The following is a 139,270-nucleotide window of genomic DNA, read 5'->3' on the forward strand; positions in this document are numbered from 1 at the left end:
AAAAATCTATTTACTTTACCAGTCGGAGATTGTAGGCTATTTTTGTATAGTGAGGGCACTTGTAGGCTATTTTTAATAGTGAGGGCACTTCAAACTTACTATTAGAAAATGTTGTTTAGAGGTTAATATAGCGAATATATTCGCTCATACCTCATAACTGAACGATTCGAAGAAATACGAGTTTTTCAAGAGTCTTTCCATCACTTCCATCACTAGGGTAAAATCTCGGTTGTCAAGTCCCTCCCCGGAAAGGGTATGGGGAGAAGCATATCGGCCTCAGCACCATATCGCTCTAAGTTGACTGGTTGCGGTCTTGCAAAACATTTGACATCGGTAGTAATAACAGATCAACTATTATGCTATTTAATACGGAGTTGACAGCTATGTAGGGTATACTCCATCCTATTCATTCTAGGTAAGGCACGCGTGTGTGAATTGTCTGATTGAATGTTTTTGAGGAAGTGCTGAATGAACGCATTATTCGTTGCTTAAGCTACTGTATTACAGAAGCGACACGGATGAATGCTGTATTTTCACCGAATTGCGTGTTTTTGGGGGGCCACGGTCGTTAGTAAAGACGTTAATTCTGTAAATCGGCATCTTTGCCTCCATGGTGACGGATAGACGCCACACCAGGCTACAGGTGATTGGATTTCGATTTACGGATGTGATTGTAGGCGCTGTCGTGCACGCTGGATCATCACATCTTGGCAACAATTAGGCTGTTCTGCGAAAATGTTATCGATGAGTGTTTTACAAATGCGATAATGTAACATTTTTGGTAAATCTGGGGTTACTCCTGAGCTGACCTAACTTAGATTTTTGTTACAGTGTTTTCAAGTTTTTTCGAAATTGATTGGGCGTGTCTATTCACTGTGGCCAATGAAGGGATTCGATTATCTGTCTCGGGTTGCCGGGCTGAGTATTTTGCCAGGATTGAAGCGTTTTCGCTTATGTTTTGGGATGAGGCGTTAGCCCTAGCGGTCCTCCACGTTCCTATCCTCTACACGTAGCTAAGGCACGTGGAGTAATGAGAAGGATCGTATTCACGTGTTGCATTTTTCGACTGCATTTCCAATGGAAGGTGGTTAGAATATTTAAACTTACTATTAAGTTTATAGAGGAGTTATGTTACGGAGTGATTAACCATGCTACCTTGTTAGAGGACTAAAAGTCAATTCGAAATGACCTACTATTCAGGACCTACTATTCAGGTTCCTCTTGAACGCTTTTGTCCGGTTCTTAAATTCTAATAAGTGCTTAACATACCGCACTTCTGTTTTCAGCTGACGATGGACTGCAGGTTACCTGGCACAGCCCGGGATACGGTCCTGTTCCAAAGCTATTTCTATCACGCCTATTAGTCTACTGATGATAGGCCAACAGTCCCAAAATGCATTACAATCATGTTTTCAAGATGCATTATATTAAAATATGCCCATATGTCCAATACGCCGAAATATAATTGTAATCATTTATGCTTAATAGGCTAAAACGAACTGTGTAAGGCAGTGTTTCCCAATCCTGATCCTCTGGACCCAAAGGGGTGCACATTTTTGTTTTTGCCCTACCACTCACACACCTGATTGAAATTAAAGACTTGACGATATGTTGATTACATCAATCAAGTGTGTAAGTGGTAGGGCACCATTTGAACCAGGTGTGTGAGTGCTAGGGCAAAAACAAAAACATGCACCTCTTTGGGTCCCGAGGACCAGGATTGGGAAACACTGGTGTAAGGGTATCAATAGTGGCGTACTATCAAGTGTGCCGGAGGTGCGGTGGCACCGTGGGCTGGTGCTTGACCTCTATCATAAAATTGTTTTGTATTTCTATTTTCGATCCTTAAGTTTTGTTCCAGGGGGTTGGGGACACCGAATAAGAGCGTCCAGTAAATTACATAAATGTAGTCTAGATTAAAAAAGATCCATACAGTGCTGGGAAACTAAGGTATCCGAGCCTTGTCTGAAATAGACCCAATACTTTAATTCTGAGCTGGAAATTCGACATGATAAACCCTTGGGGCTAAATGGCCAAATATAGCTATAGCTACAGTAGTTAGAATATATAACAGCAGTTTTATGCTTATCTTTCAAAATGAGAGTATGCTGAGTTATGGGGATGTGGTTTAAGCCGACGTTCTTCGACAGAGGGGTCTGTATTAACATACAAGCCCTAGTCTTTTGTTGGAATGTCTGTTACTATGGTTATTCATGCGTTGAGGTGGTGTAGTAGGCACGCTGGTCTAACTGGGCCCTGGATACTAGCGAGACAAGTCTTCTCCTTTTTCTTTCTTTTTGATCATGAGTTTTGGGTCCACTTTACGGCAACGTTATAATCGGCAACAGACCTTTCACGCTCACAAAATGTCCAATTACTCTTACAACAAAAGTTTTGAATCTGCGGTAGGCCTACAGGTTATTGAATAAAATAATAAAATATCAAATATTGCGGATTTTGTTTATTTACTGCTCATATTCTGCACTCTGGAATATTCCTTTCAACAAGGTTAATATGGTCGCGCACAGTTAGACGAGAGGAGGGTGGATCACATCCCTCATTAAGTAAAACGATTTACTTGTTACGGGGAAAGAGAGGGCATGCATGAGCCAGTAAGAAGCTGGGGGTTTATTAGATGGTTAGACTGGAAATGTATCCGTGATACCGTGGTGGAAAAAAAACTATTCTTATGATAAGTACTATGGGATCTTTGGGGACTATTGGACACTCATGCAAGTGGCAGGTAAAGAATGCGCAAAAGCGCTCTTGCTGGAGAGTGGGAGGTGGGATTTAAATTCTGCTAATCCTGTCCTCAATCTCTCCGGGACAGTCCTGTAGAGAAAGAATTAGACGGACGGTCGGTTTTGGGACGTGGGAGTAACCTGGTGATTTCAGAAAACCATTCAAACTTTCTGGACTCTCGAGCAGACAGCCTATATTTCTTAATGGTTGATAAGTGTCTAATTATAGAAAGGCATTCGTATTTACATGCGCACGCACCGTTTCGACCTAAATCGAATGTTTTAATCCCACTTGAATACTGCCGGCGAACTGGACGGAGTGAAGCAAGTTTATTGTCTGGGCCTGAAGATCTTGTCTGGGGGATCCAAATAAACCGTCCATCAATGAGTGACACAGAGAACTCCAACGCGGATTCCAAATTGGAATCTGTAATACAGGTTATGTCATGGGCACTGCATGATGGCGCTTCTATATAGTTGTAGTACTTTCATCTCCTGTAAATAATTGTCAATGTTTATCAGACATCATTACAGAACTCGATATGTCATAATTATATAGCTTATTGTTATTACAATTGTCTTATCTTGATTGAACTTTTCATAGCTAAGAAGTCATTAAAAAAAATCTGTTTGTGTACAGTATTTGCAGTGTGCAGTATGAGGTCAGATTTCTATTCTGAACACAGCTCTGTGGTAGGCAGGAGTTACTGCTGAGACGCCACCTGTCCTCAGTGGCACTTTGCACTGAGGGGCCTTGAGATTTAGTCTGTCTCTTACGAGATATACTTACCACAAATAAGACAGAGACTGAGGACAGCGTAATCAATCAATGAGTGTTTACATTCAACAGGGTAATGAAATAGCCTCACACCTATCAATCAGGGGATATGTTACCGCTCTTGTCTCTTCCTATTTCTCCTTTTCCCAATGTAAATGTTTGTTGGTGTGATCGCAGAGACTGGAGGAGAGTGTGCTGTCAGAAGAGAAGAGGCTAATCGTCCGAGGCTCTTCTCCTGAAGACCCTCCTACATGTCTACCTGCACGGGTCCGAGAGATCGTCACTAAGAACCTCAACGAGAGCGGTGAGAGGCCCACCACGTAATTGCTCAAAAATATCACATTTATTCAAAGTAGTGTCCTGAATATTGAACGAAAGGCTGTGCTCCCCATCAACACAACGAGTGGTCCTGTTCTCTCTCTCTCTTCCTTTCTCTCTCTTCTGCACGTTTCCTGCAGGACCCATGTCATCAGTGATGTCAGTCCAGGAGGAGAACCGGGTGCTACAGGGAGAGCTGGGGAGGCTGGAGGACCTCCTGGCCCATAGCCGGGCAGAGCGTGATGAGCTGGCCATCAAATACAGCGCCATCAGCGAGAGGGTAAGACACAGAAGAGGAGGTAGGAACGTGTTTAGGAGGGAGAAGATATGAAGTATGAGATATGAGGAGGGGAACACTAAGTAAAACATAACATAACTGGATGTGATGCACATAAGAAGATGGAGGTTGAGAGGGAGAGAATGAATGCATTTGGATTGGTGGTGATTAGTTAGTGAGGTCCATTCTTACTGATTCATTTTAGCTGGTTTGAGTGTTAAGCTGCCCTGGCTGCTAGAAACCATATAAAGTATGTAGTGGGATTATAATACTTGACCCACCTTCATGTTCTCGTCCTTCAGGTGAAGTAATAGTAGGTGAACCTGGCCCTAAAGATAAAGTAGATCACAGTCAAAGTAGCATTGTAAAACACATACATAGTGAATACCAATGTAACCCTTTCTCAATATTCCTTTCATTCCTTTCTTTGTCATTCTGCCCTGGAGAGTTTTGTTTGTCTCCTTGGTTACAGGGCTTTGAATGAAGTGAAGTGGCATGTTGCTATGGCATTTGTCACCCCTGGTGATTGTAAACAGGGGCTTTAATGGAAAAAGGGGGGATCAGAGTGGGTTGCGGGTAGTATGGCATCAGAACAGATGCAAGATTGTCAGCCCCCCTAACAAAACTGAAATGTCTCCTGCATCTTTTTTCTAATGGTTTGTGTGGATGCCCAGTGGCTCCTGCCAATGCAGTAGCTACACCTCCTGCAGTCCACCGAAAACACAACAAATAACAAAAGTTACGCATTGACTGGCCCAATTAGTCTCACAGCTACAACCAATTCAGAAACCGTCAGTTAAATTCTTCTTATTAAGTACACTAATGTAAATGTACTGACATGGTCTGCTGGGAGTTCCTGTGGTCACCATGCTCTAGTCTTCTAACTAAACACACTAATGTAAATGTACTGACATGGTCTGCTGGGATTTCCTGTGGTCATCATGCTCTAGAGACTCCCTCAGGCACCTGAAAGCCAACAGAGGTCGTAAGGTCATTGAGTTAGTGTTCCCTCACACATGCTGACCCATGTGACAAGTAGTAGTATCTCTGTGCCATGTCTAGGAAGAAGGCTTGCTGCAATCATTAGATCTCCTGAATCGGTTGAGAGTAGTTGCAATGAAAGAGCCCTAAATACAACTTGATATGACCGTTGGGAAGGGAGGACAAAGCCAGTTTAAAAACAGCATCCTAGCTACTATATCATGAAGACCTGGTAGCAACAGTGGTACTCTGAAGAGTAAGTCTGTGATCCTCTGGGTTTCCATCCTACACAGCTAGAGCAGGCGCTACGCCTAGAGGCTGGTGATGGGGAGGGGGACTCGCCAGAGTGTCGCAGTTTGGCTCAACAGAACGTGGAACTCCGCAGACGTCTGGACGAGGAGCAGGCAGCCTATAAGCGCAAGCTCACAGCCTACCAGGAGGGCCAGCAGAGACAGGCTCAGCTTGTGCAGAAGCTACAGGCCAAGGTATTACATTACCATACATCATTTGGGTTTTATTTGGAGGGTAGGTCCATAGTGTTTTGCTGGTTGATTTTGTAAGCCAATTTTACATTTTAGTCATCTTTCGTGGCATTCAGTTAGGACACCATGACATAACTAGGTGGGACAACAACACAACCCAGTGATAGTAGGACGTTGTATTACAACCCCGTTTCCCAGAAAGTTGGCAAGCTGCGTAAAATGCAAATAAAAACATAATGCAATGATATAGAAATAATTTATCCCTGTATGTAATTGAAAATAGTACAAAGACAACATGTTGAAACTGAAAATTTTTATTGTTTTTGGAAAAATTAATGCCCATTTTGAATTTGATGCCAGCAACAAGTTGGGACGGGCATATTTACTACTGTGTTGCATCAGGTCTTTAACATTACTCTGTAAGCGTTTGGGAACTGAGGAGATCAATTGCTGTAGATCAGAAAGTGAAACGTTTTCCCATTCTTGCTTGATATAGGATTTCCCCTACTCAACAGTTCAGGGTCTCCTTTGTCGTATTTTTCATTTCGCAATGCCCTAAATGTTTTCCATGGGGGACAGGTCTGGACTGCAGACTCTTTTACTACAGAGCCATGCTGTTGTAATATGTGCAGAATGTGGTTTGGCATTGTCCTGCTGAAATAAGCAAGGTCTTGGTTAGTATACGTTGCTCCAAAACCTGTATATTTTGTTCAGAATTAATGGTGCCTTCACAGATGTGCAAGTCACCAATGCCATGTACATTAATGCACCCCCATACCATCACTGATGCTGGTTTTTGAACTGTGCAGATAAGTATCCGGATGATCATTCTCCTCTTTAGTCCGTAGGACACAGTGTCCATGATTCCCAAAATGAATCTCAAATTTGGATTCATCAGACCACAGGACAGTTCTCCACTACGCCTCTGTACATCTTAAATGAGCTCCGGCCCAGAGAAAGCGGCAGCGGATCTGGATCTTGTTTATGTATGTTTCTTCTTGGCATGGTAGTGTTTTACCTTGCATTTGTGGATGCAGTAATGTACTGGGTTCACAGACAATGGTTTTCGGAAGTGCTCCTGAGCCCATGCAGGGATTTCCACTGGGTCTGTTTTTAATGCAGTTCTGCCTTAATGCAGGGTCATATATTTTTCAAGAAACAATAAAACATCTCAGTTTCAACATTTGATATGTTGTTTTTGTATACTTTTTTATTGAATATAGGGTTGAAATAATTTGCATATCGTTGAATTCTGGTTTTATAAAAATTTTACGCAGTGTACCAATCTTCTTGGAAACGGGGTTGTAAATAAGGAACTGTCAGTAAAATCTGTGTTGGAATTAATAAAACACACACAGTTCACAAAATTAGGGGGCTGTTTAGTTAAGATCTTTAATAGAGGAATTGGGGGACATTTTAAATAAATCTTTTAATTTTTTAAATTTTCTGTTTAATTTTTTTAATAAAAAAAAAAAGTAAACTAAACCACACTAAATACTTGACTTTCCCATACTGTGGAAGTTGTCGATTCGTTGCTTTTTGACAGTACTATTTGTGTTAGAGACTAGACTCCACTGCTAAGACATTCAACACTGGATGTTGTCAGATAGGAACCTAATGTAATGTACAAGTCAGTATTAGAGAAGAACACCTCTTTGTGTCCTCTTTTCCAGGTCCTGCAGTATAAGAAGAGGTGTGGAGATCTAGAGAAGACTGTGTTAGAGAAGTCCTCAGAACTGGAGCAGCATAGACTGAATGTTGGTACTCCATTACATCACCAAGGAGACATTCTGAAACAACTGACCATGCCTTTAATACCAGCATGGTGTTCATCCACAATTCCCCTGATTCATAGGCTTCCTCCTCATTTCCCTTCAGGGCCCTTGTGATACGTCCAGCAGCAGTCATCGTGGAGATGAGGATCCATGCGGAGACCTGGAGAACGCTCTAATCCGGTTGGAGGAGGAGCAACAGAGGTTAGTGATTGGAATCTGTCTGGCCCAATCAGTAGTGAAACTAAATGACACACTGAATGGAATTCAATAGACTGAATGCAATTTTGTACTCTGTCATGCTCCACAGGAGCAACAGTCTGTCTGCAGTGAATTCAATGCTGAGAGAGCAGCTGGAGCAGGCAGGACTGGCTAATGAGGCACTTAGCCAAGACATACGTAGACTCACTGCTGATTGGTCCAAATCTAGGGAGGAGCTGGAGCAGAGGGAGTCTGATTGGAGGAGGGAAGAGGAGGTAAATAATAGCAATGTTTGTGGATGCTTTAATAAAAAAAAAATAGTATTGTCTGTTAGATGCCAGTTCAGCCTTTCCTGTCCCTCAGTCTTTTCACAGTTATTTCAGCAATGAGCACAGTCGTCTGCTTTCCCTATGGCGACAGGTGGTGGGCTTCCGTAGGCAGGTCTGTGAGCTGAAGAGTGCCACAGAAAGGTCCGGACCACTAACCACACAACAAGCTGCACATTGTACCCCATTGTACTCTTTTGTATATTTAGGCCTTTAGGTTTGTACTCTTGGGAATTCAAACCTTTCGACATTTGTCCTGTTATGTTGGGCCAGGGACCTGTCAGACATGCGAAATGAGATGGCCCGGGCCTCCCACTCGGTCCAGTCGTCCTGCTCCGGCCTGTCCTCCACGCTACGCAGCCGTGAGGGAGGGGCGGCCCTGGCTCTGGAGCGGGAGGAGGCGCTGCGGGGGAAGCTGGAGGCGCAGCTCAGAGAACGCGTGGCTGAGATGATGAGCCTGCAGACCAGGAGAGACGCAGAGAGGGCTGAGCTGAACGCCAGGTCAGACTGAGAGAAATAAACACTGAACTGACGCCCTCTCGGCCTCTGGCTGGGTCCTAAAGGGTATCTGACAGATTGCTCTGCTTCCAAGCAGGGTCATATGAGAGCCTGTCTCTGCCTGTCTATGTTTAAGGGTGCGTTAGACAAATCTGACGTGTTATCTCGGAGCTTCAAAGGTATGCTAAGTGATCTCTGTGGGTGTGTGTGCCACTGAGCAGACTGTCAGATGCAGTGCGCGAGGTGGAGAGGCTGAAAGGACAGATTGAGGAGAGAGACCGAGACGTAGCCTCTCTGACCAGGAGACTTGAGGTGAGAGACTGTCCTGTGTGACCCCAACGGAGATACTGTTATCCATGAGGAGACCCGGTGGCACACCTCACTACGGTTCTGTGTGTACAGGAGCAGAGTGGCAACGATGAGACCGACATGCAGGTGATGAGAGCTCACACTGAAACACTGCTGGACACACTCCGAGACATTGCCCAGGTACAGTCCCCACTCACAAATCCACATGCACGCACACGCGCACCAGACTTTGACCAGCCTCACATCTAAACTCCTCCTCCCTAGACTGTCCTGTCTGATGGGGACTCGTCAGAGGCAGACCAGGAGAACAGCGAAGCTTCTGTATTGGCTCTGTTCCGTAGCTCCTCTCCTCGTCGGTCCTTGTCACCACAGCGATCCAGCTCTCCTAGCCGCTGCTCGTCTTTGGCCCTCATCCCAGAGGCCAGCCTGTCAGCTCTGCGCTCTGCTGTCAACAGCAGACATCTCCAGCTACAGGTTTCATCACTGTTCCGCTGCTTCAGCAGGACACTTTAACACATCTGTTACTATTTATTTACTGTCATTCCCTGGCATTAGGAATTCAGGTTTTTCATAGCCTGTTTTCTTTTAGGATACACTTAAAAATAAAATGAAATTACAAACGTATCCTGTTAAAGTAATCTTATTTATTAAAGGTGCTACACTCAAAAATGTCTGTAATACAGTTGCCTTGGTCTGCAGCAATTATGTCATGTTTCTGTTTCGTAATATGAATTATACACCAGTGTTGTTATCAGATGTGATATTTGCCTACTGATTTCTCCCACACGGCCTGGCAAAATGGACATGCTATTTTGAATTTGTGGCCAGGGCAGGCAGTAATATAGTAAACACTGTAATGTGCTGTTAGCAAAAAATCCACATAGTCACTCAATTAGTGTTTATGTAAGAAAATATCAAAAAAGAATCGCATGGATCATTTTACTCTCTAAATCGCTGTGAAATATATTTTGAATAACAAAAATATATTGTTTTCAGCGGTTTAAAGCTGGTGGATGAAACTGAAAGTCTAGGATGAGTCTCAGAGGAGCCTAATGTTCTTGTAATTTAACTCTCTTCCACATTCATGTCACTTTCAGCATCTCAGCCTCTCTAATGCACCTTTCCCCCTGATACACAGGAGGTTCGGGGGCGTCTGTCCTCTGCCCAGTCATCGGTCCAGACACTGCGCAGGCAGCTCACAGAAACGGAGTCAGCCAGACGAGAGGCAGAGCAACGCTGTCAGATGCTGCAGGGAGAAAGAGACGGAGTTCAAAGAGAGAAAGACTCGATGCAGAGGGAGAGAGACCGCCTGAAACAAGACAGGGACACACTGGCCAGGTACAACCGGGGCCTTAACAGACAAAAACACTGACAAGTATAACCAGGAGGCTAAATAGACAGAGACATTGGTCTGGCACAACCAGGGGCTTAACAGACAAAAATACACTGGCCAGGTACCACCAATGAGCTTAACAGACAAAAACACACTAACAAGTACAACCAGGAGGCTTAACAGATGGAGACATTGGTCCGGTACAACCAGAGGGCTTAACAGGCAGATACATTGGTCAGGTATACCCAGGGGACTTAAAAGATACATATAATGCAAGTCTAAAAACATAGGGGCCAGGAAGTGTCTGCTGTCAGCGCTCTTGTAAAACAATAAGTCTTTGTGTTCATGTAAATGGAGAGAAGAATAGCTAGTACACATAGTGCCACCATTAGCTGTTGACCTTTATCATGAGAAAGTGTGTGAAAGGTCAGTTGTGCACTGTCTCTAATCTTGTCCTCTGTCTGTGTCTGTCTTCTCAGTGATAAGGTGGCTGTGGAGAAGTCCGCCCAAACAGCACTGATCAAGTCCCAAATACTGCAGATGGACTGTGAGAAGCTGCAGCAGGCCTTGACGTCGGCCCAGAGAGAGTGGGATCACGAGAGGGAGGAGAAAGAGGCAACGCTCCAGGAGAGAGACCTGGCAAAGGCAGAGACTGAGAGAGTGTTAGTGAGAAAAGTGATGAATTGAAAAAGTCAGAAACCAATTGTCATTGATATATGTGTATGTATGGAAAACAAAGCCATCTTTCTGTCTCTAACCGTGTCCCCGCCCCCTCAGTCAGAAGCAGTGGGAGCAGAGTGACAGCCGGGCGTCTGTCCAGCGACGGGAGCTGTCTGCAGTGAGAGAGGCCAAACACCAGACAGAGGTGGAGAAGCAGCTCCTGGAGGAAGAGAAAGCCCAGCTCACTGAGGCTCTGGCCCGGGTAAGAGACACGAAAACTTCAGATTGGTTATTCACTTTTGGTCTTTCTTCAACCCCAACATAGGAATTCCTTTAGTTAATACACTGATAGTTTCCCTGTGTGTCTGTGTTACATATTCTGGGTGTCTTCATTTTGGTCCTCCAGGCTGAAGGCAGTAATGCTGAGCTTTCTCTGCTGGTCAACAAGCTTCACTCTGAGGAGGCAGCCCTCCGTGACTCTCTGGCCAAGATGGGCAGCATGAACGAGGCCCTGGCCCAGGACAAGTCTGACCTAAACTCCATCATCAGCCAGGTGGGTTCCAGCAGGACCAACGTCTTCATCAGTATTGACTAATATCTGTGGTTGATATCATGTAGAACTGATGCAACAGTGACCATGTTTTCAGGGGGGAGAAATGATTGGCCTGTTCTGTTGGCTACACATCACAGCATTCCCTCCTGGATATTATATTAGTACTTTCACACCCATTCATTCTCTAAAATATTTCTCCCACTTCCTCTCAGCTGGAGGAGGAGAAGAACCTCCTGCAGGCTGAGAAACGCGAAGCCAAGCAAGAGAAGCTGACCATCAGAGACGAGCTTGTCCGTTTGGAGCAGGACAGGCTAGAGTTGGACTCCGCACGCCTCGCCCTCCACCAATCCCTGCAGGAGTCAGAGCTGAGCAGGGTGGGGATGGAGGCGGAACTTCACAGCCTCAGGGCTGAAAAAGTGAAGCTGCAGGACAAAATCACTCAAGTAAATGATGAGTCTCCTCTCAACTCATTTCAACGCACTTCATAATGGCTTCTCAACAAGTTAGCAAATAAAAAGCATAATACTAACTTAATTCTGAAGCCAAATCTTTCCACTGAACCTCTGACAATGTTAACGCATGCACCTGTGTATCTGCCTGCTGCCAGCTGTGTGGCGAGGTGAGCTCTCTGGGCGCAGAGCTGGGCGTGATCCGGGGTGAGGAACAGAGGCAGGGCACGGCCCTGGAGGAAATAGGACGGGATAGGGCGGACCTGGCCAGAGAGAGGGCGGGGCTGGTGGTCCAGCTGACTGCATCAGAGAGAGAGAACGCCGCGCTAAGCGAGGAGGTGGCTGCTTTCAGGTGAGATGTGTGTGTGTGTGTGTGTGTGTGTGTGTGTGTGTGTGTGCGTGCGCGCACCACCGACTGCATCTGCGCTCGCGCGTGTGGACCACCGACTGGATAGCAGTATCTCCGTTGGGGTCACACAGGACAGTCTCTCACCTCTACCGTTTTCTGTTTTTGGGGGTGCACGTGTCATGCCCCTGCAGGTCGGAGCGGGAGACCCTGGAGACCAGCCTGTTTGAGGTGCAACAACAGATGGTGCAGCTGGAGTCCCGGAGAGAGCAGCTGGAGACAGAGAACCAGAGTCTGCGTCTGCGCTGCGAAACCACCACAGGTGAGAGACGGAGGGAGAGGAATTCAAATTCAGAGAGGAGAACTGAATTAGGTGACCGCCTTGGCGATGTGGAAAAGATTGCTGCGTCATAGAGTCGAATTTAAGGAGCCATAGAACATGTGAAGGGGTATGGCCGCAACATTACATCCATTGCATGAACCACGCTTCATATTCACCCCGTGTAGCGGAACTGAGGCGCGTGCGCGCGGAGGGGGAGAACATCCTGGCGCAGAGTGAGAAGGAGATGGAGGTTCTGCGCCAGGCCCTGAGCAATACCCAGCAGGAGTCTCAGCAAGCCCTACGCGCCTCCATCGCTGACCACCAAGAGGAGGTCGAGAGACTGACTGCTGAGAAGGTGAGCCGGGAGGTCCCCTCCTGCACTGGTCTGGCTCTACCACACGAGGGTTTCCCAACTCCAGGCCTGGTGTACCTCCATGCACTGCTGATGCTACCTGTACCTCAATGCCTTGAGTCTGGCGGGTTTGTCTGGGGCTAAAACATCAGCGTGTGCTGGTCGGGGGAACTTGTGGACTGGAGTTGGGAGCCCCTCTGGTAGGCTGTCTAGTTCAGGTTCCAGTTGTACCAGAGGTCCCAGGGGTTCCTGCCCCAGCAGTAAGCATGTTATTCGGGTGGTATCGCTTGAAGACGTCAATGTTAATAGTATTACTGAGTGTTGATTCCTACTTTTTTCTTTGTTTTCGACCAAGGTCTCAATGTATGTTTTAATTGTACTCAGTTGTTCATGTTCTTTATGTGGGCCGGTTTGACCCAGATGATGAACATGAACAATTGAGTTTGTTTCTTCTGTAGGAGACCCTTCGCTGCAGTTTGGAGTCCGAACATGAGGGGGCGCTGCGGCGGCTCAGAGAGGATGCAGAGGAGCAGGTCCTTAGGACTGAGAGGGAGCGGGACGAGCTGAGAGCTGAAGTGAGGAGTTTGCAGCACGACAGGGACCAGAGCCTGCTGCAGGCAGAGACCGAGAAACAACAGGTCAGTCCCTTCTGAGGGACCATGCAGGTGGCTGGTGGGTAGGATGTCAGGGCTGGAATGGAATCAGTGGGAGGGGGTAAAATATGATGTCTCTGTGTGGGTCATGCCGTTCCATTCACTCCATTCCAAACATTGCTAGAAGCAGTCTCAGTTTCCTCTCACCAGTCTCCTGTCTACTCTCGTGAGGTGGTCATCCCCAGTCCCAGAGGTTCTGTCTATTGTCCTCCGTCAGATGCTGTCCCAGAAGGAGGCAGAGAAGGCGGTGCTGTCTGAGAGGGTGTCCATCCTGCAGGCAGAGTTGGGTTCTGCAGCCCTGGAATTGGAGAGACTGGCCAGGGAGGCAACGCATCACAAAGACCAGGAGAGGGTAATATTGGAAAGCCCAACAGATCTGGACCCGTTATGTACTCTTGGCATTAGAATGTAATTAGAATATAATCTGTGTCCACTTCTCTCTCAAGGCCGCAGTGGGAGCTCTGACCACAGAGTTACTGGAGCTGCGCTGTCAGCTGGAGGAGGCTGGCTGTCGTCATGACAGGGAGTTACAGAGGCTACAGGAGAACTGCACGGACCTGCAGACACACACTGACGCTGCCCTCAAGGAGGTGAGGGAATGTTAGAGCCGAGGGTGGAGCCAGTGACCATGTCCGGATGAATATTCATCCAGCCCTCTCCCGAACGTCCCCTTCTAGTTGGAGGAGTGCAGAGCTTCTCTGTCAGCCAGTGAGGAGAGCCGAGACCAGCTGAGGCGGGACATGCTGGAGATGGAGAGGCGTCTCAACCAAACCCGGGACACTGGGGAGGGCTACAGAAGGGACGGGGTGGAGTTACGGCGCACCCTCTGTGATGTCACCAAGGAGCGAGATACGCTCAGCCTATCAAACACCCACCTGAGGGAGACATTGAGAAGTACAGAAACTGAGAGGATCAGGTAGAGCTTAACTGCACTTTAGGGTGGAACGTCCTGCTGAAAGCATGGACGCAAAAACTGTCATTTCAGTCGTTGTAATCAGTGTGCGCGTGTGTGCGCGTGTGTGCGTGTGTCAGTGTCAAGCGTCAGTGCGAAGAGAGGGACCAGCGGGTGGCTCTTTTGGAGGAGAGCCTGTCGTCTGCTCAGAGGGAGGTGGCGGAGCTCCGCAGCTGTCTCAGAGAGGTCGAGAGGTCACGGCTAGAGGCCAGGAGGGAACTGCAGGAGCTCCGCAGACAGGTCAGCCACAAACACAGTCACAACCCTGAATCACCAGTGTATTGGTTCACCAGCTGTAGAAAAGCACCCGGGCACAAGCCCAGGTTGTAGACATCACGCTGTACTGTCTGTCCTCCGTCAGGTGAAGGTGCTCGATGGTGAGAAGGAGCAGAAAGGCAAGGAGGTAGCTGAGCTGCAGATGCGCCTCTCCCTGGAGGAGCAGAGAGAAGAGGAGAGAGGGAGGGAGATTTTCGCTCTCAAACAGAAGCTGGTCGAAGCTGATACAGCCAGGACCTCCGTCAAGAAAGAGGTTGGGAAACGGAGAGAGGTGGGAAGAGGAGGGAGGTGGGAAGAGGAGGGAGGTGGGAAGAGGAGGGAGGTGGGAAGAGGAGGGAGGTGGGAAGAGGAGGGAGGTGGGAAATGGAGGCAGGTGGGAAGAGGAGGGAGGTGGGAAATGGAGGCAGGTGGGAAGAGGAGGGGAGGTGGGAAGAGGAGGGGAGGTGGGAAGAGGAGGGAGGTGGGAAGAGGAGGGAGGTGGGAAGAGGAGGGGAGGTGGGAAGAGGAGGGGTGTCGAGTGAACATTTAAACTGTGTTTGAACTTAGATATACAACCTGACCAACCCCTCCCCCTACACCTGCCTCTCCTGTATCTCTTCCAATTTCCCTCCTTCTCTTTCTCTCTCCATCCCTCCCATCGTTCCCTCTCGCCAGCTGTCCGTCCTCCAGAGGCGTCTGACGGAGTCGGAATCAGGCTGGCGAGGCTGTGAGAAAGAGTTGACCACGCAGCTGCAGGAGGCCCGGGGTTGTGAGAAGAAGCTCCAGGATGAGGCCAGGAACCTGTCCCTGCGGGCCCAAACGGCCCAGGACTCCCTGACCCAGTCCAGCCTGCAGCTCAGCGAGGCCCAGGGACGCCTGGCCGCGACCGAGGCAGAGCTGGCCCGGGCTGAAGCCGGACGCAGGGAGCTGGAGTTCCGCCTGGGCAGCCTGCAGTCGGCGTTGACCCGTACCCTGGGCATTGGGGCAGGGGGGCGGGGCAGCACCAGCGGGGGGAGGGGCCGGAGCCCTGGGGGGAGTTCCCACAGCAGCATCACACGGCACCGCAGCCTCTCACCATTACGCTGCTCATTGTCGCCCCCCAAAGGTGAGGGAGAAACCGAGCATGACTTGTTTTTATGAAACCCCCATAATTGCTAGCCAATCAGCTGTCCAAGCACACACTCGTAAAGCTCCTAGCCAATCAGCGGTCCAAGCACACACTCGTAAAGCTCCAAGCCAATCAGCTGTCCAAGCACACACTCGTAAAGGGAGTGTGCAAAGTACTGAAAACTAGGGTGCCGCTCATTTTTGACTTTTCAGTTTTGGAAATAAATTAATACTTTGAGATCATTTGGTTATTTTGGGTTATATATTTCCTTTAAATATAGGCCAAAAAGTGTTTGCAGGATTATGTAAGAGATTTATTGCCTATAGGATGCATGTTTTGGGACATTATTATTCTGTATATTTGTGTTTTTTTTTCGATCTATTGATTAGGTTACACACTACAACAGGCCTGACCCATCCTCAGTACTCTCCCATCACAGTTGTTTTAAATCACCAGTGGCCTCATGATGACATTCCTAAGTACATTCCTTCCTGTCCTGTAACTCAGTTCATACCAACAGCTGAGTATTTGATGTGTCTGAGTGGTTTCATTCATCCACAGCATAATTTATTCAATTGACCATGCTTAATGATGAGCAGATAAGCAGTTTGGAGGTATTTTGTGGTTAATATAGTCAGATTAGTCTCTGTGGGACAGATGTCAGTTTGATTGATGTCATGGGGCGTCTTTTGGGCATGATCTACAGAGACAAACAAAAGCCTATAGAATTCTTTTTAATGGAATTACATTTTTCCTTCCAGATTTTGGAGGTTCGACCCCTGACAACACAATGGGCTTATCCAGACCCATCTCCCCAGAACGGGAGGACACACCCCAGCCCGTGCCTCTACCTGAGATGGACCCAGAGGTACTGCGCTGTGGCCTCCGAGACTTCCTCCAGGAACTCCGAGACGCTCAGAGAGACAGGGTGCCGTACACCTGATTATACAGTTTACCATTCTGCTGCACACATTACATTAAATATTTACAGACTTTCACGTCAGGTGAGGTCTGTTAGTATTGTGATGTTTGATGATATGTTCTGTTGTCTCCAGCTGGAGCAGGCTAATACTTTCAGTGATCCACTGATTCAACCAATCATCAGTCAGGTGAAAGGGTAACTGTCTGTCACTGTATGCCGGGTTAAGTGAGCGTGTTCCTGGTGTTGGTGTTTAGGATGAGGCACGCTGCCAGTTGGGGGCGCTACAGAGAGAGTTGGAGGAGGTGACAGGGGAGAGAGACTCCTCCCAGAACCGCCTTTCTCAGCTACACAAAACACTACAGGAGTGGCAGGACGGTGAGACCCACCATGTTTTCAGGAGTTAAACCAAACCCAAAAGCCTGCATAAGCATTTAGAAAAGTCTGGACTGGTAACCTTTTGGGAATGTTAGTCCTGAAAAGGGAGAGAAACAAGTACTCAGACACACACACTGGACACAATGCTCATTTACAACTCAACAATCACATTGAGGTGAGGTTGCTGACTGACTGTGTCTTTCCAGGGAAGCGTGACGTTGATGGGCGTCTGACTTCCACCCAGGCCATGCTCCAGCAGCTGGAGGAGAACATGAGGAGGGGAGAGAGGGAGAGGAGAGCCCTCACTGACAGAGTCAAGGAGCTGGAGAGAGCCCTGCAGACTGCCGAGACTGAGAAGAAACACACACAGGTAGACTGACACACCCTGACGGAGGTCGAGAGACTGAGAAGAAACACACACAGGTAGACTGACACACCCTGACGGTGGTCGAGACACTGAGAAGAAACACACACAGGTAGACTGACACACCCTGACGGTGGTCGAGACACTGAGAAGAAACACACACAGGTAGACTGACACACCCTGACGGTGGTCGAGACACTGAGAAGAAACACACACAGGTAGACTGACACACCCGGACGGTGGTCGAGACACTGAGAAGAAACACACACAGGTAGACTGACACACCCTGACGGTGGTCGAGACACTGAGAAGAAACACACACAGGTAGACTGACACACCCGGACGGTGGTCGAGACACTGAGAAGAAACACACACAGGTAGACTGACACACCCTGACGGTGGTCGAGACACTGAGAAGAATCCAAAAGACAATGCAGAGGGCCGACTTTGAGAAAAAGGGAGAGAATAAAGCGCCCCGGTGAAAAACGTGCCACACTAAGAAGTGTTTACCCGTAACACTGCCATATGCTGACCCTGCAACACTGCCATATGCTGACCCTGCAACACTGCAACACTGCCATATGCTGACCCTGCAACACTGCCATATGCTGACCCTGCAACACTGCCATATGCTGACCCTACGGGGACCACAAGCTGAGGGCACAAACTGACGGTGGCTGTCATAACAACAGATGCCACAGCACTCTGAGTCATTAAACAGAACTCTGCGTCGTATTTCTGGGCAAAGCAACTGTCCAAATGTCCAATCCTCTTAAATCCAGACCTCACACCACCATGGGGGAACACTTCTCCTGACCACAGAGGGAGCGTTTGTAGAGGGACACACAGAGAAAGACAGCTGAGGGAGAGAGAAAGGAGTGGGTCTGAGAAAGTGCCAGGGGAAAGGAGGCTAGGTACTTTTCTGGGTGTTGACTGTTTCTGTTGCTGAAAACAGAGGGATTCAAGTTGGGGGAGGAGTTGAGTGGGATGTGTCCAGCTGTTATTAACACTGGGTCTGGTCTGGCCTCTGTGAGGTGTTTCTCTGTTGTTCTCTGTCCGTCGCTCACTCCCTTTCCCTCATGTCTGACTCACCCTGTAGGACCAGTTGAGTAAGCAGCGTGCGGGGGAGGTGCGCCTGGAGGCGGAGCGGAGGCGCCTGCGGGAGGCCCTGGAGGCTGCTGAGACCCGGGGAACCAGGGTGGAGCTGGGGAGGCGCAGCCTGGAGGGGGAGCTGCAGAGACTCAAACTGAGCCTGGGGGACCGTGAGGCGGAGGGCCAGGCCACCCAGGAGCGCCACGCCGCTCTACTCAAACAGGTAACCCATGGGATGAACTCTCATACCCGCACGGTTACGCTCAGGCCTGATAGAGGCAGGTCAGGCTGAGGTGTAACCAAAGCAAACACTTCTACACGGATTGAGACACACTCAAAGACCGTCTGTCCCAGGTCAAAGAGGGGGAGAGCCGTGTGACGTTGCTCCAGAGAGAGGTGGACAGGCTGAGCCAGGCTCTGTCTAAAGCCCAAGAAGGAGAGGCCTGTCTCAGGGAGAAGACCCAGAGCCTCTCTCAGAGCCTCCAGGAGGCCACTGCTTCCCACAGCGCCACCCAGGGGCGCCTTGCTGCTCTACAGAAGACACTGGGGGTCGCCGAGCAAGACCGCAGGCAGCTACAGGTGAGGAGATGTAGCCTGATATTCTAAGGTTTGTTTGGTCGAGGTTCATCCCTGTGATGTAAATGGGTTTACCGCTAATTGTAAATTACAGTTTAGATTGAAGCTATGTGTAATGTTTCACAGAGATGGAGGCAAATGCAGGGTCAAAGAAGGAGCTTTTAATCTGAACAAAAGGGGGGAAACAAAATTGAGTGCAGTGCACTACAGATGCAAACTAGACTAAACAATGAAACACAGAACGCCACAATACAACAATGACCGACAAGGAAGGGGAGAAAATGCCTGAACTAAATACACAGACTAACAAAGTGAACAGAAACAGGTGGGGGCTAAACACAGGTGAAAGGAATAAACTGATTAACTGAAAACAGGAAAGACCAAACAAGGACATGACAAACCAAGAACACACAGAAAACACGAAGCAGAACAGTCCCGTCCGGCTGGGACCGTTACACCATGAAACTGAATGGAGTGTTGATTTTCAGGAACGAGTGGATGGAGCGCGGGCGTCCCTGAACGAGGGGAAGCGAAGCATGGTGGCACTTACTGAGCGCGTGCAGAGCCTGCAGAATGAGCTGACCCAGAGCGAGTTGAGACGAGGAGAGCTGGAAACAGAGCTGGCCCAGACACAGGAGGTGAACAGAGGGAGGGCCTTTTATCTATACATAGTTATAATGTGAATACTAGCCATTCAAAATTATTACTTCAGCTTTAATGTTATGCACACACACACACACACACAGTGAGAGTTAATCGAGTAATAGCGTGTGGGAATACTTGGCTTGTCTGACCCTCTCCCTGTAGGCCCTGCGACAGCGGACCGCCAGTCTGACGGAGGCCCAGCGCAACGCCCAGTCGGCCCAGACAGAGAGGTCCTCTGCAGAGGAGAGGCTGCGCGGGCTTCAGAGGGCCGTGGCAATGCTGGAGACGGAGAAGAAGGATGCAGAGAGACAGGCCGTCCGACTCGAGAAGGACAAAAACGCACTGAGAAATACACTGGACAAGGTGAGTCAATGACAAGACGGGAAGAAATACAACAGACAGACGAGGCATTCAGTGTGGAGTCCGCTTCTTAAATCATTGAAAATTCAAGAAGTAAATGTATGTTCAGTTCATTCACTGAAAATCCCTCACGTTGTTACTGGCATCTTCTGGAACTGACTGAAGTCCCACCTGTTGAGAAATGCACCCCGTCCCACGTGTTGAGAAATGCATCCCGTCCCACCTGTTGAGAAATGCATCCCGTCCCACCTGTTGAGAAATGCACCCCGTCCCACCTGTTGAGAAATGCATCCCGTCCCACCTGTTGAGAAATGCATCCCGTCCCACCTGTTGAGAAATGCATCCCGTCCCACCTGTTGAGAAATGCATCCCGTCCCACCTGTTGAGAAAAGAGAACTGAAGTGATTGTGACCATGGTGGATTGTTAGGTGGAGCGTCAGAAGCTGAAGACAGAGGAGGGCAGTATGCGTCTGTCTGCAGAGAAGGGCCGTCTGGATCGCTCCCTCAACACTGCAGAGCAGGAACTGCAGGACGCACAGAGACAGATCGCCCTGCTACAGGTTAGTAGGGAGAATGAAAACCCAAGACAGGTCTGTTACAGGTTAGTAGGGAGAATGAAAACCCAAGACAGGTCTGTTACAGGTTAGTAGGGAGAATGAAAACCCAAGACAGGTCTGTTACAGGTTAGTAGGGAGAATGAAAACCCAAGACAGGTCTGTTACAGGTTAGTAGGGAGAATGAAAACCCAAGACAGGTCTGTTACAGGTTAGTAGGGAGAATGAAAACCCAAGACAGGTCTGTTACAGGTTAGTAGGGAGAATGAAAACCCAAGACAGGTCTGTTACAGGTTAGTAGGGAGAATGAAAACCCAAGACAGGTCTGTTACAGGTTAGTAGGGAGAATGAAAACCCAAGATAGGTCTGTTACAGGTTAGTAGGTAGAATGAATAAGAATGAGTAAAGCAGAAGAAGGTGAACTTCACTACATTTCCCTTTCTAAATTTGAAGTTATTCATTTTGGGGTAATTCCAAAATCCTTGTGGATGTGATGGATTAGAATGTATAAAATCTTAGCTTCAGAAGTGTGCGCATTCACAGCATATTTTTGGTGCTTCTGGACATTTACTTATGTTCCATTTCATGAAACATCCATAATGTTTGTTATTAGGTTTGTGCCAATTCTGCAAAGTCCACATTTTAGGTAAAATTAAATATTTACTCCTTTCCTAGTAACACAGTTTCATTTTTCTGACATCAAACTGCCCATTTTGTCCCATAGACCTGTTTGTGTTTGTAACATAGAAACAGTCCACTCCCCAACCACCAGTAACGATAATACCCTTTGTTTACTGAGGTGATTGGCTGATATTGGAGGTATGCATTTTTATTTGCTTGCTTTGTGAAAGGAGGAGTTGGTGGACGTTAGAAAGAAAATCACTCTTTCTATGGTGAGTTTTTCAATGTCCAGTGTTAACCTAGTGTATTGCTATAGATCAGGCAGGTTCGACTTGATAGTTTTAGTTAGACAAGCCAGACATTGCTTTAGTTGCGTATTATTGTACATTCTTCCTTGTTTGTTTGACCCTCCCAGAGTGTCTGTCTGTTGTCCTCGGAGCTCCAGGGGTCATGTTCCTTTAAAGCCATTCAAATGAAAGCTCATGGAGGCGAATGTGAATTGGAATCACTACAACATGTCTGTAGCCGCAGGGCTTTGGCTCTGAATGCAACTGCTGCTAGTTGTACACCTAATGTTGTTCATTTGAGCAGAATTGTTGGCTCATTTGTTCTTAACTCAACCATGATGGATTCTGTTAGTTTGTCCTCAACCTTTTCACAAAGAAGTACAGAAATTAGATGATTTACCCTAGCTAAAAGTCAGTATTGAATAATATTTGACTATCCATTATTTGTTTTTGAACTAGCATTCTCCATGAGCCACTGAACAATAAAATTTGTAAAAGTTTGTATACGTAATAAAACAAAGACATTTCTGTGTGCCATTTTGACTTCGTCGATATAAGAGTATTGGTCAGGGGTTGCATCTGTGTATGTCTCCGTCTCCAGGCCCAGCTGGCCGAGATGGAGCAGTCCCACAGTGTGAATGAGAGCTCCATGCGGCAGCATGACGAGGCGCTTCGCGAGGCGGAGAGGCTGAGGGTCGCCCAGAGGGAGACGGAGAGGACCCTGGCTGCACGGGAGAGAGCCCACCGCCACCGGGTCAAAGGCCTGGAGGAGCAGGTGGGCTCAGCCGTAAAAAGTATGCGCATCAGGAAGAAGGAACGGGAATGTGAATCTGAGTCCTTGTCTGTCTGTCTGTCACTCAGGTGTCTACTCTGAAGGAGCAGCTACAGCAGGAGCTGAGGCGAAAACAGCCCTCCCTACCCACCTGATGTCTGCCTGGAAGTGGCTCCGTGTTTAGTAAGAGCACACTAGAAGCTCCAGAACCATCCTGACATAATCAGCTCCTCTGACTTGACGCTACAACGCACGGACCTACTCCTACTCAGGGAGAACCTCGGCATCGCTGTGGGAGGACACTGTGAATGACTGGGGTGTAAACGGAGCAGGAGTCCTCAGCTCCAGGTTTCCCTTCCACACAAACACACCGTCAGACCAGCATATAAAGGGAAAACACTCTGGAGCCTAATTTCTAGGAGGTTCTAACATGCATCCTTTGTCCTGGTCTTATCCACATTCTGATTGGACCCACATTCTTATACAGGTGTCAGTTATTGAACAGTCAAGATCAGGATTTAACATGGAACTTAGGTGCAGGTGTAAATGGGCTTCTTTCACTGAGCACTAGAACAGTTCATCGGCCATTTGAAGGTACCTTTTTTTTCTTGCTAGTATTTTTCTGAAATAGGCTTATTATTTTTTCTGGGACCAATAGACACTACCTTCTATGTGAAGAACAAATGATTGGTCCACATGAGAGGAATTGTTTTTGTATGTTTAGGCTTTTAGATTTATATTCTTGTAGTTAGTTAGAAATAGCACATATTGAAGTGTGTTCATAACTATCGGGTGTATATAAGTGTACATGAATCAGTCATGTTTGTGAGAGAATGCAAAATAACAGTTGTGTGTCTGGAGTAAATGTGTGTTGATAAAGCATCTTTGACTACAATGCCTGTTTGAGTACAGGTAAAACAGCTAAACAGAGCAGATTTATATAAACAGGCTCTTCAGATAAAATGATCGACAGCGGTATTAAAACCTCTCTATAGTTTCAAAGAACTTTCCAGAAAAGGTGGACAAAATGTCATGTGAAAAGACAAAAGGTGTTCACTCCCCACCCCACCACAGGACGAATCACAGCAAGACGACATTGTAGTAAAAACATTTTTATTTTTCTCCATTATAGTGAAAGGCTTTTACGAAGCAGTAGTACAGTACCAATTTGTGAGCCGCCTTTGTAGAGCACGTATTGCCACTGCTATGTGAAGCCTCAGTCACCGCAAGGTCACCAGCCACCACAGCTCAATAGTGGCCGTCCATGTTACACAAAAACACTTTCAAGAGAGGTAAGGGGTCAGGTCAGCACCCGTCTCTTCAAGTCTGACTGTCGCTGCTCAGCACCCAGTCGGCGCTGAGGCAGTGGGATGATTACAGGTGATTATTGAGTATTGTGGTTGACCTCTGTGGTTAAGCTCAGTGCACAGTGGCTGCCACTGGATGTATCAGTACTATGACTGCTTTTCAACACAGGTACAGTAAAAACAATCAACAATCACCACACAAATATGTAGAATATATGATACAGTAAGGCGGCAACAACAACAACAACAACAAATGATCAAAATGTAGCTTCTTTTTTTTTTTTATGTGCATCTCTGACCGGGTGCTGATTTCCATTCCGTAGCACCAGTGTGGTAGTGATTTTATAGCACCAGTTATGTGATAGTCATCAATGTTCTGTTGAGTACGAAATAATATATGTATTTATACATACACACGTTCTACTGATCCCACTTGGCATGATGTATAACTCTGAGAGATGAGGAGAGGGGAAAAGTCCCTAGAAAAGTAGAGAAAATAAAAATAGGAGTTCTTTGGTATCAAAGATTATGTGGAATATAGTGAAAGATGAAACAGGAAAAGGGCTGCGTTAGAGGGGCGGGATGTGGACCCCAGAGGGGGCAGTACTTGGGCTGGTGTTCTCTCTGTGTCCCATGTCCTCAACAGCCACCACAGCTCTTCCCACAGCTGCTCCCCAGCACCCCACACTGGCCACTCACTGCCGCTACGCCACAACGAGAAAACTGGTCACGGCACATGTCAGCTACAGGCAGACAGAGAGAGAGAATGAAGGAACGATGAGAGAGGAAAAGATACTTGTTTGCGCCTCCACAGAAATGTACTGTGCATGAGTGTGATCAACGTGTATGAAGAGAGGAAAACCTGAGCATGTTTTAGCAGGTACCACTCATTTCTGCCTCAGGTTAGATTTAGAGAATGGGGTTTAATGTAAGTTTAGGCATAAATGTTAAAATTTAGGGCTTGGGGATAGGGAATGTGGAGATGCTCATTTTCCGGTCCCCAGAAGGACGGAAAAACTAATGTGTGTGTGAATTGTAAACAAGAAATTTGGCCAACCACGTATGCTAACCTCACCTCTTAGAAGCTCTTCGTGAGCACACACGGTCCTGACACACACCTCCTTGTTGATCAAATACACCCTTCGTAAGCTGAGGTGAGAGGAACAGGGTTATAGTTTGACACTGAACATTAAGAATTCACTGCCCACACTAACATGGTAAAAACTTTCAAATTCAGTAGCCTACCTGTAAAAACAGAGGCTATTCAGGCACTGTTTGCATGGCTTGTGAACAGAGTAAAGTCTGGTGCAGGGGTACTGCTCCTCCCGGCAATCTACACAACAGAAAACAAGTGAGCCAGGTAAGGCCATACACACAACCTCCACACAACCTCCACACAACCTCCTGGATATCACAATATCAGACCCTCCCTCTTTCTCTCGACCCGTGTTTCTTACCCAGAGGGCCCGGTTCTGTGGGTTCTGTCTCTGGCTCTGGAACACAAACCCAGAACTCACTTCAGTGGAATAGTTATAACAGTTCTAAAATAGAACAGGCCAGAGTGGAAGATAAAACATGTCGATTGGTAGGTAAAGCATTCTGAATAATACAGCACCTTTTCCAAGAAAGTTGGGACGCTGCGTAAAATGTAAATACAGACTGCCATGATGTGCAAATCATACAAACCCCTATATTCAGTTGAGCATAGTATGAAGACAACATGTCAATTGTTGAAACTGAGACATTTTGTTGTTTCTTGAAAAATATATCCCCACTGAATTTGATGCCAGCAACATGTTGGGACAAGTTGAGACAGAGGCAAGAAAAGACTAGCAAAGTTGTGTAATGCTAAAAAACTAAACCTGGCAAAAAATTGCAACTAATTAGGTCAATTGGCAATAGATCAGTAACATGATTGGATATTAATAGATATTTACAGAAAGGATGGGTCTGTCAAAAGTGAGAATGGAGAGGGCTTCATCACTTTTTGAAAGACTGCATAGGCAATAGTGCAACAATTGCAGAATAACGCTTCTCAACATACAATTGCATGAGGGTACATAATATCATTAAAGGATTCAGAGAATCTGCATTAAAAACAGACATGATTCTGTAGTAGAAACATACATAAACAAGATCCAGAACCGCTGTCGACCATCTGGCTTATTATCAGCACACAGTTCAAAAGCCAGCACCTATGATGGTATGGGGGTGCATTAGCGCACATGGCATGGGTGACTTGCACATCTGTGAAGGCACCATTAATGCTGAACAATATATACAGGTTTTGGAGCAACATAAGCTGCCATCCAGAAGATGTCTTTTTCAGACAAGGCCTTTCTTATTTCAGCAAGACATTGCCAAACCACATTCTACACATATTACAACATAGTGGCTCCATAGTAAAAGAGTCGGGGTGCTAAACTGGCCTGCCTGCAGTCCAGACCTGTCATCCATTGAAAACAGTTGACACATTATGAAACCAAAAATACGACAAAGAAGACCCCAAACTGTTGAGCAGCTGAAATCTTATATCAAGCAAACATGGGAATACATTTCAGTTTCACAATTACAGCAATTGGTCTCCTCAGTTCCCAAACGCTTACAGAGTATTGTTAAAAGAAGAGGAGATGCAACACAGTGGTAAACATGCTCCTGTCCCAACTTTTTAGAAACGGGTTGTATTTTTCCAAAAACAATACAATTTCTCTGTTTCAACATCTGATATGTTGTCGTTGTATTATTTTCAATTAAATACAGGAATAAATTATTTGCACATCATTGCATTCTGTTTTTTTTTGCATTTTACACAGCGTCCCAACTTCTTTGGAAACAGGCTTGTATATAATTAATGTCCAATAGCATATAATACTTGTTAAATAGTTGATAATATATGTTGAATGGTTGATAATACATATTTACTAATAGTACATGTAGAATAGAATAGAATACTTGTTAAATAGTAGATCATGTTGAATAATAGATAAAATACATGTTGTAAAGTAAAACATACATGGTGTAAAACAAATATTATACGGTCAATAGCAGATAACAAATGTGTAATAGTAGATAACAGAAAGACACAAAGTGTAGATAATGAGAGGTAGGTGTACATACCAGAAGGACCTGGATGTTCAGACCCAGGGAATGGTCGGGGACCCTGTAACAGAACCTGCTGCTGAACTTCCGCCTCTGAGCAGGAGAGAGATGTCCAGCACATCATCAAAGGTCTTTCCACATTTGTTCATCAAACGCAACAATACCACCAAAATAACATAGGTAACAAGCTCGATGAGTATCTTACCAGGGAAATAATCAGGGCCATAGTCCTCTGTGAAAAAATGAACCAAGGTACAGATGAGACATGCACTGTTTACACTGACTGGTAAAATATTGTGACAACTGCACAACAAACAGACAATTCAAAAGTCAACATGATACACCCTCGGGCGAGTAGACAAAAGACACAACATAATGACCAGATGTACAGACATCCAGTACTGAATTGCGGTGTGTTTGTACATGAGGACTGACAGTGTAGTGATAATGTAGATGAACTCACCCAGGAAAGGAAAGGGTTCTTGGTAGAGTGGAGGCTGGGCTAGTAGGAGGACTGTTAAGGCGGAGTTGGGCAAAAGGATTAGGCAAAGGTGCAGGAAACGTCTGTTTTGGTGGTGTTCAATACAACCAAACAGTATGGCACAGCATCAGTGGAGTGTACAGCAGAGTCTTGTTTGTTACGTGTTACGTGACCAGTGTGACTAACCTGGCATGGAGAGTAGCAGAAGGACTCTCATGGTCGCTCTGTGTGGAGGTAGAATGACACTGTGAATGAGACCTTAAAGATGTTTAGTGGGTTACTGCTCCCATGTGATATGGAGACACACATCCGTTACATGGGGTTTGTTATTGTCATAAATGTAGTTCTTTGTCTTTCGTAGACTACCAACTGAGACAGCCTTTTATCCATTGTCCTTTTGTCTTTTCCTTTCCATCTCTATATGGTCTAGCCTCACATCTTCCCCCTCTTTTTACCGTGGGCCTACTTCTCTTCCTCCTTAACTCTCTCCTTCACTGCCCTCCCCAGGCCCCAGAAAGTCAGAGGAAAGGGAAAACTTTGACAGCAAGAATGTAGCACGTCTGTCTTTCTTAACAATCCCTCTGTTTTTCTCCTTTTCTCATTTCTACTGAGAAACGCTCTACAGCAGACAGAGCAGGGACTAAATTCCTGGAAAAGAACCTCTGAGCCCCTCAACCCCACCCTCTCCCCCTCTCCCCCTCTCCCTGTCTCCCCCTCTTCTCCACGTTTCTCATTTCCCCTCTGTCGCCCTCTCTTGTCATTTCCCTGAACCCATCCCCCTCTCACCCCTCTCTCTCCCTCTTTCCTTCTCTCTCTCTCCCATCTCTCTCTGTCTCCCCATCCTCTCTCTCTCTCCCACTCTCTCTCCACCCGCTGTCCCTCCCTCTCTCTAATAAGCAGAGAGCTGGCCAGGTTGAGTTTGTACAGTATGACCACTGCATGCTAAGCCAAAAAGACAGACAGATTGAGAGAACGAGTGAATAAGGGGCATTCGTGAAGAGGGGAAGGGGACTGTATTCTCAGTGAATAGCAGTACTTGAAATCAGACTCCACTTCAATTCTTATTACAGCTCTTAAGTAAATTACACATTTTAATGGTAAAGTTTGTAACAACATATAAACTGCAAAAACTGTTGTTCAGCTGGGAACATTTGGCACCAAGAACAGTTTCTCTAACTAAACTGCCTTTAAGTGACTGTGCAGACCACAATATTTGGCCACTTTCCTAGTGAAATTAGTATATGATCCCCCTTCTGCTTAACTGTAAGGCACACAATTAGACAATCCAATGTATATGAACTGAGTGTTATCATGTAATCTTTGTTGTGTGTTTGTGTGTATGTTTCAGCGTCATCACACATCATTCTATGAGGAGTGGCGGAATGTGGACTACATGTGCATTACTCTTGGCTGTAGGGAAATGTACATGTTAAGCATGAGTCAACATGTAAGTGTATGAGTGTAAAATGAAAGTATATGTCACCTTTGTGTGTGTGCGTGTGTCTGTGAGTGTGCTCAGACATTCCTCTTGTGCATCACAGTGGCTATCGGAAACCATATGTTTTCACAGCACACATCTGGGAGCTATTACTCCCCCCTGCTCAAACTCATTTCATTCCCCTCCTCTCCAGCCCTCACTGACCCCCTCCCCCAAAGCATGGGGACTTGGGGAAAACGTCACCATGAAAGGGGAGAGACCCATCTCTTCATCCATACTCCTATTCCTGCTAAATATACTTAAACAATTGTTTGTTTTCAAGCACACAGTAAAATATATGCATATATATATATATCCACCTCTCCCCTGCTTTTGTCTCCTGTCACTCCTTTTTTCTAACACCCCTTAAACAGCCTTCATTGTTTTTTTTCTTTCCTTTTCTTTCGTTTTATTTATATTGGCCTGCCCCTCTCCATTGTATTGTCATTGCCCCAAGCTATAACCCCACCCCCCTGGAGTGCAGATTACCTCCTCTCCACACCAATGGACACGCTCAAGTCAATTTATAACGATCTGCACACAAAGTAGACCATTCTGAAAATAATTCCAAATATTAAAATACCTATTGAACAAGCCCAGTCGTTTCGTGAATTGCAAAGAAAATATATAAAGATTATGCAGTTGACAGGTCAACACAGCTTGCATTGACCATGCAAGCATTATACTTGGAGAGTTTGCATGATTGTATAAACTTTTACTGGTCATTTCCAATAACACTAATTGAGAAATAATTCCTCATAATATTTTAAAATTAATAACGCTCCCCGGTCTGAAAAATGCAAAAGAAAATCCAACACTAGCTTAATCCTCCCTTGACCTTTGATTAATATTTCAAACTAATAAAGCGAACATAATTAACAAGACACTTTCATGCTGTTTTGACAATTATTTCATATTTAGATATATTCCTTTAAACAATTTCCATGAATTTCTAGTTCTTACCTATCTTTATTTTTCTTTGCTCCGGCGATCTACAAGTCTCATGAGTCCGAATTCTGCACGGTCTGACCGAACGACACATTGCAGCGCCCCGCCTTCGAGCCCCCTCTCCCCGCCTCTGTCAGTCGCATCGCCGACCCCCACCGACCACAGACAGTGTAACTGACTATAGCCTACGTAAACCTCTTTCAGGATGGATGAACAGCTCAGTTTGAAAGCAGTATTATGTCTACAATGATAATCTCAAGAGTCATAAACTTTAGCGTTTGACTGTTTGGCTGTACATTGTCAATGCAACAAAAGGAAAGGGGATGTTTGTCAGTTTATACACAAGATCCTACAGAGATTTGGCTTCTGCATTTAAACAAACCCCCCGAATTGGAGCGGTATGATATAACTTTTGGCCATGTCTTTGATTAACAAATTTGTAAAAAAACAACTGTGTGGTTGTCTGGCTTCATTAATTTGTATTTCCCATGTGCAGTATATGGATAATATACGCTGCGGGTACCATTACCCAGAGAGACTTAACTTGCTGTCAATTAACCTGTATTTATAAGGTAGCCCAGTCTTAGTTGATTTATCCACACTAATTTTGTTTTGTTTTTTACCAATGAGATACGAATATAAAATAAAGATAATACAGTTGAAACGCATCTCTTTGAAAACTTGGCTATATTCAGTTTCTCATTTAACTGGACCTACTTTTGTGCTCCCCTTTCGCAATGGTGCGTTTTGCAAAACACATGGGAGTTTTTGTCGTAGAGGTGTGTTCTCTGCAATTTGCCCACTAAATTTAAACCTGGGAAGAGAAAGTGGAGGCCATTCAACTTCTAAGTTTGGGTCAAAATTGGTTATCACCCACTAAATGCAGTCGATAATGTAATGTCAAACAATAACAGACGGGGCTTTAACCTGTAACCGTGATATTGGCTACACTCCGGTAGTATATGACAATTCGGGAATACTTCTCTCTGGGTTCTTTTGAATCATGTTTGTGATTGGTGTTTTATTTGAATGCAGGCTTTTCCTGAGATATCAACAACAGTATTTTGAGATGCAAATACTCCAGCAGATATGAGATCCAGGCTTTATAGGAGAGTTCAAAAGATCCCTAAACCTACAAATATTCTAATGCTGTACATGATTCCTCAGGACCCATTTCCCCAACGTGGTGCTAAAGGACATATCTACAACGGAATTGTATAGGACAGGACAGAGAGCACACTCGACCACAGCAGGCATACTAACCAGGGATACACAACGGCAGACATTAAAGTGTTAATATTTATTACACATTGAAATGAAAACTCCCATTAAATAATGCAGGTATACTGGTATGATGGAAGAGCTGCAGTTCATATACACGTTATACATGTCTGTTAACCTACCAGACTCTAAACTCAAACCCACCCACATTCACACACTGACCAAACAACGGGCATTAACTACGGAATACACCATCGTTCTAGTTAAATCATCAGGCCATGTCTCACAAACTTAGACAGGGTTCTACAGTTCACCAATTTCCACAGGAATTGTGTGCCACCTGGATTTTTTTTATTCTAGTGCACTAGTTTGTGGGCTAAAATATTTGTTTTGGGCCACCAACACACAAGTAACCATGTTTTGCCAGTAAAGGGAAGTGTAGAGCTCTGTTAATACGTGTCCACACATTTGTTCTTAATCTTTGTGGGGATAGGTATCCTAACCACCTAAACATTTTCCCTTATTCCCTAGCCTTAAACTTAACCTAGACATAACACAACCTTAAATGGTCATACCTAAACCTGAAAGTAACCCCAATTTAAACACTATGCCCAATAGCAAGTTTTTTTCTCTAAACCTAATCCCCTAAGCAAAAAAAAGTTCCCATGTGGTGACTGACCAAAACTCTGTATGGAACATTATTTCTGATTGCTCTATTTTTATGGGGATATCTGGTACCCACAAGTACACAAATTGAGAATGCGGGCGCGCACACACACACACACAGGACCATGCCCATTTCCCCTTGAATGTCCCCTATCAGTCAGTGGTGTTGGAGTGTGTAGGTGTTGAGGTTGGCAGGTGTGCAGGCCAAGCAGACCTCTATTAGGGCTTGTTAATTACAGTATAATTTAAGGAGCTGAATGCCACCAGAGATCAAGCAGCAGCTCTTTTCTCCTTGTACATTGCCATCATCTTCTTTATCTCCGCAATCGCCAGTCCTGGATTCAGACCCTGCGAGAGTAGAAGAGATTTGATGAATGACTGGATCGGTTCCTGTGTAGCTCACTTGGTAAGAGCACGGGCAGGACAGTACAAATAAAGAATGTTAAAATATGCACTCGCTACTGCTAAATCATTTGTAACAGTGACTAGAACAGGGAAGCTGACTGCTGGTATGGTACCTTGGGGCAGGTCCTAGTGCAGTTCATGATGGTGTGACAGCGGTAGAGTGAGAAGGGATCCTGCAGCTGGGAAAGACGCTCTTCCGTGAACTCGTCCCGTGAGTCGATCATCCAGCGGTAGGCCTGGAGGTGGAGGACAGAGGTGAGCCCAGGAACAGTCCAGGGTGCAGACGCAAATTCCCTCGTCAGTCTGCCTTTGGACTGCCCTCGAACATATCACACAAAGTTAAACTAAACATGGGTACTATACTATAAAAGCAGAGACCTGCATCAGAACAGCAGGTCCCAGGTACTTGTCTCCGTTCCACCAGTAGCTGGGGCAGCTCGTGCTGCAGCACGCGCACAGGATGCATTCATACAAGCCATCCTGCCAGAGGAAGACACGCCAGTAAGAACATCACCAGAAGACACTTCAACAGATGGACACGGTGGCGGCAGTCTGCTCAACCATCTTAATTCTGCCTATTGCTGTTGAACCAGGAGTGATGTACCAGTTTTTGTCTGTCCTCCACAGTCTGATGATACTGCTCCTTCCCCTCATTGGTCTCATCCTTCTTCTTCAGGTAGGGCTCGATTGACTTATACTGAGCATAGAAATTACTCATGTCCTGCAACCAAAACCATCAACCATCTTACAGCAATTTCAGTGTAAGACTGCCAAATAAAAATAATAATCCAGGCAGCTTGTGAAGAGTGGAATTGAACAATACTCACAGGGACCAGATCCTTGACCACATACATGTGCGGTAGGGGGTAGATTTTGGTCACCTTACTGGTGTTGGTGTCAATCTTGTTCAGACAGGCCAGGGTGTTGCCTCCATTGATGTTCATTGCACATGATCCACAGATACCTGCATCACAGCAAACACAAAATACACATTCTTAATCACCTTTTTATTTGTATTATGTTTTATTAGGTTAAAGAAGGAACAGACATGTTTTATTTATATTTTCTGGACAAGAGTATATGTATTCGAGGATAATCAGGCATTCAACTAAGAAGCTCTGGTAGCATAAACCTCTGGGCCACCTGTTCTTAATTCCATCCTGGACACACTTTCTCACCTTTAGGCTGTCCAAATGCCCTGAGGCAACATAAGAGTACACCAAGCCTTAAGAACACAAGAAGTATTTCTTGCACTCTAAAAGGTTTTTTTGTGATTTACCACTAAAATCATTCCAACAATTTATGTTTACCTTGGAAAGGCAGGCAAGTGGCCTTGCTGCAGGTAAATGCACTTACTCGACTCAGGGGAAAAGCTAAGACAGACTACCCCACCAAGCCACTCACACATATATTAGGTATATCTAGAAAGTGAAATCTTCACCCACATCCGAATAGTAAAATTCATCATTTGAAGGCTTTAAATATGGGCTGATTTACAATTTCCTAAAGTGGAAAAAGTGCTAAACCTACAGCGTGACTGCTCTGACAGCCATCCTACATTTTCCCAGGTGATTATTCCACCTTGACCCTAATCTAAAGTCCCTCCCCATGCCTGTTACAATTTTTCTGGATAAGGCAAAATGTCTGTTCCTCAGTGCTTGTCATCAAGTTTTGCCTACAATGATCCCAAGATAAATGTATTGATGCTAGACCACTCCCCTGTGCTTCTAGGCTAACTAGCCAGTTATGCTAGTTAGCGGGATAAACAGTTGGCTATATTGCTGGTTAATGCACACAACTGTTTGAGAACTAGAGAAATTGTGTTTAAATGAGTTATATCCACAGTGTCGGTTTACTTTTGGCTCAATTCGCTATTGCAGCTGTAAATTAGAAAACTAGTAAGCCATTGGCTGGGCCTTGCGGTGCTAATGTTAAAAGCTTCTCACAGTAAATTCATATATTTGTATGCTGGAAGACACCCAAAGTTTGGATACATAGTATAGCAGCCATATATTGCATGTGCAATTTACAGAGAGAAAAAAGTGACAATGTATTTTTCAGCTCTGATTGTACCTATGCATCCGTATTCCCAAGAATCCCTATAACCTCCACTTCCTAGTAACTTACCCTCTCTGCACGATCGACGGAAAGTTAGAGTGCCATCCATCTCATTCTTGATCTTGATGAGGGCGTCTAATATCATGGGGCCACAACTGCAGAGAGTAGAGAAGCAGATAGATAAAATGTTTGTTTCCCAAGACACACAGCTGTAATCTGACTATTTATAACAAAATAACAGTTATAAAATCATCACATGGGACAGCCAGAAGAGGACTGGCCACCCCTAGAGTCTGACTGCCCTCTGGGTTCCCCCCTTGGTTCCAACCCTACTAGGGAGTTGGTCCTAGCCTTCTTGTTGTCACTCGCTCTTTCCGGGTTTTAGGCCCGGTGTCTAGGTTTTTCCGGGTTTTAGGCCCGGTGTCTAGGTTTTTCCGGGTTTTAGGCCCGGTGTCTAGGTTTTTCCGGGTTTTAGGCCCGGTGTCTAGGTTTTTCCGGGTTTTAGGCCCGGTGTCTAGGTTTTTCCGGGTTTTAGGCCCGGTGTCTAGGTTTTTCCGGGTTTTAGGCCCGGTGTCTAGGTTTGACTGACTGAGATGTTGCGTGCCATGTCACAAGAATTTCATTGTTCAGAATGACACGTTATTTGGTGCACTTGACAAATAAAAGACTTGGACTTCTACTGATCCATGTCATTACACCAAGGTATTTTGGTTCCCATTAATGAACAAACACAAACAGGCATGGGAACAGATGGACAGCGAGAGGTAGGAGGACTGAGAACCGGTCTAGAGTGTCTGGGTTTTCCTTCCTCATTCAACATGGAGGGTTCTAATTCTACCCTCTCAAACCCAGGTCTGCCACTTGTTTTGATCATTCATTTCGATTCACTTCGGTGACACCTAGACTTCCTGGGGTCTGACACATTACAGGGAAACAAAACCTTTCAGATGTCTTTAACTAAAATAGTAACATGCAGCTATTACATACTACAAAACACTTCAAGTAAATAATGTTTAGCAGAACTGTTAGTATACTGTTATGGAAGAAAAAGTATTTAAGTCATTAAATAGTCAAACATTTAAAAGTACAGCTTATGTAACAATGGCTTTGGAAAAAAACTGATTTAATAAAGTCTCCTACAAAGGTTCTATCCATGTACTTAGTCGTCAGATTCTTCTGAAAAACTGTGCCCAGCTCTAAACACATTTCTGAATTCCTTATTGGATTGGGGTCAAATACAGCCATGATAGCTACCTCATGCTCACATATTAGTCAATATGTAAGTCGGTATCAATTATGCTCCAAGTTAAACAGCTTTATTTCAAGGAAAATGGGAACCTTCTAACTGAAGTGCCAGAGCATTGCCATCTGTGAAAAAGAAATTCTGAAAGGTCATCAAACACAGATTTCCAAGTGTGAACCACATGTAACACCCTAAAGCACCAACTTTCCGGCCTGAAAGCACTTATGTCTGACCTCATTCTTTTCCAATGTTGTCTTGAAAGCACTGTTCTTTTTGTCTAATTTGGTATGTTTAGAAATACTGCTCCAAACTATCTTTGGCTGCTCTTTACAGTCCTCACAGACATTCTCGCTTGGTGAGTAACCTGCCCATAATTGCACTTCAGTTGTGGGTGTGGAAGCATAGAAAGCTTTATTTGTGAACAGTGAACTTACTGTATATGAATGTATACCAACAGTGAAAGAGCTGTTCTGGTGTAATGCCTAAGAACACCAGTGTACTTGGGCAATGGAGCAGTGTTTGAACTAAGGCTATGGTGAGTTATATTCTCTTCGCAATAGACAGCTTGGTCACTATAGACTGAACATAAATAACATCAATTCAATGACTCCTTGTTCCAATAACATAATGGAAGTGATCAATAAATAGGGCAGGCTGTACTCACGTGTTGAGATCAATCTCAAAGGTTTGCATGCGAGGCTTGTCCCCAACCGTGTCTGGATCCCAGCGGTACACCTGAAACTTCTTGATTTTGGGCTGTGTGGCTGTGGCTGCTGCTGTCTGGGCATACCGGACCGCCTGGTGGTAACAAGACAGAGAGAGTGTGGAAGACTGCTTCTCCTAGGTCTGGTATAACAAACAATATTTTGGTAAAGTACTGAAAATGTGTTATCATAATAGATAACAATCAATATTCCTGGTTTGAAGAGAGAGGTACCGTTTGAAAGTTAATGGATTCAGTTCTGCGTTTGGTTCTAATTAAATTATTGCACCTTCAGAAATTAAGTATAATAATGTATTTCATGACAGTTAATTAAAACAAAAATATTGAAACTACTCTATAAGCTACACCTTTCCCCTGGTCACGGGAGAAAATGGCTAAGAACAAGCTTTTTACAATGAAGTTTTACAATGAATGTGTTTTTGTTTAAGAAAATAAGCATGTTTGCCTTTTTTGGCAGACAGGGTAATTCTGAACTAATTGTGTCTCCAGCTGTTGATAATACACATTTGGCAGATGTAGATGAAGCCTCCATGAGCTTGTTAGACAGATGTAATAGACTATAATGTTAATATTTCAAGCAAGCTGATTTGCAAATTGTATAATCTATTTACTTAAATTGTCTACTGAAGTTTGCTCAGCACTTAAAATACCTGTTCTGTTATCATCACCTCTTTTCGACATAGTGTCAGGGATGGGTCGAATAGGATGAAAGCAGATAGCAGGAAAGTAATTATTTTAACAAGTATACTATGTAATTTTTCTCAAGAAGTTAAGATATACTTTGTAAGAAGTAAGTTGGTTTTGAAATATATTTGACCTGAGTTTTAACCAAAAAAATCATAGACAGGACAAAAAAGTTTTAACTGCCAATTTAGGGGCAAGAAAGATATTGTGGTTAAAAAAAGGGAGATTATCTGTGAAGCTCACTAGCTGTAAGAAGACCTTGATCTCTGGCTCTTACAATAATAGCAATAAAAAGTGCCACCACAACCTACCCACAAGCCAACATTACCCACTCAGCTCTGCCTTACACCTGAATTCCTTTGACATCACTGAAGTAAAAATCTCCTAAAAACCTAGGAGAACCACTATTTGTTTAAAAAGCTTTATCACATGTGACAGCGTTTCCCACATCTAATGGGCCAAGAATATACAGATACAATTTCCTGATTTCCATACAGGACCATTTAGAAGTTTAATTATGGTTTGCATTTTTATTTTATTTATTTATTTTTATTGTACCCACTGTTAGAACAAAATGGTCTGACATATGGAGGTAGATAAACCGATGAATTTGCTTTGAGCTATGTCTCTTTTGTATCACACTCAATCCTGTGATCGGTCGAGTAAGCAGGCTTCATGGCTTATGTATTATGACAATCCGATAGTGCCTTGGCAATTGCAAGCCTGCACTTGCAATTAACTCTCAAAAAGTGTAAACTGTACCTTTAAGGATGGAGTTTAGTACTCCTACAACAGGCTACAGATCACATAGCTACTTTGTTTTCTTAATAGAACGATAGGTATTAACTCATTCAGAATTAAAGTGGCACGGTTTAAAATCCTGCCTCTAAACAATAATAGGACTAGTCTCCTCGTCTTCCCTTATCGAACGAGGCCGGAATAGTATTAGCAAGTCTGGGTAATTTAGGGTTGGAAGAATAATACTGCGACTGTCTAAAGCCAGTATACAAGTCAATGGAAACTCATAAGTATTATATTATATAGGTAATATCACAGGCACTAGGATACATTTTGTATAGAACGATTATCCGAAACATTAACTGCAGGTGTCTAGTCCTCATTTTAGCTTTTGTTTATGCTACTACAGTAGCACAGTAAAAATCGTACATATATTGCCCCGCTATTTCTGTGAACCACATCACAACGTCCAATAGACACAACAAGCAATTTAGCAAGAAAAACAACTACAAGCTAGAAAAAATCAGAAATCACTGAGTTAGTTACCTACAATTTTGACACTGAATATGCTAGGTAGCTACCACTGACGTAACGCGTTAAGTAACACCTTCAATAAGCTTACTGACAAGCGCATCGCTGACTAAGACAACCCGCATTTGTTTCTCCGGCAATCGTACAAAATGGACATTCTTACCACTATTCCAGCGGAAGAACGGTATGCCATTGCGGTACAGCGACCCAAGGACGAAAAACAAATCACCGACATCTTGAATATAAAGTTTCTCTGACCTCCCGGTGTCTGCTATCCCAGAGTGCACTGCAATATTTCGTAAGCAGAACCTAAAGCAAACATTGGTATCCCAGAATGCACTGCAGTATTTCGTAAGACCAGGGCAAAGATCGTTTAGAACAAAGATCCACGATGCAACGCCATTATTATGTAGTCCGGGCGGGAACACTCCAGTCATTTTATTACCCCCGCCACAGGGAGGTGTCTCCACCTTATATTGTGCCCCAGCTAGACATCCTTATGGTTAATGTTTCTTTCGTAATGCCCTTTGGGGTAGAGGGTACAAACAGACCAATCCCCTTCTACTCGCACCACTAGGTTTAATGTATAGCAATCCTCCAATGTAATGTCTACGTTTATGAAAGAACAAGTAACTATTCCCCAAACTCTAGGGAAGCTAGAGGACATGATGGTATGAACACGATGATATGAGAGCCAAATTATAAAATGTAGCCAGGACACCCAGATTAACACCTCTACTCTTACAATAAGTGCCATGGTATCTTTGGTGTACGCAGAGAGTATGGACACTATTTAATATTCCATCCGAAAGATGGCACCCTGGGGTACCTTTAGGAAAGTCTTAGCTCTGATAAGAGGTTCCTAAGACTAATCTGGTTATTGGAGGATGGCTGATCTGCATGCTGGACCCATATTTAGATAAATCTTGCACGTGCCGTGCTTTGGTGCCAGATGACTGTTATGTACCGAGCAGAACTTCATTGGATTTCCTTCGGTTTCTCAAGAAAGTGATCTCCAAGTACTGTTCATCAAATGCAGACAGCTTCTGTAAATTTAAATATATTATATTTAAAATTTCTTCCTGACATTTCTTCTAACCATATCTATGAACCTCTGGACAACTTAGGGAATTATTGTGTTCATTAGAGAGAAAATAAACACTTAATATCCAAATAAAAAGTTAAAAAATATCAAATTGCCTAAATCTTTTGCACATTAAACTTTACATGAACAACTGTATTGATGTTCAAAAGAATCACTAACCCAACAAGTGGAGTATGCTCCTTTCACTGCCATGTCCATAACGTTTACCAAATGACTACTTACGCATACTTAAGGAAAATAAATAATCATCAATCAATTGATCCGGGGTCATAAATCACACGGGTTCGTAAAAGAAACCTCTGCAAATCCAAGATGGAGGGAGGCTCTCTCAAATGTTATATCTTGTGATTTTTGATTGATAATGTAGACACATTTATATAAATAGTCTTTTGTTATCATTAGAATTGCTTGGGAAAACATAGAACCTTCCCAGAAATAACTTTTCAAATACTCACAGGTAAGAAACAATGTAGGAAAACTTCCTCCTGCATTTGAAGATGCTAGACTTCTCGGTTTGATGGGTGCTTCAACATGTGCCCTAAAAAAACGTGTATTGTCCATTTGAAGATTTGGACAATTCACTTTCAACAGAGACTATTATGGCAAGTTAGAAGGTGGAACTACATTCTGAAATCTCCTTAGCAGGTTTGGAGAATAGCCTGAAATACCATACCATCTTCTTCCGCTTATCCGGGGCCGGGTCGCGGGGGCAGCAGTCTAAGCAGGGATGCCCAGACTTCCCTCTCCCCAGACACTTCCTCCAGCTCTTCCGGGGGGACACCGAGGCGTTCCCAGGCCAGCCGGGAGACATAGTCCCTCCAGCGTGTCCTAGGTCTTCCCCGGGGTCTCCTCCCGGTGGGACGGGACCGGAACACCTTCCCAGGAAGGCGTTCCGGAGGCATCCGAAACAGATGCCCAAGCCACCTCAGCTGACCCCTCTCATTTCGGCCGCCTGTATCCGGGATCTTGTCCTTTCGGTCATGACCCAAAGCTCATGACCATAGGTCAGAGTAGGAACGTAGATTGACCGGTAAATCGAGAGCTTCGCCTTGCGGCTCAGCTCTTTCTTCACCACGACAGACCGATACATCAACCGCATTACTGCAGAAGCTGCACCGATCCGTCTGTCAATCTCCCGTTCCTTCCTTCCCTCACTCGTGAACAGGACCCCTAGATACTTAAACTCCTCCACTTGAGGCAGGCACTCTCCACCAACCTGAAGTGGGCAAGCCACCCTTTTCCGACTGAGGACCATGGCCTCGGATTTGGAAGTACTGATTTTCATCCCCACCGCTTCACACTCGGCTGCAAACCGTCCAAGTGCATGCTGAAGGTCCTGGCTTGAAGGGGCCAACACGACAACATCATCCGCAAAGAGCAGAGACGAAATCGTGTGGTCCCCAAACCTGACACCCTCCGGCCCCTGGCTGCGCCTAGAAATTCTGTCCATAAAAATTACGAACAGAACCGGTGACAAAGGGCAGCCCTGCCGGAGTCCAACATGCACAGGGAACAAGTCTGACTTACTGCCGGCAATGCGGACCAAGCTCCTGCTTCGGTCGTACAGGGACCTAACAGCCCTTAGCAAGGGACCCAGGACCCCATATTCCCGAAGCACCCTCCACAGGATGCCACGAGGGACAGTCAAATGCCTTTTCCAAATCCACAGAACACATGTGGATTGGTTGGGCAAACTCCCATGAACCCTCCATCACCCTGTAGAGGGTATAGAGCTGGTCCAGTGTTCCACGGCCTGGACGAAAACCACACTGTTCCTCCTGAATCCGAGGTTCTACTATCGGCCGTATTCTCCTCTCCAGAACCCTGGCATAGACTTTCCCGGGGAGGCTGAGAAGTGTGATCCCCCTATAGTTGGAACACACCCTCCGGTCCCCCTTCTTAAAAAGAGGGACCACCACCCCGGTCTGCCATCCCAGAGGCACTGTCCCCGACTGCCACGCGATGTTGCACAGGCGTGTCAGCCAAGACAGCCCCACAACATCCAGAGACTTGAGGTACTCAGGGCGGATCTCATCCACCCCCGGTGCCTTGCCACCGAGGAGTTTCTTAACCACCTCTGTGACTTCAGCCCGGGTGATGGACGAGTCCACCTCTGAGCCCTCCTCCTCTGCTTCCTCAATGGAAGACGTGACGGCGGGATTGAGGAGATCCTCGAAGTACTCCTTCCACCGCCCGACGACATCCCCAGTTGAGGTCAACAGCTGCCCACCTCTACTGTAAACAGCATTGGTAGGGCACTGTTTCCCTCTCCTGAGGCGCCTCAGCCTGAAATACATTTATACCTGTTGAATCAACCCGACATTATATTTCACATTTCTACATAGATTACACTATTCCAAAACCAGGCACCATAAGATCTACTAGGACTGCCTTAGGACTACCTGGTCTGACAATGTCTAGGGGTCCCTGCTCAAAGTCCACCTGGTTGTGTTGCAGATTACGTTTCTGCTTGATAGCTCCTCCTGTCATCTGGTCATCCTTGTCCACTGGGTTGTACAGCTGGTCTGGATTCTACCTGAAGACTCTGGACATAGCCCACTTGTATTTATTAACCTCCTGGTCATCTGAACATGCAAAAATATTCATGTAGTAAACTTCATGTACTCACCCTGCACAGTACTCACCCTGCACAGCCAGACTGGCCCAGATTTTGACCCCACTCCAGTTTTTTTCTAGCCACAGTTAGATTAGATTTTATTGTCATTGAACAGTAGCAATACAGTACAACAAAATGCAGTTAACATCTAACCAGATGTGCAAATAGAAGAAGGCAGAAAATATACAGGTATTTACAATTATTAAGTATATGTATATTACATGTGGAATGTATAGATGTGCAATGAAGGCAAATGCAATACAAATGGAAATTAATGTGCAATCAAGGCAAATAGAGGAGAGCAGAAAATGGATTAGGTATTAAGTATAGATAATGGATAAGGGATAATAGTTGTGTGGATACAAATGGCAATTCTAAATAGCATTCTAGGTGTGCAGTCGAGGCAAATTGAAAAAGTAAGGCAGCATGTTCAACTGGGATGCAGAGGTAGCACAAATGAGGTCACAGAGGTAGATATGCGTAAGTAACAACTGTAAAAGTGCAAGCATGAAGGCAGTTCTAAATGTGCAAAGAGGCAAATTGAATGTGCAAGGTGGATGTGCAACTGAAATGCAGGGATAGCAGCAGTGAGGTTCCTGAGGTAGACACGTACCTGTAAGAACTGAAAACTTCCATTATCAGACTCCATGTGATTTCATTCAATATCTTTTATTAAGATATAACACTAGGTTCAAGCGGTTTAAGCATTTATAGATAAAACAAAAGTGTATTTGCTTTGAATACATGTTAAAAAAGCACTCATCTGATTATGCTTGTACCAATTATGTAAAATTAAATTGTATTTTTAAAACATTGTTGGGAGGAATATAAGTGATACATGTCTTGGAATTGATTATCTGATGTCTAAATGTAAACCTTATCCTAAAAGTTGATTCAATAGCATAAATTACAAGTAGAACAGGTCCACAAGAGGACAACAGACATTACTGAAAGTCAATTAATGTAATCCATAAGCATGAAGTTAATGGCATAACCTAACAAGAAACCAGGTAAGCCTAGTTCAGCCGGCCCGCAATAGATAATGTTGATCATGGCTGCTCTCTCAAGACTCTAACCTAGGCCACCCACGTGAAAGGCTGTCTTTAACCACAACAGCACAGAGCTGACCATTTGCCCGTCGTCAGTATAGCATATTGACATTATATAATGTTGCCATGCATTAACATCACGTCATGTTTGAATATTCCATTACACACCATTAACCACTGTGTTAAACTGAGTAATGTTTCTTATGAACCTCCACCACAAATAGTATCTATAAACTGTATGGCTTTTGCCACTGGCCATTTTAATAGCTTATTTGCCATTCGTGAATGACATTGATACTGTATCAATATAGGTGACGATAATGGACTTTTGAGTGGAAAAACAAGATAATTGTGTATCTAAAAGTGTTTGACTATCCTGAACAAATGCTAAGACATAATTCAAAAATCCACCAGAAATAGTCACAATATAACAGTGAACTAGTGATGGCTGTTCTTCTAGCAGCAGGATACTATGCTAGCAGCGCTAACTCAGATTCTCTTTTTCAAAATAAAAGCCTTCATTGAATTATATAAGGCGATACAATCTAGTCTGTCTATCTATCTATCTAATCTGTCAATTTATGTTTAATGTATGCTCCAATGTTGTTCTTGTCTGTTCTTTTTTTTTTTTGTTAACTATGTGGCCTTCTAAATGTCAATGATGGTTTTTATTGTGATTATGAAAATCTGAGTGCTGCCTGAATAATATCCTGCTGCTAAAATAATGCTAATGAAGCCTTGTTTGGCCATCACTACAGTAAAGTTTCATTTTAGGCTTCCCGTATCTGCAGAAGGTTGTAGCCAGCGAAATTTTTGTCTATTCTGAACAAATCCTCTTTTACCACTGGCCGTTTTAACAGCTAATTAACCATTCATGAATTATATTGAGTATCTATCAATATAGGTGACAATATATTGTCAAGTGAAAAGAAGAGAGAATCTTGTAGGCAGCAGAGTGTTTGTCTTTCCTGAACAAATCTTTATATCCACCAGAACTATTTTATTTTAGGCTTCCTATTACGTAGCTACATAAAGTTACAACCAGTGAAGTTTTTGTCTGTCCTGAACCTCAAGCATCATGAGTTATCACTCCTACAGGAGTCGAACGCGGAACCTGTTGTTCCAGGTGAACACTTCCAAAACACTGTCGAGTTTACTCTTGCTAAACAACTGATGTTTCTTGTCTCTTTGTCTTGTCGAACTATATTGTGTTTTCTGGATCTTGTAATTTTTGTAGTGTGGAAACCAGCTCATGTTGTGTGGAAACCAGTTCATTGTTTAAAGACAGCAAATTGGTATCCTCATCAACAAAGATTTGTAACAGAGAAGCTCAAAATAATTACTCTGTCCTCTTTTGTCTATTTCATCCATGAATGTTTCAGTGTCTTCAAAATTATTAAACAAAAACATTAATGGTGAGAGAGCTTCTTGTTTATCCTCTAGAGTTGAGGCCTCTCTGAGCATCTGCACAGCACCCTGTATTTCCTCATCATTTAGGGGTGAGAACTTGTACCCGGTCTCAGAAGAGACCCGTGTTGGCATTTACCCAGGCAACAGCATCCCCCAGGTCAACAACGCATCTTGGCAACTGAAATGAAAGAGCAAAACAAACACATAGAAGTAGAGGTGTACTAAATACAAAGTAAAAGTACTCAACTGGGTTCGGCTGTGTTCACCACTTTAGGGAAGTATCTAATTAAGATCTAAGTAACCAGGTAAAGGGAGTTAAAACCTAACCAGTGATCAATACAATAAAAAGGAATAGTGTAAATGATCAATTAAGGTCATTAGTTAGTTATGAACTGTTCAGGTTATTTAGCTCATCCTTAGCAACTTCCCAAAACTGGTGCACACAGCCAAATACTTTTTATACCACTGCATAGAAGATGGCCATGACAAATTATTATTTTCTTTACATTTCTAAATAATGACAACATATTGTACATGAAGCTAAAAAAAAAAGCATCTTGCCTGCTTGCGTATAGTGACAGGTGCATCATGCATCTTTAGTTAGTTATAACGTACCCTAATTGACTAGAACTGGCTAACAAGTAGCCTACCTCGTTGTGTAGCTAGATGTCTTTAAACGTAGCTATATTCGAATCTCAGATTAAAATAATTTAGTAGATAAGCGATCTTAGTGAACACGTGAACTATCCTTAAATATACAGCACTTACCGAAATCTTCGTCATTCATTAACCCTGTAATTCCTTCATAAACGCATACACTAAATCATAAACACCACCAATGGGCGTAACTTAATATTAAGGAACCCCCATATTAAGTTATGCCCCCGATTTGCGGTCTGCAAATATACCCTCCTCCCTGCTCACCGCTACTCACCCAGAACTGCATTTTTTGGGATTGTACCCACCGGTACACTAGGTGGCAGAATCCACATTTAATTGTTGCAAACGCCGTTATACAGGGAAGCAGAAGAACAGGTGAAGATTGAAGAACTCGCATGTACCAATGCTGAATTAAGGTCATCATCTAATCCAGTGAAGTTGACGTAGGAAAAACAACAGTTTCTAAAAAAGAAAAGGGACAAGATTTGAGAAACATGGTGTTTTTGACTTTATCATGTTGGATCCGCAATCGTGGGCCTGATCGATACTGGAAGGTTCAAGAAGTTCTCAGTCATGCACGGGTAAATGCACTGCTAGCGTCAGCTTGCTAACTATAGTGTCTGTAGCAACTGACGGCCATAGCTACTAAGTAGTTAGGTACATGTACTGTAACTATTGTATTTAGATAATTGACGTGACATAACTATCTTTGTATGCTACATTAATTCGCCGTGTAATTAGTTAATTTGGCTACTTATCGTGTTGACAGTTTCTAAGTTTGTCTAGGTAGCATGTCATAACATAAGCCTGTAAGTTGGCTAGAATTGTCCATCTGTACTGTCGCTAGCTAGTACAGCAACGTTTCAGCTTAAGTATACTAAGATAGGAATATAATGAACTTAGTTACCAAATTGGCTTGTAATCATTTTGGATCTAGCTTGATTCCAAGATGTATGGGTATACATTTGTTATGTGGACAATTGCAGCTTGGTAATATCTTCCAAATCTATACCCTGAATAATTCAGGTCTGACTCTGTACTAGAGGATTGTGTTGGCTACTCGGTATACTTACATTAAGTGCAATGTCAGATCAACTGGATTTAAATCTATTCAGTGTCATACTGTAAATTCAGGAGATTCATTAAGATGTTGAAATATTTACATTATCACTTTCCACTTTATGAATTACATTTCATTTCCGATATTGACATGGTTGAAATTAACTTTGACCCCAGCCAACCTCAAAAACCTTGTAGAGTCATGTCATGTCTTATCCCTGTCCAATCATTTGTATTTCTCTTCCCTCGTGTGTGTCCATTAGCACTTCAGAGGTAGAAAGAGCAGATGCTACAGCCTGGCAGTCAGGGCAGTACGAAGAGCCTTTGTCTATGCTACCAAGGCTCGCAGGCTCAAACGACGTAACATGCGCACGGTAAGAGCATGTTCTGAATTGTTGCCACATCGGTGAAGCGTTATCGGATGCGCTAGCTATTCTATAGCCTATATTTATAGGTGCACACCCTGGCGTCATTAAGATCTCTCCTTTTTCCTAATTGTGTATCACAAATGAGCTGAATGTGGATGAGTGCTGTTGTGAGATCCTAAAAGAATGTCTCTCACCAGCTATGGATCTCGCGTATCGCGGCAGCGTCCAGGGAGCATGGCATGAAGTACCCTGTCCTTATCCACAACCTGGTGAAGGTCAGTACAGTGGGGCTGCATTTTATAATTATTTTGTTAACACCTGTGTCTTGGTTCCACTGTCTGAGATTTCAGTGCTGTGCTGTCAGACATTATTTGTTTCCAAAGTGTGATTTGCAGCGTTGCTCAATCTCACCTTTATTGGGTCATCCCTATAATTAAGACAAACAAATGCGTTCAGTGTGGAGCCAACCTTTGAGCAGATGTTACTTTTGGTACGCCAAAGTGTTAAATTTTAATATTGTTGAAAATTAATGAGGAGTCAGGGGGAAGAAAGGAAGAAATGGAGGAGGCTGGTATTGAAACCCGGTCTCTGATGGGGGCTGTACACAATGCCTTTGGGAAGGGTTTAGACCCCCTCCACCTTCTGTACATTGTGTTATTGATGTAATTTATAATTATTGAAATGTATAGTTTTGCCATTAATGTGATGCACATGACACCCCATAATGACAAAGCATGAACACATTATTGGACTTTTGTGCCAATTTATTGTACATAATGTCATGACATAAGAATTCAGAGCCTTTGCCATGACACTTGAATTTGACCTCCGATGCATCCATTTTCCTTTGGTCGTCCTTGAGTTGTCTCTTGAACTTGATTGGAGTCCAAATTAAATTGCTTGGACATGATTTAAAAAGCCACTGGTTTTTGCTTTGTCATTATGTGGGCCTAATACAACAATATGGAGAAAGTGAAGGGGTGTGAATACTTTCTGATGGCACTATATGTGACTTTGGCTGTGTGTGGTAGGGATAAATGGTACATAGTGCAATCCTACAATGTTTATATTGAACTGTTGTATAGTCCTGCTTGTAAACTGGTTTGCATGCTCCAATAAAGCCTATTTGAAGTTGCTATAAACTGAACTGTCAAAGCCCTATGCACTACCCATCATTATACTCATTAGTCCTTAGGTGATTAAAATACAATGTAATAATTTCCAAGGGGTTTCCCAAGAACAGTCGTTTGAAAGTGCTTATTTACACGCATGTCCCTCTCTCCCCATACAGAGTAGCGTTGAAGTGAATCGACGTGTTCTGAGTGACCTTGCCATCACGGAGCCTAAGTCCTTCCTGTCTCTTGCAAAGCTGGCCAGGGCAAGGCAACAAGAGGGATTTGGTGTAGCTTTGGGTGATCGGAAAGAGCCTCCGGGTGTCTTCTCACGAATCGTCACATTACAGTGACCCCTCTGTAATTAATTGGTATGAAATCCATACCACATTTAGCAAATCTGTGACCACCCATTTAAATAAAATGTTCCTTACCTGCAATACATTTAACTTAGTGTTGCCCAGCCACCCTTTTATTGGGGCTACTGAGTATTTTCAAAACCTCACCCATTGTCATAACATTAACAGGAATGGTTTCAGTGACACAGGGCCATTGTTTCAGAGAAAATATTTGACTCATTGTACATAAGATTCTTTTTTCGTGTGTTTACATGTTGAAATTTTTTTTCGTGTGTTTACATGTTGAAAATGTATTGTGTAGTAAATAAAACTTTTTTTCTATCATTATTGTTGTGGTTGCTAATCGTGCACAAATATTATAACATTTATCCTATATTGATGGCTCAATTTAGGGGTTTTCAAACATCCAATGCCCAGCGTGCACTTTACTATTCTGCAATATTTTCGTCTCAGACAACATTTTGTGATCGCGGTGAGACTCTAGGAATTTGGGCTAGTACTACCCTTAAAGAATATCACGGTACACCTGCAAATACTACCATGTGACCAAAATAATGAGTACGGTGTTTTTTCTTTCCTGCCATGCTTGCGACAAAACTAAAGCAGTTGATACAATGCAACGTTTTCCAAGGGAGGGGTGCAGACAGCATGGTAGTGGCCAAAATACCATGAAAGTACAATTATTTTATATCAGCTTCACTTCAATCGCTAACTACATTTACGCATACTACGAATTGCATTTGTAACGGTGCAGCTATTGGTAGACCACATACATTTCCAATGTAGATGCCCAGTTCCATCAGGTTCCATCTTGTTTCCCCCTGGTTAATGTATATCGGAGTACCGCTGAGATTCCTCCCCATGAAAATGACGACCCGATGCTTCAAATTTATGCTTGTGGTGTGCTATCTGGCCCCTTGTCAATCTGTGTTATCTGCTCTGAATACAAAACGTACATATTTCCAAACACGGCACGAGATTCACGTTTCCTGTGAATGCTCATGCAATGTATTAAATGTAATCCAAACACTACTCGCTGTGAGTTCATGAACGAATAAAATAAATGCTTTCTAATCGCATAAATCTTTTTGGACACTGCAGCTACCATAGATTCTTATGGGTGTGGCTATATGCTTGACCTTTACAAAGCACAACCAATGAGTGGACGATTATTTTCCCCGTGTAACCAATCACCACGGGTCTCTTTCAGGGGGAACACAGTCCCCTCCTGCACTTGCGCAAAGACGGCAACGTGACACGCGTGTGGAGGAAGTGTGTAGTGTGACAGGCAGCCGAACTCTGATTGTCTCCACCGGCCTGGGCTAGTAGCTTATTCTACTTACTGTAACATGTCCTGGCTGTTCGGCCTGAATAAGGGGCAGCCTGAAGCGCCCCCGGATTTCCCGGTTCCACCGACACCCCCTCCACCGACTGGCGGCTCGGGTGGTGGGTCTGGAGGCGGCGGCGATAAACCCAAGGACAAATGGAGCAACTTCGATCCAACCGGGCTGGAGCGAGCAGCCAAGGCTGCAAAAGAACTCGACAGTTCTCGTGAGTGCATAGAATGGTTATAAGCTATAGAGAATTGTGTTAACAGTCGATAACATTGGTAATCATTTTAGAATGAACAGTGCATGCTTTACAGCCCGATCAGTGGTGATACTGACGCAATACTGTCCGGTGTCCTGACAGACATCCTAATCCAACGCGATTGTTACGAGCTATTCCTCATGACCGTTGTCAGACAGTGGGAGATTACACTGTACTAAATGACATTCACATGTTCCACGCCTCGGTTTGAACTTTGTGTTGCACTTCTTCATTTAGAAATTGGTCAATATTCAAGGTGAAAGGTGCAAAGGTCATTCCATTTCACGGTTGTGTGTGCTAGCAGGGTCAAGCATGCAAGCATTAAACACAGTACAACTTAATTCAACTGGATTTTAAACTATATACATTTTATATACATTTTTTGGAAAACGTCTCTAATGTGTATTTTTGAAGTAAATGGATTTGCATGGAATTAATGTAATGTACCTATAAGATCCATTGCCTTTTCCCCTTTCTTAATTTTAGGTCATGCCAAAGATGCTCTGGACCTGGCTCGCATGCAGGAACAGTCTGTTCAGTTGGAGTACCAGTCTAAGATCAAGGTACTCTTCATGGAAAAAGATGCCTATATGCTAATATGTAGTACACCAAACACAGTAGACTACTGTCTAACCATGTTAATTGTGTCCCCTCTCTGTGTGTGTTTGGGGCAGGAGTACGAGGCAGCGGTGGAACAGCTGAAGGGAGATCAGCTGCGTATTCAAGGGGAGGAGAGGAGGAAAACTGTCAGCGAGGAAACCAAGCAGCATCAATCGGTGAGAAAAGGGCAGAGGAAGGATTTGATAGTACTGCAGAACGGTAGCTTTGCACTATTTCTCATTTTGCAGCCTATGATGGGGGTCAGTTATTGTCTCATTGCACAGTTTTCTTGATAAATTCTAGAAAGAAGCATTTGCCTTGACCGGGTGTCCCAGATTTCTAGGGAGATATTTGGTGGCCTGTCAACAAGCAATTCCCACAAAATTCCTCAAAAAGAAGGCCATAACCTTTTACCAGACTCTTCAGCTCCCGTAGCTTTGCGGCTGATCCTTAAATATATGTCCAGTAGAGCAAATGCATGTGTTACTATGGTTACAGTCTAGTGTATCCTTTTTACAGAGAGCGCAGTTCCAAGACAGACTTGCCAGACAGAGGTACGAGGATCAACTTAAGCAACAGGTAAGCTGCTGTTAGCTTTAACATAAACTTAAATGTGTTGGAGCTATAATGAAGTACAAATAAGTGCTGTGTCCACTTGGCGAGGTGATGCTTTTTTTCCTATGTCCTCAGCAAACCCTGAATGAAGAAAACCTTCGTAAACAGGAGGAATCTGTGCTGAAACAGGAAGCCATGAGGAAAGGTGCTGACTAGTATCTACTGGAGAATGAAGTTATTTTGAATGTACTTTTATTGTTGGTAACATTTTGATTATCAGCCTAGTTTAAGTCTAATGAATTTTAACCAAACAATACCTTAGCAACATTACATAATTAACCGCATTAGCTACAAAGCCATGGCTACAGGTTAAACAATTTGTAGCTCTGATTCTCCGTCTTTTTATAACTGTCCGATGGGGCTATGAGGAAGGGATTCCTAAGAATAGGTGAAAAGATTGGTTAAATTGGTAGAAGGTTAGGGTTATTATGGGACAAAATTTAGCAAATAAAAAGAAAGGTCATTTTTAATAGTTCACAGCATCTTGTTATTGTCATAGGTTGTTGACAGGTAATCACAATGTTGATGTTATATCCACTCATCTTTTCCCTGCAGCTACCATCGAGCATGAGATGCAGCTGAGGCACAAGAATGAGCTGCTACGCGTAGAGGCAGAGTCCAAAGCGAGGGCACGTGTTGAGAGGGAGAACGCAGACATCATCCGCGAGCAGATTCGTCTGAAAGCAGCAGAGCACAGACAGACTGTACTAGAAACTATTCGGTGAGACCGACGGACTTTACTAGAGACTGTATGGTGAGACAGACAGACTCTTCCAGAAACAATACGGTCAGACAGACAGACTGTACTAGAGACTGTATGGTGAGACAGACAGACTCTTCCAGAAACAATACGGTCAGACAGACAGACTGTACTAGAGACTGTATGGTGAGACAGACAGACTCTTCCAGAAACAATACGGTCAGACAGACAGACTGTACTAGAGACTGTATGGTGAGACAGACAGACTCTTCCAGAAACAATACGGTCAGACAGACAGACTGTACTAGAGACTGTATGGTGAGACAGACAGACTCTTCCAGAAACAATACGGTCAGACAGACAGACTGTACTAGAGACTGTATGGTGAGACAGACAGACTCTTCCAGAAACAATACGGTCAGACAGACAGACTGTACTAGAGACTGTATGGTGAGACAGACAGACTCTTCCAGAAACGATACGGTCAGACAGACAGACTGTACTAGAGACTGTATGGTGAGACAGACAGACTCTTCCAGAAACAATACGGCCAGACAGACAGCCTGTACTAGAGACTGTATGGTGAGACAGACAGACTCTTCCAGAAACAATACGGTCAGACAGACAGCCTGTACTAGAGACTGTATGGTGAGACAGACAGACTCTTCCAGAAACAATACGGTCGGACAGACTGTACTAGAGACTGTATGGTCCATCAGACAGTGTTTTTTTCAGACCATGCAGAGAGATTGTTTTAGTGACCCGTTTGTCTGTAATGTCTACAGGACTGCAGGTGCTGTGTTTGGGGAAGGTTTCCGGGCCTTTGTGTCTGACTGGGATAAAGTCACTGCCACGGTGAGAAGAACTCCCTTCCGTACTACATACTTATGATCCGTTTCCTCCTAAATGAGCAACTGGTCTTGTCAAAGTTTATACCCTACCTATTCAGTTCTTGGAGTGTTTCTAAATGTGGTGTATGTGTTCCCTCTCACCACCAGGTGGCAGGGCTGACCCTTCTGGCTGTGGGGGTGTATTCTGCGCGGAATGCCACAGCCGTGGCCGGGCGCTACATTGAGGCCCGCCTTGGGAAGCCCTCATTGGTCAGAGAGACGTCTCGCATCACTGTGTTAGAGGCACTCAAGCACCCCGTTAAGGTAATGTGGTTCTGCTGTGTATTTGTGAACATCCCGTGTCTGATGCTTTAAATGTTATCTTATTTTAAAGTACTATGAAGTGACAGCAGAGTACATGCTCTTCATCTTAATACCTCTTTTATAGATGTCAAAGCGCCTGACCAGCAAACCTCAGGATGCCCTGGAGGGAGTCGTGCTCAGTGTGGGTACTGATATTCTGCACACCTGAGAACCCCAGTCTCAACACAATAGAACTTGGGAGATATTCTACCCAGCCCACATATGAAAGAGACGTTTAAACATCTTTTTGTCAAGCGAATATGTTTGTAGTTGCAGCCGTGATTCGAATGAAATTATTCGTGTCCCTAATTATTCTGTCTCCTTCCGACAGCCCAACCTAGAAGAGCGCGTGCGCGACATCGCCATAGCAACTAGGAACACGCGGAAGAACAATGGGCTGTACAGGAACATCCTCATGTATGGGCCCCCTGGTACTGGCAAGACACTGTTCGCCAAGGTAGGCTTCTCACAGAACCCCCGTGACATCTCCACGAGGTGCCTTGGTGTCTGTACATGCTTTGTAACTGTGTTTCTGTGGTCTGAGTAGAAGCTGGCAGTGCACTCTGGGATGGACTATGCCATCATGACTGGTGGTGATGTGGCGCCCATGGGCCGTGAGGGTGTCACTGCCATGCACAAAGTATTTGACTGGGCCAACACCAGCCGCCGCGGGTACGCTATCCTCCCTTTACTGTTCTGCCATGGATAGGACCTAATGTAAATGTGACAGTGGTGTAACCACGTGACGGAAAGCATCTAGAAAACCTGACCTGGTCATGAAATGGTCCTGCACAGAGCTGACATGGTCAGCCCCACTAATGCTGTTCTCTCATTTCTTTGACACAGACTGCTGTTGTTTGTTGATGAAGCTGATGCATTCCTGCGCAAGAGATCTACTGTAAGTGTGCCATCTAATCCTTGCCTGATTTATTATATGAAAGCCAATAGCATTGTGTTTATTAGTAGATTACAACAGTACACACTATATTTGTACATATAAAAGTTGTCTGTCTTTGATTTTGTCATTGCCATGTCTTATAACTGTCTTAAAGAAAGCTTTGGATTCTAGCCCGTACTGTTCAAAAAATACACCTCTGTATTTTGCATTGTGAAAAATTATTTCTGTGCATACCTTAGACGTTTTTATAAGAAAATATGCAAAGAAATATCATGCCATGAAGTAACAGCACATTTTATTCAATCAGTTGGGGACATTATTTGGGTTTAAGTGAGAGGAAATCTGCTCTGAATAATGAAAATATGTCCCAATCCTCTCTTTTGTTGTCTGACCGCAATATTTAATGTTGTTAAATACACATTTGGCACAACATTTAGTATGACAACATGAAATATGCACTTTGGCGTACATAGATCGCAGGCAAACTGGCAGAACTGTACCCAAGAAGAATTCATAGCTGACATTGGCCATACCTTGCACAACCAAATTAATTAAGGTTCTCATGTTTCAAAGTAGTTGCCTAGCTAGAATTATAAAATGTTCATATAGATAGATTATTATGTTAACATGGTGTCTTTGCTTTATGCGATTCTTCTGCTTTATTCTAAGATACTGTTACTTGACTTCCTTTTAGTCTATCTTGGAATTTTTTATTCTCACATTACTACTTTGCAAACAACCTTCTGAACTGGAACTCAATTTGGCTGGTAGATTCATTGGATGGTTGGTTAGGATATGGAGAGGATACGTGTTGCCGTATTTGACCTTTCACACCGCCTGGTGCCCTCAGCACTTTGCACACTCTTACATATTTCTCTTGCGTAATTTTTACAGTCTAACTCTGACATGTGTTGAGCGTGTAGGTTACAGCTAATGGTAAATGGACCACATCGTTGCTCAGTACCTTGTTGTGTGCTGCCAGACTTGGCTGGTGTGAGTCTACATTGTTTTTGACATTTTGTTATGTAAACCCCCATCGATATACACTGCTGTCTATTGTCCCCCTGTTTTAACCCAGGTCTGCTGGAGTACCTTCCTGTATTTCAGTTAAAGCAAAAATAACTTTTCGAAAACAGAATTCAAGGTTTGTGTCTTTCTATTTGCAGGAGAAGATCAGTGAAGAGCTCAGAGCCACTTTAAACGCATTCCTGTACCGCACTGGAGAGCAGAGCAACAAGTCAGTCCTCATGGACTCAGTCCAAATCCCTCATCTACACAAAGCGCCCTTAACTGATGTACCATCTCCCTCAGTAACCACAGGAATCAATTCCTAATTGCCAGCTGCTGTGTCATCTTTCCTTCCAGGTTTATGATGGTGCTGGCTAGCAACCAGCCGGAACAGTTTGACTGGGCCATCAATGACCGCATTGATGAGATAGTCAACTTTGCCCTCCCGGGTCCTGATGAGAGGGAGAGGCTGGTGCGCCTGTACTTTGACAGATATGTGCTTGAGCCTGCCACTGGGGGGAGACAGTGAGTCATACAGCATTACACCCACACAGCACAGCAAGCCATGGCAACACAGATTTAAATAGGGCACTCTCACAATCTCTAGCACACTGGGGATGCATAATGGAGCAAGTTCTGATCCCAAGTAATTAGCTTTTCCTCCACATACCACCAGACACACACCCATGAAGAGGCTTTAATCCTGGATCCCAGGAATGCAGGAGGCTCTGGGATTATAAGACAACATGACCACTATGTTGTCAAAATGTTGAAAATCACCTTTATGACCCCTCATGCTGATTGCTATTATAACAGCACTTATTGTTTTTTAAATATATATATATATATATATATATATATACTTTTTTACATTTATTATAGTTAGTGATGGTTTTATTCAATCATTCTTAAACCAAATGTTAAGATTGGAAGAGAAATGTGGCTACTATCGGTAGCAAAGTAGAGCTTTTCTTTTGAATACCTCGCGCTGGAGAGTTTTACCTGTTCTTTCCTGTAGGTCTTCAAAGGGCTGGGTACTTACCTGTCTTCTGCAGGAGGATACATTCATCATTTTAAGAGGATAAAACGCTGTGATTGAGGAGCTTGAAAAGGAATTAAACTCGGAATCCCACAGTTACAGTGAACATTGGCTTGTGAATGAATTTCTCTGTATTGTTTTGTTGACAGCATGTCAGTGTATTCACGTACAACCGTGGACTTACGCTTGACCTTCTTACCCCTGGGGAAATCCCTACCCCCTGCCTAGATGTATGTGAGCTAGGTTTTTGTTGAGGAGGCCGCAGTAATGTCTTTAAGTACTCCCGCACTTCCGTTCCGGCCCAAGTGCACTTAAAATGAAAGAAAAGTCAAGCCCCTTGACATGTCTGTCTTCCAGGAGTCCGTACACCTTCCCTACAAACTGACCCTTGATGAGGTGGTTCACCTCTATAAAAGCACTTAAGGAGCACCTTAAACAGTCTTGCCTCCACAAAAACATGTGAAGTATCCCTCCATCCATCCTCTTGATGGTTCAGAGGAGATGGCATTGCCACGTGGAGCCATGGCCAAAAGCTAGACTATATATGTAGAATCACTTGGCAGAACTGTACACCTACTGGTTACCCGTGTTATTTCGAATCATTAAAAGCAGTCTTTTACTCTTCCTTGATTATCAACGGCAGTGGAATAGCTTTATTTTCACCATCACCTCCTCTACTTTACAGACTAAGGCCCTTACACAACAACTACCAAACAATTTAACACGCGTGCTGAGTTCTTGAAGGCTAGAATCCACAGTGACTGAGAGAACATTATATTGTCCCAACCTGACTCCACTCAGGCTTCTGTCTCACCAGCCGTATCCTGCTACGATTTGAGAACTAATCTAAAAAAGGAAAGCTGCCAGTGGTCCCCTCAAACCTATTCAAACATAATGGTTAAAACATTGATTTCAAAACTCAGGGGAATAACTACAAATATCTAAAATGTGTCAAAGTTCAGAAATCTCTTGAAGTTATTGTCAGACTACCTACGCATGAAACTCCCTCACGCAAGGAGAGCATGGTCAAACTAGCGTCATCTGGTTATATTGCCCCCCCCCACTAATGCGATTTGATGGATAGAACTTTTTGAAATAACGATTATGTGAAAAAACAAATGCTCCGTCACAGCAAAAACACAACATTGGGGAACCCCAATTAATTGTGGTACGTGCCATGTCGTTTATGTCCTAAAGAAGTTGACCTTTTCTAACATCTCCAAAGACGGCTCATGTGATTACTGCACAAGCCAATGAACCGTCGTTGGAGGAGATGTTAGAAAAGGTCAACTTTTAAAACTATGGATGTCTCTAATTCAAGTGGGCTTCCAATGTTGTGTTGAGTCTCTGCCTCCAGTGGGCCTCAGAGGTCCTGATGCCTTAGAAGACGATGCAGAACTATACACAGAGCACGGGCCTGGACAGGGCTTCACAATTAGTCAGAATACTGAGCCTGTTGCTGCAGGGAGCAGTTGCAGCCCTTTTTCCTCTACAGACAGGATGTCATTCAGCCCAGTTTTTTTTAACCTGTCTCTAATTATCCTCTGTCTTTCAGACGAATGAAGCTGGCTCAGTTTGACTATGGCCAAAAGTGCTCCGACATCGCTAAGCGAGCAGTGGGCATGTCTGGCAGAGAGATCTCCAAACTGGGTGTAGCCTGGCAGGTATGTAGCAGGGAAAACCTTTTTTTTATGATAATTGCTCTCACCCTGTTATTCTCCCCTCCCAATTTTGTGATGATCAATTTGGTGTAATGGCCTTGCCACATCACAGCAGCTCAGCAGCGTGTTAGGGGAAGTTGATGATCGTAAATGTGTCCTCCAATCTCGTTAAGGCTGCTCCTAATCACACTGCTCACTCAACCAGGAAGTATATACTGGCACATAAAGGCTCGGAGGAAAGCACATTCCCCAACTAACAATCACCATTTAGCTGACCGGCCCCGAATCCAAGGATTATTCGGTGGTGAGACGAAATAATCCTTGTGTCCTCCGATCTCACTAGTTTTCTGTTCAAGAGCCTGTTCAGAGGGTGCCATAGAACTTGGTTAGGGTGGGTAGCAGCTGTCTGACCCTGTGTGATTGGTGTAGCCTAGGATGTTTAGAACCATTTATTCTGCTTCTATTTCTGGAAGCAGGGCAGAGAATTGGATCACTATGTATGTCAGCTGCTGTGGCGCTCAGGAGAGGTGCTTTACGTTTCGCCTCAAGACACCTGAGGGCTGCTTTTTAACCCAGAAGAACCAAGGCTGTATTTGTAACAAGGCCAACTAGTGGAATGTGCAGGCGTGCGTGGATGACTGGATTTTTGTAAGGACTGATTGCGTATGCATGATATAGTTGGAGACGGGAGCGGTTCTAACAAACTGACAGCATAGAGAAAGGGATGCCTGGTGAACATCACAAAACAAACCTTTGCTTTACCTCATGTAGCTCGCTTTGGTGTACACTATTAATGTTCTTTATTTTGTTAAGTCCCATGTTTTTGTATTCGCTGAACAGAAGTTGAGAGTCCAAGATCTCAGGTCATGCTAAAACAAAACAATTGTCTCAGGAGAGCGATGGATTGAGATTTTTAAATGCATGTTGTTCTGTAAGTCTACCGTACCTGTCCATTAATGTTCTGTTATGTCATATTTGGTATTCCAGGAAGTCTTTCCGCTGCTTTGTGCAGTAGCTAATGAGGATTTCTATATTCGTCTCTTCTTTTAGCCTCGTTATGTGTACAAGTTGCCTTCATCTGTAAAAAACCTTAGCTGCATTGCTATTTTTCCCACTCTGGTTTATACTGTAGTACTGTATACTGAAATGTTTCTTGTCAGCACAGTTTAGATATTAAGTAATGAGCTATCCATCTGTGTCTTATACACGTTTAACGATCAGATCCTTATTGAGATGTGACGTACTGAAACGATTCATGGGTTCCTTGTCTCCTTGAAGGCGGCGGCCTATTCCTCGGAGGACGGTGTCCTGACGGAGGCCATGATTGATAGCCGTGTTGACGATGCCGTGCGGCAGCACCTCCAGAAGATGGACTGGCTCCACGGGGACATTGAAGAAGCTCCGGCCAAGAGCACAGCCCTTCCCAGCGCCGGACCTGCGGACAGAAGCAAGATTGGCTTTTCTCTGCCACTCGGGGAGCCGCCGCACGCTCAGGAGGAGCTCAGTCCGCTCCTGGAGATGGACAGCAAAGTGGAGGCCCCTGATTTTCAGCAGGAGCTGAAACTGGAGGTGCCTTTGTCTGCAGAACCAGTCCAAACTGTCCCAGACAGTGCCACCCTGTCTGTGGAGGAAGGGACTGTCCCATCAGAAGGGGGTAGTGTCAAGGAGGTGCTGACCCGTCAGGAGAATGAGGCAGAGGGTGGTGCCCCTATCACTGAGAGTAGGGTGGAGAAGGAGAAGACCAAACCCCCGCCCAAGGACGGGACTCCAGTTTAACATTAGGGGGCCGATTGAAGGACTGGGGCTGCCTAAGATGAATGGGGTTTACGTGGGACGCCTCCTGCTTCTCCTCACTGTCTGTAGTCTGTGTGTCTGTCTAAAAGAGGTGGGACAGGTGAGGAGCGATGGAGGCATTAAAATGTTATGAAGCAACCCGGCGAAGGCTGAGGTGCGGTGATGTGATTTGTACAAAAAGTTTAAAAGTGTACTTTACATGGAAACATTGTCTGTATTAATATGAAATTGGTGTGCACTGTTAAAGATAATACAATATTCAAATGATGATATGAATGGAGATCACTTTTTTTATGAACAGTAAATCCCAGTTTCTGACAATGGCTGTACCTTTGTTATGATTTTAATCGAATAGCTGTGTAGACACAAGCCATTGTGAAAAATCAAGATGCTGGCAAGTTATTTAATTTTCAATATTTCATCTTGAACCTGTGTAAAGACACAGCCGCACTCGATCAGTGTTAAACCCCAGTGGTCCATTTAATGAAAGCAATATTTCATCTTCACAACACTGATGTCTACTGGATCATGGGAGGATGTAGAGGTGCAGACAAGTCAAAGCTCCACCCTGTTCCCTGCAGCAACATTCACAGGGATCACGGTGTATCCCAAGGTCCTCACACACTATCTCTACAATGCCATGAGAAAGGCATGTTGCACTTACTGAAATGAGTTCATCTACTACAGGCAGTCATTAAAGCCAAGTGGGGTTACTCTGCCACTGGCTGTACAATGTGAAGGGTTTTTACGCCACTACATACATATTCATCCTGAGCACAGCCCTCAGTCTAGGAATCTTGTTTCCAGGTTGACCGTGCACTGGACAATATATCAAATACATCTTTTAACACACACACACACACACACACAACAGTCGCTTTGCTTATGGGTCTTCAGTTTTGGCCCTCTGTATGTACACACATACAAGCAGACTGAGTATATGTTCCTGCCACCACCTCAAAGCATTTGTAATTATTGACATCAATAACCTAGAATGACATTTTTCACGCCCACCCACGAAACACACAAGACTACATTTAACCCCCTGGACCCCTTTCAGTACAGTTATTGCATTCCTAAAATAGACACAAAGTACATCTAATACACAAAACCCCTCTTAAAATGTGTACACCCTCAAGCAAAGTAAATATAATTTTAAAACGGACATCTTCAGACAAACTTTTTTTTTTTTTTTTTACAAACCCCAAGCAAAAGATACCCTTACCCCACTTCTAGCAAAATGTACATTTTAAAACTGAAACTATACAGTATAACTCTTTAAAAAAAAAAAAAAAAACTAGCAGTTCTTCATCCTCTCCTGACTGGACCCTTCATTACCTCCATCCTTTTACATACGAGCCAAAAACGAGAGGGGAGGGTGGAGAGTTCTGCACTGTGGGATCAGACCATGGTGCCCCTTCAGAAAGTACTCTAGTGTCCAGTATGGTTTGAAGGGAATAGTCTTTGTGTAGCTGCCCTTGACACTAGAGTCTACGATAAGTGACAGCAGGTCTCAGCCGCTCCGTGGCTCTCAGAGGTGACGTGGGCTAGGGTGGCCATTGTGGTACAACTTCTGCTTAATGTGCACCAGGTTCACACTTGAGTCCTCCAGTTTTCTCAGGTGCACCCGTCTACCCAGGTCTCTCAGGTTGCAAAAGCGATGAACCCATGACCAGGAAAACACATCTGGACATGGCAAAGGACAGAGAAGAAGGGTGGGGAAAACACACACAACAGTGAAGGTAGGACAACAGCAAATGTAGGACATAACAGCAAATGTGTGGTAAGTAATCTGGTGGGTGGGTCTGTTTTACAGATGTGTTTTTTGACACAACTCTTTTTGTGTGTGAGAATAGAGGTGTGATCCAAGTAGACCCATCTAATAGACTGAGCGGTGGAGTGCAGAAAAGAGAGAAGTGATTAAACAAATGAAGGGATGACATCCGATACCATGACAGACAACTTTGACTTTTCACAGGCGAACCAGGCAATGGGTGAGAACTAAATGAGGTGTAGTTGGAGAGAGCTGGACATTAAGATGCAAAAGAAATGCTGAATTTTAAGCACGGGAGAGGGATTCAAAATCTGTACAGAGAGTGGAGAAAAATCACAAGACACTGAAAAATTTAATTTGTCTACCCTAAGCTGAACTACAGTAGGGGGAACAAGTATTTGATACACTGACGATTTTGCAGGTTTTCCTACTTACAAAGCATGTAGAGGTCTGTAATTTTTATCATAGGTTCATTTCAACTGTGAGAAACAAAAATACTGAAAATCACATTGTATGATTTTTAAATAATTTATTTGCATTTTATTGCATGACAATTGTAGACCTGCACAGGGCTGGGATGGGCTACAGGACAATAGGCAAGCAGCTTGGTGAGAAGACAACAACTGTTGGCGCAATTATTAGAAAATGGAAGAAGTTCAAGATGACGGTCAATCTCCCTCGGTCTGGGGCTCCATGCAAGATCTCACCTTGTGTGGCATCAATGATCATGAGGAAGGTGAGGGATCAGCCCAGAACTACATGGCAGGACCTGGTCAATGATCTGAAGAGAGCTGGGACCACAGTCTCAAAGAAAACCATTAGTAACACACTACGCCGTCATGGATTAAAATCCTGCAGCGCACGCAAGGTCCCCCTGCTCAAGCCAGCGCATGTCCAGGCCCGTCTGAAGTTTGCCAATGACCATCTGGATGATCCAGAGGAGGAATGGGAGAAGGTCATGTGGTCTGATGAGACAAATAGAGCTTTTTGGTCTAAACTCCACTCGCCGTGTTTGAAGGAAGAAGGATGAGTACAACCCCAAGAACACCATCCTAACTGTGAAGCCTGGAGGTGGAAACATCATTCTTTGGGGATGCTTTTCTGCAAAGGGGACAGGACGACTGCACCGTATTGAGGGGAGGATGGATGGGGCAAGATTTTATATCGCAAGATTTTGGCCAACAACCTCCTTCCCTCAGTAAGAGCATTGAAGATGGGTCGTGACTGGGTCTTCCAGCATGACAACGACCTGAAACACACAGCCAGGGTAACTAAGGAGTTGCTCCGTAAGAACTATCTCTAGGTCCTGGAGTGGCCTAGCCAGTATCCAGACCTGAACCCAATAGAAAATCTTTGGAGGGAGCTGAAAGTCCATATTGCCCAGCGACAGCCCCGAAACCTGAAGGATCTGGAGAAGGTCTGTATGGAGGGGTGTGCAAGAATCCCTGCTGCAGTGTGCGCAAACCTGGTCAAGAACTACAGGAAAAGTATGATCTCTGTAATTTCAAACAAAGGTTTCTGTACCAAATATTATGTTCTGCTTTTCTGGTGTATCAAATACTTATGTCATGCAATAAAATGCAAATTAACTACTTAAAAATCATACAATGTGATTTTCTGGATTTTTGTTTTAGATTCCATCACTCACAGTTGAAGAGTACCTATGATAAAAATGACAGACTTCTACATGCTTTTTTAAGTGGGAAAACTTGCAAAATCGGCAGTGTATCAAATACTTGTTCTCCCCACTGTACATCCACTAGAATTACAACTGTGAATGTGTGTAGGGGACTACAGATTTATTTGAAAAGACATGGCACTAAATATTGTCAACCACTTCCAACACGACAAGCATCTCCAGGTTTGAATTACACAAATCCCAAAAAGGGACACAGAAATTTGAAGAGTGACTCTTCACATGAAAAACTGACTAGACTAAAAGGGAAGAATGTATGTTGGCTACATTGGTGGTGACAGTTTCATATAGAAATCTGAGGGGCGAAATACTCCGTCATATCTAAGCCTGATAAACGCTGACCCAAATTACATCTACAAAAATGAGAAACTGCAGCAAGCTGAAGAACGTGGTGATAAAGTGGGTCGAAGGCTGAGTCACACTTCTAAATGCCATTAAACCTTAGAAGGTTTCACACACTGGAGTGGTGGCTACACACAACACTGCAGTTTCCATCAAACAAAGCTAATTCAAAGAGGGTTAATATGTCCCTTCCCTCATAGACCATACTTTTTTATTCACCTTAGTTTTTTTTTTTTGTCAGACAGAGTTCCATATTGTTGGTATGATTGTTGCCCCTTTTTAAACCAGCTCCCTATACAGTGTCTATCATTCTCTCAGAGCATTGCTATGATTGTGGCCCCTGGGGGCCACTTGCCGACTCACCTGAGTGCTGATTGGCCCTCCAGGCCCTGAGAGCAGCATGTAGCACCCCATCCAGCCACATCAGCAGCCAGCTGAGGAAGAAGCCCACTAGCAAACCGAGCATCAGGTCCATCTCCTGCTTTGTCACGCCATCACTCACAAAGTAGTTATCTGTCGAGTCCACCAAAGACTGGTCCCCATCGTAAGGGATCACATAGTGCACATGTTGCCTGAAGGGAGAGGAGGAAAAGGAGAGCGAGGTCAGCAGAAGGAGAGAGCAGAGACAGGAGAGAGAGAGAGAGAGAGAGAGAGTGAGTGTGTGTGTGTGTGTGTGTGTGTGGTGGTGGGGGGGTACTGCTAAAGATACAGCTGAAGAGCCCAATTACAAAAAGATATTAGCACATTTTTCACATTAGCTTTTTTTTCTCGCTGGAATGAATTATCATGGGTTTAACTTTGGGTGTTGGTGCTTGTCTTTCATAAGTGATTATTCCTTTAGCTGTAACAAGATGAATGCACTAATTGTAAATTGCTCTGGACAACAGCATCTACTAAGTTACTGAAATTATTACACATTATTTTACTTACAGTTGTCAGTACGGAATTGATTAAAAACAGAAGTATAACGCTATATAGAGGTTAAAAATATATAATTTAGTTATTTATTACATTTGACTGGTCTTGTGAGAGGAGAATCCTTCTCACATAGAAATAGCTTTACAGTTGACTTGAGGATGTTTTATTTTGTCTGTAACATCACAGGTGATTTTAAATGTAATTGTATTCAGTTGAACCACTTAAATGTTATTTACTATTATTAAAATAGGGCCTACAAGAGAATTAAAGAATGTAGGCTACTCACAGCCTATTATTTGCACATTCAAGCCATTCTGAAAATATAATCCTGCTCCTTTAAGTTATTAATAAGCTTTTAATATTACTTGCAATTTCAAAGACAGCTTGAAATGTATTGCTTGGCGACACAAAATCCTTTTGCAAGGAGTCTGGAACTGAATTCACTCCCCAGAACCAAAAAACTAATACACAACTTAGGTTGATGGATTCCATCTAACAGTTCCTAGAAAACACTGGGTTGGACCAAACCCAGAAACCATCTGGGTAAGGCAATAGGATTTAGAAAATTCCTTATTGGATTTTAAACTTCACTCACTAATAACATTTTTACATCATCTGAACACCAGCAAGACAAGGAGTTTCAGTATGTAATATGTAGCAAATAAGTATCAAATATGTATCATTTCAGTTTCAGTTGTCAGGCAAGGAAATGGAGACCAAACATGGTTGATATTGTCAGATACAGTTAGGTCTGGAAATAATTGGACACTGACACAAGTTTTGTTATTTTGGCTGTTTCCCAAAATATATTTTAAAGTGACAGTTAAATAATGAATATGGGCTTCAAGTGCAGTCTCTCAGCTTTAATTTGAAGGTGTTCCCATCCACATTGGAGGAATGGTTTAGGAATTATAGCTCTTTAATATGTAGCACCCTCTTTTTCATGGGACCAAAAGTAATTGGACAATTGACTCAAAAGCTGTTTCATGAGTGTGGGCTATTCCTTCATTATTTCTTCATCAATTAAGCAGGTGAAAGGCCTGGAGTTGATTCCAGGGGTGGTATTCACATTTGGAAGCTGTTGCTGTGAACCTACATCAAGTGATCAAAGGAGCTCTCAATGCAAGTGTAACAGGCCATCCTTAGGCTGCAAATAAAAAAATAAACTAGGAACATTAGGAGTGGCCAAAACAGTTTGGTACATTCTGAGAAAAAAAAGAACGCACTTGTGATCTCTGCAACACAAATAGGCCTGTACGTCCACGGAAGACAACAGTGGTGAATGATCGTAGGATCCATTCCATGGTAAAGAAAAAACCCTTCACAACATCCAGCCAAGTGAAGAACACTCTCCAGGAGGTAGGCATATCATTATCCAAGTCTACCATAGGGAGAAGACGTCACAAGAGCAAATACAGAGGGTTCACCACAAGGTGCAAACCATTCATAAGCCTTAAGAATAGAAAGGCCAGATTAGACTTTGCCAAAAAACATCTAAAGAAGCCAGCCCAGTTCTGGAACAGCATTCATGGGACAGATGAAACTAAGATCAACGTGTACCAGAATGATGGGAAGAAAAAAGTATAGAGAAGGCTTGGAACGGCTCATGATCTGAAGCATACCACATCATCTGTAAAACAGTGTGATGGCATGGGCATGCATGGCTTCCAATGGCACTGGGTCACTAGTGTTTATTGATGATGTGACAGAAGACATAATCAGCCGGATTAATTCTGATGTATATAGGGATATATTGTCTGCTCAAATTATTCAGCAAAGTTGATTGGACAGCACTTCACTTTACAGATGGACAATGACCCAAAACTTACTGCGAAAGCATATTTAAGGCAAATAAGAGGAATATTCTGCAATGGTCAAGTCAATCACCTGATCTCAACCAGATTGAACATGCATTTCACTTGCTGAAGACAAAACCAAAGGCCGAAAGAACCACAAACAAACAACAACTGAAGATAGCTGCAATAAAGGCCTGGCAAAGCATCACAAAGGAAGAAACCCAACATTTGGTGATGTCCATGTGTTCCAGACTTCAAGCAGTCATTGCCTGCAAAGGGTTCTAGACAAAGTATTAAAAAATATCATTTGATTTACAATTGTGTTAATTTGTCCAATTACATTTAAACCCCTGAAATAAGGGGACTGTGTATGAAAATGGTTGCAATTCCTAAATGTTTCATATGATATTCTTGTTCAACCCTTTGAATTATAGCTGAAAGTCTGCACTTCAATTACAGAGCCATAATTATGAAAATTGTGTCAGTATCCAAATATTTCTGGACCTAACTGTATCAACAGCCAATAAGGTAACGCATGGAAGCTATGATCATATTTGATTGGTCATTAGCAATGCAATGTCATGTTGTATTTCGACACATTTCAGCAATTTTCCACATAGAACTTCTCAATAATATGATGTGTTGGTAGCAATAGGGAGACAAGACATCCCAATTTGCCCGGGATTGTCCTGGGTCCCGACAAATATCTGTGAAACACTAAAATGTTCTGTTTTTCGACATTCACTACCAAATTGTTTACACCACAATTAAAATAATAATAATACTGTAATGTTTCCACATACAAGTCGGAGCTAAACAAACAACTGTGTAGAACTGCTTAGCAAAGCAACAGTTCTCATCAAAGCTCAAGGGATTGTATACGTGCATTAACGTGCGGTACACTTAAGGGTCCTGGTTTCAGCCTAGGTAGCAAGGACCAGTTGACTAGAGTTTAAATGTCATAGTTATGGGTGTTGAAGGGGGAGCTGGTGACAAGTCTCTGTAGTAATATAAAAATTTTTGACAAGCTTCAAAGTGGAAAGCAGGTAGGACTGGCAGTATAGTTGGAAGGAGCTCCCACAAATATAGTCACAGTCAAAGTCTCAGAAATATAAATAGAGGTTCAGACAGCAGGCCCTCAGATTGACATATTGTTCCTGGTCAAAGAAATAGTATTCAAACCCGCCTAGACAGTAATCTGAGATCCCTAGATCGCTGGGAGTCTATCAATTTGGATGTAATGTTGGTGGAATTAATGAGATTGAATAATGTAGTGAGTAGATACAGTCAGATATTGACGAACTTGACCAGGATGAAAAAAATATGAAAATGTATCTACAAACCCGATTCCAAAGAAGGTGGGACACTGTACAATTGTGAATAAAAACAGAATGCAAAGATGTGGAAGTTTCAAATTTCAATAGTTTATTCAGAATACAACATAGATTACATATCAAATGTTTAAACTGAGAAAATGTATCACTTTAAGGGAAAAATAAGTTGATTTTAAATTTCATGGCATCAACACATCTCAAAAAAGTTGGGACAAGGTCATGTTTAACATTGTGTGGCATCCCCTCTTCTTTTTATAACAGACTGCAAACGTCTGGGGACTGAGGAGACAAGTTGCTCAAGATTAGGAATGTTGTCCCAATCTTGTCTAATACAGGCTTCTAGTTGCTCAACTGTCTTAGGTCTTCTTTGTCGCACCTTCCTCTTTATGATGCGCCAAATGTTTTCTCTGGGTGAAAGATCTGGACTGCAGGCTGGCCATTTCAGTGCCCGGATCCTTCTTCTATGCAGCCATGACATTGTAATTGATGCAGTATGTGGTCTGGCATTGTCATGTTGGAAAATGCAAGGTCTTCCCAGAAAGAGACAACGTCTGTATGGGAGCATATGTTGTTCTAGAACTTGGATATAACTGTCAGCATTGATGGTGCCTTTCCAGATGTGTAGGCTGCCCATGCCACACACACTCATGCATCCCCATACCATCAGAGATGCAGGCTTCTGAACTGAGCGCTGATAACAACTTGGGTTGTCCTTGTCCTTTTTAGTCCGGATGACATGGCATCCCAGTTTTCCAAAATGAACTTCAAATTTTGATTCGTCTTACCACAGAACACTTTTCCACTTTGCCACAGTCCATTTTAAATGATCCTTGGCCCAGAGAAAACGCATGCGCTTCTGGATCCTGTTTAGATACGGCTTCTTTGGATCCGATGGCGGGGCAGGAAGCTGGACAGACTCGGCAGGCCCAAGCGTACTGTAAGGGTCTGCTGGGAACGTCTGGCCGAGTCTCCTGTCAGAGAGATCTTTAACTCCCACAATGGCGGTGGAGAACATGGTCCACTCGGACTCAATATCTCCAGCCTCCCTCGGGATCCAGTCGAGCTTCGACTGGATCCCGAGGGAGGCTGGAGATATTGAGTCCGAGTGGACCATGTTCTCCACCGCCATTGTCGAAGCGGCCGTTCGGAGCTGTGGACGTAAGGTCTCCGGTGCCTGTCGAGGCGGCAATCCCCGAACTCGGTGGTGGACACCGGAAGTAAGGGATGCCGTCAAGCTGAAGAAGGAGTCCTATCAGGCCTGGTTGGCTTGTGGGACTCCTGAGGCAGCTGACGGGTACCGACAGGCCAAGCGGACTGCAGCCCGGGTGGTTGTGGAGGCAAAAACTCGGGCCTGGGAGGAGTTCGGTGAGGCCATGGAGAAGGACTATCGGCTGGCCTCGAAGAGATTCTGGCAAACCGTCCGGCGCCTCAGGAGAGGGAAACAGTGCCCTACCAACGCTGTTTACAGTAGAGGTGGGCAGCTGTTGACCTCAACTGGGGATGTCGTCGGGCGGTGGAAGGAGTACTTCGAGGATCTCCTCAATCCCGCCGTCACATCTTCCATTGAGGAAGCAGAGGATGAGGGCTCAGAGGTGGACTCGTCCATCACCCGGGCTGAAGTCACTGAGGTGGTCAAGAAACTCCTCGGTGGCAAGGCACCGGGGGTGGATGAGATCCGCCCTGAGTACCTCAAGTCTCTGGATGTTGTGGGGCTGTCTTGGTTGACACGCCTGTGCAACATCGCGTGGCGGTCGGGGACAGTGCCTTTGGGATGGCAGACCGGGGTGGTGGTCCCTCTTTTTAAGAAGGGGGACCGAAGGGTGTGTTCCAACTACAGGGGGATCACACTTCTCAGCCTCCCCGGGAAAGTCTATGCCAGGGTTCTGGAGAGGAGAATACGGCCGATAGTAGAACCTCAGATTCAGGAGGAACAGTCTGGTTTTCGTCCGGGCCGTGGAACACTGGACCAGCTCTATACCCTCTACGGGGTGTTGGAGGGTTCATGGGAGTTTGCCCAACCAATCCACATGTGTTTTGTGGATTTGGAGAAGGCATTCGACTGTGTCCCTCGCGGCATCCTGTGGAGAGTGCTTCGGGAATATGGGGTCCTGGGTCCCTTGCTAAGGGCTGTCAGGTCCCTGTACGACCGAAGCAGGAGCTTGGTCTGCATTGCCGGCAGTAAGTTAGACTTGTTCCCAGTGCATGTTGGACTCCGGCAGGGCTGCCCTTTGTCACCGGTTCTGTTCATAATTTTTATGGACAGAATTTCTAGGCGGAGCCAGGGGCCGGAGGGTGTCAGGTTTGGAGACCACACGATTTCGTCTCTGCTCTTTGCGGATGATGTTGTCGTGTTGGCCTCTTCAAACCAGGACCTTCAGCATGCGCTGGGACGGTTTGCAGCCGAGTGTGAAGCGGTGGGGATGAGAATCAGTACCTCCAAATCCGAGGCCATGGTCCTCAGTCGGAAAAGGGTGGCTTGCTCACTTCAGGTTGGTGGAGAGTGCCTGCCTCAAGTGGAGGAGTTTAAGTATCTAGGGGTCTTGTTCACGAGTGAGGGAAGGATGGAACGGGAGATTGACAGACGGATCGGTGCAGCTTCTGCAGTAATGCGGTCGATGTATCGGTCTGTCGTGGTGAAGAAAGAGCTGAGCCGCAAGGCGAAGCTCTCGATTTACCGGTCAATCTACATTCCTACTCTCACCTATGGTCATGAGCTTTGGGTCATGACCGAAAGGACAAGATCCCGGATACAGGCGGCCGAAATGAGCTTTCTCCGCAGGGTGGCTGGGCGTTCCCTTAGAGATAGGGTGAGAAGCTCGGTCACCCGGGAGGAGCTCAGAGTAGAGCCGCTGCTCCTCCACATCGAGAGGGGTCAGCTGAGGTGGCTTGGGCATCTGTTTCGGATGCCTCCGGAACGCCTTCCTGGGAAGGTGTTCCGGTCCCGTCCCACCGGGAGGAGACCCCGGGGAAGACCTAGGACACGCTGGAGGGACTATGTCTCCCGGCTGGCCTGGGAACGCCTCGGTGTCCCCCCGGAAGAGCTGGAGGAAGTGTCTGGGGAGAGGGAAGTCTGGGCATCCCTGCTTAGACTGCTGCCCCCGCGACCCGGCCCCGGATGAAGCGGAAGAAGATGTATGTATGTATGTATGTATGTATGTATATGAGATTTGTAAATTATTCAATTCCTTTTTTACTCACAATTTGTACAGTGTCCCAACTTTTTTGGAATCGGGTTTGTATTCAGTATCGTATTTCTCTGGATAAGACTGTTTGGTAAATGGCATGTAACTGATTTTATCACATAAGAGAAAGGTTCATCTACAGTGGCTCTCAAAAGTATTCACCCCCCAGGACTTCTTCACATTTTATTGTATTACACCATGAAATGAAAAATGGATTTAATTAGTTTTAATTTATTATGTTTTTGCTACTGATGAACAAAACCATCCATGATGTCAAAGTGAAAAATTCAATCTGCTCAAAATTGTATAACAAATACAAAACAGAAAATAATTAATTGAAGTATTCTCCCTCTTAGTCAATATGCCGTACAGGCACCTTTGGCAGCAATTAGTCATGAGTTTATTTAGACAAGTCTCAACAATCTGGACACAGATATGTTCGCACATTCTTCTTTGCAAAATGAGTCAAGCTCCGTCACGTTCCAGATCTCTGGCAGGCTTCAGCAAGTTTTCTTCTGGGATTTATCTGCATTTTGCTACATCAATTTTTCCCTGTATCTTTCCAGACCCTTACGCACAGATGTATCCCCATAGCATGAGGCTGCTGGCACCATACTTCACTGTAGGGATGATGTTCTCAGGATGATGTGTTAGGTTTGCGCCACACAAAGCGTTTAGCGTCGAGGCATAAAAGCTATATTTTGGTATCCTCTTACACTTGGACTCAGAATCTCTGACATGCCTTCTGTCCAATTCTAGCTGAGATTTTATTGTTGTTTTCTTTTTACCACCTCTCTCAAAAAAGCCACTTATGTGAAGCACCCAGGCTATTATTGCAGTATGTACAGTGTCTCCCAGGCTATTATTGCAGTATGTACAGTGTCTCCCAGCTCAGCCATGGAAAACTTTTTTACCTATAGAGTGGCCATAGGCCTCTTGGTGACCTCACTGACTAGTGTCCTTTCGTTCCGGATACTCAGTCTTTAAGGGGGCCCTATTCCAGACAAATTCACTATATACTATAAATAATGGAATTTACTGTGCTCCAGGGATATTCAGTGCCTTGGAAATGTTCTTATATCCTACCTGATTGATATTTCTAAAGACCTGTATTCCAGGATTTTCTTTGAATGTTCCTTGATCTTCATGGTGTAGTTTTGTTAGGAATTGTACAAACCAACTGTGACTTCAGACAGTTGATTGCACCACAGCTCATTCAGGTGTACCACAGCAAAGCGGGTGAATACTTATGCAATCAATTATGTTTTATTGCAATTATTTTGATCGTAATTAATTAAGAACCATTTGCAGATTTTATTATTCACTTTAACATTATGTACTTTTTTGTGTCGAATAAAACACCTAATCAAATCTCAGAATAAAATCAATTTTGATTTCAAGTGACAGCACAGTAAAATGTGGAGAAGTCCAATGGGGTGAATACTGTTCAAAGCCACTGTGTTCTATACAGTGCAGACATATAGGGCAAACTCTGTTGAATGTAATGTTTTGTATCTGTGGGGGCTGGCATTTGTTCTGCACAACAGTCCTGGAAGAGTGTGTGTGCGCAGCTAAGAGGGAACATTGCCTGCAATATATTTCAAACTAATTAATGTCTATGGTTTCACTTGCCAATGTCATCATATGAATGAATTCATCATATGATTGATGAATCAATGACCACTCTCTCCTTCAAAATATGTTTTTTATTAAATACCTTCTTTCCTCTAACATTTCTGAAGACGGATAGGCTACATACCATTATGGAACTAACCTTTTCAATTACATAATGGAGTAATAAATTCCACCATATAAAACAGCGTATCACATTATAGTAGGCTGTGCGTGGCTCTGTGTACTCCGTTGTAGTGCTGACCAGCTGAGCGGGTTGATACATGAATAGATGGATGGATGTTAGGTGGTCAGCCCCATCACTGAGAGAACAGCTGCATCTGGAAGGCAGCACAGGAAACGCATCACTAACAGCTGGCCTCTGCCACCCATGGGAGCTGGGTGTGGGAGGGATGCCTCCGCTACTGGTCTCCAGGCATCACTCCCAGTAGAGAAAGGCCACAGCAGCAACACAGATAGTGTTGAGGTGGACAGAAAGGTGCAAGGGAGAGAGTTACGTGCCCGTTAAAAGGAGGATGTGGAGTACACCTACTAGTGAACCAAATGTCTAATCATCTGTCACACACCCAGGCCACTCACATCTCATACAGCAGCTCCCAGTAGGTCTGAGAAGGAATGAGCTGCTGGAACAATGTTGTTCAATGGAAAATCTTCTACCACCAGACGCCTGTGTGGCTTTCAGTAATATCAAACATTTTGAATGTATTTCAACTTCTAGTGAAGACACTGACATATAGAGTAGACTGAGACCAGTGGAAACTGTTGAAGGTGTTGATATCCATCATGAACAAGAGCAAATAGCTCAACGCAATTTATCAGCGTTTTCAAATAGTTCAACAGCTGAATTCCTTATTGACAGGAGCATATAGTTCAACAGCTGTTTCACATCTCATTACAGATCAAAGTGGTAGGAGACAGGCCACATGCGGATGTACATAATCTACGATGTTTATATTGTTTACCAGTTATCAAACCTCTGAGATATGAAAAGCAACAGAAGACTCAGCATTGTTTGTCTTATAATAACATGACATGCTGATCGACATCCGCCATAGTACACTATCTTCGGCGAAACCAAATTGTTTAACCATGATCTTGATATTGCATAACTTTAAAACCCCTTTTTTACCTTCCACAGTTGCAGTGGCAGACACGGTCCTCTCCTCGTAAATGTGGTAAGATATAGTTGTGAAAGCGGTCCAGTAGTGCGTTCATGTCCGTTAAACACGCTACAGCCTGAAAAGAACCACTGAAGTCAACTGGGACAGAACGATAAACAATCCCATTACACCATCTGTTGCCACACTTCTTCGGGAGATCATAAATGTCACACAAAAATTGTAATTCTAAAAATGCGTCTAGCGATTCCCCAAGAAATATTTTCCAGTGACCGATATGTTTGATGGTGTTGCATCTAGGCCTCGAAGATGCCTAGGTCCTTTGAAATATCCATTGGCAGTTATGAACCGATTAACCGAGTGTGGGAAATTAGGATAACGATGATCTTCTTACCATCACAACTGATGCCCCCCAAATCATAAAGATCATGGTGGTTATGCCTGTTTGCATCCAAACTTCCTAACAGCAGTTTCTTGCTCTCTCCTTAAAACTACCCAGTGGTACCTGAGCCAAAAACACTTGAAGACGCTCATGGACGCAGCCTCAATGTCCAACCACCCATCCTATCCTCGTCTAACCAAAATTCATTTATCCACGACATTAGGGGATGCGGACCAGTCTTGCGTTCGCTTCCCTTTAAAAAGCACAAGGTGAAGTGCACAAGCGAAGATGGACAAACTATAGAAGCTTGCAAGGAGGATGAGGCGTGGTGCGTTATAAAAGCTGTTGCCTTGAGTCAATTTTCGAAATATGGCTATCATGAGCCTACTCCAGCGCATGCATGGCAACACAGAAGATAGGTGGACGTGGTCGCGATCCATGCGTTGTTGAGATGCCCGCTACTGCACAGCGTTCCTGGTGTAGTCTCTTTACCTGGACGCATCAACACCGCTTTAGGCAGAAGATGTTATCGATTATTCTTCCTTTCCTCTAGCAGGTGTTTGTTTACTGTCAATATGTTTCATAGTCCGAGAGGATAGGCTTCTTTGGCGCAGCTGAAAGAGAACGAAGCTTTTCCCTGTGCATTCTAGATTCTCGTTGAGCCATTTATTATAGTCGTCTACATAGATGCAAATGACACTCTGTATACATTCCTGCCTAAGGTTTTTTAGCTATTAAATTTGAGCATCTGACAATTATAGCATGCTTCCACTTAACGAATACCCTACAAAAAACGGAAATGGATTGGCAAGGCTATTTGACAGTCGCTTTCTCTCTGCCCCCTTTCCTCTGTCTCTCATCTGCTCTCTATCTCTCTCTCTCTCTGACATTGCAGTTCAAACATGTATGCTGCACCATTCTGTTGGGCTGGGCTTCGTTTGTTACATCCCATTCACTTTATTGCCGACGTCTATCAGGTAAAAGCAGGCAAGAGGAAGATATATTGGGCTTGAGTGATTGGGACCCAGTGAATGCCCGCCTGTATCGGCAAAGGGTGAATAATAGACTGTCACAAATTAAAAGGCTTTTATTGGAACATGATGTGCGAAACATTTTAATAGCCTACTGGGTGCCTGCTATAATTTTGTTGCATATGTGGAACAAATCGGCAAGTCATAATACCAATATTAGCCTTTTCACGCATGTTGAGCTATCAATTTCAGACACATCAAAATGGTGCACCATTTTCAATGGTGCAATACAAATAAAGATACATATAGATGAAACCTAGAGAAGAGCCAGGCTCTATGGGGTGGAAAGGCCTCTTCTAGCTGTGCAGGGTGAAGAATGCATTAGGTCATGCAGCTGTAAAGCCTGCTTAGTTTTGTTTCTAGTTAAAGAGTCATTTCCATAATATTCAAATAATACAAGGTCTGGCCAAGACTGGAACAAGACTATGGATATGACTTTGTCAAAATCCTGAAGTAAACATATTTAATTGTATAGGATGGGCTATGTCCAATTTCCACAATGTTTTGTGCACCTGTCACCTGAAATCTAATGTTATAGAGTCAGGTTTGGCCTTATTAGACTGTTAGACTATTTAGAATTTGTTGAAGCCACTCTGGTCTTCTAGGCCTTTTGTAAGGTATTGCAAGGGCATGGTCATTTTTCAATATGTCAATATGACAAAACATGGAGGTTAGGATATGAGACCAGTTAAACCCAGCAAGGTCTCTGGGGATGTTCTTATTGCATTAGCCGTGAATCAGTCACCTTCAGCCCTCCCCTCCCCTAGTCTGACCAAAATGCACCTTCAATCGCACTGTGCTTTCTGAGATTATTTTCCATCCACATGCAACTCAAGGTGAACCAGGCTTCATCTGTATAATATAAGTGTATTCATCATCATTATTCATGCAAGTCCAGAGAGTTCAGGACATATTTGCTACCATTTGCTGACTGACTATAGAAAACAGATTCCAAGGATTTAAGATTAAACATTTTAATGTTGCCATGGACATGACCACCAGCAGATGGAAGAAAATGATGGATTTTCACTGCCACCTTAATGCTTTCATTGGAAAACAGAAACTTGACACAGGACATTTGTTAAATGCATGCAGAAGACACATTCTTGATGCATGAAATGCATTAAAGACCAGACAATGAATTAGGTGTTTTTTCTACAGATGTTTATTCTTTAAGTGGATTCATATGTACATACAGAAAATTCAGGCACACTGGACTGAGCTCTTATCTTGCAAATAATTACAATTTTTTCATTCTTTTCTGTTAACAAAAAAAAATAATGAATCAATGTATAATAATGGAAATGATAACCTTATGGTTGGTCATTATAAGCCACTATTTAGATTCACTTCTAATTGCCTACTGGTACACACTCATATTGCATTTACACAGGTAGTCCAAGTCTCGTCACTAATCATAATCAGACCAGAAAAATATCAGATGTGGTCAAAATATCAGTTAGAATTAGGCTGCCTGTGTAAACAGCCTCACATAGTCACACTGAACCACATTCATGCCTAGTCTCCACTGTATCCCAACCACACCTTACTACTCTCCACAAAGTAAAATGAGGAAATGTGACAAATCACACCAAATTAAAACATCTACCAACTCTTAAAAAGAAACTCAAATTAACGCTGCTCCGTAATCATTACTAGACTGGGGGGGAGGAACATTGCTCTTTAGATTTCGCAGAGAATCTGTTTGACTAAGGGGGGCATCTGTCTTTGTGGGGATACGTATCAGTGGTTTCAACATGGGACTGGGAGGATCTGGGGCCCACTTTGGCCTTGAGGAGAAAAAGCAAAAGGATGAGATAGCTCCCTAATTAAGGAGAGCACCATCCAAGTCTCCTCAGCCCTGACCAATACTGGTGTGTGTGTGTGTGTGTGTGTGTGTATATGAATGTGTGCATGTTGAAGTAGTCACTAAGAAATAAATGTAAGTGTGCATGAGTCTTTATAAACGTGCATGTTTGGTCAGGGGCGTATGACGTGGCAGATTTGCTTGCACAGGCATCAGTAGAAGCAGACAGTATGTAGGAAAGGCCTGTTGCTCTTGTCCTCAAATTCCTGCAGCAGTTCATCCATCTCATTTTCCATGTCATCTGTGTGCTGGATCTGTGACAAGGAGAGGGAATGGTCAGATATAAAAACACCTGCTACACTAGTAAAGACAAATACAACTGAAGTACCAGGTTAATAGAATGAGGCATACCACGAAGTTCTGCAACATTACTAACTCAACCCTATCAAAAGGTATGTCCTTGACATATCTTAGTCCCTAATCACAATGCATGCATCCTTACACACCCCTATATACCATGTGTCCTAGAACATAGACAAAAGACCAGGTAACATGGTGATGATAGTGTCCTAGAACAGAGAGACACCAGACCAGGTAACATGGTGACGGCAGCCCCTGATGGCCAGGCAGGTAGACACTCACACACTGACACAGCTCACAGATCAGAAAGGCTCCCAGTGTGGCCTCCTCATGGTTGTCCTGGATGTCCACGTTGATTACGTGAACCGGTGTGAAGGTCTCTTGCTCCCGAGAGCTCAGATCTGAGACAGAAGTGATCAACATGTAGATAGAGTTGCTGGATTAACACACACAAAAACAGTGCCCTCCATTATTTCTCACACACACACACACACACACACACACACACACACACACACACACACACAAAAACAGTGCCCTCCATTATTTCTATCCCCTTATCTCACCCTCCAGTACTTGGTCATAGACCCTCTCTTCACAGGTGATGACCAGGTCAAATTGCTCCTTACAGCTCTGAAAGCGCTCTGGTCGGGACTTGATACGCTTGTTTCGGTCCAGCATGTGTAGAATTCCATTCTGTGTGTATCTGGGATACTGAGGGTCAAGGAATACAGCAAGACAAGGGCAACACCTCTGAAGCAGTGCATTAAATGTATAGTTCCGCATCTAAATTATCTACTGGAAAAATTAACTATGAAACAATGCACAGGTTTAGCGTTGCACTTCAGCGTTTAGTGGATGCAGAATTGTATAGAAGCAAGCTGGTGTGCCTTAATACAAACTTTAGGATGCATAGCAAAATATTTGCCTTAACTAGGGCACTGTAGAGCCCAATAAGGAGCGTCAGTCATTGTCAACGTACACTAAAAAAATCCCATCGCCCTCTAGGGGCTAATAAGGAGCCAGTCAGTCATTGTACACTAAAAGCAACATCGCCCTCTAGAGGCCATACAACAAAAATGGTTAATTTGAGAAAAAAAACAACCAAGACTTACAGACTTTACCTGTGCAGTATTCCATACTTACCTTTATGATTTTATTTGAAATTGGGAAGCAATATGTATCATGTAGGCAAGAAACCAAGATGTAACTTATGTTTAGGAAATACTACGGAAACGACTTCCAACCCATCCCTGCACCGACAGGACGGGGCCAGGGAAGGGATGAGAGGGCTCTGATATTCCCTTCAAAAAGATGCAGTTAGCGAGCAATGTACTTGTTTTTGTAAACATCTCTTCACAACACCCAAACTAAAACACTAACAAGCGCATATTCTATGAGAACTGTCTCAAATAGCCTTAATCCCAATTCCATCCCTACCCCTTATCCTTAGTGCATAGGTTGGCACCTACAAAATGGTAATAGCACCTCTGCTTATGCCTGTCCAATATTCACAGATCACTCTTAGGAGTATATTTAAAGCTGAACCATGTGGGAGGGGTCCAGATTTGTTGAACAGCTATGTGTTTCCTGGTCCTGATATGCAGAGACAGGGATATGTTCCCTGGACCTTTTGTTTTCAGGAAACAGAAACAACCTACCTGGTCATAGATGTTTAATGACTACTGGTTTACATGAACCTGTTGAAAGTGAAATAACCCACCCCAAAAACATTTTTCAAATCAGATTTGTCAAAAGACCAGCTTGGGCAGCCTGGGTGAAAGTATGAGAAAAAGCCACCCAAGTAGTTGTGAAGAGTAAGCCTGAATAACACTACTTTATGACACCTACAACTTTTCATTGTCCACAATGGAGACGGCAACGGCATCTGACAGAGTCCACAGACCTAGCAACTGGCTAAAAGGACATTTCCTAGAAACATTACTCAGCATGCAGTCCCCTATTCATAGACTAAATGTCCTATCTCCGCATGGATATATTTTTCTGTCAAGATTAAGAGTATAACTCACTGTAGTATAGCATAGTTTAGGTAGGATGGAATTTAAATGTGTGCGTCGGTGCAAAAAGTGCAGGGGATACAGCTCCTTGTCCTTGCGGACTAGGTCGTTGTACATCTGCTCGTAAGTGGTTTTGAAGTCATACACATTGGGTTTGTCCGGTGCTGGACCAGGTAGTTTCACGTGGGACCCTGTTCCAAAAGAGCGTACATCAAAGCCTCGCTTGCTGTAGACAGAAAGAAGGGGAAGATATGGTTAAAGACAATTACAAAAAATAAAAATAGCATACAGACCATGGCAGGGGAAATTTGTGAATGTCAATAGTGAACCTAGCATGGGAGCCATATCACAGGAACCTTCCGCAACTCCATAATAGGCTCTCCTTACCTTTCTCTCCATTCACTGAGTTTCTGATGTGTTTTATTACTCAGTGAGATACATTTGTTTGTGGTAACCTGCTTAAACATTTTTGTCTGTGTTATGAACCTTTCAATAAATGTTTCTATGTAAATCCAAATATATGTAAAACTTCAACATCAGTTGTAGTACAGCTAAAACATTCCCATCATCCTTTTGCCTTTACAGGTAGAAAACTAGTCATTTTACAGTCTTGTTCTTGAATTTGTTCCATGACTTGTTCTAGCTTCTTCCAGCTAGAAAGCTATGTTGACGGCCACTGAACTAGAAATGTCCCATTTCCGGTAACGTATTGTCGCAAAGGAGAAAACCGCAATCGCCGTATGTGACACTAGTTAAGCTCTGTATTAAAAGAATACCCCTAAAATGAAATAGTTTGCCATTCGTACGAAAGTATCCATTCGTTTTATTAATAAATGCGTCGGCCCGTCGTTTGTCGCAAGCACATACTCTCGGCATAACGACCCCATTGTGTGAAGGGTGAGCGTCAGGTAAAACTACCAGGCCTCTGAAAACAAAGTTGGTGGCTCCGTGGCATGTCGTCGTAGTTCAGCTTTTCTTCCAGTAATGTTACCTGAGAATGTTGTGCGCTTCCATGCTGCGGTTCTGGTTGCTCGAGCACACAACCGCCACACGCAGCGGGTGGCTCGGCATTGCGAATGCTATTTTTCTGTACTAGCAATCCAGTGTTAAAAAGTATAGCACAAAATGTGTTTAAATGTCAATACAAATGTAACTCTAACAAAAAGACTACGGAAAACGTTATTGATATAGATCTAACTAACCAAATACAACAGGATATAAATGTGTCCCAAGTAATTTGACAATCTGTATATGTGTGTGTGTGTATGTGCAAGAGAGCCTGCTAAAATGGCGGCGGGGAGTTTTTAACCACGGCTTTACAGCTGATGTCACATGGGGGCAGGGCTTCTCGTCATTGCATTTGTTTCCTCCTGTGCATCTATGACGTAATCCAAACAACTAACTACCTTCTACAATGTCCTCTGATGACTATCCTAAAGTAATTGCACACATAGCCTAGGCATAGGCTATGGTGAATGTGAGATTATGGGCATGAAAACATAATGGAAGATCAACATCTTGGACTAAATAAATAAACTATAGCATGAGTCCATGCTATAGACATCAGTTTAATCAATGACTCTGTTCATGGATCAAAAGTGGACAGAAGCTAACATGATTGATAGATCAAATAATTTGTGGTAGAGTGGTAACACTTCCAGCTCCATGTCTCCCTGCCTGAGACCAGTGTTTAATAACTTTCTCTCTCTGATTCCCACTGTCATACTTGCCTTGCAAAATCTTCACAAATATGTAAAGATAATGAGCGTCCATTCTCCTATATAAAAAATCCTGTAGCCTCAACAGATACACCTACACACAATATTTTTTGCAGTATTTTATTGATTCCACAGGGCCTCCATAAAGTAGGGGTTTGGAACAGTATTTGGCAGCTTATAGACCAGACCAGCCTGTAGAAAGATAAAACATTACATAAATCTCCAAAACCATGAGAAGGAAAGGTGAACAGGAAACAATTGTTAGTGCCTGAGGATACATTTCCGACAAGTGAAACTTCTCTGAGTAAAAAAAAAACAAAACAAAAAAATGTAAGGACAAACTGCACTTATTACTATACACTGAACAAAGGTTATCATAGCAAATCTATAACAGGGCTCCAAAGGAGACCCAAATAATAGTTTATAGGCTACTGGTTAGCACACAACTTTTTTTTACTGTTCAACTATAAAACACATTTCACTTATAGTTTACCTAATAGCCCTAACACTATATCTCCTTCTCCAATACAGATGACTTTGATTATTACCTGAAAGGCTAATGAGATAAATACCCATGAAAGGACAATAAACACATAGAAAGAGAAAACTTTATCCGAGCCCTGTTATTTGAAAATTATTCCATAGTTGAAGTTGTGGTGGTCTGTTGTGATTGTCCATCAATCTTTTATAAGCTTTCACATCAGTATGGTGTGTTTTAGTAGTGTGTAAAGTGCGATGCCCTGAATCTCAGTGTGAGATTTTTATTATGTGTGTGGGTGGGTGTTCAACCATAGCATGTTACATAAAATTTGTTTTTAGTGTATTGATTTAAAGGTGCATTAAAAGAAAAGTCTGTGATATTGCTAAAAATGTCTGTGCAGTATGTGTGTATACAATGTGTGTGTGTGTGCGTTTGTGCCAGAAGGAGAGTAACATTAATGGTGTGAGTGTGTGTGGTACGTTGAGTGTGAGAGCTGTGTAGTGGGGCTCATGATGTTTTCAGTGATGTACGCCACAAGCAGGCAGATTATAACCAGCATCACACAGATGGCTCCCCCCACTGTTGTCATGGCGATTACAATGTCCTGCATGCCCGAGGGAGAGACAGTGAACTCCACACAGTCCCCCGGGTCATCCCTCTGGCTTGCTCCTTCTGAGTGGAGTGGTGGGGTCACGTTGGAGGACAGCGGATGCAGGCAGATGCGGTAGGGGACGTTCTCATGCAGCTCAGTCAGAAGGAAGTCCCTGCAACCAGAGCTAAGATGGACACCAGCGCACTGAAACTGGGTGTAGCTCCCGTTCCACCAGCAGCTTAGCCAGAATCCACCCCTTTGGACTTGTCGTCCATTAAATGCCCTTTTTGGTAGGGTGTTCACATACCGGCTCTCTTCCACAACCCCTGTCTCAGAGGCCCCTTTCTGTCTCTTCCCACTTGTTCCTCTAGTTCCCATCTCTTGTTTATGTGGGTCAAGTCCAGCTGTGTTTGCTGTAGTTTTCCCTTGCGCCTCATCCCTCAGACCTCCCTGGGTCCACTGTAGCAACACGCTGCCATTGGTCAGAATGTTTGCCAGCAGGAACCCTCCTGGAGATAGAACACTCTGGCAGTCTTCACGATTACACTTGAAATCAAAATGTGTGTATCGAAAACACAACCGTCCTCCAGTCCCCCCCTCCGTCACTCGGTAAGCACATATTGGTGCCACTCCGGCTTCCATGGCCATGGCCCACCCTGTTGCACCTTGGGCATGGTCTGGCCTGCCAGATATCACAGTGGTGCCTGTTTTGTCTCTGCTGGTGTTGATTGAGGACTTGCGATTCCTGTTGCTGAGGTCCCCTTGCGGCTTTAGTGTGCTCATTGTTTCTTTCTTACTAAAATAATCAACACTGTGGTTGTGGTGCTGGTCAGAGTTTGGGGAGAAACCTACGTCTTTCTCACCCTCGTCTGATGCGGATTGCGCAGCACGCGTCCGGTTGGAGACTCCGACTGTCGCGCGGCATAGACTGAGCAGCACTGCGGAGAAGGCGACCAGGGACAGCCGTGGTTGGCCTCTCATTTCTTACCTTCTTACCGGTTCAATCTCCTTGCATTTACCGCAAATGCATAATGGGCTGCACTGTTAATGTCAGCAGAGATCGGAGGCTACGAAGAGAGGTACGGGGGCAGGTTGCTTCGATAACACCGTCGCACATCATCAACGCACTACTCCCCCCAGTGCCCAACAGGAGACTATCTGCGACACAATCGGACAAAAACAATTATTATAGCCTATTTTAGTTGGAATTTGATACAGCGACAGAATATTAAATGTGCCTAGCCATACTGCTACTATCGGCTTTCGTCTAGCTGGCATACACATCGCAACTCACTAATAAATGTACGTGTCACTCCGCTTAAAATCATTTCTGTAAACCGCGAATAATGATGCATTTGGCTTTTGAGAAGGGTAGCCTACTTACGTGTCTGGGTTGTCTTTTATCTTTTTAATCACAATTTGTTTCAGTCCTCCGTCCGGATGATTTTATGGTTGTCGTGAGGATGTGTGTGTGTGTGTGTCAGAATGTTTGTAGTCACCAGCAGTTAATTACATGAGTCATAATTTAAATTCTCCACTCCGGTCTTCTTCATTTCCCTAATATTATTGTTGTGTGCCTTCTTCCACCCGTCTGACCTTCATCTACTTCCCTGTCCTTTCTCCCACATTTGATGTTAGGCTGTATTCTTCAGTGATGCTGTGTAGTCTTTAGTCCACTGTGTCAGACAGCTTGTTGGAAACACATACACACAAAATTTCCCCCCCATGTTGACTAGAGAAAAATGTACAGGCCTTTATACTAAAAGACTAAGCATGCTATAACTCTGACAACCGTTTTTAAATCATGAATGATGACTATAGGGTTTGGGTTAGTATTCCCACTCATCAGATGAACCATTCCAATTCCTGCACGTGTTGCACATATTGGGACCCCAGATTAGGGTACCAGAAGTGTTTTGGCAATTAGCTTCCAATCTGTTTCTTATTAGGAAGATATTAAGAGAGCTGTCATTGTTTTATGTTTCTTTTAGGCTTTGCATTTGGGTTGTATTGCTAGTGTATGACAATATGACCAAATACATTTCAATGCAAGTCAAGCTTGCCATCATGAGGCAGCAATGGCAAAGGACCTGGTAGAGCAAGAAAGATGTCACCATAAAGAGGGCTAACCATAAGGAAGAAAAATAAAATGTTTTACATCAGAGCCTACAAGAACTGGCTCACTTGTCTTCATTGACGATGGATCATCAGGATTCATTGTAAAGATCTTGTCTGTTCAGATACAACCAAATGCCTTTAAACTCATTTAACTGCACTTTATCATGCAGCAGGAAAATGACTTCAAACAAACTGCCATAGCTTCCAAAGAATCTTTAAGGCAATATTTTAAGCAATCATGGCACCCATGCCCCATTGTAAAAAGAAAAAGAAAGAATTTTATGGAAGCTATTTTGTAAATATCATATTAAAATCTAGTGTCTTCTGTTCCTATGGACAACTGCTTATATGGTCAATTAGGGGATAAAAGCAGTGTTGGGCCAATTACTCAGACAAAACAAATATTGTTATGAATATGGGACATTTTTAATGCCTCTCAATGGCCAATACAATATCTTGCTATTTCCAAACCTACAGTGACCTCAAGTGGTAAGTATAGAAAGTACATTGGCTCTGAAAATGATATTTTGTGTTACGAAATGACATCAATATGGATCAGACATAATCAGAAATTTTTTCCACTGACTATCCGGGCAGGATGGCCACTAGTCAGGAAGGCCACCAAGAGGCCTATGGGAACTCTAAAGGTGCATACTTCCATCGCTGAACTGGGAAGCACTGTCCTTACTGCCCAGTCAATGACCTTAACCCCACTGAGATTATATGGAGTTGGAAAGTGTTCACCAAAGGCACTTATCCATCTTGACGGTGTTTGAGCAATTTTTAAAAGAATACCCTCAAGAACTCAAGAGTTTTATGATTAGTTTCTATGATCATTGTGAATTATAACAAATCACGGGTAACCAGAGTTGAGTAATTTATTTATTGCTTTAGTAAGAAATAGCTTAATCAACATATACTGTGGGCGGGCCCAAAATACTTCACATACTGTACATGATGATCATTCATTTAAAAACATTCAATTTCCATAGTGATATTAAGACACAGCAGTTCTCTGGCAAGGTTATAGGAGGCAATTAGCGATATGTCCATTCAAAAAGGAAATATAGGCACACCAGCAAGCTCAGTGCCAAGGGAGAGGGCCAGAGTGTGATTAATTAACAAGAACCCTGCTGCTGCATCAGATGATTGGATGGGTTTTAATAAGACCCCTGGGAAGCCCTATGGGACGCTGAGCTAATTTAGTCTAATGATGCTTCACCTCTGATCCTCCCCTCTGTGCAATGGGACCTAACAATGATGGGAAAACGACACTCCTGGAAACATGAACCATAACAGAACAAACAAACATCTAGACGCATGCCCCCTTTCTAAATAAGTAGACTTCATTTGTTTTTAATTTACTAATTAGATTAGTAACAGCTACAGAGGAATACATGCTTGGATCTACACAGAAATGAGCTGATATTGTCAAAAAACAGAATATATGGTCAGGTGTTGTTCAGCCTCCCTTGTCAGGTTGATATTTTCTGTCTGTGTGGTATGAGCAGGTAAGAGGTGCATGATTATAGCTGGCCAATGCAGTGAAAAATCTGCATACCATAGCAGCAGGTAAGGGTATGGTATCTAGGCAACAAATGATCGGAGTAAATTGAACCTGAGCTGGGTCAACAACCGTGAAGACACCAAGTCCGTTTTGGGGTATGGCTTGGTTCATGTATGAGTGTATGCATGTATAAATAGCTCACAATGAATAGGACAGAAGTAGTGGTGCAGTGGAGATCCTGGTATAGTAACGGAGCAGACTAACTACACAGACACGTATGCAATAGGAAATAAAAAGTGACACCCCACCAAAGGAGCATGCCATGTCGGAGGTCCTCACTGTAGACGCTATTCTGTTCGGGTTGCTGGTTTTCTCCGGCATCTTGGGAAATATACTGGTCATCCATGTGGTGAGAACAATCAGGACAGCCATGGAGTAACGCCACGTCAGGTGACATCCCACAGTGTGTCGTGTCAGAATTAATTACACCCTTTTTCTCTCAGGTGTTCCAGTCAGCCGCTGAGAGTCCGTCTCAACGGCTCCCTCTCCCTGACACCATCCTGGTGAACCTGTCCATGGCCAACCTGCTGACGTCTCTGTTCCGCACGGTGCCCATCTTTGTGTCCGACCTGGGTCTGGACGTGTCCCTGGCACTGGGCTGGTGCCGCCTCTTCATGCTGCTGTGGGTGTGGTGGCGGGCAGTGGGCTGCTGGGTCACCCTGGCCCTCAGTGCCTTCCACTGTGCCACCCTGAGGCGCCAACATGTGGCCGCGGGGCTACGGACGCAGCGGTGCCAGAGGAACAGGGCGAGGGTTGCCTTGGTGCTGGTCTGGGGGCTCAACCTGGCCTTCTCCTTGCCTGCGCTGGTGTACACCACCAACACCACCACCACCAACGCCACGGTGGATGTGATGGTGATCAGCTGTACCACCAGGCCCCTGCTGGGCTGCGTGTGGACGTTCCCCTCGGAAAAGCAGGGCTTGGCCTTCGCCTCCACTTCCCTGGCCCTTAACGAGGTGGCTCCCCTGGTGCTTATGTTGGGCACCAACCTGGCCACGCTGCACGCCCTGGCCAAGAACATCCGAGTGGTCACCTCGACGAGCGGGGCAGGGACCCACGGCGAGCTGGAAAATCATTTGGCCAGTCAACGCAAGGCCGGTCATGTGATTGTGTCACTGGTGACGCTGTTTGTGTTGTGCTGGGCTCTGCAGGTTACTGCGGTGACATACTATAACCACAACAGGGGACGTCACGCGGAGGCGCTGCTGACAGTGTCCCACTTCTCTGCCTCTCTGTTTGTGGGCTTCAGCCCCATGGTGGTGGCCCTGGGGCACAGCAAGCTGAGGAGGAGGATCATGGGGACCATTGTCGGCTGTGCTGACAGGATGAAGTGTCAACAGCAGGTGGCAGTGAGGGAACACAAAACTCAAGACAGAAGGAGAACAAATGGAAAACAAAACATTTTCACTATTTAAAAGGACAGGTAATAAAGTACCTATAGAGAATTAACACAATGTAATAAATATGAATACAGTGAATGAATAATTCATTTGAGAACATTCAAATTTATAATCAACTCATTAAATAACCAATGCTTGCATTCCTCTGTCTGCAAAGGTCAATATGTACTTACAAATCAAGTATACATACGTAATAAAACACCATAAAAACAATTAAAGTGAGTTGTGAAATTAAGCTCCCACATTCTACTGAGACAAATTATGTTGGAGCAGGGCTGCCCAACCCTGTTCCTGGAGATCTACGGACCTATAGGTTCTCTCCAACACTAATTTTGCACACCTGATTCCAATAATTAGCTGGATGAAAAGCTTAATCGGGTTAGTCACAAATGGGTTAAAGAGAAAACCTACAGAACAGTAGATCTCCAGGAACAGGGTTGGGCAGCCCTTTGTTGGAGTGTTCACTCCAAGTCAATGAGCTTCAGGGCATGAACAGTATGACAGACATGGGAGTTCAAATAAATGCTTTCACATTAGATTTTTTGTTAAAAGTTCAAACAAGTTAAATCATGTAAGAACTACCTCCAGCTAAAGAGATATTCATGAATACCCAATGTTATTCCTCACACAAAAGGACAGCTTGCCAGAAACAAGTTGTGGTAAAAGTCTTACTGACATGTACAAAAGAAAAATTCCACAAACACAACCCCTCCAAACAAGCGCTTTTCCTCAGTACTAATGAATCTTTATAAATTCTCAAATAAAAGTGAATTGTTCCTTTCTGATAGCATGTTTTGACATTGCCACTATGTGAGTGCAAGTATAATACAGTATTCGTCCGCAACTTCATTATGTGTGTGTGTGTGTGTGTGTGTGTGTCAGGGTGAGGCTCTGTCAGTAAGCAACAATAGACTTAATGACAGCACGCAGTCGTCCATGACCCACTGCCAGCACGATAGGTGAAACAGCTATGAAAATGGTGTTGGCGAAACGAGCAATGACCAGGAGGTACTCCACCGACGAACCTTTGCGGTGGTTGATGTAGTTGATGGAGATGATGATGGTTACCCAAGACCAAATGAAGAGCGAGGTGAGGGCTACAATCACCTGGAGAATGGAAAGGATGCGAGAGAAAATAATGCCGAACCGTTTCCCTGCGTTCTATTCTCTTGATGGCCTAATGGTCATACCCATAGCCAACAGATGCATAAACACGCAACTTAAAAATGACAACAATCACAGGTCCACATCATGTATTGACCTTCCATCCAACCACAGTGCACAGAGGGCACCTAAAAAGGCCTCTTCCGGATTCCTCTCCGGTCTCTCTCACCTTAGCAGCCCGTCTCTCGGCCGGTACTTTGTGCTCGGCGCTCCGGGTCCGGCTGCGCACGTGGAGTGTGTAGAGGGAGCCCAAGTTGGTGACGGCCATCAGAACGATAGGCAAGATCTCGTGAACCACCATGGATGTGGTGGCAAAGGCCAGGGCGGCTCTGCTGGAGGGGAAGTTCCACACACAGCCCAGCAGGGGGCGCGTGGTGCTGCTGATCAACAGCAGAGTCTGGGGAGGAGAGAGGACATTGGGGACCCATGAGGGGAGGAGAGGACACGAAAGAAGGGAGGGGAGATAAGACAGAAAGACTTTAGACAGTTTCCCACAAGTCAACTATAACTACCCAACACAAACATACAGCTCAGTGATTCCATTATATGAAGGTCTTGCCTCCGTACTGTTCTTGTTCCCGTTGGTAGAGTAGATGTGTGCAGGTATAGAGTAGAGTATGTTCAGGCACCAGATGAGGCCCAGGCCACCCAGGAGGGTTTTGGGGGGCCTGCGACGTCTGCTAATCATCCCTGAAGGAGGGGCCACACGTCTCAGTGTCTGGAAGTGGAACGCACTGAGGAAGAGCGTCGACCATCCGCTGACCGAGCGAAGCCACACCCACACCCCCATCAGGAAGTGACACAAACCACTGGAGGAAACTAGCTAGAAAGAGAGCATCGTCTGTTCGAATTCTCGTTATACTGTGGACCTGAATAATATCGGTCATTACAGCGCTGTGTTTCGTCCGTGTACATAGCACATCTCGTTACAGGCCACACCACTCACCAAATCTCCAACATTTTAAAACACCATTCCTCAAACCCCAGCTCAAATCCCTTGAAACATTAAATCCCAAAATCTTTTTACTCAGAGCTCAACGAACTCTGCAAATACCGGCCTACTCCTAGCCTGATGCGTCCACATAAAGTCATCCACATTCTACACGGCAGCCCATGCATGTCCAACCCGTCCTCATCCCACCCAGATTCTTACCTCCAGACCCAGGTCAGAGAGGACCAGCAAGATGTTCCTAAAGACAGACAGCAGAAGGTTGGAGAGGGCCATGTTAATCAGGATGATATCTGAGCTACGTCCTCCACCAGTATCTCTGAACACGCTCTCACTGATCACACCAACCACTGTGGCGTTACCCACGATCCCAAGCAGGACCAGGATAACGTAAAAGGTGTTCTGGATTGGAGATGCAGCGTTGACACTGAGCCCCATCCCCATAGACTGTAACGCACAAAAAAAATAGGTTTACTACCCATCTATTATACACCTTTATAGACACTCCCTTTCCCCACAGCAGGAAAAGCTTAACCTCCCACATAACTCACCATGTAAAATCACCATGGCCACAAACACAAAGTAGTTCCAGCCATACACATCCCCCAAAATCCCAGCAAAGGGGCTAGTGTACTGTACACTCATGGGAAAGTGGGCGTTTTAGAGTTTAGCTACTGGGAGCTGAGAGTGCATTAAAATGGAACAGATAAGACTAATTAGCCAACCTTGTTAGATAGGTTCATTATGATGCAGTACTGGCTGCCCTTGAGAGGGAGACGGGTTTTCAGTTAAGGAACTGGATAGAAAGTTCAATTGATGCCATTAATAAAACAAGCATTTTTATTTAAAAAAAATAATAAAGTTCAGAAAAAGGGTTTGGACTATGATTTTCGAGCATAGTTTACCAAAATGTCATAATGCAATATACAAAAGTGAAAACACTGGGAAAAATAAAAAAACATGTACAGTTCTTGTTTGCATTTGGTCTTAGATGTGCTTTTCCATAGGTCCTTAAATGTCAACGCTGTTCCCTGACAACAGCTATCTTCTATGCGAATATTCAAGTCTCCTTCCTCTTTCCCGGTCTCGCTCCCGGTCACATTCTCGGCGATGCTCCCGCTCATTCTCCCTCTCTCTCTCTCGGTCCCTGCGATTCATTTTCTGGCGGTTGACAGGAGAGACTGAGCGTGAAGGAGAAGAAACACTGCGACTGCGTCTGAAACCAAGAGTGAGAAATCAGTCTCAAAGCAGACTCAGAATGGACTCCATAAAGAACAGAGAACGTCTCAGAGCATCTGCTCTACCTTCTTCTGGCTGGAGACATGGACTGAGTCTCTCTCCTCTCATCACTACGACTCCCTCTTTTCTTCCTGAGGTGAGAAAATAAAGAAAAGTTTATTTGTATTTGCAAACCGCTGATAATCTGACACCGGCACTTTGTGACAACTGCTAAAAAAAATATAAATAAAATAAATTGATTTCTAACCAGCTCTGTACAATCAAGATATATAGTCAGTACAGATATTCCCGTACTACAGTGGAAGAGGAATACATACTCATTTCCATTCACAAGTTTCCGGCAGGCATTCTTTAGTGCGACATGATTGAGGGGAGACTCCCTCCTGGGCTGTGATACAGCAGGTGACCCTGCAATAAAGACAGACAAGAATGTTCCAAAGTCAGACAGGGTTGGGTAGGTTACTTTTTAAATATAATTCGTTAGTTACATGTTACCTGTCCACATTTGTAATCAGCAACGTAACTTTTAGATAAGATTAGATCTTAGATTACTTTAATATTAAGCAGCATTAGAGGACAAATAGGAAAAGCCTATAACCAAATTGAACACCTTTTTTCGGGGATAAATCAATGTTAGTTTACATAGCGGTCCAAATTTTTTTTTTTTTGCATTTTACCTAATGGGTTTATGTAGGCTACAGTGCCTTTGGAAATGGGTTTCTAAACCATTGCTTTCTACTTCAATATGATTGGGCTACATCTCTACATTACACACTAAAGGTCTGTCAGATATTCAGACATTCCAATAACCATTGCTCTTCCAGAACCTGACTTTTTAACCGAACATAACCCAAAATCTAAGGAAGTGTTAGCCCATTCTGTTATTTGTGTTTTATTCGTGTTTTTTATTGATTCAAAACATCAATGAAAAATTTTAATTTCCCGAAAAGGGTATTGACATCATTGTAAATAAAAATCAAGATATCAGTAGCTTTTCGCACGTACACTAAATCTGCAGTAATCTGATTTTCTGCTCCACAACCACCAACATTGTCAAAACATTGCAGAAACTCCAGTCAAGCGAATGCATGTTCGCAATCATGAACATCCGCACACAAAGAAGTTTTACCAGCATGAACGTAACCTGTTTTTTATTAGGGCCACCAGCAATGGATTTTCAAAACGCAAATTAATAAAAATGCAATTATACACCTGCACTCTTAGCTTAAATTCAATGTTGTCAACAGCCAATGGTAACTAAGGAACAGAATTTTCTTAAATGCAACGCAACCAGAATCAAATGGCCTACCTGAAAGGAGTTGAGGTGGCTGCATCAAATGCAAATCATCATCCTTTAGCACAGTGCTTCCCGACACACCTTTTCTCCTCAAATATTGTGATACAAAATTATATGGAATTTATCTTGAAGGCAGTGCCACGTTACAGCGATCCAACAAATAGCTGCCTAATCTTCTAAAGAATTCCTATCTGAACAAGAAACCAGGCAATCCTAGTTCAGCCGGCCCATAATAAATGATTTTTGTTGCCCTCCCTGAATTCGAACCCCCGGGACTCCCACGTAAGAAGTAATGTCTTTAACCACTACACCGCAGAGCTATATTAACCATTGTGTTAAACTGAGTAACATTTTTTATTATGTTTACCTCCATCACAAATAGCATCTATGAAGTGTATGAATTTTGCAACTGGCTGTTTTAACAGCTTATTAGCCATTGGTGAATGACATTGATACAATAACTTCCAATATTGGTGACGATAACTGACTTTTTCGTCAAGTGAAAAGATGAGAGAATTGTGTAGCCAGCAAAGTTTTTGTCTATCCTGAACAAATCCTCTTTTGCCACTGGCTGTTTTAACAGAATGACATTCGTGAATTATATTGATACAGTATCAATCAATATAGGTGACGATAACTGACCTTTTCATCAATTTAAGTTGTCTGTCTTGAACAAATCATAAGCCATAATGTTTTTTAACAGTGATGGGGGTCAAACACGGAACCTCCGCTTACGCGGCCCGGCAAAAAGATGCAAGACCAGGTAGGCCTATCGGCTATCATTGTTCTGAGAAAGATCCGTCAATAGTAGATAACTAAATCAAATTTCATATGGATCGGCTAATATCGCAGATATACTGTTTTAACCAACCAAAACCGGAGAAAATAAAAATAGAGCTTCATCTGTCACTTATCTGGTTATAATGATGTTTTTAAAACATTAAATAAAGAAATCAAGCATACAACCTGTTTTAATAATTTTGCGCGCCTATTATTTTTCAGTTGAAGTAATTATACATTTTTTCAAATGCATCTGAAATCCGAATGCAATATGTTTGCGGGTAACGTAATGGATTACAGATAGTTTTTTGTAATCGGATTTACATGTAACAGCTTATCCGTTACTCTCCAACTCTGAAGTCAGAGGACACTGATGGAAATAATGAGCACATGAGACAAACAGAAGTTGGAAGAAAAGAGCAAAAAAGGAGATACCAGGATGCAATAAAAAGGACAAAGAAACCAAAACAAACAAGGCATGAAACATTAGGATATGACCAGCTTGTGGCTGTGGTGGTTCGGTGAGGGTCTGGCTCACCTGGTTTAGAGGCAGGGGAGAACCTGGAGGGAACATCCAGGGTGGGGGTAGATATGGCCAGCAGCCCCCTTCCTCCCAGTTTGGCCTTGCAGGCGTCCAGGTCCAGGCGACACTTGTCCACTTCTTTCAGCAGACAGGCAAGGGAGACATTGGGCAATGAGTACAGTCTCAGGATCCGCCGACAGATCTCTTTCAGGTCCTCCTCTGACGCACCAAACAGTAGAAACCAGGGGGGCTGGTCTGGCAGGGGGATCTGCAGGACACAGGGAAAGGGGGCTCATATATTACGGATATACGGGCACTATAAAGCAAGGCTTCAGCCTTGTCTTAACCATGTGTGAAGTGGTGAAAGCCTCTTTTGCCAGTGGCTTCATCATGGTTTCTGTGTGCTTGTTTACATGTGCAGGTGAATGAATGAGCGCTTGAGCAGTGCGATCAGCACCTGTAAAGTGTACACCACGTGACCTACCTGAAGTGTTCTGGCTGACAGGTAGATACAAGCACAGGCTACAGTTTCAGCACTGAACCTCAGGAACACATCGGTCCTCAGACTGTCATTCATGTAGTTCCTAGGAGACACCCAACAGAAGTAGAGGGGGCAAAATGAAATACTGGGTGTCCAATCAAAATCCTACCCCCCCAACAGGTCATCACCATATGCATAACATCACAAAACACATGTCAAAAATGCTCTGGAGATGCTCGTATTGATCAGACAAAAAAAAAAAGATTTGAGGAGACACTCACCAAGCAGTCTGCACCAGCTTAGTATCTCTCTCACACTCAAGCACCTGGAGGTACATCACAATGATCTGGGAGAAAAGAACATGAAAGCTGTCAGGGACGAGGGACACAACATACCCTGTTGCATACAAGAGCATTTCATAGACATGTCATGATCATGTGTCGGCAGAAACCACATTGAATCACAGTTCAACAAACATTGTCCAGTTTTAGTTCAAAGGGAACAACGACATATTTCGATGCAACTTTTTTTGTCTAAGTAATTGTTGGATCGTATCTCAATGGATGAAACTCCCTCACTTAGCATTGTTGAGCTACCGTGAGTGTTTATAGTTGACCTTTTCACACACCTCCTCCAAAGACAGCTTGTGGGCTTTCTGCACAAGCAAATGAGACGTCTTCGAAATGTTTTGTATTTGCTGTGACAGTACATTTGTTTTTCAGGTAGATAATCAGTACTTCACAGATCTATCAAATCGCTATAATGGGAGGACAGCAATATAACCCCCGGACTTTGCGCTCACTTTTAAACTGGAAATTCCATGGCTAACAGCGGTATGATAGTGATGGTACTTATCGATTATGCATAAAAACAATATTCACAGCAGTCCCAAAATGCATCAATGATTAATGTATGGTGTTCCTAAGCTGGTGTGGAGTCTGGTGCCTGCCTTGTGGGGGTGTTTGACGTGCACACAGAAGCCCAGTTCCTTCAGCACTCTCCTCTCTGCCTTGATCACCTGAGCCTTGGCACTGATGTAGTTGGCATCCAGAGGCATCGGGACCTGGGTCCTGGTAGAAACACACATTTAGATACACAGGATATTGTAAGAGGGTTGGGGGGGGGGAACCAGAAGAAGAGTTTGCAGCCTCTTACCTCTTGCCTTTGCTGTGCTTGAGGTGGTAGAACACGTTGAGAACGTCTCGTACCCTCCGTGGTTCCTCTTCAATTTTCGAGGCCAGGTGCACACATGCCATGGCAACTATCTGGAAAGAAGAGGACAAAAAGAGGTACATGTGGGGAACGAGGATAAACCTCACAGTATTACGGTGAACACATTCTAGTTAAAGGGTCGAATGTTGTGAGAGAAGAATTTTCGAGGGTGTTTTCAGGAGAACTAGCAAAACAGAAGGATAGTAAAAGATAGTACCTCTGCACAGTGTCTGACAAACGACTTGCAGTAGTAGAACCTCTGAAAAAGGATTTGCCCAGTGGCCATGGCTACCTGGGTGTGTAGAGACATTACATGAATGAGCTAGCTCCATTAGCTAGTTAGCTACGGTTTGAAAATTGCCATCTTCAGTAACAAAACAATTATTCTTCAAGTGAGCTATACATTTGTAGACACATTCTCGTGATTGACCTGTAGAGCTTGATTTTCTCTACAATTTCAAACTTCCGGACAACAGTCACATGTTGTCTAAGTAGTAGCTATCTAGAGTTAGCTACCAACCTGTGGGAGTCTGAGCAAAATACCCGCGGCCTGGATCATCTCACAGCTCCGCATTCGCAGCTGCTCTTCTGAATCCGCGGAAAGTCCATGTCCTGCAGACGGACTTTGTAGTAGTCGCTCCGATGGCAGCAGACAGTTATCTAAAGTTAGGCTTACTCCAGAGTATATTTTATCCCCTATAAGAATTCCCTCCCCGGGAATTCTCAGGTCCGCTGCCGCCATCACATATTTATTAGTCGGTTGCATGACACCAGGACAGACCGAGGCCCAGTTAGGGACTCCAGTAGTCTATCCCTATTGGATGGGCAGTGTTGAAACCGCGCCCCTTTTGTTCTTACTGGTTGCGCGGTTGTGTAACCAATCATTAGACTAGCAGCAACTTTTAAACAAGCGTAAGGGCTCCGCCCCTGCATCTTTGTTTCAGGTATGAATCTTCAAATTCATTAAATATATATATAAATGAGCGCTGACCAAAGGTGAACGAAGTTCATAGTAAAAGTAACCTGATGTGTTCAGTATTTATAAGGAAAGGGAGTTCATAACTAACCAGTGACCAATGAAATTAAAAGGAACAGGGAAAATGATGGTCGCTGTGGTTGTGGATTGTTCCATAAAATGGAGGGACTGTATAAAAAGGTCTGTAATTGCTAGATGGTTTACGGTCTACTGAGGAATATACCTTCAAATTAAAGTTGACAGTCTACACTTTATCATTGTTTAATTTCAAATCCAATGGGCTGAGTACAAAGGCAAAACAACTTGTCACTCTCCAAAATACTTGCAGACTGCACTGGAGGCCTACTCTTGAATGCTGAGGGAAACATTATCTAACCTGGGTCCCAGGTGTCTGCAGATTGGACAGGAAGCTATAGTGAGCTTCCATGGTCAATAGTGAAGGAATATTTCATATTATTACATTCAGAGTGTTTTGGTCATACCATATGCTCTCTGCCCATGTTGCTTTCCTTCATTGAAAATGAATAGGACACTTTGGCCCTGAACCTGAATAGTGGACTTCTGTCAATACCCTTCTAGACACCACACAGATGTGTGTAGTGCATCTCATTTCCTCTGCTCATAAAACTCCATCTTGTGTGTATCTGTGAGGTTGCTTCATTCCTTTGACTGGCAAAAGATGTCATGTGTTCGTTAAAATTACCATAACACTCCAAAATGAAATAACCTTTCTTTTGAATGACCTTTACACTCCAAAACTGTTTATTATATCATATATAAAGATCAGAGAGCTCTACCCTACCTCAGTGAGACCAATGCATTGTTATAACATTGGAACAGGCTTAGTGTATTGCATTATATTTGTACTTAAGGGTGTGTATGGTGCAGCAGGGAAATAATTCAAAAGGTTCCGTCAGTCACAACCTGTGTTAAAAGATGTGTTCCACTAGATGGTGCTCTTCACAAGCATGTTTACAACTGCAAGGCTGATGGGCCTACAGTTAACTACATGATGGGATACTGATTGTTCATAAAAATGACCGAGACCTTACTAGTACGTTTTGATTATTTTTTATTGAAGTGTCAAGGCTGCATGTTTTTATGAAACATCTGCCTGTGTAACAACATGCTCACATAAAAGCCAATGTGGTTATGGTGACATGGTTATTCATGACAGAGGCTTCTTTGGTTTCCCTTCCACCCACCATTCCTCCACATCACCCGCACACAACTCCCATTCATCAGTGGACGTCCTGTTCAATGGAATGAGTCGTTTCATAGTGACTCTTGGCTGAAGCAAAGACTGTCAATCTATTTATCCACGGGACTCAGGAACTATTTTGTGTGACACGACAACACAATCCACTTGTGCAGATTTCAGTTTCATGAAAACTGATTAGTGCTTATCGCATAGTTGGATGTGACTCCATTATACTTTATTATAAACCAAATGGTTTAAGCCCCGAACGCTGATTTGCTGAACCACAGGTATGACATATAAAACTTTTTAAAACAAGGCTATAAAAGAAATAAGGCACCTCAGGGGTTTGTGGTCCAAATTCAGTATACAACAGCAAAATACTGTATCCAGGCCCTCTGCATTGTGTTGTGCTTAAGGACAGCCTTATATCTTAATTATAGCATTGGCATTTTGCAATAGAGCATCAATTTCCTCCACTTCAGCTTTCTGATTGCAGTAAAGTCATTGATAGCCCAAGAATACAGCATCTAGCAAAATGAGAAAAGACAGTGAGAGAGGGAGAAAGAAATAATTTTTTCAATAATTTCCTGATGCAAAATGACTACCTCCTAAAATACCTATAAAGCAATCAGCTCCAACAAAAAGCCTGTCAGACCTCTGTATGCGTGTGTGTATTCGTCCATCCGCTCGGTGTCAGACCTCTGTATGCGTGTGTGTATTCGTCCATCCGCTCGGTGTCAGACCTCTGTGTGCGTGTGTGTATTCGTCCATTCGCTCGGTGTCAGACCTCTGTATGCGTGTGTGTATTCGTCCATCCGCTCGGTGTCAGACCTCTGTATGCGTGTGTGTATTCGTCCATCCGCTCGGTGTCAGACCTCTGTATGCGTGTGTGTATTCGTCCATCCACTCGGTGTCAGACCTCTGTATGCGTTGTGTGTATTCGTCCATCCCGCTCGGTGTCAGACCTCTGTATGCGTGTGTGTATTCGTCCATCCGCTCGGTGTCAGACCTCTGTATGCGTGTGTGTATTCGTCCATCCGCTCGGTGTCAGACCTCTGTATGCGTGTGTGTATTCGTCCATCCGCTCGGTGTCAGACCTCTGTATGCGTGTGTGTATTCGTCCATCCGCTCGGTGTCAGACCTGGTTGTGTGTCGGCGGTGCAGCAGAGCCCCTGTCCACGGGCTGTGCGGTAAACAGGGGACACACACACTCGGCTCCTGGGGGCCAAGTGTGTGAGGTGTGTGGAGAGGGTGCCAGGGGGCAGATATAGGTAGGAAGACCCTTGGTGGAAGAGACTTTGGGTCTCACCCCCATCCCAGCGGAGCCAGTACCCCCTCAGTCCTTCCTCATGGCCTCGCCACTGGGCCTGAATGGCGCCGTGCCCCACTGAGGTCAGCTGGAGGTCAACCAGGGACGGCAGCACTGACAAAACAGAAAGACCAGTCAGTGTGAATGTGTTTTGCCCGAACCTGACGTACCAGGCGTCAAAGAAACCAAAGGAACCTGATCCGGCATATACTGGTATTGACATATACTGGTATTGACAGAGGAAATAACGACCTGCATGTTTCTCTGTCTGTGTTTGTGCTTGAATCCATGGGAACAGACACAAATGTGAAAACACACAGACACAGAGACAACTCACCCTCCTGAGTGCAGGCCTTGACAGACACGGACCTCTCCTTTCCTGTTGAATACAGGGCGCTGACAGTGACCAGGTACAGGGTATCCGGCTGCAGACCAGCGAGCACGGTGGAGTTCTGGTGTCCATGCAGCGTAACTATGGAGACCTGTCCACTAGGCAGAGCTCCGTACTCTATCTTGTACATCCGGACCTGGTCGGGCTGCAGAGGACCCCAGCTGACACGTACCTGATCAGGACCTGAGTCCGACACAGTGACCACCGCTGGGCTCAACACCTCTACCGGGGCAAGAGAGGAAAGTACAGGCAGAAGAAGAGGGATTAAATTGAAGGTGTACCGGACACGTGGAAGAAGGTATTGTGGCAGTTCATTCCTATTACACAGGGAACTTCTCATGGCGTTCTAATCGGCTGATAAAGGCTGAGTTTAAAGCACTGTTCCACCTGAACGTCCGTGCATTTGGGGCATATGAGGTGCATTTAGCTCGGAGGCACCGACTAAACAAAACACCTTCCTTTAGGCCTTGTATAGGATCTGCTCTTACTTTTATCCTTCCTCATTTTACAAGGTAAATCTGACTTCTCATTCACAGCAACAACCTGAAAGCAGATAAATTAACTCAGGGGTTTACACAGCTATATTTTAGTTACTAGTCAGATGCTTTAACCACTAGACTATCCTTCTGCACTCAAGGTCAGGGGATGTTTTCTGGGTATTAAATAAAATACTATATTGTACGATTATCCGGCCATTTCTTTTTCCTACAGCACAACTGATCCGCCCACCCTGTCATCACCTATATTTCAATCCCTTTCTTTTCACCTTTCTCTCCATTCCCTCCCTCCCTCCCTCTTTCTCACCAGAAAGTGTGGTAAAAGTGACACTGAGGGTTTTGAAGTAGTCCTCATTGGATTTTGGAGTGAGGGAGGCAGTATAGCTGGTGTCTGGCTGCAGGTCGCTGATCTCCACCCAGCTTGAGTCCCCAGGTAGGATCCTTCTGTGGTACCGTGTGCCTGGTAAAACAGCGTTGTAGTGGAGCTCATAGAAACCTGTGTTGGAGTTGATGACAGGACGCCACTGCAGTACAGCACTTTGGAACGACACCTGTACCACCCACAGACGCTCAGCATGGATCAGCTCTGAGACAGAGGAGGGAGAAAGAGAGATACAGCGCCCTCCGTAAGCATTGGGACAGTGGCACAGGTTTTGGTCTATTAACAATATACTACGAAAGCTGGAACATGCCTTCATTAGCTGAAAACGGCAAAAATACATAGAAAAGTGACAACCCTTTTCGTACATATTTTAAGTAACCAAAAGTATTGGTACAGAGTAATATGATGTCATAATTATGCACAAGTCTCCACCCCGTTGACCCCAGCAGACGGCAGGTATATACTCTGCTGATGCTCAAAAGTATTGGAACAATTTGCCCGATCAGGTGTGTTACAACACATCATTTGGGCCTACAAAATAATGGTGCCAACAAAACTCAATGAGGCCCTTATGAAGCTGAAAAATCTGAAGGAAAAATAAATCCAGAATGTGGCCAACCCTGGCTAAAAAACCATAGTTACAATAGTTAAATATGATGAAATGCGCTGGTGAGATTCCATGTTAGGCCATGGAAAACCATCCACCCTGGAGGATGAAGAATGACCAGCAAAATGATCAAAGAACCTCAAACAACTATTCAAAAGATCTGGAAAACTCAGGAGGTAGGATGTTAATGTCTGCCACCAGCACCCGCAGAATTCTTCAATAGCAGAACTAAAGAGGCCACATGGCAAGGTACCAACCACTTGTTAACTTTATAAAACAAGGTTACAATGGTTTTTGGTTAAAAAGAGCCTGCAGAGTTCTGGGAAAGGGTAATGTGGAAAGACATTTAGCATGGAATAGCATGAGTTAATGTGGAAAATTAAATAACGTCTCCCAGCATTCCACATCATCTATTGAAAGAGGGTTTATGGCTTTGGAACTGTCTCATTTGTCACTGATGATGTACACTTTCAGCCAAAGGAACTGGCACTCTTTAACTTTCTTAAAATAACTCACATGGTCTCCAAAAATATGTTGAAAAATATCATTGTTACTGTTCATATTACAGAACCTTCATTTTTCAGAACTGAATATATCCTTTTAAATCAGAAAATAAACAATAGCATTGATTACATGATTGATACCTTACACTCAATATGCTACAGCACAAGCTTTGGCCAAAATAACTGAAACTGAATGCTTCCTATAGCAATGGATGAGCTTCCTGCACCTCTGTCCTCACAGTATGTCCCACTCCTCTTTTTTCAAACTGCTCCAGTTCTCCCAGATTTTAAGGGTGCCACCCAACTACCGTTTTCAGATTTCAGGTTACTTATTGGATGGTGCTTAATCATCATTCAATTGTACAGTTACCACAAACACACCGCCATAACAACTAGTGTTTTTTTCAGGGGCAAGATCTAGAACATTATTAACTAACCAATCCAATGTCCAGATTTAATTTCAACTGAACATGCCTTAATTTGCTAAAGAGGAGACTTAAGGCAAAAAGACCTCAAAATAAATAACAATTGTAGATGGCTGCCTTACAGGCCTGGTAGAGCAACACCAGAGAATACACCCAGCCTCTGGTGGGGTCAATGGGTTAAGGGCATCCGGAAGTTACTGCATGTAAAGAAAATGCAATGAAATATGATTCGCTTTTGGGCCATGAAATATGAGGACTATGCATAAAAACAGTTTCAAGTACACAAATATCGTCAAATAACCTCATAGTGAGTGTTTCACTTCAAATCCATATGTTTGGAGTAGGGAGTATAGATACATTTGGTGTCTACAGAAGAAACCCATTCTACAACAGTGCTATGTAATTTAAATGCCAAGACACTGATTGTTCCTATCTTGTACTCCGATTTGGTTTCTACCCTAGACTGAGTCACTAACCCACCCCCCCCTCCACTTCCCACACACACCAATTATGGCCTCCCTCAGGTCCTGCGTAATAATGCTGATGTCATCGATGTCCACAAAGTAAAGGTGGTTCTCGATGGGCGGGGTCACCACCTTCCGCAGCACCTGGTAGTTTCCGTGTCCTGTCGAGACAACCAGCACGGACACGCCCAACTTCCTCAGTTCTTCCATTGGCTCGTCCACCCTGCCAGGTCGCACTCCATCCGTAAGCCACAGCAGCACCTTCGGGTGCTCCGACTGGCTCCCGGCTCCGGTCAGCAGTCCTTTGGCCAATCTGAGGGCAGCATCGGTGTTGGTGTCGCCTTGGAGCTGCTTGGTCCTCCGCAGTGCCTCCTGCAGGCCATGCTGGGTGCTGTGGGTGTCCAGACCAAACTCAAGGTGGGGCTCAGTGCCCACCTGCAGCAGACCCACTCTCACCTGGCCCTGCCCCAGAGAGAAGGGAAGGAGTAGCTCAGACAGGAAGCGCAGCAGACGTGAGAACTCGTACGATGACACACTTCCTGAAGAATCCAACAACAGCAGGATGTCCCCCTCACAACAGTTCAGAGCTGTGGGGGGTAAAGCAAGACAGGAAAATATTACAATGAAGGTGTTTGCCACTAATACCTTATGCGCCGGTCTCACAGACCAGTCTAGAACAAAAAAATCTAGTTCAATGGAAAACTCCATTGAGCTTGTTGTTTTAATCCTAGACTAGGCTTTTAGTCTGTGCCTGTGAAACCAGCCCTGTATCTACACAAAGAATTGGATGCAGTTACAATAGCTCTCAAAAGAATTCACACCCACATGTACATTTTATAGTGTTACCACTTGAAGTCAAAACTGATTTAATAGGGTTTTTTATCACAAAAAAAATACTTCCATAATGTCAAAGCGAGGAATTAAATCTGTTGTTCTTAATGAATTAAATATAGAAAATAGAAAATAATCGATTGAATAAATATTCAACACCTATGCTATGACACACATGAATGAGTTGATTTGCAACCAATTGTGTGGAGAAGTTATGTAATTAGTAGAATGAGTCGACCGGTGTGCAGTCAAAGTGTTCCCTATGATTTCAGGTTGAATACACAAGTCCCTGGAAGGTCCCACAGTTAGTACAATCCCTAACAAAAACTACAAATCATGAAAATTAAATAAATAAGGTTGTCCTTAAAAAACAGGCTGTCCTCAAAAACTTTGTATCTGGGCGAGAGGGGCACTAGTCAGGGAGAACACCAAAAAGCCTCCAATACATTTGCAAATGTGTATATTTTATTCTTCACTTTGACATCATGGACTTTTTTTAATTGATCAGTGGCAATCGATTTGCAATGATTTTTTCGCATGGTCATTATGGAGTATTGTGTGTAGATTGTTGTCAAAATTAATCAATTTGATACATTTTATAATTAGGCTGTAACGTAACAAAATGTTGAAATCGAGAAGGGGTTTGAACACTTGAACACGAATGCACTGTAAAAACAGTTATGATACATAGTTATTCAGTTGTTTACCATTATTCTTACTGACATGGGCGGCCTTTGTCTTCTTATGTTCAAATCTAAATATTTGCTGTTGTTCATACAAATCATCCTTGATAAGTTTTAGTCAAACATACTTGGATCCAAAGCATGGAATATTACAGAAAAGACTAAAAAGACAAGTGCTAAAATAATAATCAAGAAATGTATTGAAATAAATAAAATAAAGAAATATAGGATGGAGAAGAAAACTGACACAAAATGGAGGGAAAAACTGAACAACAGATAGCAGACTGTGAACATAATCAGCAGAGGATAGCTACAGTGTGGCCAGATGCTCTGATGTGCATATTATAATTGTCACTGGACCATGTCTTCTCTCTATTCTAAGAAACAATTGAAACCTATTTTTCTTGCACCATTTACATTCCATAATAATTTCCAGTTAAATCAAAATTGCTTCCACTAACACTGCTGCTTCTGTTAACACCCCTGCATCTATTAAAACCTGTGCTTCGATTAACACCACTGTATCCATTAACACTCCTGCTTCCACTAGCACCCACACTTCTACTAGCACCCACACTTCCACTAGCACCCACACTTCTACTGACCCCCACACTTCTACTGACCCCCACACTTCTACTGACCCCCACACTTCTACTGACCCACACACTTCTACTGACCCCCACACTTCTACTAACCCCCACAAAACTCTAAACACAATTAGCACAACATCCATCTGTTGTGGACCAAACCATTAACAAAATGAATGTTGTTTTCACAGAATATGCAGTCAATTAACACATTTCTAAAATGCTTACATTTTCTTTACATACAAGCTTACCCAAAACCAAAATGATGGTTCATCCTTGTCTTACTTTCAAACGCTTGCACACAGCATGTCAGAAATGAAGACCTAATGTTCAAAACCTTGAATATAGTATACAACCTCTATTACTGCAACAACAGCAGCTTTTAAAGCTATATTGAAACAACTGATAAGAATTTATGAATGAACAGATCATTGAAACATTGAGAAGTAGTTGATTTACTGTGAGTTGTGTTTTACTTTTACACATTTGGACCCATGTATGTTGGATTTTTTGTTGATCACGGTCAGCAATGTCATGTTGCTAATAAAGCTTTTACTGCAGCAATTTTTTTCTACTTACATTCTATGAAGTAAAGATGATTCATTCACTTTTAGATAGAATGTTGCCAAAAACCTAGGAGAACCACACCTGAAGGACTCATAGCTGTCGCTGTTAAAATGTTGTGTTACGGATCAAGTAGCTGATGATACCTGACGCGCCAACCCCCCCCCCCCCCCCCCACTTAACATACTTTTCTATTAACACCTACACTTTCATTAACAACCACACTTCTATAAATACCCATACTTTCATTAACACCCACAGTTCTATTAACACCCATGCTTATATTAAAACCACACACCCATTAATACTCACACTTCTATCAACACTCCACCTCCCAGCAACACCCAAATGGCCTGTCAGCTGGTTAATACAATACCACTGCCGAGGCAATTTAGTACACATATTCTGTCTCTACGGGAACAAGAGCATTTTACTTGAAACTCAATTCTTTTTCCATCAGTTGTCATGACCTGTTATAACAGATGTATAACCCTGCAGGAATGCAGGAATTAACTAGTGACCTCACTGCTCTAACCTGCCATTGTGGTGATGCACTGACATGCTCTGGTGTAGTGAGAGCACTACTACACAATACATTAAAATACAACACAATACAAGCTGATGCCTGACAGGGTTTCAAATGCACATGCACAGACAAACATACCACAACCTCAATTATCCAAAGGCACATATACCGTACATATCATGCATATTGAGCAGCCTGCCTGGTGTTCAGTCTTCCCAAGTTCTCCTAAACCATTCCATTCAAAACATACACCAATCAGCCATAATATTATGACCACTGACAGGTGAAGTGAATAACACTGGTAATCTCGTTATCATGGCACATGTCAGTGGGTAGGATATATTAGGCAGCAAGTGAACATTCTGTCTTCAAAGTTGATGTGTTAGAAGCAGGAAAAATGGGCAAGCGTAAGGATCTGAGCAACTTTGACAAGGGCCAAATTGTGATGGCTAGACAACTGGGTCAGAGCATCTCCAAAACTGCAGCCCTTGTGGGGAGTTCCCAGTCTGCAGTTTTCAGTACCTATTAATAGTGGTCCAAGGAAGGAGAAGTAGTGAATCAGCGACAGGGTCATGAGTGGGCAAGTCTCACTGATGCATGTGGGGAGTGAAGGCTGGCCCTTGTGGTCCGATCCAAGAGACAAGTTACTGTAGCTCAAATTGCTGAAAATGAATGCTGGTACTGATAAAAAGGTGTGAGGACACACAGTGCATCGCAGTTTGTTGCGTATGGGGCTGGGTTGCCGCAGACCAGTCAGGGTGCCCCTGCTAACTCCTGTCCACTGCCTACAAATGGGCATGTGAGCATCAGTATTTGACCACGGATTCCTTTTTACTTTGGGTGGCCGGGTGTGTGTGTGTCGCTTACATGGAGAACACATGGCACCAGGATGCACTATGCACTAAGCAGGCAAGCTGGCGGAGGCAGTGTGATGCTTTGGACAATGTTCTGCTGGGAAACCTTGGGTCCTGCCATTCATGTGGATGTTACTTTGACACGTACCACCTACCTATCAGCAGGATAATGCGCCCTACCACAAAGCAAAAATGGTTCAGGAATGGTTTGAGGAACACAACAATGAGTTCAAGGTGTTGATAATGTTATGACTGACCGATATACATATACTTAGAAAACATCAAGGGAAACTGCTAAAACAAAAGGCACAAATTGATGAATGAAAAGAATATAAAATTGGCATTACAATGCAGATTTTTTTGTGAAAAAACAATGATTAAGTCAATACTTATAAGGCAAATCCACCACTAGACACTATTTGTGTTTTTTTCAGTCTCCCTACATAATTATGAATGATTGGAGGTTTCAAACCTAATAATGTACCACAGAACTATTTTTGAAATATTGCGCAGTGATAGTAAAACAAATGACATCAATTGTTGTGGACTTTGTGTTTTGCCAATTGCTCTGTTACACTAGCAGAGTGTAGTTAATGGTTGTCTTTGTCATGGACCTAGACTTGTATCGGCCATGACATTGCAGCATTTCCAGGTTGAGTAATTTTCTGACCTGGCAAAGACCACAACCTGACAGGAGCCTTGTTCAAATAACTCACATTGTCTCTAAAGACAAGTTGACAGTTACCAAGTTATTTGGTCTCCACATACACTACTGTTAAAAAATTTGGGGTCACTTTTTGTTTTTGAAAGAAAAGCAAATTTGTTGTCCTCTTGCTCAGTTGTGCACCGGGCCTCCCACTCCTCTTTCTATTCTGGTTAGAGACAGTTTGTGCTGTTCTGTGATGGGAGTACTACACATCGTTGTATGAGATCTTCAGTTTCTTGGCAATTTCTCACATGGAATTGCCTTCATTCTCAGAACATAATTTGGAAATCGGCCTTTGTGATTCCCCTGTTCAAAGGAGGAGCTTTTAAATAATCATAGACCCATTTCCAAACTCTCTGTTTTAACAAAAATCTTAGAATTACTTGTAAGCAACTGAAATATTTTTACTTACAAATGAGATCTGATCAGTTTATTAATCTGGGTTTAGAAAAAAACACAGCACAATTACAGCAGGTTTTAAATTAATACATTATTTTATTGTCTCTGTAGACACAGCCCTTTTCATCTACTGATCAAAGGGTTTTGATACGGTGGATCATGAAATAAAGAACAAAGACTCTTGGATAAAGGCTTATCAGTAGAAACTGTCTTATGGTTTGAAAACTATTTATCAAACAGATCACAATGTGTGCAGGTACAAGGTGTTAAAGGGTGTGCCACGGGGATTGGTTCTGGGACCACTCCTCTTTACAATTTACATAAATAACATAGGCATAGATGTACCCCAACCTAACTTTCTTTTCTATGCAGACAATACTGTGATTTATTGTTCGGCACACTCTCAAATTCTGGCCCTTTCTCAGTTACAGCTTGCTTTTGATATTGTTCAACCAAGATTTCATCAGCAACATTTTTTTTTAATTCTGATAAAACCAAATACATGCATTGGTAATGTAATTGAGTCTGTATCTGTTTACAAATATCTTGGGATTTTAATTGATGACACTCTCTCCTTTAAGACACATTTTACACTGAGTTTAAAATTGGGTTTTTATTTCAGAAATAGGTCCAGTTTTTCTTATGAGGCAAGAAAGCGCCTCATAAGTGCATGTGTATGCTACCTTTCTGCCTGTATTAGATTATGGTGATGTCTTGTACATGCATGCCTCTATGTCCTCATTATGTACTTGATACTGTATATACCATGGGGCTTTGAGGTTTGTTACAAACTCTGTATCTCCCACTTTTCACTGTACCCTATATGTGAGAGTGGACTGGCCATCACTAGCTCTATGCATATTATCCCACTGGCAATTTTTTATTTACAAGGCCATTCTTAGAAAGCTCCCAGTTTATTTATGGTCTTACATTGTCCCAGCAGACTAATGATAAATATTGCTTGCGCTTTTATAACTGTAGGCTATTTTGTTGACGGTTCCTAGGATACGTACAGAGGTAGGGGGGGAAAGCGTTCCAATTCTGTGCACTTTCCACCTGGAATGAGCTACGAAAGATTTTAAAACTAAATTGTTTAATGACTATGATCAAAAATCTAATCCATGATATATATTGAAATGGGTTATTGTAAATGTTTTGAAACTTGATTTTAATTAGAAAGATGGTTGTATGTTTTACGTTGTGTTTTTATGTAGGCTACTGTAACTTCTGACTGCTGCTATTTTTGGCCAGGTCCCTCTTGAAAAAGAGATTTTAATCTCGATATGGCTGACTTGGTTGAATAAAGGTTAAATAGAAAAACGTACCTGTGTCAGGTAGGCCCAGTACGTTTCGTGTGCTTGGCAGAAGTAACACACCGAGCAGGAAACAGGATAATCCAAACCACTTCATTGTAAAATAGATCAGTAGACCTACGTTATGATGAATTAGAGCAACTGAACACTGAATGGGATATTCCGAATTGACAGTCCATGGCGTTGTACAGTAGACTATACAGTTAATTCCCTCTCACATTCCCACGAGATTCGCGTGCGTTAATGGATCAGACCATCTTTAGTTGTATCGCTTGCTATTTTAATGCTCAAAAGTTATCACAATTGCATCTACACTGGTTAGCAGTTTTCTATCCAGTTCTTATAACGTACCAAACCTCTAAAAAATGTATTTTGCCAACACCTGCGTTGTGCGTAATCACCGCTGCGACTCTACCCCACATTGGATAAAAACGTATCGCTCCGCAAAAACCAACGGACAAAAGTTGGGACAACTTCTATTTCATTTCCTCTTCTGCTACTGTTTCACGCTTAAATGTGGTTTGTGCTTTTCTTTCCCTTTCTCAAGCCTCCTCCCCTCGTTTTTCGGCGTCACTCAAATTGGACTCAGGCCCTGTATCGGACACGAACCAAAGTCAGGTTAAGTTGCAAAACTACCTCGAACGTTACAAAAAGTAGGCTATACGAATACGTCCAACGTAAATTCTTAATCTACGTTTCGGATAGGTAGTTTTGCTCTACAACGTGAAGGTTCAAAAACGTTGGATCTTACTGAACAAACCCCGAAATGCCTTCGTCACATTGCCATCAACCATTTCATAGCACGACTGACCTTACTTAACGACTTGATTTGACATAATATGAATCATTGTTGCATCCTTCACTTGTGTACTGGAGGCAGTGTTTGGTTTGGACACATCCTGATGAGAATGTGGACTAACTGGGTGGGATGGCATAAATCGATGTATGGCATAAATACGGATTAACTGTTAATACAAATGTCGCTAGATAGAAGATAGTAATTAATTGAATTTCACCACAGACGGCGGAAGGTTGCATAGAAAATGTGTTTGTATAGGCGTACGTGTTTTCTTTTTTTTCAGACCTCACCAGGTGCGTCATTTGTCAACCAAACATGCATTTCTCAATACATTCTGGCGCACTTTGGCATCCTATATGAACCCATCCAAAACGAGGGTAAAATACCAAAAAATAATTGTGTAAGCATTCCAACCCTCCCAAGTTCAATTGTAGTTTTTAATCTACCATAAAGTGGCACTCGATTATCAGGGCAAAACTATACATTTATGAAATCCGGAACTGTAGCATTTCAGTTTAAAGTGATGTCACCTTTACGGGTTACCTATTGCCAGGAATACCTAGGACAACACTTCATATTTCTTTAAGGTATCACTGACATAATTTCGAGCTTGAATCTTTCCTGTTATCAAATTGTTTGTTAAATTTCTATATCAAGTGTCAGTGTCTTTAATGGAGCTCAGGGATATTTCAAAATTGGAAAAAATAGAAAATAAGTATAAATGCAATCAGTACACCTGATCAATGGGTAGAGGAGATTCCTTTCAGAAGACCATTGTGAAATGAAGGGATGACTATTGAAACTTCCCTTTCTGCCCATCCTTCATCTCTCATAGCCTACCTACCTGTCAGGGCTTGTAGAATCCCCTCCCCCTCCCCTAACGAAACTACACACACTAATATCAAGATCTAGACATGGAACGTGGAAATTACATAGAATTGATGGTTTCATGCATACAAAACGTTTGCAATGAATGTCAGACTACAATAAATGTGTTCCCCATGCAAAACAAGGTTAACGGGAGTTGTTACAAAATGTCATTTTAACCTCTAGTCACTGTTCTTTATTCAGGATATATTAGGTAGTTTGTTGGAAAACCCAAAATCTACCCGTTCCTGCATTTTCTTTCTTGCCTGATTTTGAACTATCATTTGCTATATATTTCAGCCTGAATCCTTCCATTGCAGTTGTTCAATTAACGTGAGTATTGATTTGTACAAAACAATGTATTCAGCAGCTGGATCATCTCTAACCAATATGAGTATGAAAGCCAGGTAAAACCTCACCTAGTGAGTGTGACTGGCCCAATCCATTTGTCTCTGAGACGAGTCAGAATATTTAGTTTTTTTGGCAATCTAGAAATTAAATTAACATGGAGGTCTTTAGATCCAGGCTCTTCAAATAGATGAAACTGATTTCCATGGGTTTGTTGTAGTATTTGGCCGGAAGAAGGATTTATGGCAGCCAGGCAATTTCCTTCACCAAAACAGAAAGAAAAGAGTCACCTTTATTTTCCAAGTACATTTACACATACCTAGAGTTTCACTTAGGTTGACAACACATTGTGACAGAAGACACAAAATTGGCTTAGAAGTTGACCTGTGTTTATGTAAAATACGCTAGATCAGTAAAATCAGTACATCCCGTACATTATTTTACAGTACTTTACTGTTCTTGTGCACAGATTTACAGTCTAGTAAGCACATGCATCTATCTAGGTGTAGGGGGATGGGTGGAATATTGGGAGTAGTACACAGCTCTGGAAAAAATGAAGAGTCCACTGCACCTTTTTCTTTCCTTTCCAAAAAAGTAGAGAAGGAAGGTTTTGAGTGAGGAACAGAAGCGTTCAATTTGCAGTGGTCTCTTCATTTTAACCCTTCTGTTCCTCACTCAAAACCTTCCTTCTCTAATTTGCCTTCCTTCTCAAAAAGTTGCAGTGGACTCTTCATAGAGATATAGTGCAGTGCTGTGGATTAATTAGTGGATAACAGTTAGAAGGTGGTTAGCAAAGTCCTGTCTGTATGCTCTTTGGAGCATATGGTTAATAAGGGCCACAGCACAGTTATAGAAACTGTTATGGTGGCAGAATGTTTTGGTCTTGATTGACCTGTTCTGTCCACCTGCACTCTGCCTGCCAGAAGATTTAATTTTTGGAAAAAGTGGGTGACCAGGGAGAGAGAAAGGCTGTTGTGAAAGCCATTGAAACACTTATGTCATTTTGATGCTTTGGCCTCTGTGCTTTGAGCCGATACAGAGAGTTTTTGTATTGGCTTTGGAAAAGTCAAAGGAAACAGACAGAATGGGGAAAATCAGTGTGCTCTCCAGGAAACAAAGCCCTCATTGACACAAACAATCCACTAATTCAACCCAATCCAAATGTCAAATGTGTGATATGTTTTCATCAGTCTGTTCTAGTCTCAGTGGCTAAGTAGTGTACTGTCATTAGTCTATTTGGAGGTTCATTGGGTGAAAGATAAGCAATAGGAAAAGCAAGCTTATTTGGATACTTCTGGAGTATGGTTTCTCAGACATTGATTAAACCTTGTCCTGGACTTAAAAGCAGTCTCAGTGAATATTTTAAATTGAAAGCACTTATACTCTGAGGCATTTAGGTAATGATACCATCAAAGTTGGTTCATACAAATCAATAGCATGTCTTTTGATATAAAAGGTCAATGTGCTATGAAAGTGTCCATTGATTTTCCAGCGCTGGAGGAGGCAGAGAACACAGGGGAGTGATTGAGAGTTACAGGGAGAAATGAAGAAAGGGAGTGAATGTGCAAGAGAGAAATAGAAGAAATAAAGAGAAGAACTTTGAGTAACTTTCCATTGACGTAATGTACACCTGTGAAGTCAGTGGCGGCAAAGTGGTGATGGAAAGAAAAGAACCCGTGAAGAAGGAGGAGGACAAGAAAGGAATGCTCCTGTCCTGAGGGCTGTATCATCAGAGGACAATATAGGATTGTCTGCGCTGTCATTTTTTGTGATCTTTGCTGTGACCGTTATTTAAAGGGCAAAGTGGACATGAAGTACAGACTGAATTGTGCTTCTTCGCCCTTCATGCATTCCAGTCTGTTGAATTGTGTGGATATTTTACAGTACTATAGATGGAGTACCGAAAGTAACAGGAGATCTAGCTTATGTTGCTCAAAATTGTGAATGAGGAGGTTTACATTACTCTGACTGTTTTTATTGTTAATTCAGAGGAGAGCTGGAAGATGTGATAGGTCAGTTTTCAATTACTCCCAGCTCTCGACTGGGCAAGAAAAACTCCTTTTGCTTTTTCCATAGGAAATATGTGTTGGAAAATGGAAGGATTGTTCACTTTCCCCCACACTGGTCTAGTTACTTTTGTTATAGTTGTAACATATGCATCTTTATATACTACTAATATCATTTTTGTTAAAACCAATCTGTTACATGTAAAAAGAAACAATAGATACTGCCTAGTTATATTAAGGTGATTGGAATGGAGGCTTTGCCAAATATTTGAAAATGTTTATGATTTGTCACTATACATTATTAAAAAATAGAAATATATTATTCAATTATTAAAAAAGGCTTTTGCTGAGTCATTTAAAGAAACTAGTTACTGTTGGCCCTCTGTAAACCTGCTCAAAGTCTCTGAAACTCTTAGAATGATCAACTATGGGTCCAGGGTTTTTGAGACTTCCACAACCTTCAAGGGGGTTACAAAAATTCCAGACCTGTGGCCTTACACCACCTCAGCAATTTCATAAATCTGTATAAATATCTCTAGGACTAAGTTACTTTTATCCACACCTTTGCCTATATTTAGCCAACAACTGATTCATACTACTTCAGTGAAAAAACAGAATAGTAGTCGCATTTGAAGTTAATTTCTGTTGACATTCAAACAAAATCAGTCAATAAAAACACTCAGACTAGCAACAGGTGGGAGGATTGACCACTTGCCTTGACTGCAACCTGGACTAGAGAAATTAATGTTTATCTTGTACTATATTAAATCGTCATATGCAAATATTGTGTATTGATTAGGTAATGCAATGTGCCTAAAACAGTGTTTATCTGTGATAGATTGGCAATATACCACATCTTATGGCTTGCAAATACCACTGCATTATATTATATGGCCAAAGAGGTCGGGGTGATCATCATGAGTCTGAACACAGTGTATGTGTAATTGGTTTGATAGTTCCAAGGAACTAGCAGTACCCATAGCAACCACAGGCAACACCCACAACATTAGCTGTCTCTAGATGTTATTTTTCAAAATAAAAGCCATAATTGAATTATATAAGGTGATATAGTTAACAATCTAGTATGTCATTTTATTTTTAATGTCCGTTTCAATGTTGTTCTTGTCTGTTCATTTTTTACATACTAGATTGTTAACTATATGGCCTTCTAAATGTCAATGACGGCTTTTCTTGTGATAATGAAAATCTGAGTGCTGCCAGCATAATATCCAGCTGCCAAAATAACGCTAATGAAGACTTTTGGACATCACTACAGTAAACAGTTTCATTTTAGGATTCCCGTAGCTACAGAAGGTTGTAGCCAGCAAAGTTTTTGTCTATTCTGAACAAATCCTCTTTTACCCCTGGACGTAAGCCCTGAATGTATTGTGATCCTAGCAACGCCTCTGCTGATGCTCAATGGATGTCTCTAGTCAGTGGGTGTTGCCTGTGGTTGCTATGGGCACTGCTAGTTCATTGGAACTACCAAACCAATTACACATACACTGTGTTCATACTCATGATGATCACCCTGACCTCTTTGTGTCAGCCTGTACAGCCCAACCCAGTGATATACCAAAAAAATGACAAGAGCATTTCACATGTCTCAGTACTGTTTACTCAACTGATCATATTATTCCTGCCCCAATCCTCTTTGCCATTTCTTTCTGATTATAGTGTATTCTTAATAACATTTGTCTCTCTATTATAATCAAGGTTATATAGTGGTGGTTCCTTAGCATTCTCTAATCAATGGTTTGAGTATCCACAATATGCTAATCTACTACACTAACAAGAAACCAGGAAAGCCTAGTTCAGCCAGACTGCAATAGAGAGTATTGCCCTCATGAGATTCAAACCCATGTCACCCACATGATAGCCCGTGTCACTAACCACTACACCACAGAGGTCTTGGTATGACAGGTGTCAGTATAGCCTCTTGTGTCTGTGAACAAATCTTCTTTTGCCACTGGCCGTTTTAACAGCTAATTGGCCATTTGTGCATGATACTGATACAGTTAAACTGATTAACGTTTCTTACTAAGTTGACCTCCACCACAAACAGCGTTTATGAACTGTTAGCTTTTGCCACTGGCCGGTCCATTCAATGGGTAAGAAATAACAGGTTTACAATCAACTGTGTATGTTGAGTCTCTATGTCATACTCTTAGTGGTCCCATCCCTATTTGAGGCCAGTTGAAGTCCAGTCCAAGCTATTCTCTAGAAATTACACAATCCTCCCCTGCACTCGATTTAAAAAATCCAAATGTCTCTAATGGAAATTTAAAAAGCATGTTATTCCATTATTTTTCTCTGGGAAGTAATTACATACAGTTTAGACACTCTCTAATTTGACCTCTACATGCAGCCTTTGCTGACAAGATGCTCAAAGATCAGCCCCTTGTACTGTGCTTAAACAGCTTTGGATATTATTGCAAGTTTGCAATACAGATATTTGGAATCGTTTCCCATGTTACAGGCTGATAATATGTGGTCTCCTGATTGCAGGCCTACCTATGTCAAGGACAAAGCAGCAAATTAGGTAGTGTTTTGTGTAAGTGGTCATTAGCAGCTTTTCTGAGTGCAGATGGAGCTACTGTATCTGTTATCATACTGTAGATGTCTACATATTTGACTCCTAAATGCTGGAATGCTTTAGGGATAATAAAGTGTGTTTGTATGTGTGTGTGTCTGGGTGTGATATTAAAGGTCCCATAAGCACTCTCACAGCAACATTCACTCTGCTCCCAAAACAATGTGAACAGTTCTCACGGGAAGGCTGTCTGGAACTGAATCATTAGACAACAAGAGCCAGGATCCCCTGAGCCTCATGAATCACAATTTAATGTGACTTTCCCATTAATGACCTGACCTAACCCTGTCCCATACCACAAAACCTGGCCATTGAAATTAGAGTAATTAGGGAATTATCTTTTATCCCTTTTTTCATTAGAATGAGTCAGTGTTTAATTAATGACAGGTCTATTTGTCATTGTGAATTGCATTGAAATTGCCAGATCATTTGAATATAATATCTGCAAACAAGATTGCGTAAGTAAATGTAGGTATTGTGTTCATTCTTGATATTAGAAGAATAGTGCCTTTAATTTAGCCTTGATAAAGTCCTAGATGTTTTCAGATTTTCTGAAGAACTAATTATTCATATTCTAATCGTTTTGACCAATGCCTTTCTTTACCTTTCATATATACGAACACCTCACCCAAATTAACATATAACAAATCTACTACTGCAAAATACGATTGCACTAACTTGTGGGCCCATCACATTAATCGACCAGCTAGCCGCTAGGGTTGTAACCATGTGCCTGTGTTAGCATGTTAGCTCTGGGCTAGTCAAAGGCCGGGTTTGTGTATAACCAGCACAGATCACCTCCACAGAAAGGCCTGTCCACTCCAGGACATATCCATCATGGTTAATATCTGTACAGCCCCCCTCCCAGAGTGACCCTAGATAACACCAGGTTCATGCTCAAAACTTTATCTTTAATTGAAAGCAGCACAGATACCTATCCAGACGCTTGTCATCTCAATTCCAGATTACTGCAACTCACTTTTGGTAGGGCTCCCAACATGTGCCCCTGCAACTTCTTCAGAATGCAGTGGCCCATATAGTGTTCAACCTTCCCAAGCTTTCCAATGTCCCACTTCTTCACGCATTCCACTGGCGTCCAGTTGAGGCTCATATCCACTACAAGGCCACATTTGTCTTTTCACTAAAAGAATAACGAAGCAGAATAAAATACATGACAAGAGTTTCTTGGATTTGATTTGTAATATACTATTTAGTTAAGAGAATACTTAGAGAATACTTGAAGTGCTTAACATCGGCATTTGTTTTATGATTATACGCACCCATGGAAATGAAAGCTAAGCTCCAACCCCGGTCTTCTCCCTACCTTCAGGCAATGCTCAAACCCTACATCCCTATACAGGCTTTTTGTTCTGCCGCCTCTGGGCTCTTGGCAGTCCTGCCCTTCAGGTTGTTGAAAAGCATACAAGTCTGACAGCATGGTGGTAGCGCAGAGAGAGAGAGGTTCAATATCCCAGAAATAATCCTCCCACAGGACGCTGTGTTCTTTCATACAGTTTTTGTCAGCTAGGTCACCTACTGAGACAGAGATTACTGACATCTAGTTGGCTATTGAGAGGATCCATTACCTCAGCACAGAGGCATGGCGGGTGAGCAGTAGCCTGTAATGAGACTGTGTGGGGGGACAAGGAAAAGAGAATTACTTTTTCTATAAGTGGGATAGACTATAGAGGCATAAGACAGGCTTGGTAGAGGATATTATATTGTTTTGTGAAATGGAATGAGCATAAACTCATAAATTGAAAGAAAGGTTATGAAAGAAGGCATAATGAGGGATGCCAAGTGGAAAGGATAGCACAATGTCTCAGTGTGAATGTGAAAACCTTTTCCCTCAATGGTGGGGGTAAGGAGAGAGGGTGGCTGATGCAGGAGGTGCGCTCTTTTGTTCCCGGTTAATTTTGGGCCTGAAAAACTGTGGATGTCAAGCAGCAGGACAGAAAGAGACTGACTGTCAGGTGGGCAGGCACAAAAGGTTACAACAGGATACAATAGAAAGGGTAGCACTTTTTCCTGAAATTTGAAGCTAAAATCCAGAAAGTACCAGAATACCACAGTGAAATAGGATGGCTAAAACCAGTTCAGATCCCAAGTGATCGTTTTCTACTTTCTGAGAGTTATTCCACTGCTTTCATTCAGGTGACAGATATTATGTAGTCAAAAGCATCTATATCAAATCAAATTGTCATTCCCATTTAAACATTTCAAAAAAAGTTACAGTAAGTGTTAGTTACAGTAAGAGAACGATGGCGTATTTATGCAATATACAGTGGATATAATAAGTTTACACACTCCTGTTAAAATGCTAGGTTTTTGTGATGTAAAACAATGAGACAAAGAAAAATCATGTCAGAACCTTTTCCACTTTTTATGTGACCAATAATGTGAACAATTCAATTGAAAAACAATCTGAAATCATTGAGGGGAGAAAAGGAAAAATAAAAACCTTACAATAACCTGGTTGCAAAAGTGTGCACACCCTTAAACTAATACTTTGTTGAAGCACTTTTTGATTATACTTTTTATATCCACTGTATATTTAAATATAGGTAAAATGTGCTTTCTCAAAATAAGCCAAGGAGGAAGGCCCACCTTGCCGAAGGCGATTGCCTGGAAAGCCCACCTTGCCATAGGCGATTGGCTGGAACGGGGTTGCTGGAACGGAATTGGCTGGATAGGAGCGGAATTGTCCAAAAAATTTACATTTACATTCCACTGGCACTGAGATGTCTGTGTTGCTAAACAACTCTTAGACTGCCTCATTAGCATACACAACATGTTTATAGGGGACAAAACTTTTGTTTTTAAAAAAAAAAAAATCCTACCTAGTGCATATTTATGTCATTATTGTCTAAGTGTGCATTTCACTCGCTAAAAAGTCTACCGAGACACATTTTCTTTCACGGCACTACACTAAAATGGGAAACTCAATCAATGATCCTTGGTAGATACTACATGTACATTTTATCTGTACATTTCAGTGGGAATTCAAAAACCGTTTTACAAAGGGAGACTGTCGAAGCAGAAGCAGGGTGTAGAATACGAAAGGCTGGGATGGTCGGTCGAGAACACAGCGGGAAGATTAAAAACATGGGAGAGTTGTGAAAAACGTTATCAAGCGAGAAAACAAACAGCCAATGGCGAATCTCACAGGAAATACCATCAGTTAAATATCTTGCTGTTTGGCGTTGCTGGAATATATTTGGAAGAAGCTTCAGCTTCGGTGTGGCGGTGGTTCAGCACGGCTGTGCTGGAACTGGGGCAGAAATGGAAGAGGACAGTAGTGGGTTTAGTGAAGATAGCTGGGATCACAATGGAGGAAAGACAGGGCGTAGAGGGGGGAGGAAAAAGGGGACAAATAGTAGTACTGTTGCCAGGGGTAGTAGTAGTAGTAGTAATAGTAGTAGTAGTAGTAGTAGTAGTAGTAGTACAGTATTCTCTCAGCTATCCACGGCTCCACATCGCAAACTCAAGTATTCGCAGACATTTTTCAAGAAGTCCGAAATTCTAAAACATGCTAATTTCAGCCATCCTAGTGTCGATCCGGTTAATTGCATTAAGTCTTTCTATAAAAAAAAACCCTAAAAACCCATTGTTTTATGTATATTTAATGTATTTATAAGTGTTTAATATCTTCTTTACTAGAATAATCTGTCGCCATGTTGAAAGACATAAAGAAACAGCGATCTCAGTTGCCAATCACAATGTTTTTACAATATATTCGTGCAATAAGACCATGGAAAGGGTAATGGGGCATGTTGTGTAGGGTAACTGGGGTAATGGGGCATGTTGTGTAGGGTAACTGGGGTAATGGGGCATGTTGTGTAGGGTAACTGGGGTAATGGGGCATGTTGTGTAGGGTAACTGGGATAATGGGGCATGTTGTGTAGGGTAACTGGGGTAATGGGGCATGTTGTGTAGGGTAACTGGGATAATGGGGCATGTTGTGTAGGGTAACTGGGGTAATGGGGCATGTTGTGTAGGGTAACTAGGGTAATGGGGCATTGTTTGTAGGGTAACTGGGTGTTAGGGAGTGATTTTTAAGGGAGCGTCAGTTATCCGCGATTGTCCACATCCCACGAGGGTTGGCAGAACCGATCCCTCACGGATACGGGAGATGTACTGTAGTAGTAATAGGCAGGAGGAAAGTCAGAAGAAAAGGAAGCTGGAGTCCAGTACCGTGTTGTCCGGTAGCAGCAGCTGCTCAGAGGCTGATAGTGGTGGGGGGAAAAGGAGAGGTACACTGCAAGTAGATGGGGTTCGAGGCAGGGAAGAATTTAAAGTTGTTTGTTAATGGTGAGAAAGACGGTGGAGTAGGGAGCATGAATCCGATTAGATTGACAGTTTTGATTAAAGAGATGACTGGAGAAATGGGCAGTGCTAAAGGGTTGGGTTATTTATTTATTTTTGGGTTGAGATGGGGGTTTGTTGGTTGTGTATTTATTTTTTTGGTTGAGGTAGGGGTATGTTGGTTGTGTATTATTTTTTTGGTTGAGATGGGGTTATGTTGGTTTGTGTAATTTCTTTTGGGTTGAGATGGGGGTTTGTTGGTTGTGTATTTTTTTTTAGGTTGAGATGGGGGTTTGTTGGTTGTAATTTTTTTTTTGGTTGAGATGGGGGTTTGTTGGTTGTGTATTTTTTTTTGGTTGAGATGGGGGTTTGTTGGTTGTGTTTTTGGTTGAGATGGGGGTTTGTTGGTTGTGTATTTTTTTATGGTTGAGATGGGGGTTTGTTGGTTGTGTATTTTTTTTAGGTTGAGATGGGGGTTTTTTGGTTGTGTCTTTTTTTTTGGTTGAAATGGGGGTTTGTTGGTTGTGTTTTTGGTTGAGATGGGGGTTTGTTGGTTGTGTATTTTTTTAGGTTGAGATGGGGGTTTGTTGGTTGTGTGTAGGGATAGGTTGCAGTGTGAAGCAGGTAGAGAAGTTTAGGGTGGAGTCGGGGCAGAGTGGTTGGGAAAAGGGGGAACAGTGGGCAAAAGGGGTGATCACAGGGGTGCCTGTGTGTGTGACGGTTAAGAAAATGATGGATGTGAGGTCATGAGACAGACTGTGAAGGTGCAGGAAGTGAGAGTGGGGAAGGTGGTGTGTCTTATGCAGAGGCTGTCAGAGTTGTGCAGCAGCCAAGGAGGGAAGGTGAGAAGGAGAAGAGGGTGGGTTCAGATGGAGGGCAGGTGAGAAACAGAAGAGGGTGGGTTCAGATGGAGGGAAGGTGAGAAGGAGAAGAGGGTGGGTTCAGATGGAGGGAAGGTGAGAAGGAGAAGATGGTGGGTTCAGATGGAGGGAAGGTGAGAAACAGAAGAGGGTGGGTTCAGATGTAGGGAAGGTGAGAAGGAGAAGAGGGTGGGTTCAGATGGAGGGAAGGTGAGAAGGAGAAGATGGTGGGTTCAGATGGAGGGAAGGTGAGAAACAGAAGAGGGTGGGTTCAGATGGAGGGAAGGTGAGAAGGAGAAGAGGGTGGGTTCAGATGGAGGGAAGGTGAGAAGGAGAAGAGGGTGGGTTCAGATGGAGGGAAGGTGATAGAAAAGGTAGATAGAGATTACATTTGTGTTGGCAAAGGAAATTGGTGATGTTTATAGCAGGAGTGTTAAATATTTTAAGGATTCAGGTTGTGGTTAAATTGGAAGAAAGATGAGTGTGACCAGGCTGACATAGAAAGGGATCCAAAAGGATCTTAATCAGCCGAGGCCGTAGCCATGTCCTCCTGGATCTCAGTTATAGTGGTTGTTTGACAGTGGAATGCTAGAAGCTTGTTGGCAAATGGGCAGGTGTTCAAGCAGTTCATTGGGGATATGTCTGTACAGCTGGTTGTGACATGTACACAGGAGACGTGGCTCAAGCTGTCCGTGGAATGTTATACAGGGTTACGTTGGTGTACGAAAGGACAGAGATGGTGGTGCTGGTGGGGGATGTGCCACTTTTATAAAGGTGGGGGTGACTTTGGTGTCCGGCGAGTTAGTGGGATTCGATTAGTGGGAGGTAGGGGTTCACACAACATTGGGTAGTGATCATTACCCTATAGTGTGTGTGAGTAGGGATGACAGTGGGGGAGGAGGTGAGTAGGGATGACGGGGGGAGGAGGTCAGTAGGGGTTACAGTGGGGGAGGAGGTGAGTAGGGATGACAGTGGGGGAGGAGGTGAGTAGGGATGACAGTGGGGGAGGAGGTGAGTATGGATGACAGTGGGGGAGGAGGTGAGTAGGGATGACAGTGGGGGAGGAGATGAGTAGGGATGACAGTGGGGGAGGAGGTGAGTAGGGATGACGGGGGGAGGAGGTCAGTAGGGATGACAGTGGGGGAGGAGGTGAGTAGGGATGACGGGGGGAGGAGGTCAGTAGGGATGACAGTGGGGGAGGAGGTGAGTAGGGATGTGAATAATCTGAATACATCAGTCAGGACAGCCTTAGTTGGGGCCACTATGGTGACTATTCCTAAAAGCGTGGGGAGAAGACGGAGGAAAGCTGTGCCGTGGTGGACAGAAGAGTGTAGCACAGCCGTGAGGAGTGCTGTAGGAATAAAGCCTTTGGAATGGTGTAGGTGATGTAGCATTTCAATTGTCTGATTCGTTACAAACAAACACAGGTGGGTAAAGAAAGCGGATGAGTGGGGTCAGAAGGGAGTGGGATTGCCTCGTCTTGGTGAGTGGAGGGGAACTGGCGATAACTGACGCGGTGAAGGCTGAGATGCTAGCCAGAGCATTCGGTAGGGTGCGTAGCTCCAACCACCATTCAGGGGAGGGTTGTGGACGGAGGGAGGAAACGACAGAGCAGCACCACTGGGTGCCAGATAGGAGGGAAGATGTTAATGATATGATGAGCACACCCTTTACCAGAGGGGAAATGAGGAGGGTGATAAATAAGGCTGGAATATCGTCACCTGGTCACACCCTTTACCAGCGGGGAAATGAGGAGGGCGATAAATAAGGCTGGAATATCGTCACCTGGTCACACCCTTTACCAGAGGGGAAATGAGGAGGGTGATAAATAAGGCTGGAATATCGTCACCTGGTCACACCCTTTACCAGCGGGGAAATGAGGAGGGCGATAAATAAGGCTGGAATATCGTCACCTGGTCACACCCTTTACCAGAGGGGAAATGAGGAGGGTGATAAATAAGGCTGGAATATCGTCACCTGGTCACACCCTTTACCAGAGGGGAAATGAGGAGGGTGATAAATAAGGCTGGAATATCGTCACCTGGTCACACCCTTTACCAGCGGGGAAATGAGGAGGGCGATAAATAAGGCTGGAATATCGTCACCTGGTCACACCCTTTACCAGAGGGGAAATGAGGAGGGTGATAAATAAGGCTGGAATATCGTCACCTGGTCACACCCTTTACCAGAGGGGAAATGAGGAGGGTGATAAATAAGGCTGGAATATCGTCACCTGGTCACACCCTTTACCAGCGGGGAAATGAGGAGGGCGATAAATAAGGCTGGAATATCGTCACCTGGTCACACCCTTTACCAGCGGGGAAATGAGGAGGGCGATAAATAAGGCTGGAATATCGTCACCTGGTCACACCCTTTACCAGCGGGGAAATGAGGAGGGTGATAAATGAGGCTGGAATATCGTAACCTGGTCACACCCTTTACCAACGGGGAAATGAAGAGGGCGATAAATGAGGCCGGAATATCGTCACCTGGTCACACCCTTTACCAGCGGGGAAATGAGGAGGGTGATAAATGAGGCTGGAATATCGTAACCTGGTCACACCCTTTACCAACGGGGAAATGAAGAGGGCGATAAATGAGGCCGGAATATCGTCACCTGGTCACACCCTTTACCAGCGGGGAAATGAGGAGGGCGATAAATGAGGCTGGAATATCGTCACCTGGTCACACCCTTTACCAGCGGAGAAATGAGGAGGGCGATAAATGAGGCTGGAATATCGTCACCTGGTCACACCCTTTACCAGCGGAGAAATGAGGAGGGTGATAAATGAGGCCGGAATATCGTCACCTGGTCACACCCTTTACCAGCGGGGAAATGAGGAGGGCGATAAATGAGCCCGGAATATCGTCACCTGGTCACACCCTTTACCAACGGGGAAATGAGGAGGCCGATAAATGAGCCAGGAATATCGTCACCTGGTCACACCCTTTACCAGCGGGGAAATGAGGAGGGCGATAAATGAGTCCGGAATATCGTCACCTGGTCACACCCTTTACCAGCGGGGAAATGAGGAGGGTGATAAATGAGGCTGGAATATCGTCACTTGGTCACATCCTTTACCAGCAGAGAAATAGGGAGGGTGATAAATGAGGCTGGAATATCGTCACCTGGTCACACCCTTTACCAACGGGGAAATGAGGAGGGAGATAAATGAGGCTGGAATATTATCAGCTGGTCACATTTTTTACAAGCGGGGAAATGAGGAGGGCGATAAATGAGGCTGGAATATCGTCACCTGGTCAAGATGATGTGTGTTATGTAATGTTGAGGCATTTTATGGATAAAGCTCTTGAGAGAGCTTTCGTTCTGTATAACAGAGTTTTGGTTCTGTATAACAGAGTTTTGGTTCTGTATAACAGAGTTTGGGAGTGAAGGGAAGCTGCCAGGTAGTTGGAAAGAGGCAGTGGTGATACTGATCCAAAAACCCAGGGCAAGATCCATTCAAAAACCCACCTGCTATTGGCCTGTAGCTTTAACATCGCATATTTATAAGATTATGGAATGTGTGATTGTAGAGAGGCTTACTTATTTTCCGGAAAGTAAGGGAGGTTGATGTCATCTCATCAGAATGGATTTAAAAAGGGTAGGGGGACAACGAATACAGTGGTTTGTCTAGAGTCAGAAGTGAGAACGGCTCAGGTGAATAAGGAAGCAGTGGTAGCTGTCTTTTTTGATGTGGAAAAGGAGTATGACATGATGTGGAAGGAGGGATTGTTAGTCAAACTCAGTGTGTGCTGAGAAGAGTGGTAATTTTCTCAGATTCATGTGTTGTGTTGCAGAGCTTGCAATCGTGTAGTTTACACAGTAGACAGGACCTTGTGTTTGAGTTACTCTGGCCCCTTGGCCGGGTGCTGCAGAAAGGGTATCAGGTGAGGTTTCTTGGGCGCCAAAACATGTGGGAGTGGTGGGAAATGAGGTCGCTGATAGGCTAGCAAAGAAGGCCCCCGGAGAAGAGAAGGCTAATATGGTTGTAAAGTGGAGTAAAAGGGAGGCTAAGAGTTTTGTTTGGTCACAGGTGATGGAGAGTTGGCAGGAGCAGTGGGATAGAGGGACAAAGGGTTGACATCCCCTCTGGATCCAGAGGAAGGTGGGGGTGAGGTGTGAACTAGGGAGTGGAAGGAGGGTGGGGGCCATTTTCTCTAGGCATAGAATAGGGCACTGGCGACGAAATGGTTCGTTGTACAGGATAGGGAAACATCCAGTGGTGCGGCGTGACCTATTGTGACGTTGAGGAGACTGTGGAACATGTGTTGGTGCAGTGTGGACACTAAGAGGGACAGGGTGAGTATCAGGGACAGTTTAAGAAAGGATGGGATGCAGGGGATTAGTGTGAACAACTTGCAAGGGGGATGGCGGTAGATGCTAGTTTTAGCACATGGTTTATTTACTTGAGGGCTACGGGGTTGGTTGGTCAGATATAGGTCTGTCCAGCATCTTCACTGATTAAGCTAATTTAAGAGCATGTGCAGTTTAAGTCTAACGCTGCATGTGATGCAGTCAGGCTGTTTTATTCAAATCCGGGAATATTTAGCCAGAAAACATTTCCACATTTAACGTCCCCAACACCACATACATAAAGGGATAGTTTGTCCAAAAATCATAATTCAATGACAGTTCCTTTAGGCCCACAAAGAAGAGTAATTTTTTGAAACAATCAACTATTCTGCTCTGTCTCAGTCAGTAATTAGCGTTATTAGCATCGTACAAATCCATGAATGGAAACGGTACGTACCACTACCACAAAACTACATTGCAAGCGGAAAACTACCCTAAAACACTCTAAACTAAGACAAATGGTGTTGTTCACCTCAAACAACATGAGACTGTATTCCTTGAAATAAAGTCTTAATTTCCACAATATAAGTCTTTAGAATTGAAGAAAATGCAATTGCTAAGTATTTGGCACAAACATGTCAGCACTCAAATATGTGTAAATGTGCTCTTGAGTGTGTATAGATTCTGTTCTTACCTATGAACAAATCCCAAATAAGAAAACATTGGTGAATGTCAGAATCTTTGTGGAAACTGTGTAAGTGGGCTTTAAGAAAGAATTTCTTCTTAAGAATGGTTGGTGAATGAGGCCCAGTGTCCTGTCATACCAGTAAAGATTTGTCATATTTACTTGTATTACATTTGAATGGATTACATTTTAGTGTGGAATAACACCATCAGTGATTACATCATGCCACTATGTCTCTAAGTGTACAAAAATAAAACTTCAGTTGGAACCTATCTCAACTTAACTGCCCCCCAACCATCCCTGACCTTTATGTACATTCACACCTACATGGTATACTGCTCACTATCATTCAATACCAATATCACCCGCCGTCATTTCCCGTAACACGGCATCCGTCACCCACATTGCCAAGTAAACCCTTGTGGGGCAAAACATTTAAAAAGCCCTTGACTAACCTAATGTACAGATTAAAAGCTCCAGATATCAGTTGGCCTTTTATGCTTTATTGGACATGAAAGTGGTGAAAGATAGGGGAGAGTTTTGCTGAAACAGGACTTCAGCCGGTTATTTTCAAAACCGCACTGCAGTACATGTCCACCAGAAGCAGTGGCTTTGTCCAATGAACAACTCTAGGCCACTGAGCTACCCACTAAACTCCTTTGTCAAAGACCATGAGTAAAGCATTTCTTGCTCAGTCTAAATATTGCTGATTCAAAAAATTTACAAACGCTTAGCAGAATCTTGAACAGACTTTTTCACTTTACAGTAATGGAAGAAATGAACGTTAACTACCTTCTTCTGGGACAGAACTACTGTCTTCCTTTTGCGGGTTGGGGTGGATGCTCTACCTGCTGCTACAAAAGATATAGTACACCCACCCTTTAAAAAAGTAAGGTTTACATTCTGGTCACAAGTTAACGTGTAACTAGAAGCACTGATGCTTTTTCATCTTTTACTCACCCTTGTCTAACATTTGTCTTCAAAATAAAACCAAGCATTAAATTCAGAAATGTTCAACATAAGGCAATGTTTCTCTTGCATAAAATGATTACAGCAAGTGAAATGAGAAAGCACATTAATTCGCTTCAGCTGGTTGAATCCAGTTTTTAATCTGCATTAAAAACTTTGAGTAACAAGCAACTGGGCATTATTAAACTTTATGAGGGGTAATGAGATCATAGTTTTTAAGGTATATGTGAAATTTTAAATAGTGAAATGTTTGGCCAGTTGTCAAGTAGCTAACAAACCCATAGCATGTTCACAGCAGTGTGTGTTCACAGCAGTTTAACTTGGTAATCTCTGACACCATCTGTTGCTAGTTCTGTCACATTAAACATATACAAAAAAAAATATCAACAGGAAACTGAAGCAAAATCTAAATGTGGAGGATTTAGTACAGTTTGCCTGATACCAGTGGCGTTGCTAGCCCTGGGCGTCCTGGGCTATAGCCCCGGATCTTTTATGAATAGCCCCGGTTCTTTTATGAATAGCCCCGGATCTCAAATTCACCAAAAAAAACAAAAACTGATCTATTCATCTATAATTCCGATCATGCATTATGACAATGTAGACGTGTAGGCTGCTAGCGTGTACATCAAAATCTTCCACATGTACATTCAAAACCCTGTACTTCCTGTCCCGGGCAGGGCTGGGGTGTGGGCTAAGCCCCGAATGTATTGTGAACCTAGCGACGCCTCTGCTGATACACCATTTTATTCATGCATTTCAGCTAGTGAGTTTCCAGAAAGAATTCTGGTGTTTTAAAAGTTGATTTATGTGTTGATTTGCATCTCACCATAGCCAGCTAGCTATTAACTGCTCTTACCGAATACTTAATTAGGTACACCTGCTTGTTAATGCTAATAGTGAAACAGCGAATCATGTGTTTGCCACTCTATATAGAAAGCTTGCAGACAGGATCAAGAGGTCAAGCTGTCATTTTATTAAACATTAGAATGGGAAGAAGTGTGATGTAAGCGACATTGAACATGAATTGGGCTTCTCACATACTACAGTGTCTTCTAGATTTTACAGAGAATTCACCAAAAACCTCCAGTGAGTGGCAATTCTTTGAGCAAAAACACCTTGTTATAGAGAGGTCAGAGGAGAATGGCTTGTTCAAGCTGACAGAAAGGCTATACTCAAATAATTACTCTTTTCAACAGTTGTAAGCAGTAGGGCATCTATGAATGCACAACATGTCAAACCTTAAAGCAGAGGGAGGCCAAATGGGGGTCCTACTGAATACTAAATAGCTGTACCTAATAAAGTGAGGGGTGAGTGAATTTGCTAGCTAGCCAGAAGCGAAAACCAAGTAAATAAAATGTGCAATTTTTTTAAATAAGGTCCAGCAACTTAAATAAACATGTAAAAGAATAACAAGACAACCAACATTGTACACACAATAAACTACAAAAGTATTTTTACATGCATGCTTCTTGTCAGTCCTTACATTCTCTGGACACTGCTTACGATTGTGCTTTAGGGTCATTACTAATTGTAGAGAGCTCACTCATCAATGTGTTCGGTACAATAGAGTGGGCTGGCCCTCATTGTCGACACATAGAATAGCTTTGTAAATTAAAAAGTAGCAATGAGAGAGTCTAACATTCTACCTTTGTCAATTTATTTGCAAAGAACTTTCTAAAAGCTACTGGCTAAGATCACAGGATGTCTACTTAATGGCCGTTTCACTGTCCGCACAGAGATGGGCAGAAAAGCTTTCAGGGTTGCTGCTCATACAGCATAGAATGGTCTTCAATCTGAAGTAAAAATGCAGGACCTTGTAGCACTGGATGTGTTGTGGAGGGCCTATTGAGCTGGAAGTGCTATTAAAATTGGCCATCTTTTTTTTGTAGCTGTCACGGTCGTGGGATGAAGAGGACACAGGCGCAGAGTAGAGGTAGGTAAGGTAATCCATTTAATACAAAATAAAGAATGCAGGACTCCAACAAAACAAAAAGCAGCAACCAGTGACGTGGGTATTCCTTACACAGGATAAACAAAACCAAAATGAACCACGCCTTGGGGCCTAACAAACTAAACTTAAATAGGGTCCCCAATTGGAGGCAATAACTAACACCTGCCTCCAATTGGGGAAACCAAAAAAAGGAGTAGAGGTGGCTAAATGCCACCTCCTGTCCTGTCCCGGCTATGCCCCGAGCCCAGCGCAGAGATGGCTAGGGGCACAGCCGGGACGTGACAGTACCCCCCCCCAAAGGCGCGGGCTCCCGACCGCAAGACCGGGACGACCACACCCGGACCGGCGGAGGCTCAGCGCCCGGAGCCGCCGGCACAGGCCGGGGAGGCGGAGCCGCAGGGACAGGCCGGGGAGGCAGAGGTTCAAGAGACGGGAGAGCCGGCGGAGGGACAGGAGCCGGCAGGAGAGCCGGCGGCGGGTCGACAGCCGGCGGAGGAGCAGGAGCCGGGGGAGCCGGCAGAGGGTCGACAGCCGGCGGAGGAGCAGGAGCCGGGGGAGCCGGTGGAGGAACAGGAGACGGGGAAACCGGCGGAGGGTCAGGAGCCGGCGGAAGAGCCGGCGGAGGAGCAGGAGACGGGGGAGCCGGCGGGGGAATAGGAGCCGGCGGAGGAGCAGGAGCCGGGGGAGGCGGCGGAGGGTCCGGAGCCGGGGGAAGAGCCGGCGGAGGAGCAGGAGACGGGGAAATCGGCGGAGGGTCAGGAGCCGGCGGAAGAGCCGGCGGAGGAGTAGGAGCCGGCGGAGGAGCAGGAGATGGGGGAGCCGGCGGGGGAATAGGAGCCGGTGGAGGAGCAGGAGCCGGGGGAGCCGGCGGAGGGTCCGGAGCCGGCGGAATAGCCGGCGGAGGAGTAGGAGCCGGGGGAGCCGGGGGAGCCGGCGGAGCCGGCGGAGGGTCAGGAGCCTGCGGAAGAGCCGGCGGAGGAGTAGGAGACGGGGAAACCGGTGGAGGGTCAGGAGCCGGCGGAAGAGCCGGTGGAGGAGTAGGAGCCGGCGGAGGAGCAGGAGCCGGTGGAGGAGAAGGAGCCGGGGGAGCCGGCGGAGGGTCCGGAGCCGGCGGAAGGGCCGGCGGTGGGTCCGGAGCCAGCGGAAGAGCCGGCGGAGGGTCCGGAGCCGGCGGAAGAGCCGGCGGAGGAGTAGGAGCCGGGGGAGCCGGCGGAGGAGTAGGAGCCGGGGGAGCCGGCGGAGGAATAGGAGCCGGCAGAGGAATAGGAGACGGGGGAGCCGGCGGGGGAATAGGAGCCGGTGGAGGAGCAGGAGCCGGGGGAGCCGGCGGAGGGTCCGGAGCCGGTGGAGGAGCAGGAGCCAGGGGGACCGGCGGAGGGTCCGGAGCCGACGGGAGAGCCGGCGGAGGAGCAGGAGCCGGTGGAGGAGCAGGAGCCGGGGGAGCCGGCGGAGGGTCCGGAGCCGGCGGAAAAGCCGGCGGAGGAGTAGGAGCCGGGGGAGCCGGCGGAGGTATAGGAGACGGGGGAGCCGGGACAGGCGAGGGCGCCGCTGAGACCGGGACAGGCGAGGGCGCCGCTGAGGCCGGGACAGGCGAGGGCGCCGCTGAGGCCGGGACAGGCGAGGGGCGATGCGGGGGCTCCTGGGCAGGTGAAGGCGCTGCGGGACAAGGCGGCCAGTCAACCGCGGGCTCGGGCGGCGGCGGCGGCCAGTCATCTGCGGCCTCGGGCGGCCAGTCAACCGCTGGCTCGGGCGGCGGCGGCCAGTCATCCGCGGGCCCGGGCGGCGGCGGCCAGTCATCCGCGGGCCCGGGCGGCGGCGGCCAGTCATCCGCGGGCCCGGGCGGCGGCGGCCAGTCATCCGCGGGCCCGGGCGGCGGCGGCCAGTCATCCGCGGGCCCGGGCGGCGGCGGCCAGTCATCCGCGGACCCGGGCGGCGGCCAGTCCACGGTGGGTCCTGGCGGCGGCGAAAACAGGGCAGCGGGAGGAGCTGGCGGCTGAGGCCACTGGGCAGCGGGTGGAGCTGGCGGCTGAGGCCACTGGGCAGCGGGAGGAGCTGGCGGCTGAGGCCACTGGGCAGCGGGTGGAGCTGGCGGCTGAGGCCACTGGGCAGCGGGTGGAGCTGGCGGCTGAGGCCACTGGGCAGCGGGAGGAGCTGGCGGCTGAGGCCACTGGGCAGCGGGAGGAGCTGGCGGCTGAGGCCACTGGGCAGCGGGAGGAGCTGGCGGCTGAGGCCACTGGGCAGCGGGAGGAGCTGGCGGCTGAGGCCACTGGGCAGCGGGAGGAGCTGGCGGCTGCGGCCACTGGGCAGCGGGGGGCGCGGGCGGCGGCGGCCAGTCATCCGCGGACCCGGGCGGCGGCGGCCAGTCATCCGCGGGCCCGGGCGGCGGCCAGTCCACGGTGGGTCCTGGCGGCGGCGAAAACAGGGCAGCGGGAGGAGCTGGCGGCTGAGGCCACTGGGCAGCGGGTGGAGCTGGCGGCTGAGGCCACTGGGCAGCGGGAGGAGCTGGCGGCTGAGACCACTGGGCAGCGGGAGGAGCTGGCGGCTGAGCAGCGGGTGGAGCTGGCGGCTGAGGCCACTGGGCAGCGGGTGGAGCTGGCGGCTGAGGCCACTGGGCAGCGGGAGGAGCTGGCGGCTGAGGCCACTGGGCAGCGGGAGGAGCTGGCGGCTGAGGCCACTGGGCAGCGGGAGGAGCTGGCGGCTGAGACCACTGGGCAGCGGGGGGCGCTGGCTGCGGCTCCCAGGCAGCAGGGGGTGCTGGTGGCGCTGGCTGCGGCTCCCAGGCAGCAGGGGGCGCTGGCGGCGCTGGCTGCGGCTCCCAGGCAGCGGGGGGCGCTGGCTGTGGCTCCCAGGCAGCGGGGGGCGCTGGCGGCGCTGGCTGCAGCGCTGGCGGCGGCTCCCAGGCAGCGGGGGGCGCTGGCTGCGGTTCCCAAGCAGCAGGGGGTGCTAGCGGCGCTGGCTGCGGCTCCCAGGCAGCAGGGGGCGCTGGCTGCGGCTCCCAGGCAGCAGGGGGCGCTGGCTGCGGCTCCCAGGCAGCAGGGGGTGCTGGTGGCGCTGGCTGCGGCTCCCAGGCAGCAGGGGGCGCTGGCGGCGCTGGCTGCGGCTCCCAGGCAGCGGGGGGCGCTGGCTGTGGCTCCCAGGCAGCGGGGGGCGCTGGCGGCGCTGGCTGCAGCGCTGGCGGCGGCTCCCAGGCAGCGGGGGGCGCTGGCTGCGGTTCCCAAGCAGCAGGGGGTGCTAGCGGCGCTGGCTGCGGCTCCCAGGCAGCGGGGGGCGCTGGCTGTGGCTCCCAGGCAGCGGGGGGCGCTGGCGGCGGCTCCCAGGCAGCGGGGGGCGCTGGCTGCGGTTCCCAAGCAGCAGGGGGTGCTAGCGGCGCTGGCTGCGGCTCCCAGGCAGCAGGGGGCGCTGGCTGCGGCTCCCAGGCAGCAGGGGGCGCTGGCTGCGGCTCCCAGGCAGCAGGGGGCGCTGGCTGCGAGAACCGGTACGGCGGGTCCCGATAGCCCCACCAGTCCTCACATCTCCCTACACCAGGGAAAGCCCTCATAGGCCCCCCCGGCGTTGTTGCCCGACGCCTAGGAGCTGGCACCGGGCAGGGCTGGGGCACCTGGACTACCCCACACGTGAGCACGGGTGGCACGGCCGCGTCCTTCCATTCCGCCTGCCCCCACAGCACCCCGCCAAGAAATTCTTGGGGCGGACACACGGAGGTTTTCTAACGTCGCCTCCGTCGACGTCTCCTCCGGGGTGGATGCTGTGGAGGCCTGGTGTGCCGCAGAGGACAGTAGGGGTTCTCCTCCTCCTCGGTGTCGCTGTCCGGCCAACCGAGGAGTTCCCCTACCGTCCATTTCTGCTGTGTCTCTTGGTGGTGGTTCATTCTGTCACGGTCGTGGGATGAAGAGGACACAGGCGCAGAGTAGAGGTAGGTAAGGTAATCCATTTAATACAAAATAAAGAATGCAGGACTCCAACAAAACAAAAAGCAGCAACCAGTGACGTGGGTATTCCTTACACAGGATAAACAAAACCAAAATGAACCACGCCTTGGGGCCTAACAAACTAAACTTAAATAGGGTCCCCAATTGGAGGCAATAACTAACACCTGCCTCCAATTGGGGAAACCAAAAAAAGGAGTAGAGGTGGCTAAATGCCACCTCCTGTCCTGTCCCGGCTATGCCCCGAGCCCAGCGCAGAGATGGCTAGGGGCACAGCCGGGACGTGACAGTAGCTGTATTTACTTGGTTATTTATTGGTGCTGGATGGTACGTTGATGGATTTAGATTTCCCTATGTTGAATTGTGTGTTTTAAATTAGTTTTTGTTTGTTGATGCCAGTCTTGGCCAGGATTTTTTATCTCAGTGAGTCTTTTTCCTGGTTAAATAAATATACATACAGGTGCTGGTCATAAAATTAGAATATCATAAAAAAGTTGATTTATTTCAGTAATTCCATTCAAAAAGTGAAACTTGTATAATGTATACATTTATTCCACACAGACTGATATATTTCAAGTGTTTATTATGTTAATTTTGATGATTATAACTGACAACTAATGAAAACCCCAAATTCAGTATCTCAGAAAATTAGAATATTGTGAAAAGGTTCAATATTGAAGACACCTGGTGCCACACTCTAATCAGTTAATTAACCCAAAACACCTGCAAAGGCCTTTAAATGGTCTCTCAGTCTAGTTCTGTAGGCAACACAATCAATTAGGAAGACTGCTGACTTGACAGCTGTCCAAAAGACGACCATTGACTCCTTGCACAAGGAGGGCAAGACACAAAAGGTCATAGCTAAAGAGCCTGGCTGTTCACAGAGCTCTGTGTCCAAGCACATTAATAGAGAGGCAAAGGGAAGGAAAAGATGGGGTAGAAAAAGTGTACAAGCAATAGGGATAACCGCACCCTGGAGAGGATTGTGAAACAAAACCCATTGAAAAATGTGGGGGAGATTCACAAAGAGTGGACTGCAGCTGGAGTCAGTGCTTCAAGAACCACCACGCACAGACGTATGCAAGACATGGGTTTCAGCTGTCGCATTCATTGTGTCAAGCCACTCTTGAACAAGACACAGCGTCAGAAGCATCTCACCTGGGCTAAAGACGAAAAGGACTGGACTGCTACTGAGAGGAGAGGCACATAATCCATGTTGCTTGAAGTCCAGTGTAAAGTTTCCACAGTCAGTGATGGTTTGGGGTGCCATGTCATCTGCTGGTGTTGGTCCACTGTGTTTTCTGAGGTCCAAGGTCAACGGAGCCGTCTACCAGGAAGTTTTAGAGCACTTCATGCTTCCTGCTGCTGACCAACTTTATGGAGATGCAGATTTCATTTTCCAACAGGACTTGGCACCTGCACACAGTGCCAAAGCTACCAGTACCTGGTTTAAGGACCATGGTATCCCTGTTTTTAATTGGCTAGCAAACTCGCCTGACCTTAACCCTATAGAAAATCTATGGGGTATTGTGAAGAGGAAGATGTGATACGCCAGACCCAACAATGCAGAGCAGATTAAGGCCACTATCAGAGCAACCTGGGCTCTCATAACACCTGAGCAGTGCCACAGACTGACCGACTCGATGCCACACCACATTGCTGCAGTAATTCAGTCAAAAGGAGCCCCAACTAAGTATTGAGTGCAGTACATGCTCATACTTTTCATATTCATACTTTTCAGTTGGCCAACATTTCTAAAAATCCTTTTTTTGTATTGGTCTTAAGTAATATTTTAATTTTCAGAGATACTGAATTTGGGATTTCATTAGTTGTTAGTTATAATCATCACAATTAAAAGAAATAAACATTTGAAATATATCAGTCTGTGTGTAATGAATGAATATAAAAAATAAGTTACACTTTTTGAATGGAATTACTGAAATAAATAAACTTTTTGATGATATTCTAATTTTATGACCAACACCTGTATATACACAACTCTGGAAAAAATGAAAAAACCGCTGGCTGCGGTTCCCAAGCAGCAGGGGGTGCTAGCGGCGCTGGCTGCGGCTCCCAGGCAGCAGGGGGCGCTGGCTGCGGCTCCCAGGCAGCAGGGGGCGCTGGCTGCGGCTCCCAGGCAGCAGGGGGCGCTGGCTGCGGCTCCCAGGCAGCAGGGGGTGCTGGTGGCGCTGGCTGCGGCTCCCAGGCAGCAGGGGGCGCTGGCGGCGCTGGCTGCGGCTCCCAGGCAGCGGGGGGCGCTGGCTGTGGCTCCCAGGCAGCGGGGGGCGCTGGCGGCGCTGGCTGCAGCGCTGGCGGCGGCTCCCAGGCAGCGGGGGGCGCTGGCTGCGGTTCCCAAGCAGCAGGGGGTGCTAGCGGCGCTGGCTGCGGCTCCCAGGCAGCGGGGGGCGCTGGCTGTGGCTCCCAGGCAGCGGGGGGCGCTGGCGGCGGCTCCCAGGCAGCGGGGGGCGCTGGCTGCGGTTCCCAAGCAGCAGGGGGTGCTAGCGGCGCTGGCTGCGGCTCCCAGGCAGCAGGGGGCGCTGGCTGCGGCTCCCAGGCAGCAGGGGGCGCTGGCTGCGGCTCCCAGGCAGCAGGGGGCGCTGGCTGCGAGAACCGGTACGGCGGGTCCCGATAGCCCCACCAGTCCTCACATCTCCCTACACCAGGGAAAGCCCTCATAGGCCCCCCCGGCGTTGTTGCCCGACGCCTAGGAGCTGGCACCGGGCAGGGCTGGGGCACCTGGACTACCCCACACGTGAGCACGGGTGGCACGGCCGCGTCCTTCCATTCCGCCTGCCCCCACAGCACCCCGCCAAGAAATTCTTGGGGCGGACACACGGAGGTTTTCTAACGTCGCCTCCGTCGACGTCTCCTCCGGGGTGGATGCTGTGGAGGCCTGGTGTGCCGCAGAGGACAGTAGGGGTTCTCCTCCTCCTCGGTGTCGCTGTCCGGCCAACCGAGGAGTTCCCCTACCGTCCATTTCTGCTGTGTCTCTTGGTGGTGGTTCATTCTGTCACGGTCGTGGGATGAAGAGGACACAGGCGCAGAGTAGAGGTAGGTAAGGTAATCCATTTAATACAAAATAAAGAATGCAGGACTCCAACAAAACAAAAAGCAGCAACCAGTGACGTGGGTATTCCTTACACAGGATAAACAAAACCAAAATGAACCACGCCTTGGGGCCTAACAAACTAAACTTAAATAGGGTCCCCAATTGGAGGCAATAACTAACACCTGCCTCCAATTGGGGAAACCAAAAAAAAGGAGTAGAGGTGGCTAAATGCCACCTCCTGTCCTGTCCCGGCTGTGCCCCGAGCCCAGCGCAGAGATGGCTAGGGGCACAGCCGGGACGTGACAGTAGCTGTATTTACTTGGTTATTTATTGGTGCTGGATGGTACGTTGATGGATTTAGATTTCCCTATGTTGAATTGTGTGTTTTAAATTAGTTTTTGTTTGTTGATGCCAGTCTTGGCCAGGATTTTTTATCTCAGTGAGTCTTTTTCCTGGTTAAATAAATATACATACAGGTGCTGGTCATAAAATTAGAATATCATAAAAAAGTTGATTTATTTCAGTAATTCCATTCAAAAAGTGAAACTTGTATAATGTATACATTTATTCCACACAGACTGATATATTTCAAGTGTTTATTATGTTAATTTTGATGATTATAACTGACAACTAATGAAAACCCCAAATTCAGTATCTCAGAAAATTAGAATATTGTGAAAAGGTTCAATATTGAAGACACCTGGTGCCACACTCTAATCAGTTAATTAACCCAAAACACCTGCAAAGGCCTTTAAATGGTCTCTCAGTCTAGTTCTGTAGGCAACACAATCAATTAGGAAGACTGCTGACTTGACAGCTGTCCAAAAGACGACCATTGACTCCTTGCACAAGGAGGGCAAGACACAAAAGGTCATAGCTAAAGAGCCTGGCTGTTCACAGAGCTCTGTGTCCAAGCACATTAATAGAGAGGCAAAGGGAAGGAAAAGATGGGGTAGAAAAAGTGTACAAGCAATAGGGATAACCGCACCCTGGAGAGGATTGTGAAACAAAACCCATTGAAAAATGTGGGGGAGATTCACAAAGAGTGGACTGCAGCTGGAGTCAGTGCTTCAAGAACCACCACGCACAGACGTATGCAAGACATGGGTTTCAGCTGTCGCATTCATTGTGTCAAGCCACTCTTGAACAAGACACAGCGTCAGAAGCATCTCACCTGGGCTAAAGACGAAAAGGACTGGACTGCTACTGAGAGGAGAGGCACATAATCCATGTTGCTTGAAGTCCAGTGTAAAGTTTCCACAGTCAGTGATGGTTTGGGGTGCCATGTCATCTGCTGGTGTTGGTCCACTGTGTTTTCTGAGGTCCAAGGTCAACGGAGCCGTCTACCAGGAAGTTTTAGAGCACTTCATGCTTCCTGCTGCTGACCAACTTTATGGAGATGCAGATTTCATTTTCCAACAGGACTTGGCACCTGCACACAGTGCCAAAGCTACCAGTACCTGGTTTAAGGACCATGGTATCCCTGTTTTTAATTGGCTAGCAAACTCGCCTGACCTTAACCCTATAGAAAATCTATGGGGTATTGTGAAGAGGAAGATGTGATACGCCAGACCCAACAATGCAGAGCAGATTAAGGCCACTATCAGAGCAACCTGGGCTCTCATAACACCTGAGCAGTGCCACAGACTGACCGACTCGATGCCACACCACATTGCTGCAGTAATTCAGTCAAAAGGAGCCCCAACTAAGTATTGAGTGCAGTACATGCTCATACTTTTCATATTCATACTTTTCAGTTGGCCAACATTTCTAAAAATCCTTTTTTTGTATTGGTCTTAAGTAATATTTTAATTTTCAGAGATACTGAATTTGGGATTTCATTAGTTGTTAGTTATAATCATCACAATTAAAAGAAATAAACATTTGAAATATATCAGTCTGTGTGTAATGAATGAATATAAAAAATAAGTTACACTTTTTGAATGGAATTACTGAAATAAATAAACTTTTTGATGATATTCTAATTTTATGACCAACACCTGTATATACACAACTCTGGAAAAAATGAAGAGACCACTGCACCTTTCTCTTTCCTTTCCAAAAAAGTCGAAAAGGAAGGTTTTGAGTGAGGAGCAGAAAGGTTAAAATTAAGAGACCACTGCAAATTGAAAGAAAAAAGTGCAGTGGTCTCTTCATTTTTTCCAGAGCTGTATGTATATATATTGTATACACTCACCTAAAGGATTAATAGGAACACCAGTTCAATTTCTCATTAATGCAAGTATCCAATCAACCAATCACATGACAGTTGCTTCAATGCATTTAGGGGTGTGGTCCTGGTCAAGACAATCTCCTGAACTCCAAACTGAATGTCAGAATGGGAAAGAAAGGTGATTTAAGCAATTTTGAGGGTGGCATGGTAGTTGGTGCCAGACGAGCCGGTCTGAGTATTTCACAATCTGCTCAGTTACTGGGATTTTCATGCACAACCATTTCTAGGGTTTACAAAGAATGGTGTGAAAAGGAAAAAACATCCAATATGCGGCAGTCCTGTGGGCGAAAATGCCTTGTTGATGCTAGAGGTCAGAGGAGAATGGGCCGACTGATTCAAGCTGATAGAAGAGCAACTTTGACTGAAATAACCACTCGTTACAACCGAGGTATGCAGCAAAGCATTTGTGAAGCCACAAAACGCACAACCTTGAGGCGGATGGGCTACAACAGCAGAAGAACCCACCGGGTACCACTCATCTCCACTACAAATAGGAAAAAGAGGCTACAATTAGCACGAGCTCACCAAAATTGGACGGTTGAAGACTGGAAGAATGTTGCCTGGTCTGATGAGTCTCGATTTCTGTTGAGACATTCAGATGGTAGAGTCAAAATCTGGCGTAAACAGAATGAGAACATGGATCCATCATGCCTTGTTACCACTGTGCAGGCTGGTGGTGGTGGTGTAATGGTGTGAGGGATGTTTTCTTGGCACACTTTAGGCCCCTTAGTGCCAATTGGGCATCGTTTAAATGCCACGGCCTACCTGAGCATTGTTTCTGACCATGTCCATCCCTTTATGACCACCATGTACCCATCCTCTGATGGCTACTTCCAGCAGGATAATGCACCATGTCACATAGCTCGAATCATTTCAAATTGGTTTCTTGAACATGACAATGAGTTCACTGTACTGAAATGGCCCCCACAGTCACCAGATCTCAACCCAATAGAGTACCTTTGGGATGTGGTGGAACGGGAGCTTCGTGCCCTGGATGTGCTTCCCACAAATCTCCATCAACTGCAAGATGCTATCCTATCAATATGGGCCAACATTTCTAAAGAATGCTTTCAGCACCTTGTTGAATTAATGCCACGTAGAATTAAGGCAGTTCTGAAGGCGAAAGGGGGTCAAACACAGTATTAGTATGGTGTTCCCAATAATCCTTTAGGTGAGAGTATATATATATATGTATATATATATATATATATATATATATACAGTATCTCACAAAAGTGAGTACACCCCTCACATTTTTGTAAATATTTGAGTATATCATTTCATGTGACAACACTGAAGAAATTACAATTTGTAGTGAGTGCACAGCTTGTATAACAGCATACATTTTCTGTCCCCTCAAAATAACTCAACACACAGCCATTAATGTCTAAACCACTGGCAACAAAAGTGAGTACACCCCTAAGTGAAAATTTCCAAATTGGGCCCAATTAGCCATTTTCCCTCCCCGGTGTCATGAGACTCGTTAGTGTTACAAGGTCTCAGGTGTGAATGGGGAGCAGGTGTGTTACATTTGGTGTCCTCACACTCCCTCATACTGGTCACTGGAAGTTCATCATGGCACCTCATGGCAAAGAACTCTCTGAGGATCTAAAAAAAAGAATTTTTGCTCAACATAAAGATGGCCTAGGCTATAAGAAGATTGCCAAGACCCTCAAACTGAGTTGCAGCATGGTGGCCAAGACCACACAGCGCTTTAACTGGGCAGGTTCCACTCAGAACAGGCCTCGCCATGGTCGATCAAAGACGTTGAGCGCACATGCTCAGCGTCATATCCAGAGGTTGTCTTTGGGAAATAGACGTATGAGTGCTGCCAGCATTGCTGCAGAGTTTGAAGGGGTGGGGGGTCAGCCTGACAGTGCTCAGCCCATACACCGCACACTGCATCAAATTGGTCTGCATGGCTGTCATCCCAGAAGGAAGCCTCTTCTAAAGATGATGCACAAGAAAGCCTGCATACAGTTTGCTGAAGACAAGCAGACTAAGGACATAGATAACTGGGACCATGTCCTGTGGTCTGATGAGAACAAGATAAACGTTCAGATGGTGTCAAGCGTGTGTGGCGGCAACCAGGTGAGGAGTACAAAGACAAGTGTGTCTTGCCTACAGTCCAGCATGTTGGTGGGTGTCATGGTCTGGGGCATCCTCAAACTGAAGGTGGAAGAGCGCAAGGTCTCTAACATCCACCAGCTTCGTGATGTCGTCATGGAGGAGTGGAAGAGGACTCCAGTGGCAACCTGTGAAGCTCTGGTGAACTCCATGCCCAAGAGGGTTAAGGCAGTGCTGGAAAATGATGGTGGCCACACAAAATATTGACACTTAGGGCCCAAATTGGACATTTTCACTTAGGGGTGTTCTCACTTCTGTTGCCAGCGGTTTAGACATTAATGGCTGTGTGTTGTGTTATTTTATGGGGACAGAAAATTTACACTGTTATACAAGCTGTACACTCACTACTTTACATTGTAGCAAAGTGTCATTTCTTCAGTGTTGTCACATGAAAAGATATAATCAAATATTTAAAAAAATGTGAGGGGTGTACTCACTTTTGTGAGATACTATATATATTTGGACAGTGACCCTGTGAATTCTTCTGGTTCTGTATTCCAGCACTTTAGATTTGAAATCATACAATGACTATGGGTTTAAAGTACAGACTTTCAGCTTCATATTGGTTGAACCATTTAGGAATTTCAGCACATTTTGCACATTTGAGGACATTTGTGGTACAGTCTGATACCATGCCTTTTAGCCAAGCACACAGCTTGAACAACTCAGATTATAATGTACAACAACATTAGTATTAATTGGTGTCCTTGGGCTCCACCAGATCACTTGTAAATTTGTTTAACCCTTAGGGTCCAAACAAACTGTTTAAAGTTCAGGAAATGTTGCATGCCACAGACAGGTAGACATGCATCTTCCTGGAGTTGTGTATGGGCTTGTCTACTTTCTTCACCCATTGCTTTGATATTTTACTAAATATTTGTTATGTAACAGATGAACATTAACAAATTATGTTCATCTGCAAACAGAAACTGTACTCTTGTGTGTCTTGTCACACTCAATGAAAATATTGTTATCAAAGGTGTGAAAATGTCAAGGGGACACCATCTACCACACAGTAGAGTGTGTTGTTGTGTTGATTAGACAAGCATTGCCAACAAATGAGCGAATAAACGATATTCACAGCCCCTCTAATCCATGCCAAAGAAATGACGACAAAAAACTTTGAGGGGGCTTCTCTTGAAAAGGGTGTTGTAGATTGTTGTGTATGCCGCTGATTTTGAGGCGATATTGTCAGCCAACAGTACATTGAATAGGCTAGAAGAGTATACAAGAGCACTTTACCCCTTTGCACAATACCTTTGATAGAGAAGTGTGGTTGTTTTTGAAATAGAGGAATGTGCTGTCATAACTACTTAATGCTGCCCTGGCTTGTTGGTATCCCACATTCCCATTATGCTCCAGAACAGCAAAATGTTTTTCGCTCCATCATGCCCAGGAACCAAGAATGCTGCCAATGAGGTATACACGAGAAGTGAACTGTCAAAAAGAAAACAGTCAATAAAGCGTTTAGAA

At 44.4% G+C, this 139,270-nt stretch overlaps 12 protein-coding genes across 25 annotated transcripts; 4 read left to right on the plus strand and 8 right to left on the minus strand.

Annotated features, from left to right (window-relative positions):
* The first annotated feature begins 268 nt into the window (after positions 1 to 268).
* LOC105030000 (rootletin) lies at positions 269 to 23,116 on the plus strand. 6 transcript variants are annotated; one of them, XM_034287239.1, is made up of 38 exons: positions 269 to 415; positions 3,697 to 3,823; positions 3,978 to 4,117; positions 5,389 to 5,580; positions 7,251 to 7,334; positions 7,456 to 7,553; positions 7,660 to 7,825; positions 7,914 to 8,020; positions 8,150 to 8,377; positions 8,596 to 8,686; positions 8,777 to 8,863; positions 8,948 to 9,157; positions 9,822 to 10,021; positions 10,496 to 10,678; positions 10,794 to 10,938; positions 11,083 to 11,229; positions 11,442 to 11,672; positions 11,837 to 12,030; positions 12,219 to 12,346; positions 12,532 to 12,701; positions 13,157 to 13,336; positions 13,569 to 13,703; positions 13,798 to 13,941; positions 14,029 to 14,267; positions 14,384 to 14,543; positions 14,665 to 14,832; positions 15,234 to 15,663; positions 16,428 to 16,594; positions 16,843 to 16,963; positions 17,170 to 17,333; positions 18,427 to 18,642; positions 18,774 to 18,998; positions 19,484 to 19,633; positions 19,803 to 20,003; positions 20,429 to 20,560; positions 21,409 to 21,447; positions 22,064 to 22,237; positions 22,324 to 23,116. In XM_034287239.1, the coding sequence occupies exons 3-38, from the start codon at positions 3,983 to 3,985 to the stop codon at positions 22,387 to 22,389; spliced, it is 5,907 nt and encodes a 1,968-aa protein (XP_034143130.1). In that variant the 5' UTR covers positions 269 to 415; positions 3,697 to 3,823; positions 3,978 to 3,982; the 3' UTR covers positions 22,390 to 23,116. The 6 variants fall into 6 exon arrangements, with proteins under 6 accessions (XP_034143130.1, XP_034143127.1, XP_034143128.1 ...); XM_034287236.1 differs by lacking the exon at positions 269 to 415 and adding an exon at positions 2,426 to 3,179; XM_034287237.1 differs by lacking the exon at positions 269 to 415 and adding an exon at positions 2,426 to 3,179 and having other exon boundaries at positions 7,971 to 8,020.
* A 214-nt stretch (positions 23,117 to 23,330) lies between these two features.
* On the minus strand, positions 23,331 to 29,654 carry mfap2 (microfibril associated protein 2). Of its 3 annotated transcripts, none has more exons than XM_010903624.3 (9): positions 29,562 to 29,654; positions 27,308 to 27,345; positions 27,104 to 27,154; positions 26,846 to 26,872; positions 26,659 to 26,733; positions 24,999 to 25,034; positions 24,787 to 24,874; positions 24,617 to 24,690; positions 23,331 to 24,284 (listed from the first exon to the last, which is right to left on the minus strand). In XM_010903624.3, exons 2-9 carry the CDS (start codon positions 27,336 to 27,338, stop codon positions 24,181 to 24,183), a joined length of 486 nt encoding a protein of 161 aa, XP_010901926.1. In that variant the 5' UTR covers positions 27,339 to 27,345; positions 29,562 to 29,654; the 3' UTR covers positions 23,331 to 24,180. The 3 variants fall into 3 exon arrangements, with proteins under 3 accessions (XP_010901926.1, XP_010901925.1, XP_010901924.1); XM_010903623.3 differs by having other exon boundaries at positions 27,308 to 27,366; XM_010903622.3 differs by having other exon boundaries at positions 27,308 to 27,379.
* A 1,173-nt stretch (positions 29,655 to 30,827) lies between these two features.
* sdhb (succinate dehydrogenase complex, subunit B, iron sulfur (Ip)) lies at positions 30,828 to 38,122 on the minus strand. The gene is made up of 8 exons (XM_010881456.5): positions 37,980 to 38,122; positions 35,804 to 35,937; positions 33,966 to 34,051; positions 32,666 to 32,802; positions 32,443 to 32,559; positions 32,217 to 32,318; positions 31,952 to 32,074; positions 30,828 to 31,781 (listed from the first exon to the last, which is right to left on the minus strand). The coding sequence occupies exons 1-8, from the start codon at positions 38,049 to 38,051 to the stop codon at positions 31,704 to 31,706; spliced, it is 849 nt and encodes a 282-aa protein (XP_010879758.1). The 5' UTR covers positions 38,052 to 38,122; the 3' UTR covers positions 30,828 to 31,703.
* A 6,873-nt stretch (positions 38,123 to 44,995) lies between these two features.
* On the plus strand, positions 44,996 to 47,877 carry mrpl20 (mitochondrial ribosomal protein L20). The gene is given in 4 exon segments (NM_001303681.1): positions 44,996 to 45,238; positions 45,980 to 46,090; positions 46,282 to 46,359; positions 47,376 to 47,877. Coding segments are annotated over 4 exon segments (450 nt in total). The 5' UTR covers positions 44,996 to 45,151; the 3' UTR covers positions 47,550 to 47,877.
* Positions 47,878 to 48,770: 893 nt separating this feature from the next.
* atad3 (ATPase family AAA domain containing 3) lies at positions 48,771 to 58,921 on the plus strand. 2 transcript variants are annotated; one of them, XM_010881458.4, is made up of 16 exons: positions 48,773 to 49,106; positions 49,632 to 49,708; positions 49,820 to 49,921; positions 50,265 to 50,324; positions 50,436 to 50,505; positions 50,916 to 51,081; positions 51,846 to 51,915; positions 52,059 to 52,214; positions 52,339 to 52,395; positions 52,585 to 52,710; positions 52,801 to 52,925; positions 53,100 to 53,151; positions 54,318 to 54,388; positions 54,517 to 54,684; positions 56,754 to 56,862; positions 58,138 to 58,921. In XM_010881458.4, the coding sequence occupies exons 1-16, from the start codon at positions 48,905 to 48,907 to the stop codon at positions 58,633 to 58,635; spliced, it is 2,109 nt and encodes a 702-aa protein (XP_010879760.1). In that variant the 5' UTR covers positions 48,773 to 48,904; the 3' UTR covers positions 58,636 to 58,921. The 2 variants fall into 2 exon arrangements, with proteins under 2 accessions (XP_034143307.1, XP_010879760.1); XM_034287416.1 differs by having other exon boundaries at positions 48,771 to 49,106; positions 49,632 to 49,921.
* Positions 58,922 to 60,229: 1,308 nt separating this feature from the next.
* On the minus strand, positions 60,230 to 72,636 carry LOC105017108 (transmembrane protein 240). Its single transcript, XM_010881459.4, has 3 exons — positions 72,457 to 72,636; positions 62,829 to 63,037; positions 60,230 to 60,738 (listed from the first exon to the last, which is right to left on the minus strand). The coding sequence occupies exons 1-3, from the start codon at positions 72,540 to 72,542 to the stop codon at positions 60,713 to 60,715; spliced, it is 321 nt and encodes a 106-aa protein (XP_010879761.1). The 5' UTR covers positions 72,543 to 72,636; the 3' UTR covers positions 60,230 to 60,712.
* Positions 72,637 to 75,015: 2,379 nt separating this feature from the next.
* On the minus strand, positions 75,016 to 79,300 carry ssu72 (SSU72 homolog, RNA polymerase II CTD phosphatase). The gene is given in 5 exon segments (NM_001303688.1): positions 75,016 to 75,979; positions 76,308 to 76,426; positions 76,592 to 76,731; positions 78,126 to 78,269; positions 79,035 to 79,300. Coding segments are annotated over 5 exon segments (585 nt in total). The 5' UTR covers positions 79,115 to 79,300; the 3' UTR covers positions 75,016 to 75,877.
* Positions 79,301 to 79,880: 580 nt separating this feature from the next.
* Positions 79,881 to 82,525, minus strand: fndc10 (fibronectin type III domain containing 10). Its single transcript, XM_020055870.2, has 2 exons — positions 82,219 to 82,525; positions 79,881 to 81,992 (listed from the first exon to the last, which is right to left on the minus strand). Exon 2 carries the CDS (start codon positions 81,813 to 81,815, stop codon positions 80,697 to 80,699), a length of 1,119 nt encoding a protein of 372 aa, XP_019911429.2. The 5' UTR covers positions 81,816 to 81,992; positions 82,219 to 82,525; the 3' UTR covers positions 79,881 to 80,696.
* LOC105017112 (olfactory receptor class A-like protein 4) lies at positions 81,860 to 85,951 on the plus strand. 2 transcript variants are annotated; one of them, XM_020055871.2, is made up of 2 exons: positions 81,860 to 81,913; positions 84,963 to 85,951. In XM_020055871.2, exons 1-2 carry the CDS (start codon positions 81,866 to 81,868, stop codon positions 85,932 to 85,934), a joined length of 1,020 nt encoding a protein of 339 aa, XP_019911430.2. In that variant the 5' UTR covers positions 81,860 to 81,865; the 3' UTR covers positions 85,935 to 85,951. The 2 variants fall into 2 exon arrangements, with proteins under 2 accessions (XP_019911430.2, XP_010879766.2); XM_010881464.3 differs by lacking the exon at positions 81,860 to 81,913 and adding an exon at positions 84,782 to 84,868.
* LOC105017114 (olfactory receptor class A-like protein 4) lies at positions 85,808 to 88,766 on the minus strand. Of its 2 annotated transcripts, XM_020055873.2 has the most exons (5): positions 88,237 to 88,766; positions 87,643 to 87,906; positions 87,253 to 87,480; positions 86,945 to 87,026; positions 85,808 to 85,884 (listed from the first exon to the last, which is right to left on the minus strand). In XM_020055873.2, exons 1-5 carry the CDS (start codon positions 88,474 to 88,476, stop codon positions 85,853 to 85,855), a joined length of 846 nt encoding a protein of 281 aa, XP_019911432.2. In that variant the 5' UTR covers positions 88,477 to 88,766; the 3' UTR covers positions 85,808 to 85,852. The 2 variants fall into 2 exon arrangements, with proteins under 2 accessions (XP_019911432.2, XP_019911431.2); XM_020055872.2 differs by lacking the exon at positions 85,808 to 85,884 and having other exon boundaries at positions 85,961 to 87,026.
* An 83-nt stretch (positions 88,767 to 88,849) lies between these two features.
* LOC105017113 (cyclin-L2) lies at positions 88,850 to 94,361 on the minus strand. Of its 2 annotated transcripts, none has more exons than XM_020055869.3 (10): positions 94,085 to 94,361; positions 93,782 to 93,856; positions 93,508 to 93,617; positions 93,371 to 93,422; positions 92,634 to 92,698; positions 92,356 to 92,455; positions 91,887 to 92,139; positions 89,589 to 89,679; positions 89,337 to 89,402; positions 88,850 to 89,248 (listed from the first exon to the last, which is right to left on the minus strand). In XM_020055869.3, the coding sequence occupies exons 1-10, from the start codon at positions 94,328 to 94,330 to the stop codon at positions 89,074 to 89,076; spliced, it is 1,233 nt and encodes a 410-aa protein (XP_019911428.3). In that variant the 5' UTR covers positions 94,331 to 94,361; the 3' UTR covers positions 88,850 to 89,073. The 2 variants fall into 2 exon arrangements, with proteins under 2 accessions (XP_019911428.3, XP_010879767.3); XM_010881465.5 differs by having other exon boundaries at positions 93,302 to 93,422; positions 94,085 to 94,359.
* Positions 94,362 to 95,595: 1,234 nt separating this feature from the next.
* Positions 95,596 to 107,372, minus strand: LOC105017115 (von Willebrand factor A domain-containing protein 1). Of its 3 annotated transcripts, none has more exons than XM_010881472.3 (6): positions 106,795 to 107,372; positions 100,361 to 100,906; positions 98,246 to 98,524; positions 97,388 to 97,663; positions 96,883 to 97,164; positions 95,596 to 96,268 (listed from the first exon to the last, which is right to left on the minus strand). In XM_010881472.3, exons 1-6 carry the CDS (start codon positions 106,877 to 106,879, stop codon positions 96,243 to 96,245), a joined length of 1,494 nt encoding a protein of 497 aa, XP_010879774.2. In that variant the 5' UTR covers positions 106,880 to 107,372; the 3' UTR covers positions 95,596 to 96,242. The 3 variants fall into 3 exon arrangements, with proteins under 3 accessions (XP_010879774.2, XP_034142920.1, XP_028970177.2); XM_034287029.1 differs by having other exon boundaries at positions 95,596 to 96,838; positions 106,795 to 107,364; XM_029114344.2 differs by having other exon boundaries at positions 95,596 to 97,164; positions 106,795 to 107,363.
* Between the last annotated feature and the right edge of the window lie 31,898 nt (positions 107,373 to 139,270).

This window comes from Esox lucius, chromosome 17, assembly GCF_011004845.1.
Source record: "Esox lucius isolate fEsoLuc1 chromosome 17, fEsoLuc1.pri, whole genome shotgun sequence".
Classification (NCBI taxonomy): Eukaryota; Metazoa; Chordata; class Actinopteri; order Esociformes; family Esocidae; genus Esox; species Esox lucius.

What these genes read in the sequence shown, in the direction of transcription:
- LOC105017112 (XM_010881464.3), top strand. Translation starts at nt 84,782, where the DNA reads ATGTCGGAGGTCCTCACTGTAGACGCTATTCTGTTCGGGTTGCTGGTT. An exon ending in ATATACTGGTCATCCATGTG is followed by an intron (nt 84,869 to 84,962) that starts GTGAGAACAATC and finishes TTTTTCTCTCAG; the next exon opens with GTGTTCCAGTCAGCCGCTGA.
- LOC105017113 (XM_010881465.5), bottom strand. Translation starts at nt 94,330, where the DNA reads ATGCAACCGACTAATAAATATGTGATGGCGGCAGCGGACCTGAGAATT. An exon ending in TGTCAGCCAGAACACTTCAG is followed by an intron (nt 92,140 to 92,355) that starts GTAGGTCACGTG and finishes TGTGTCCTGCAG; the next exon opens with ATCCCCCTGCCAGACCAGCC. An exon ending in ATGTCTCCAGCCAGAAGAAG is followed by an intron (nt 89,249 to 89,336) that starts GTAGAGCAGATG and finishes TCTTGGTTTCAG; the next exon opens with ACGCAGTCGCAGTGTTTCTT.
- fndc10 (XM_020055870.2), bottom strand. Translation starts at nt 81,815, where the DNA reads ATGAGAGGCCAACCACGGCTGTCCCTGGTCGCCTTCTCCGCAGTGCTG.
- LOC105017115 (XM_034287029.1), bottom strand. Translation starts at nt 106,879, where the DNA reads ATGAAGTGGTTTGGATTATCCTGTTTCCTGCTCGGTGTGTTACTTCTG. An exon ending in CACTTTTACCACACTTTCTG is followed by an intron (nt 97,664 to 98,245) that starts GTGAGAAAGAGG and finishes TTGCCCCGGTAG; the next exon opens with AGGTGTTGAGCCCAGCGGTG. An exon ending in CACCGCCGACACACAACCAG is followed by an intron (nt 96,839 to 96,882) that starts GTCTGACACCGA and finishes ACGCATACAGAG; the next exon opens with GTCTGACACCGAGCGGATGG.
- LOC105017114 (XM_020055872.2), bottom strand. Translation starts at nt 88,476, where the DNA reads ATGGGGATGGGGCTCAGTGTCAACGCTGCATCTCCAATCCAGAACACC. An exon ending in TCTCTGACCTGGGTCTGGAG is followed by an intron (nt 87,907 to 88,236) that starts GTAAGAATCTGG and finishes CTCTCTTTCTAG; the next exon opens with CTAGTTTCCTCCAGTGGTTT. An exon ending in CCGAGAGACGGGCTGCTAAG is followed by an intron (nt 87,027 to 87,252) that starts GTGAGAGAGACC and finishes TCCATTCTCCAG; the next exon opens with GTGATTGTAGCCCTCACCTC.
- sdhb (XM_010881456.5), bottom strand. Translation starts at nt 38,051, where the DNA reads ATGTCGGTGATTTGTTTTTCGTCCTTGGGTCGCTGTACCGCAATGGCA. An exon ending in CCGTCGATCGTGCAGAGAGG is followed by an intron (nt 32,803 to 33,965) that starts GTAAGTTACTAG and finishes GCTGTGATGCAG; the next exon opens with GTATCTGTGGATCATGTGCA. An exon ending in TGGAGGACAGACAAAAACTG is followed by an intron (nt 32,319 to 32,442) that starts GTACATCACTCC and finishes TTCCTCTGGCAG; the next exon opens with GATGGCTTGTATGAATGCAT.
- mfap2 (XM_010903622.3), bottom strand. Translation starts at nt 29,640, where the DNA reads ATGTGTCGTTCGGTCAGACCGTGCAGAATTCGGACTCATGAGACTTGT. An exon ending in GCAAAGAAAAATAAAGATAG is followed by an intron (nt 27,380 to 29,561) that starts GTAAGAACTAGA and finishes AACATCTTTAAG; the next exon opens with GTCTCATTCACAGTGTCATT. An exon ending in TGAACATCCAGGTCCTTCTG is followed by an intron (nt 25,035 to 26,658) that starts GTATGTACACCT and finishes TTTGTGTTCCAG; the next exon opens with AGCCAGAGACAGAACCCACA.
- LOC105030000 (XM_034287236.1), top strand. Translation starts at nt 2,946, where the DNA reads ATGGTTGATAAGTGTCTAATTATAGAAAGGCATTCGTATTTACATGCG. An exon ending in CTCTGACCAGGAGACTTGAG is followed by an intron (nt 8,687 to 8,776) that starts GTGAGAGACTGT and finishes CTGTGTGTACAG; the next exon opens with GAGCAGAGTGGCAACGATGA. An exon ending in TGCAGGACAAAATCACTCAA is followed by an intron (nt 11,673 to 11,836) that starts GTAAATGATGAG and finishes GCCTGCTGCCAG; the next exon opens with CTGTGTGGCGAGGTGAGCTC.
- LOC105017108 (XM_010881459.4), bottom strand. Translation starts at nt 72,542, where the DNA reads ATGAACGCACTACTGGACCGCTTTCACAACTATATCTTACCACATTTA. An exon ending in TGCCACTGCAACTGTGGAAG is followed by an intron (nt 63,038 to 72,456) that starts GTAAAAAAGGGG and finishes CTCTCCCTTCAG; the next exon opens with GCAACATGTGCACTATGTGA. An exon ending in GAGGGCCAATCAGCACTCAG is followed by an intron (nt 60,739 to 62,828) that starts GTGAGTCGGCAA and finishes CTCTCTGTACAG; the next exon opens with ATTTTGAATCCCTCTCCCGT.
- atad3 (XM_034287416.1), top strand. Translation starts at nt 48,905, where the DNA reads ATGTCCTGGCTGTTCGGCCTGAATAAGGGGCAGCCTGAAGCGCCCCCG. An exon ending in TGGAGGGAGTCGTGCTCAGT is followed by an intron (nt 52,396 to 52,584) that starts GTGGGTACTGAT and finishes TCCTTCCGACAG; the next exon opens with CCCAACCTAGAAGAGCGCGT. An exon ending in CCTGCCACTGGGGGGAGACA is followed by an intron (nt 54,685 to 56,753) that starts GTGAGTCATACA and finishes TCTGTCTTTCAG; the next exon opens with ACGAATGAAGCTGGCTCAGT.